This window comes from Cydia pomonella, chromosome 1 (assembly GCF_033807575.1).
Source record: "Cydia pomonella isolate Wapato2018A chromosome 1, ilCydPomo1, whole genome shotgun sequence".
NCBI classification, from domain to species: domain Eukaryota; kingdom Metazoa; phylum Arthropoda; class Insecta; order Lepidoptera; family Tortricidae; genus Cydia; species Cydia pomonella.
The window spans coordinates 18,027,196-18,171,374 of record NC_084703.1 but is presented as its reverse complement, the minus strand read 5'-3'; the positions used below and the strand labels follow the sequence as shown (position 1 = coordinate 18,171,374).

Genomic DNA, 144,179 nt, shown 5'->3' with positions numbered 1-144,179 from the left:
GTTTATAAGATATTAAGCAAAATACTAACTTGTAAGCCGCCCAAGTAGACCTAATATTATGTGGAAAAGTTTTAAAAGAATGGAATCCAAAAAAAGGACATACTTTATAGGAATGCCAGTATATGTTTATTGCTTTCAATTTGGTATACAAGATAGTAATAGACTATTTTTTTTTATACCACGACGGTGGCAAACAAGCATACGGCCCGCCTGATGGCAAGCAGTCACCGCAGCGTATGGACGCCTACAACACCAGAGGTATTACATGCGCGTTGCCGACCCTTTAAAAACCTGTACACTATTTTTTGAAGAACCCTATACTATAGCCCCTCGGGAAAACCTCGTCAGGAAGCTCATTCCACAGCCGAAGCGTTCGCGGGAGGAAATTCCTTTTAAACCGCACAGTACGCGACACCGTGAGGATGAACACCCTGCCGACGGCGAGCGGTGCGGTGATAGAAAGCGGCCGTTGGCATGATTTCAAACAATTCTTCAGAGCACAGGCCATTGTACAAGCGGTAGAACACACACAAGGAAGCAAAGTCTCTCCTTAGACTTATAGGTTCAATACCGCTTGTGTGTTTGGGATCGTCGACGATTCGTACAGCGCGCCTTTGGACTGAATCGAATGGTCCAAGCTGGCATGCAGATGCTCCTGCCCAAAGGTGACAGCAATACTCCATATGAGGTCTGACTTGCGATTTATACAATGTGTTTGTACACGTATAGTGGAGCCGTTAACCACGTATAGTACGATGAATTTTATCGACAAATCACCGCCCATACCTGTTTTTTCTCAACCATTTTAAAAATGCACACTTCCAAAGTATTATGGCGCCAAATACGACTGCACTTGGTTAATATACCATTATCTGTCCATTTCTTTGACGCACATTTAAAAAATAACTATCATATTCATCACTCGAGAAATAAATAACAAAGATAAAAATTGTCTCCAAAAATTTACTTTTTGTTTATATTTTAACTTTTTTTTTCGAAAACGAGGTCGTTGACCTGTACTTTTTTTATTGTCAAATGACAGTACAGGATATCAGCTAAAAGTTGACATCAAAATGATAACCCTAGTTAAAACATTTCACAAGCTACACGAGTCCAAACAAGACCCTCATGAGCGAGCGTGACAAAATTCTCTGTGACATTTATGCTTGAAATGCCCTAATTCATAAGCTATCGAATGCTTATTATTTTTTAAATGAGCGTCAGGTAAATGAACAGATAATGGTACATTATAAAACTTTGGAAGGGTGCATTTTTAAAATGGATGAGAAAAAACATAGGTATGGGGGGTGATTTGTCGATAAAATTCATCGTACTGTACTTGGTTAACGGCTCCACTATACGTGCACAAACACATTGTATAGGAGCAGTCTTTGCCCCGGAGTAAATATATATAGGCTTCTGATTCTGTTTGGAATTGATGTGTACATAGACTACAAAGCTGCATTAGCTTCGTCTGCGTGTAAATACGTTGTTACACTTTGTAACCATTTTATCTTAGTAAGACCCACCAAATACATCCATTTTGCGTGAAATAATGCAAGATTTAATAGGTTCACCCGCCATCCTGACGCTAACTGTAGTTTGTATTGTGCAAAAGTATGTTATCGGATTCCATTCATAAAAATCGTCGCTATCTTTACTAAAGTTAACTACATTTCTATGTGTTGCCCCCTTGCGGGCCTGTCACTGATTCGCAAAAGCTGACAATCGCGAATAACTGACAGGCCAATATCGTCCGGCGAACTAGTAATCAGTGGGCCCTAATAACCGTCTGACAGTCAGAAAAGAGAAAGGGAACAATATTGCTTTTTCTGATTGACTGACTTTTCCTCTGGATATTATCATCTACGGTTGTTTTTTTTTTCAATTTTTTTATTATTACAAGATTATTGTTTTACACAAAATATTCTAAATTATTGACTAACATGATAAAATATAAGCACACAACTTAAGAAAAACTTATAATGAACTGTATAAACCGCCTTTGTACACGTTTTATGCTGTTAATTTAAATAAATACCGTTAAGAAAAATCCGATCGGAATATTATAATTACCTAACTGTGTGATATGAGTATTTGGCTGGGTTATTTGACCCTGTGACACTACAATCCTTTATTACATTATTTTATTAAGTTCTCTTCCTGATTTTATATTTTTTACATTTAAAAATACGGCAATATGCTCTTGGCCGACTGCGGCAGACTTTTAACTCAAAAATAGTCACGTTTTCTCATATGTAGTCTTGCCTTTTTCGCACTCATGGGATGTTCATATACGTGATGGTTTCCCTTTCACACACTTTATCTATCTTTAAGCGTTAGCGTTTGACAAGGTCTGTGACTTATTGTAATTGAAATACGTTGTTACACTTTGTAACCATTATAACCCTTGGAGTGGTAGGCCGTCGACTACCGACCGATTAACGATTATATCATTTAAATTTCAAATTTGATTAATTGAACTAAAACCAAAATTCCAATAATCAAAAACGACATATGCCACTTGCAGAGTTATCTTAGTAAGGCTCTCCATACAAAGGGTCTAGCCGCAATACTATAGTGAAACTGCCCCTGGCTGAAATGTATACCTTTCTTAGAAGCGTTAATTGGTCTTATTATAAGATATCATTTTACAATATTTCAAGCCTGGAATCCCCTTGGATTGGATAAAAAAACAAAAATATATAAAATCTTTTTTAATTTTTCTAAGCTAAACTAATGGTTAGATTTCTTTGAAATTTGGATTATACATGGCACTAATAGCAATACATTTTCAAAAAAAAAAAATCAAGGTTCTAACTTATTTACAAAGGCCTAAAAAAATTTTTTTTTTTGTTTAAATTTTTTTTTTTAGTATTTACAAGAGGGCGACAACCTCAATTTTTAGGTATTTAATGCACAATACAATATTGTATGAAATATATTTTTTTCATAAAAATCCATTGCAACAAGGTAAAAATGTCTTACTAATGCAGGCCATTCGACTTAAGGCGTCTGTAGGTTACACATTGGGCCAACGTACTTGGCCCATTGTGTACTTCCGCCTTTACAACCATTTAGTAGGTATTAACGAGCAGCAGCTAGTCGAGCAGAAAAATTGTTTACACTAAGTATAATTATATTTTTTAATGCAGTATTGCGTATTTCATAATAGGAATGTTTACGTAGTAGTTGTTTACGTACAGCAATGGTAGATTACATACCGAGGCCAATAAAATAAGAAATGTCTCAGAACACATGTAAGTATCGGCCGAAGCGAAGCTGAGGTCTATTATGACATACGCAATACTGCCTTAAAAAATATTACGTATCAAAAGAAACTAAAAAAGTAAAGCACATTTTATTAAAATCCTACAATTTACACCTTAACATAACACATAATTACTCATCCTCGTCACTGTCTGTATTAATACTAATATTTATACCTTCGGTCTTGAACAGTGCACAGAGTTTATGGCTAGGCCGCGGAATTCTGGATAAAAACCTGCAATACGACAAGTAATATATAATTGCCGCTACATGTGAACAACAACCTACTGTTCTTAACCCATTCGCACAATCACAACAATATTGATCGATTGCTTCTACTCCCCTCTTTTCGCCATCATACTTTATGAAGCATCTATATACCTTCTTAGACATATGCCGAGAATGTATCTATATTTTATGATTAATGGTCGTAAGACGAATGGCCTGCATTAGTAAGACATTTTTATCTTGTTGCCACAGATGGATTTTTATGAAAAAAAATATATTTCATACAATATTGTATTGTGCATTAAATACCTAAAAATTGAGGTTGTCGACCTCTTGTAAATAATAAAAAAAAAATTTAAACAAAAAAAAATTATTTTTTTAGGCCTTTGTAAATAAGTTAGAACCTTGATTTTTTTTAGGGTTCCGTAGCCAAATGGCAAAAAACGGAACCCTTATAGATTCGTCATGTCCGTCTGTCTGTCCGATTATGTCACAGCCACTTTTTTCCGAAACTATAAGAGCTATACTGTTCAAACTTGGTAAGCAGATGTATTCTATGAACCGCATTAAGATTTTCACACAAAAATAGAAAAAAAATAATAAATTTTGGGGGTTCCCCATACTTAGAACTGAAACTCAAAAAATCTTTTTTCATCAAACCCATGCGTGTGGGGTATCTATGGATAGGTCTTCAAAAATGATATACAGGTTTCTAATATAATTTTTTTCTAAAATGAATAGTTTGCGCGAGAGACACTTCCAAAGTGGTAAAATGTGTGTCCCCCCCCCCCCCCCACCCCGTAACTTCTAAAATAACAGAATGAAAAATCTAAAAAAATATATGATATACATTGCCATGCAAACTTCCACCGAAAATTGTTTTGAACGAGATCTAGTAAGTAGTTTTTTTTAATACGACATAAAATTTAAAAAAAATTTTTTTTTTTCATCAAACCCATACGTGTGAGGTATCTATGGATAGGTCTTCAAAAATGATATTTAGGTTTCTAATATAATTTTTTTCTAAACTGAATAGTTTGCGCGAAAGACACTTCCAAAGTGAAAAAATGTGTCCCCCCCCCCCCCCCCCGTAACTTCTAAAATAACAGAATGAAAAACCTAAAAAAAATATATGATATACATTACCATGCAAACTTCCACCGAAAATTGGTTTGAACGAGATCTAGTAAGTAGTTCTTTTCATACGTCATAAAATAAAAAACTTTTTTTTTTCATCAAACCCATACGTGTGGGGTATCTATGGATAGGTCTTCAAAAATGATATTGAGGTTTCTAATATCATTTTTTTTCTAAACTGAATAGTTTGTGCGAGAGACACTTCCAAAGTGGTAAAATGTGTGTCCAAAGTGGTAAAATGTTGAACGAGATCTAGTAAGTAGTTTTTTTAATACGTCATAAATGGTACGGAACCCTTCATGGGCGAGTCCGATGTGTTCTCAGACATTTCTTATTTTATTGGCCTCGGTATGTAATCTACCATTGCTGTACGTAAACAACTACTACGTAAACATTCCTATTATAAAATACGCAATACTGCATTAAAAAATATAATTATACTTAGTGTAAACAATTTTTCTGCTCGACTAGCTGCTGCTCGTTAATACCTACTAAATGGTTGTAAAGGCGTAAGTACACAATGAGCCAAGTACGTTGGCCCAATGTGTAACCTACAGACGCCTTAAGTCGAATGGCCTGCATTAGTAAGACATTTTTACCTTGTTGCCCCAAATGGATTTTTATGAAAAAAATATATTTCATACAATATTGTATTGTGCATTAAATACCTAAAAATTGAGGTTGTCGCCATCTTGTAAATACTAAAAAAAAAATTTTTAACAGAAAAAAATATTTTTTTAGGCCTTTGTAAATAAGTTAGAACCTTGATTTATTTTTTGAAAATGTATTGCTATTAGTGCCATGTATAATCCGAATTTCAAAGAAATCTAACCATTAGTTTAGCTTAGAAAAATTAAAAAAGATTTTACATATTTTTGTTTTTTTATCCAAACCAAGGGGATTCCAGGCTTGAAATATTGTAAAATGATATCTTATAATAAGACCAATTAACGCTTCTAAGAAAGGTATACATTTCAGCCAGGGGCAGTTTCACTATAGGATTGCGGCTAGACCCTTTGTCTTATTTTTAAGTTGAACCTTGTCATATAGTAAATTGAGATAAATTTATTTTGTTTGAGAAAGCAACGAAACAAAAGGTAGGTATGCTTATTTCTTTGGTTTATGATTCCTCACCTTTTCCGGTATTTTTGCCACGGCTCATGAGAGCCTGGGGTCCGCTTGACAACAATCCCCAGAATTGGCGTAGGTATTTGTTTTTACCATCTGACCTTCCAACCCAGAGGGTAAACGAGGCCTTATTGGGATTAGTCCGGTTTACTCACTATGTTTTCTTTCACCCGAAAAGCGACTGGTAAATATCAAATTTTATTTCGTACATTCCTAAAAACTCATTAGTACGAGCCGGGGTGTGAACCCGCGATCTCCGGATTGCAAGTCGCACGCTCTTACCGCTAGGCCACCAGCGCTTCAATTTATATGAGAAATACAAACTACATTTTTAAATAGCTTACACAGTAACATGCAGAGCTCTATTTACAATTCCTTAACATTAAAAGCTTTTATGTAATAAGAAAACATTAGCAAAATAATGTATCATACCAACGTTAGGCAATGTGGGTATGCGATCCTAATGATATGTATAATTCATTCTTTCACACTTTTATGGAAAATTATAATGCGATATTTACTACAGTCGGTCATGGTTAGTGATGCATCAGTTTTTAGTGAGTGGGCTACTGCAGAGTTACATCAACGAAGACGTGCATTGTATGCTTTGTATGAGGAACGGCGGTTCAATACGAGTGATGAATTTAAGGAACATCTTAAACAATATTCGAAGATTAAGTCAAAAAATAAAAACTAGCTCCGATATAATTAAAACAACGTGGAAAGTAATTAATGTGGAGACTGGTAGATCAAAGCAAAGGATGAAAGATCTTAAACTAAAAATTGATGACATAATCGTAGATTACAGTTTAGATGTAGCAACAGACTTTGAAAAATTCTTCACCGAGGTACCAGTTTCCACAACTAAGGACTTAAATTCATCACCCTCGTCTGCCGTTACACTGTTAGAAGAGAATGTCCCAGAATGTAATAGAAACCTTAATTTTGAACATGTGAGTGCCTCAGATATATTAAAGGCGTTTAAATCAATTAATGTAAAAAAAACTAGTGTCCTTTGGGGAGTCTCTGTTCATACTGTTAAATTCTTAATAGAAGTTGTAGCGCCTGACCTGGTAGTTATATTTAATAACAGTGTTGACTGCGGTGAGTTTCCTGATCTAATGAAACATAGTAAAGTCACTCCTTTATTTAAATCAGGTAGCACATCCGACTCCGACCCCACTAACTAGACCGATATCAGTGTTACCAACATTCAGCAAAATTATTGAAAAAATTGTTTTGAGTCAGTTATTGAAACATTTTAACATTAATAATCTAATGCACAACAAACAATTTGGTTTTACACGGGGTCGCTCAACAACCGACGCTGGTGTTGAGCTAATTAAACAGATCTTCGATGCCTGGGAGGAGTCACAAGATGCTTTAGGTATCTTCTGTGATTTATCTAAGGCCTTCGATTGCGTCTGTCATGAAACATTGATCAGGAAACTGCACTATTATGGAGTAAGAGGCACGGCACTGACTTTAATAAAGTCTTACTTACACGGTAGAATACAAAGGGTTGATGTGAGTGGACAGCGATCACCGGGGTCATTGGTCTCTATGGGTGTACCGCAGGGATCAATATTGGGGCCGTTCCTGTTCCTTATCTACATTAATGACCTGCCTTACCTTGTAAAGACCCACCATGATATAGTATTGTTTGCAGACGATACCTCACTTATTTTCAAAGTCAAACGACAGCAACAAGCTTGCAGTGATGTAAACAATGCTATTTCTAAAGTAGTAAATTGGTATAATGTTAATAATTCATTGTTAAATGAGAAAAAGAAGTCACATAAGGAATGAGCAAACAAGTCTCATTGTCAAGGATGAGGAATTGGAACTAGTAGATAGTACAGTTTTTCTTGGTATAACTTTAGATTCTAAACTACAATGGGGTCCCCATATTGCTAATCTCTCGAATAGACTGAGTTCTGCAGCTTTTGCAGTGAGCAAGATCCGTCAGTTAACAGACGTGAAAACAGCTCGATTAGTTTACTTTAGTTACTTTCATAGCATTATGTCATATGGTATTTTACTATGGGGCAGTGCTTCAGAGATAAATACCATTTTTGTTCTGCAGAAGAGGGTTATTCGTGCAATATATAAAATGAACCATAGAGACACACTTAGAGATAAGTTTAAGGACATTAACATAATGACAGTGCACTGTCAATATATTTATGAGCATATTCTGTATGTACAGTCAGCGTCAAATACTTTGTAGCAGTCAAAGTGGCCAAATAGTTCGGTACACCATACTAAATATATGGTGTACCGAACTATTTGGCTACTTTGGTTGCTACAAAGTATTTGACGCTGACTGTACATAAAAACATTGCCAGTTTTAAGAAAAACTGTGAAATACATAATATTAACACTAGAAATAAGCATAAGCTCGCAGTGCCCTTCACTAGGCTCCATAAAATTATATTCTTATCCCTCCATATAATTAAATTAAAAATCATTCATGGGTAATTGTGTAAGAATTTACAATAAAATTCCTAATATTATAACTGAATTGTCTGTGAGTAAATTTAAAAGTTATGTAAAATGTAAGCTTATCTCTAAAGCCTATTATAGCACACAAGACTACATGAATGATGAAACACCGTGGGATTAAGTGGGATTGTAAATAATGAATTATTTATTATTATGTTAATAATGATGAAATTGATAATTCAATGTATATAAATAACGTATTTTTTGACATTTAGATTTTATTCTAGAAAGTTTCTAGACTAGTATTTTTATACAATTTTGATGTTTGACGATCCTTTTGTGAAATTCTTATTATTAAGTTTACCATATCTATAATAATTCAATGTTTTTTTGAGAACAATAATAACTGCATCAATAAATTGCTATGATATTTAGATTAAGATGATATTTGTAAAATTTGACGATTTAAAAGTGCTTGTTGCTAGGCCTATTTGAATAAAGAATATATTGACTTTGACAATCCTCTAGTCAATTTCCTCCAACCACTCGATTAATAGCGCAGCTCGCAGCTTAAATATTTATTTATCTACACACATATCATAAACCCTCTATGATGCCTTCAAAATCCGTAAATAATGGCCAAACTTACGATAAACTGTTTTGTTACAACAAATTTCTTATCTGTGATAATGTAGTTATAGCTTCATAACTACATCAAAATCGATTTGGTTATGCATTCAAATTTGGAACATCTCTGAATAAAAAGCAATTCGATTTGACCACTATTATAATATCAGTAGAGATGCCTTTTTAAATAAATAATAATAAATAAATAAATATATCTTTATTTCAGACCCAGAAGTCCATATATGGTTAGTAAAATTAACTTAAAACCTATATTATTCACAAAGGTTATGCTATGCCAATCAAACCTACTTGACATAGGTCAAAGTAGATCTGACCTGCTCCATCCAATGCCACATTATGGGGCAGCTAAATCTGTCCGCAATCACCTTCAGAATGCTGTTTCGACTTTCCCTTACGCGACCCATTAGCGACGTGATTTTTTTACGCATTATCGCGTGAAAATCGTCCGTGTGCGCTTGGGCGAACATTCCTGATGCACTGCACCATTTTGGAAGTCTCAACAGCATTCTGAAAACGTTGTTTATTGAATGCGAAGGGCGTTGTAGGCTCGTTTCGTATACCGAACCCAAAGACCGCTAGAGTAAAAAGACTGGCTATATGCTTTGAATAGTTATTTTTACTTCCACGGAGCATCTAGCGAATCTTCGAGCTAGCATATTACTCCTAACCGACAACGCCCTTCGCTCCCTCTCGATATCACTATCATCACACAGATCATTAGTTATAATGTGGCCCAAGTATTTGAAGCGATCCACTACTCTAAGTACAACCCCGCCCAGCGACACTCTTGGCGGCGTTGTATACGAGTCCATGTGCGGCTGCATACTTCTCACACTTGGCCACTAACTGTCTAAGGGCCCGATAGACGGACTTAGCAGCACCATGTCATCTGCGTAGCTTATATTGTTAACACAAGTGTTTTCAATATAGCATCCCGCATGCACGCTGCTAAGTTCGCCTATCAAGTCGTTCATATACAAGTTGAACAGTTTCGGAGACGTAAGGCCCCCCTGTCTTACACCACATTCAAGCCTGTACTCAGAAGATAGTGACTTGGCCCACCTGACCAGCGGTGGCAACATGGTTCCATTTTTATCACTAGTCACTATGCTTGTCACTTTCGCACCTACATACTTGTTAGAACGTGACAGGCATCGTGACAAATGATAAAGAGCCGACCATCTTAGCCGTACTGGTTTGTTTGATTTTGGTACCAAAACTTTAGCAAATCTGTACAGTCATTCGGTATACCTGCCTCCTCCATTTTCTTCCAAAGCATATTATAATTAACCCTGTCAAACGCTTTGGAGAGGTCGAGGAAGCAGGCATAGAATGGTGTTTTCCTGTCCGTGTAGTACCCGACAGTATGCTTGAGACACATAATGGCACTTTCTGTAGATAACCCAGTTCTGAACCCAAACTGGGTGTCATAGATACTTAGGTACTTATCTAATGTAGAGTTCAGCATACTGTCGAGCACCTTCGCGACAGTGGTGGCAAGAGAGATTGGCCTATAGTTCCCCGTGTCCGACAGATCACCAGTCTTGTTTTTAACGATGGGGACCACAGTGGTCTTCATAAGAGCTGCAGGTAAGTATGAATGGCCTATGCATAAATTTAGGAACATAGAGAGCACTCTAGGCAGATGAACGCCCGCATACCTAAAGTGTTCAATACTAAGGCCATCATGCCCAGGCGACTTTCCTCTTTGCATTCTTTTAATCACGTCTGCAACCATTTTAGATGTGAAGAAAGTCTTCCTGGGCCTGTCAATGGCCCCAGCATCCCCCACGTCATGCGCAACTGACGGTGTATCCCTCAGCAGGGATCTTACCGTGAAATGCTGTCGGAATAGTTCCGCGATGTCTCCATGTTCACTTTTATCACCAACACTCACAGGCAAGCCAGACGTCACATTCATCCGTTTGGTTAGTTTCCAGAAGTCACTAAATTTACCGCCGCTATGGGCAAGGGCAAGCTTGTCCATAGCCAACTGATCCTGCCGGTCCTGGCACCACTTTAATTTTGCCTTGAACTTTTTTCTGCTGTTGTTTATTTGCTCATATAAGTGACCTTGACTGCGGTTTTCCTGCATTCTCCCAAAGCATGAATTGTAGTCTGGCTTCCCTCTGAGGACCTGCAACGAACTTATTCCAACCAGCGATATATCCGCCCTTCCTTCTGCGCTTGCTTTAAGTACTTAATAAGAATTGTGTAAACTGATCCCACCAAAAACATAAATGTAAAAAAGGAGAGCCAAGTTCAATACAAAAATTATGCTTGGCTGTGGGCTTCGCCGCAAATCTAACCTACTTTAAGATCTCACATTTTTTTTAAATAACAGCAATTCTTATAGGTATCCAATAAAGCAAAGAAATAGAGTTTAATACTTGTTCATAATGTTATTTTTTTCCTATAAATACATATTTGGATTTTGCATAGAACTTGGCACTCACTTAGATCTCCATTCTTTTTGCGGCGAAGCCCACAGCCAAGCATAATTTTTGTATTGAACTTGGCTCTCCTTTTTTACATTTATGCTTTTGGTGGGATATCATTACTTTTTGTAAAGAAAACTAGGCAGGTATTGAGATTTTATGTTTTTTCTTGCGTTTTCGCTAATAATACATATATTGAGATAGTTTCAAATATCTGCTTGTAACGGTTCTAACGCTACAATTTAAAAAAAAAATAATTGTATGGGTCCCACTATTTTTTTACTTCTTTTATTTTTAGATTTTTTCCTACGCTTACACACAATTACCGAGCTGGATTCCAAATTTCATCCTTCTAGGTCATCTGGAAGTAGGTTAGAACTAGGTACTATATGTCAGTCAGTCAGTGCTAAAATTTACGACTTTTTGACCTTCATATCTTTATAACCGTTTGAGCTAGCTTCATGAAATTTGGGCTTCTAGATGTCCTTATGGATATAATTAAACACACGTAGTTTTATGTGTTTATGTTAAAGAGGTTTGGAGTTATAGAAGGGTCAAAAGTGGCACCAAGTGGTTCGTGTAATATTACACTCGGCGCTGGCTAGCCAGTTCCTTTGCTTGAACTTGGCTTGATTCACATCGTGCCGACATCATGGTCACCCTAATGAGTTTGGCAATTTTCGTCTTGTATTTTTATCGTAAAATTGAATGATTGTGGTTCACCTGTGAAAATATATACCACAATCAGCAAAACTTTCACTTCTATAACCTGTCACACAACATTTTTTACCCATTTTTTAATATTTCGCAATTAAATGATGAGCCCCACCATTTACGCATTTTGGAAATATCTCGAAAATAGTTTCTACAATGGGTACCATATTAAAATTAATGTTTTTTTTTTTGGTTCGGCACATGCTTGGTTTAATCAGTTAATAATATTGACATCATAATTATTTACAAATTACTTAAAAGATTTGACAGCCGCACTCAGTATATAGCACTAAAACAGTATATGACAGTATTTAATTTCAGTAGTACATTGATATAAATACTACCACAATGGTATGTTTTTAACATTGGCAACATGTGCGAGTGAGACACCGAGCCCCGCTTTTGCTATCTCAAGTGGACCGTTGTCTCTTGTCTGATAAGAACACCTTTCTGCCTCAGTGATAAGGTTTAATTTACTATAACAAAAAAAGTTAGAGTGTGCTCCACTTTATATCTCCATGATCGAATGATACGGAAATAGGCCCCCGACTCTGGTTTGTCTTTGAATTTAAAAAAAAATACATGCGAAAAAAGTTTTCATTTACCGCCATTTGACGTACAGTTTATCTTTTAATTAGTTTTAAGTATAGAATGAATATGTTTTATTATTTTTAAGGTAACTATAGCAAAAGTTTCGTGTAAAATAAGCGATAAAAATATTTCGGTGACGCCACCACATATCCGCGAGTTCCGATTCGAATTGGCAACGATGCCCTAACGGAGGCTGTAATTTGGATTAGTGAATATTTCATAGAAAGTTTATAATATGTGTGTAGATAAAAGAGTGTATGTAACTGTACATAATTAGACATTAATACACTCGTGTGATCTTTTTAATAAACCCACTTCGTTCGTTTCTTAAACCCACACTCGTGTCTTTTAATGCCTTTTATTATGTAGCAGTCACATAAACTACTATTAACCACCTGCTTATTGTACGATATAAATACATGTTGTAATATTATGGGATGGGAATATTATCACGCACACTGTATAATAAATGAAAATAATTTCAACATATTCCGTTTTATTATGAAATGTCCATTTCAAATTTAAACAATTTATGTCCACAAAACACAACATATAAACCACAAGGAACAATAGTCAGCCATAAGGAGAGGTGAACTAACAAAGAGCTATATCTTCGGGCAGGGTGTCTTGCGTATATAATTCTTGCCAGAAGGCATGTCAACCACAGTTACTCCGTTAGGAAACACCTCACTCACCTTATCCTCTGGAACAGTTGGAAGCACCATGCAGTCATCACCCATCTGTAAGAAATCATTAACTTTGTTAAATATTTATGTTGGCGAATAGGCTAATACTAAGTTATGTGTGATGGTAGGCTAGAACAGTCGCCATCTATTATATAGGAGTGGCCAACACAGTCAAAATATCTGACCATGCACTTTACCATCTTGATTCAGATTTTTGTGAATATCTTGGCCGCTTCGATTACCTGATGGCGACTGTACAAAGCTATTCACATTAAATTACCTGGTGCAAAGATTCATTGATTGTATAAGATGATACATATTAGACTGTGTGCATCGGATATTATGCAGTAAATCTAGTCAGCAAATTTTGCAGTCTGACAATTGTACTGACAGCTGTACGGCGCCAGCTAACCCGTATTCAGCTGGCGCCGTACAGCACCATCTACTTCAACTGGGCACGGTTTTTTCTTATCTTACACAATCAATGAATCTTTGGCCCGAGGCGACATCCTTTGAACCGTGAATTTTTGTATGTCTGCTTGTTATGTTATGTAGGCGTCTTCCATTAATTGGATGAAGAAATATTGGTTTTATAAGCTTACACAATATAAAATTCCCTAACATAGTAACCTTTTGATATTGGTTTAGCCTAGCTCGTTACACTGCCTAAATGTTCCTGGATTCAAAAATCCAGGCAAAATGACATGCAAAATATATGGATTCATCCATGTGACATCCAACTGAAAATCTGTTTTTGTTAGTAAAAACACTGACGTGACTGACCCTAGTGACAGACTAAACACTCACCTTCCAATCCACAGGAGTAGCTACTTTGGCATTGTCAGTCAATTGTAGGGAGTCCAGGACACGCAGAATCTCACTGCAATAAATAAAACCTCACTTAATAACCCTTTAAATTATTATCATTACAGTACTACAAAGTATAAGTACTACATAGTAGTAGTACTACATAGTAGTAAGTAGTGTGTATTTAAGTATTTATAAATATTTATATATTATATATATCGTTGTCTAAGTACCCTCAACACAAGCCTTATTGAGCTTACTGTGGGACTTAGTCAATTTGTGTAATAATGTCCTATAATATTTATTTATTTATTTACAAATAATCACATTTGTCATGCAATTTTTTTTACAATTATGGCCTGGATGCGTGTCCTTTAAGCCAAGTCTTATTTCTTATTTCGTTTATTGCAGAACCATGGTTACATTAAGGACATTAAGGTGTTAACATGTACTGAGTGCATGCATGGTTACCCTGTCAGGGCATAGCAACATTATTGATATTCTAAAAACTACTTAATTACTAAAAATAAATACATATTCAAACACAAAATAGCATTACGTAATACTAGGAAATTCTTACAATTAAAATAATACTATAATTATTAAAATATTAGTTCTAGTCACAAATCCAAATTCAAGTAATAATGAGAAATAACCATAATACATACATTAGATTGAAGTTCATTAATAATTAAATTCATAAAACATAGACATCATTCATAGAAGGTTCATGAGTACTAGCTAAGTTATTCACATTTTATTATAGTTTATTTACAAGTAGGTAAGTTACACATTTATTAATAAACATACAGGCGTAATTTCCAGGTCAAATCATAAATTCGTGTCTGTCATAAACTCTTCGACTGAGTAGTAAGCTTTCGAGGTTAAGAAGCTCTTTAGTCTATTCTTGTAAATGATAAATTTGGTTTCGTTCTTTATATCGATTGGGAGCTTATTATATATTTGTATACACCTATAGTATGGCCCGACCTTATACATATTTATCCTATGAGGCGGAAGGACTAAGATATTAAGATATTATATTTTTTTTGTAAAACAAATAAATCGTCAATATCCGTGCTATCGCCCCACAATATAATTCCATAACGCAGCCAGGCGTACGCATATGCGTAATATACAGATCGTGCGCATTCACTTTGAGTATTTCTTTTAAGTATCCCTAAGGCGTATTTGAATCGTTATTTACTCGTTTCCTCTATATGTTTTTTCCAATTTAGGTGCGTATCGATAAATACGTTTAAAGATATAATATAGGTTTAAATGGAAGAGTGTAGGTTTACCCAAAAACATGCAACGCTAACATCAGTAGATGTTGAACGATCATTTTCGGCACACAAATGGGTTTTTAATAAATTAAGAAACAAATTTACCCCCAAGAACATGCAAGCAAGTTGCCATAATTCATTCATTTTACAACATGGACACCAATTTAAGTGAGCACGATGAGAAAGATTTTGAATCCTATATCCCAGTCGCCATTTGCAATTAGGTAAATAATGCAGTAGATACTATAATTTGTAACTACATATTATTTTTCTTAATTATTTTTGACATAACAGTTACGTGAGTTTCACGGTGATAAATATGTAGTATTAATGTAGGTACATGATTTTATTATTTTTTATGTAGCCAATTACTGTCCCATTTCTGGGTAAACGCAGGCCCTCGTGTTTTCTCTAGACTATAGCTCAAATTTTCAATTCCTTTTTTTACTGCCTTTGCCGCTACTTATATTAAGGCATTAAATAAATTATATATACATAGTCTAAAAACTTTGGCACTACCTGAATAAGAATTAAAAAGTGTAATAAATATGTTTTCGAAAAATCATGTAAATGTTAATTGAGATTTGCATATTAGTAAAATAGAAAAAAAAAGTAATTTCAGCGTTTTTAAAAATTCATCCCCTAGCTGGGTTAAAAAGGGGTTGAAAGTTTGTCCCTTACAAATACTTTGAAACTTCTTAGAAAGGCAGGCTAGCCGATTACAAAAAAATAATTACTACGTTTTTGGAAATTCAACCCCTAAAGGGGGTTAGGGGATGAATTTATGTATGACTTTCAAGTTTAATTTTGAGCTAGGACCTTGAAACTATGTAAAAAGGTACTTATTATTATATTAAAATAGAAGAAAAAGTGATTTCAGCGTTATTGAAAATTCATACCTTAAATTTGTGAAAAGGGGTTGAAAGTTTTCATCGATAACGAATTTTTTTGTAAATAGTGAACTTAAAATGTACTGAATAGACACAATAAGAGAAACAAGAAAAGTGATTACAGCGTGTTAAGAAATTTATTCCCTAAGGGAGTTAAAATGGGTTGAAAGTTTGTATTAATCCCCAAAATCAATGAAAAAGGGTTGAAAATTTGCATCGGGAGCGAGCAGATTTTTAGGGTTCCGTAGCCAAATGGCAAAAAACAGAACCCTTATGGATTCGTCATGTCTGTCCGTCTGTCCGTTTATGTCACAGCCACTTTTTTCCGAAACTATAAGAACTATATTGTTGAAACTTGGTAAGTAGATGTATTCTGTGAACCGCATTAAGATTTTCGCACAAAAATAGAAAAAAAAACAATAAATTTTGGCGGTTCCCGATACTTATAACCGAAAAAAGTTTTTTCATCAAACCCATACGTGTGGGGTATCCATGGATAGGTCTTCAAAAATTATATTGAGGTTTCTAATATCATTTTTTTCTAAACTGAACAGTTTGCGCGAGAGACACTTCCAAAGTGGTAAAATGTGTGTCGTTTTTTTCTAGTGGCTATAAGTTTTAGTTGCATTTCACCTCGACCGTGCATTTAAACATCGCGTTGTGACTCAATCGTTTATTACTTTAGTCGCATTTCACCTCGATCGTGTATTGTATTGGCGACGTGATTCAACGCAACGTCAACGTCACATAGATAAAATTTTAATGACTTTGATAAAGCATAGTTCATATAGAATTGGCACATAATTAGCAATGTTTAAAAAATAATAATTCCATGGCGAGAAAAAAATTGACAATTACAGTTCAATCACCAACCTTCAAAGTATTAATTGTCAAAATATTTTTTTCCTAGCTTTTTGCATTTTAAAGTTTTCGACCATGAAAATTGAGAACAGGAGATTGATTGTGCACAAATACTTCGAAAATTCTTATCGATCCCGGACAAAGACAGCTAAGTCGCTTAAGATGTTAAAAGCTAGTATTTGTGGGGTCATAAAACGTTACAAGGAGACTCTATCAGCTGACAGGAAAACACAAACTAATCGGAGGTCTGGTACAAATAACAAGATTTTGGGAAAAAAGACCTAAGGTCACTCAAACAAAATTCAGGACGGTCTAATTACGATTTATCCCAAAAAATCAAAGAAACTTCTAGAAAGATAAAGATGATTCACCTCAGAGGTGACTATAAGAGCTATCGAGCAATAAAACAGCCAAATAGGACTGTTAAACAGATCCGACAAGCTAAAACACTAGCTCGACTATTGTACGACCCAGTATTGACAGAATTCGAAGGTTGCTTGTAGTTGGACGACAAGACGTATGTAAAACTCGATTTTAATCAACTACTCGGTTCAAAGTTTTATATGGCCAATAATAGAGGTCATTTACCCGAAAAATATAAGTTCGTGAAACTTGACAAGTTCGCAAAAAACATATGATATGGCAAGGAATTTATAATTGCGGCTGTAAGACGAAAAGTTTTATAACATGGTCAACAATGAAGTCGGACCTTTATATTAAAGAGTGCTTAGAGAAATGAGTATTGGCATTTATTAGATCCCATAACGGTCCTGTGAAATGTTGGCCAGATTTAGCCAGCTGCCACTACTCAAAAAAAGTTTTGGCATGGTATGCTAATAATCAGGCCAAATACATACCCCGCGAGATGAATCCTTCGAATCGTCTCCAATTTCAATCTATCAAATACTATTGGGCAATCATGAAATAAAATTAAATAAGACTAGTCAAATTGTCCAGGGTATCAATTCATTGCGATCTACAAGAAATCAACACGCCAAAAATGTCGACAAAAGTGTTGTGCAGAAAAGGACGGGGGTCCATTATGAAAACAGTTCGTAATTATTAACATAACAGAGTTTTTTTTTTTTAATTTATACATATTTGAAAGCTAAATACATTACTATTTAAAATTCACCATTCATAACTTTCTTATTTTATTAACTTAAAAAAATAACAATCTTCTAGTGCGTACCAATTCTATATGAACTATGCTTTAGCACTTCAGGCTTAATCCTACAAGTACAAAACGTGTTTAAAAAACACTTAATTTTAGTGCAAGCATCAAATTAACGTATCAAGTTAAATAGAGTCCCAAACAAACGTCGATCGCGGCGAAATGCCTCTTCGGTAACATACTACACGAAAAATTAAATACTACAAATTAATTATACTAATGTTAAAGGCTACGGGAAAAAGTGCGTCAAGTAAAAAAATCCAGTGATATCTTTTTCATTCAAGGTGAAATGCGATTCGGTGAATTACTACAACAATTTTATGCTTTTGGGGTACAGGTCTAACAAATCAAAAAGCTATTCTTCCCTCTTAAGACTGACATCAATGAGTTTAGTACATTGAATGTACTCATTTAATAAGTAAACACTTACTCAAAGTTCCTGCCTGTGGTGGCGGGATACAGGATAGAGAGCCGGAACTTCTTGTTAGGGTCGACAATGAAAACAGCACGTGCAGTCAAGGGTATGCCTGCTGCATCCAGCTCATCCTTGTCTACCATACCTAACTGCATGGCTAACTTTCGGTCCAGGTCTTCAATTATAGGATAAGGGAACTTCTCGTCCACACTGCAACCTGGAATATTAATTTCTCATATTATTAGCAAATACTTTATTTCATCAATTTAAAATGCTGTACTTCATTGGCTTAAGAACCAAGTAATATGGTTTGAGGGCAGTGCCAGACTTGCCCTAAGGCTCAAGTAGACCCAGGCCTAGGGCGGCAAGATATTAGGGGCGGCAGTCTATATAGAAAGTATTAGAAAGGTGCTGAGAGAAGGACGGCTAGTGCTTAATAAGAAACCTGGGACCTCAGGCGGCCAAGGCTGCAAATCCCCCACTGTTTGAGGGAATTGCAAAAATTTGTAAATGCAGTAGAATTCACATGCAATGACATCAAAGTGACAAAGTTTGTAATGTTATGACTTTCCATTACATTCTAGAATATAATGGATCCACTCATCTAAATCACTGATGAATCTACTCAACTAGATTTTTGGTGTTAATACATGTAAAATACCTAAATTACTGTAGTCTGAAGCAGCCTTTCATTTTAAAACACTGCCTACTCACTTGTAACTCTCTTGTCTGCAGTGCAAACATATTTTGGGTATATTTCTTAACTAAAGAACGTAATAGTTATTATAATATTCTATGTGTAAATACCTGCATAGAATTGAATGTCCTTGCACCATTCATGGTGTGATGCAATGGAGTCGCAAGACAATCCAATAACTTTAACATGCCGAGCGATAAATTCTGGATATAATTTGATAACTCGAGCAAGTTCAGTTGTGCACACTGGGGTGAAATCAGATGGATGCGAAAACAATATACCCCAACTGTAGACAAATTAATAATCACTAAGTAACATGTTATCATTTTTTTCATGGCAAGTCCACACAGAGTGAGTCAATTTCCTCGCGCGGAAAACGGTCATATATAATCTGAGCATTTCTTAGTAAAATCCAGCGTTACTAGCTGCCAAACAGGCGAGCTATCGAAAACTCAATTCTAAAGGGAATAAGAACCCTCTTAGCTACCTGTTGATGACTATACATACCATGTATAAATAAAATACTTACGAATCCCCTAGCCAATCGTGAAAACTAATTTCTCCTTCTGTAGTATTGGCTGTAAAATCAGGAAAAATATCTCCTAAAAACATTTTGATTAAGCCGGCTTTAATATGGAAACAGTCGTTCTGGCTAAAATGTTCAAGTTTATATCTTAACAAGCACCTATTGTTAAATTCAGCGACAAACACGAAGAAAGTGTGACATGTAAAATCATGAAGTATTTAATGTTTAACCATGCAGAGATTGCAAAGTACATGCAGTGCACGTTATTCGTTTGTTTGAGATGAATCGAATGGAATCCAGAGAATATTCAAAGTTATTATTCTTCTGTAGTTTCCTTCAGTGTCATTATGACGCAACGCAAGCCAATTTATTGCCAGCATTTTCATCTTCAATAAAGACCATAACAGACGAGCGTACTGGACGGGCCGACGCTCAGAAGCCTATTCGGTCGAGTGGAAGCGATAGAGAGACAGGAACCAATATTTGTTTATATCTAGCAGTGAACGGAAATAAAACATGGAAGCATTCTATCCGCTAAATTAAAGCCCAACGTGGTGGCCCAACCCTTCCCCTTTTATATCCGAAGTTTACCGGAGACAAATTATGAAATTTTTACATAATATTAACATTACTATAAATTTTACAGGAAAAATATATCAGACCTCTATGTTGGTAACTTTTTTTTATAAACAAAACACATTTCCGAATTCAGTATACAACTTAACCAACTTTACGTGTGTTTATTAAACTTGAAATTTAATGCGCGGACAACCAATGCAGAAAGAACACATTTTGGTAAATGTTCTCATTTACTGCCATAATTAGCCTATTATTAGAAATGCGTACCCTGGTCCAGAACTACGCTATTCGGTTTCTAATAATGGCAAAAAGTCAACAAACATCGCTGACGCACTGCAAAACCGTGGTTGTTTGGTGAGAATTCGCAAAGCGTCATTATACTGTACTCTAAGGATGTTGTAGGCTTTTCGTGTATATTTTTCCCATAGTTGGCAAGTATAAAAACTTTGGCAATATGCCCGAAATAGCACAAGCTTAACTTCCTTAGAGCACTTAGCGAACCTGCGCGCCAGCATATTGCTACGTATTGCCAGGGCCCTTCGTTCACGCTCCATGTCTAGGTCGTCCTACATGTTATCGCATAGTATATGTCCTGAATATTTGAATTGTTTTACAACCCGCACTGATTCACCATTTAAAAATACCGGTGGCACCCTCTCCGGACCCTTACCATATCTAAAAATTACCATCTCGGTCTTAGCGGTATTGTATTTCATGCCATTTTTTAAGGCAAACTTCTGGCAGACCGCTAAGAGCTCGCGTAGGGCACTGATCGATGGACTGAGGAGAACCATGTCATCCGCATAACTTAAGTTATTATAACAGACGCCATCAATATGGCAGCCGACACGAGTCCCCCTCAGTTCATCGATCAGATCGTTAATATAAATATTAAAAAGGTCCGGTGAGGTTAGCCCCCCTTGACGCACTCCACACTCTAGTCCAGGGGTCACCAATTAGTTTCGCTCGGGGTCTGTATTAAGTAATGAAATGACCATCGCGGTCCGCACAACATTTTATAGAAAAAATATTTTTTAAACAAATGTAATTACAGAAATAACAAAGGTATTTTTTTACATATCAATGAGAAAAATGACATTTTTTGTTGCGGACTATCTGGACTATCTTAGCTAGTGACTTCGCCCGGCCGTTTTCAAATTGACGTCAACAAAGATAATGCGGGGGATACATTTTTATTTTAAATTACGTACTCTGTAGTGCAAAAGTTGCTGTGTTCTCGCGGTCCGCACAAAATGGGTCGGCGGTCCGGATGCGGACCGCGGTCCGCCATTTGGCGACCCCTGCTCTAGTCTGTACTCACTAGATTGTGAGTCGCCCCATCTGACGCTATTCGTTTGGTTTCCATACTAAAACTTGAGCAAGTCGACCATACTGTGCGACACGCCCGCCCTCAGCAATTTGTTCCAAAGCACTTTGTAGTTGACAAGGTCAAAGGCGCGGCTCAAATCCAGAAAGCAGGCGTAGATGGACGTTTCTCTTTGCAAATAGTAATTTACTGTGTTTTTCGACGCAGTATGACCGAGTCAGTCGAGACACTTTGGCGGAATCCAAACTGCGCATCGTCTATTACCAGTTACCACTTTTCGCATCAGTTCGGGTTGCAAAAGTCTCTCCAAAATTTTGCTACTTACAGTACCTAAAGAAATAGGCCTATAATTATTCAAATTTGAGAGGTCACCCGTTCGGTTTTTGGGTATAGGAACCACCACAGTTTTCATTAAGCTAGAAGGAAGGCAGCTGTGTCTTAAACAAAGATTAAACAATATAGAGAGCACCCTATATATTTCTTCACTAGCATAGACAATGTGTTCGATACTGGGCGGCTACTGGGAAAATCGAAATTCGTCATAAGGGTTGTTTCCAATTTTTTGAAACGCTCGTATTACGTTCTATATTAACTAAAGGTTGCCCTAAAATTCACCTTTTATATTAAAAACGGCTTGAAATATGTTAAATTAACGAAATATATTTTGACAGATGCTTTCGCGCCCAAAACGCTCTTTGAAAATTGTGTGACGTCACAGTTTACGGTTTGACACATAACTACATACGCACGTAGAAGATACGAACTGTCAACTGACATTTGTCATTTGTTGTTTATCGCCTAACTGTCAACAGTGTCAATCCGAGAGTTGTGACGTCATCAGAATCTTCATGACGTTTCCAGTTTGGTTACGTGACGTGTGCCAAAAGATATTTTAAATTCTAGATTTACAAAAATATGGTCATTACAGGTCCCCTAAAAGTAGTTTAACATGTTCTTATAATCCAAAAGAATTTATTGGGATATAATTCTGCCCTAAGATTTGTAGATGGAAACAACCCTATTGCGGGCATTTTTCTCTGTCACTCTAATTACGTATTAGCGAGAGTAAAAGAGAAAGATCCCCGCAAATTGCGAATTTCGGTTTTTGCGGTAGGCCCCTGAGCCCGTCATGGCCGGCAGATTTCCCACGCTTCATAGCTTTAACTTTAACTATACATCATTAGCGGAAGCAGTTACTGTCCAGTTTGTGTACTGCGGCACTGATCTAAAATCTGATGAAAATAAATCATACCAAAAATTATCAAACTTTCAATATTTTTGGCAATTAGAGACAAAGTATTTTTACATATCAAATATTGTTAAAAATGTGCTGATATTTGGTGAAACGGAGAAATACTTTTACTCGGGCCTGACTTCAGGCCTCATTAAATTGTCTGATCAGATAAGTGGACGCAAAATTCACTTTAAGATTATTACCTATATTACCAATAAAATGGAGGTGTGGACGCAACAATACCAATTTGTGATATATTCGCGTTCGGGGACATTTATTTTTCATTTTATAAATCAATGTTTGATGAAATTGAAGATAGACGTCATTAACAGGCTTTATAGAAATAATAGACGACCGCACCGGACCGCGATCTTGGTACGGTCCGGCGCTCGTTCGATCGTGTGTAACGTATCTACCGTACGAGCGTTAAGGACGTAGCTATATGTGAGAGTGAGAAAAAGATATTATGACCGAACCAAGGTCGCGGTCGTCTGTAGAAACTATTATATTTTGAAGTTTGTGCACCAACCACAGACACGATAATAGACATAGCATAAAGTATACGGCAAGCACTATTTCCGATTGATTAATCAATGGCGTCACCGTGAACGTTATAACCCGAACGCGCTCTTTTGCAGTTATCTTCTATATTTACTGCGATTTTAAGTTAATTTTTGGTGTATATATTGTTTCTACACTGCAAGGTAAGCGAATATGTCTTCTATTTCAACATCTTATCAAATGCCTAGCAATGATGCTTGATGTTCGCTCTGTCTGACTTGACTTCGCATTACACACAAAATGGACGTCAAATTGAGTTTTATCGTGATTATGTAAAAATGATCCTTGAGCTACGTTATTTACAACTTGATTGCGATATATTTTACTGTGATTCGTATTACTAGATATGTAGGAGGTTTCTTATTCATATAACGTTTTCCATCGCCAAGAATACCAACTACAGTAGGAAAGGTGATGAGACAGACATGACATGGTTGAATATTAATGATTTCAGCTTTTACCCTTGGCTTCGAATGTTTATATTATTCTATTATTTTTGATGAACTTACTTATGTTTCTTCGGAAACAAACTAACTTTGCACTAGCAGCTTATTTACATGACATAAATGGTGTCATTGTCCTCTCACCCTGTCAGAGAACTGTATTCTATACGTAGTAAGTTGGATGCATAAGATTGGAAAATATTCTCTTTAAACCTATTCTGAAGATATATTATGCAACTTTGCTCATCCCAAATGAATATAAATATGAAAAAAAAAAACATTAAACCAATTCTCAAACAAATGTATATTTCTCCACCCAGTGAGCAACTCCTTGTTATCAGTGGGTTGTTATTAGTGGTAGGCTGTTTACATATCATTAGAAACTATTCTAATTAAGCATTACTATCTGTAGTATTTATCTCCATTATTGGCTTAAGCGAATGTGTTGCTTTGCTTTGCAAATAAAATAACCCTCTCCTTAAACTCCTTGTTTTTGGTTAAAAATAATTATTTTTGCTCTATGCTAGTTGTATTGTATAGTTAAAACTTGATCTCATCTGTATGGTTGTGTTTACACTGTGTTAGACATCATTTAGGAAAAAGGAAAATAAAAAAAGTCTAAATTTAAATGATAAATTCTTAAGGATATATAGTTTTCTCTAAACTTCACTAAAGTATGTTCAACTCTCAGCTAGTTTTTACAATAAGTAATCTCTTTAATATCTTCATTCCAGATAATATTGCTGCAGAGGTTGCTATGATCAAGAAATTGTACAGACTAATACATTAGCAAGTGTTTATACCAAGATGCAGACTATCAAGTGTGTGGTGGTAGGAGATGGTGCAGTGGGCAAGACATGCCTACTCATCAGTTACACTACCAACAAGTTTCCCTCGGAGTATGTGCCCACTGTTTTTGATAACTATGCTGTAACTGTCATGATTGGAGGGGAGCCTTACACTTTAGGGCTCTTTGATACTGCAGGTTGGTATATTGTAGGCCTACACTAATAACAGTACTTACCTATCTTGTATATGTATATAGACCAAGTCACTAAAGCTGTCTTAAATGAACCTTTCATAGGTTATTTAAAAAATACTTGGTATGGGCCAATGTCACAAGGCAAAAGTTGTTATTCGAAACTTATTAACATCATGTAGCAGATGCACCAGCCCTTGTACCTACTAAATCTATTTGAATAAGTTTTAATAATGCTTGAGTCCATTTTCATGTTTGTAGTCAAGCTGACAACAGATAGATTTGTTTAGATAGTTTATATAAATTTCAGTTTAGTGTTGTGAAAATAGCTTTTACATATCACTATTGATTTCCAAACAAGCCTGTTGATTCCAAACAAATTTGTTAGACATAAATAGACTATTCAACTTGATATTATTCATTTACTTTGTCATATTCCAGGACAGGAAGATTATGACAGGCTACGACCACTGAGTTATCCTCAGACAGATGTTTTCCTTGTATGCTTCAGTGTGGTGAGCCCGAGTTCATTTGAAAATGTTAAGGAAAAGGTTTGTGTCTATTGTATATACACAGTGTTTTTTAAGTCTGCCTTGCTTGAACTCATTTACTCAAAGTCGAACTGTTTCATAGGAAAGACACGAACTACCCGGACGTAGATAAAATCTTTTCATGGAGTTGTTTCACAGTTTTGCCTTTGAAAAAAAAAAGAACTGAATAACTCTACGAATTACAATGTTGTCCATTTTGCCGCGTAACTCCACTTTTGTTTAAACTTCTGTCAAATTTCATATTCCCGCCAAAAATAACATGACGCCTCAGACGAAATATTTTTACTTACTAAACTAAATCAATACATATAGAGTTGACGCCAATGCCATCTATACATAGGCGAAACAAGTTACTTCTAAAACCCCCCTCGTAATATAAGCGTACATAGTAAACTTGGGCATAGAATGATTACTTGCACCTCTACTTTTGTGCCTGGTAACTGGATGTAACGGACCATCCAAGTGCTGGATTATAGAGATTTCATAATTATATGCCTTACTTACAAGGAAGGGTACCCAACTGTCCGACTCCGATTTGATTCATTTTGATATTTGTTATAGAGTAGTCTAAAATAACGGATACGTATTTTTTTTTAGCTGCCCAAACTCAACCTATTGGGAGAAATTGTCCTCCAAAGTACCAAAAAGTTACTAAATCTTCTAACTCCTATAGAAAGTGATGCTCAAGCAACTTGCTAGTTAATGGCTGGTTTGAGTATATGTTTGAAAGCAGCAAAAAATAATGAGCACGTGTTTTGTTATATCGGCTAAAACTCATTTTTTCCTAAAAAAATCGACATTCGAAGTTTTATAATATCTTATCACACATAAAGACAGGTGTTTTTTTTAGGAAAACTTGAGTTTAAGCATATATAACAAAACACGTGTACATTATTTTTTCCTGCTCTCAAACATATACTCAAACAAGCCATTAACTAACAAGTTGCTTGAGCATCACTTTCTATAGGAGTTAGAAGATTTTGTAACTTTTTAGTACTTTGGAGGACAATTTCTGCCAATAGGTTGAGTTTGGGCAGCTAAAAAAAAATACGTATCCGTTATTTTAGACTACTCTATAACATATATCAAAATGAATCAAATCGGAGTCGGACAGTTGGGTACTCTTCCTTGTTAGCCATGCCCGGAAGTTAATGCATGTAAAAAAAACACCATGTATTTCTTATGTTTTTATAGTCCTATTTCTGCATATATTAAATGATACTTTTATTTATTTTCAGTGGGTACCGGAAATAACACACCATCAACAAAAAACACCTTTCTTATTGGTGGGGACACAGATTGATCTAAGGGATGACCCTGTTACTATGGAAAAACTTGCTAAGATAAAACAAAAGCCAGTCTCATTAGAACAAGGAGAAAAACTGGCAAAAGAACTGAAAGCTGTTAAATATGTAGAATGCTCTGCACTTACACAGGTTAGCAACCAACCATTATTGATTATGATTTTATTTACCATTTCAGGAGAAAATAGTAAATACATAATTTTAATTTACCAGTTTTATAGAATTTATCTAAAAACATAATTATGATGTTACAGAAAGGGCTGAAGAATGTTTTTGATGAGGCTATACTGGCAGCACTGGAGCCTCCAGAACCAGTGAAGAGAAAGAAATGTGTGGTACTGTAATAAGCGGCGACTGCGGGGCTGCAGCGTTGCGGCGCGACCGGCGCGCGTCGCGCCGGTCGTGACCTCACGCACGTATAAAACTAACACTGTAATATTCAACTTATTTTTATAAACTTATAATTATTGAATATATGCCATAAACTAAAAATAATGAATATTACAATACAACTTGGGTTTTATGCTAAGACGTATGTTATTCAGGCCTTTACAGTTTTCCATTTGTTTTTATTTTTAACATTTGTAAAGACTTTGTACCCAGTATGTCTTGTATACAAATGACAATTATTTATAAATATTACAAAGTCTGGAATAGGTATTACTTGTCACTAATGCTAATAATAGCATTAACGTTTGGAAGAGACTTTGTAATTAAATACCATGAAATTTAATTGCCTTTGCAGTGTTTGCTAAAATTAAAAGCAACCTCATGCACAATTTTGCTATGCACAGTATAATACTATGCATTTCTTATGTTATAATTACGACTTTATTGAATGTAAACTAATGAGTTATAAAAATAATCATTTATGCCTGTCTTTTGTGACAGCCGTCTATATTTGTGTGTTATTTATCTTATTAAAATGTGTTCTTAGTTTGTCCTTTAAAATAAAGCTTTCTTTCCATTATTAATAAAATTATTCCAGTCGAATGTATAATGTGCCAGACTTAATAATTAATCCGGTTATAAACTCCTGGAGATTACTTATACCGTAATAGTATGACATGCATAAATATTTCATCCCAAATTACAAACAACAAAATATGCATTTAAAGTAAAAGTTTATTTTATCATAACAGGTCATGAAATGTTTTTACTGAAGCTTGTTGGACCTAACTTGAATAAGTATAAAAAATGCTTTCACTTTGCTCATATCATCGTTTATTGCAATGGTTAATGAAAATGATTTCATACTATGTATAACAGATTAATACCAGAGTAGTATGGTAAAATGTATCAATTATTATAAATTTATGATTTAGTAGTATTGGTTATTAATAACAATGCAATGCGAATTTGACTGAATGAAATATATTCATTCCAAGTAATGTTTTTTACGTTTGAAAATCTTTTTTTTCTGAATATAATGGGGAAAACTGGATGTAAATCATGATTACTTTGAACACGGTATATTAATTGAGGTATTCAGTTTATTTTAAATTTACTAATTTATTTCTAAGTGTATTTTTATATTATTAAATTTCTAGTGTACGGACTGGAAAGAGTAAGAAAGCCTTAATTGGTTTGAGCTATGACTACACACTCATTAAGAACTAAAGAAAGGCAATAGAAGAAGGGCCTCATAACCATCCCATGGATCCTCACAAAATGGAGTTCATAAAAGTTACAATTCCATTCCATGGAACTTCTGGGAATTAGCCTTCTATAGCTTTGATTTTAGCGTTACATTGTTACTTTAACCAGATATAATTACTTACGTCTTCTATTTATATTTTATTACTAATCTATAAATAAAACTTCAGTTTGAGTTAGTTCAATCGATTTCGTTCGTTCGAGCTAACTTTAATACACACATTGCATTTTACACGAAAGTGTTGAGCAGGTCTGATAATGATGCCCTAAGTTGTTTGGATATCTGCCTATAACTAGCAATATATATAATACCTATATGCCACTTATGAACCTGCAAAAAAATGCGCTTGTCTAAATATGGAATCATTGTCAGAAACTTATTTAGTAATGTTAGTGCCAGTTGGAAGTCAGCGATGATAACTCATAACTATATGTCGAAAATAAACATCAAACATTAGAAATAATTTCAAATTAAAGTAGTAAAGCAATAATAAGATGAAGTTTTACACCGTTCAACAGTAGCTTTGCTAGCATCGCGATAGTACGTAAGTGATCTAATGTTTTGTACCTAATCTCGCCTAAAGATAGACGGTGTTGACCGAAGCCATGTTAACCTAAGCCTAAGTCAGTGGTTGTGAGGTGGCTGGCGACGGTTGTGCAGTCGACGTCCTGATCCCAGGGCTCTCGTTCGCTACTGCACTGAGGTGTTCACATCACACTGCACTCGTTTTCACCAACAATTACCAATCAAACTATTGTTTATGTTATGCGTCTTCTTCACCAACAATTGCAATCAAATTATTGTACTATGTCATATCAAGTATGTGTAAGATTGGTCAAACTTTTCTAATTCTGCACAGACTTTGAAATGAGGATACATTCATAATAATTTCGATGTGTATGGTGGTACTCCACACTCTTTCACTTATCATGTCGGAACAAAGTTAGATTGGACTGACACTTGACAACTATGACAATAAGTATGATGAAATGTTTACATGGTGGAAGGTGTTTGTTTTAGTCATTGAATGTACAAAGGCGTCGCCAGCTGTTTTGCTAGGGGGTGGCAGTTCATATGAGGGGGGAGGGGCATACATATAGTTATTTTGTTACCTCTTGGCGGCGCCCATGCGAATCTATAATTAACATTGCCTACTTGGCAAATTTATTTTCCAACAAACTGCTGTCACTACTTAATTCCTGATAATGGGAGAAAGGTGGCCATTATTAGAAATAAAATAGAAGAGTTCTCACCGTTTTTTTCTAATGGCGCTTGCTAGGCGCAATACAATACTGTGCGCCAATGAATATTTCCTACAATATGTGTTAGTCTTGGGATACGATTAAATCCAGAACTCGTTATTTTATAAACAAGACAATAATTGCTATCTGTTCATCCCCAGTTTAACTGGGGACTGTATAGATCTTTATGATTTCCAGATTTGTATGGATTTGTACATTATAGACAACAGCTTAAAATCTGTATGGTTTGATAGTCGTTAATAATACATAGCATTGTGAACGAGAGTCAATAGTTCGACTCTCGTTCACAATTTCAATCCCGCCCGTGTTACATACAATGTCACACATCACACTTGCGAAGAATAAAAAAAATGCGAATGAATTGTTAATACGTTAATAGTACATTAGGATACAAGTGCGAAAAATTCTAAATTGAAACGAGTGGCGATAAATTAAAACACGAGTTACGAATTACCTAATCGCACGTGTATCGTATGTTTTATAGTACAGTCAGCATCAAAAGTAGCAGATCAAACGAGTTAAAAATATTTACCGTTGTGCAACATCTAAACAAAAAGTGATGGTTATATAATGTAGAACACTTTAAACTGTAAAATTTGTACTTTTGAACAAGAATTTTAGAGATTTATCAATATCTGGAAGACTTATCCGAAATATCTAATACTTTTAGCGCGTTGTTTCATACGCTATTATTGATGGCGACTGAACATATGGCCCTTTAAATTTTCGACACAGTTACGTAATGTGCTAATTATCACACTATGCGGTAAAGTAGCTCCGCGCTCCATATGTACTGTAAAATTACAGATTTCTGCCATTTTGTTTATTGTTTGGCTTAAAGGATTGAAAGCATAATACCCATTAGGCATACTATTACATATTGTGTAAAACCAATTTTACGAATAAATATTGTGTAGAAATAATAAACATCAGTATTATTTTAAAGTAGAACTCATTTATTTTAAATGAGTATTTGACCTATAATCTTCTTGGTTCGTAAGACTTAGTAACCACAAAGAGTTATCGTTTGTAAAATAGAGTATCTTAACTAAAAACACATCCATAACTCCCTAGGGAAAATGGTCTATCCTCCTAAGACCCTGAGTACAAATTTTTGTACATATTCTAAAATCTATTTTTAACTTTTATTATGTAAATAAGGGTTCCAAATTCAAAAACAAAACCAATTGCTTCTAGGTCTCAGGAGGCTATAACACTGTCTATAACTCCCTTTAAACCTGCGTGATATACCACGTTATATGAGCAAGTGTGATGGAAATACGTTACCTAATGTAATGTGTAACACAACTAATGTAACTATAATATCCTATGTAGTGAATAGTGGCGAATCGGTGTATTATGGCGTCGACTGTGCATTAGCAATACATCGCGTTTTTATAACTTTTGTATAACATTAAGTTTAGATCTAAACGCAAACCGGTAAACACATGACTGAGATGGTGCAATAAAATGTAGTTTTTTGTAATAATTTCCGACCAACGGGGCTGTAAGATAATTATTAATTACTTTAATTAGGCATGAAAACAACGTACCACTTGCCGAGGTCCCGAGACATTTTCTGTATAATTTCACTGATTATCATTATTACATATAATACCAAGACAAATTTACTCAAGTATTATTTTTGCATTCATCTATATTACGTGGGTTTTTTTTTGAGATATATCACTTTATTATATTGGATATATTATATTTTCTTGTCCGCAAGGTAGTGTTAGGTGTATATTGAATTAAATGTATAAGTTAAAAACAATTTGTTTTAATTTTCAGTACCTTACCTCCAAGGACGGTCAGCAGCTGTCGAGGACAGCTTGAAAATACTTCTGCCTGGGTAAAAACATCCCTGAAAATGGATGTCTTTCCTGTGGATAATATAAAAGAAAAATTAAAATTTTACACACAAAATATAAAGTCTAAAAACTAACAAATAATATTTTAAACCTATTATAATTATTATCGTCTCATATATTATGTAAGTTCAAATATTTTTATTTTCCAAGCTTCGTCGCGTCGGGGGACCGCTTAAGTTTATAAAGTATTTTTCCAACTACAGCTAATTAATTATTACGAATCAGGTACGAGCGATCTTAAGTTTCATACATAGACTATGCTCTACGTAATGCCGCGCGCGGCGAGCTCGGTCTGCGGTATGCGGCGCGGGGGTGGGCGTCACCAAGTGCGGCGACCCGAACGGGCAGACGTGAGTGCGGACGACGTTGACGGTTGTGTCGATTTTGAGAATTTTCGGAGTAAATTCTTTGGTTGCAATCTGCGACTACATCTGTTTTTCTCCCATAGCGGTCCCCCGACGCGACAACGTTTGGAAATTAAAAATATTTGAACTTACATAAGATATGAGACGATAATAATTATAATAGGTGTAAAATATGAACTGATAATTTTATAAAGTTTATTTTTTGTGTTGGGGTGTTATTAATTTTTTTAATTTTACTTTCATTTTGTCCGTTTTAAAGTAGGTATAAATATTAGGAAGGTATATATAGTGATTAGTTAGTTGAGTTAGTAACTTAGGTACTAGGTATCATATCAACAGAAATTAAAAGTATTTATTTACAATAACAATATACATAATGGATATATACAGATGATTACTATAACTAGCTTATATCTAAAATAGGTTCTTGAGGCATGGTACCAAGGATGCTGGCGGCATTTCCTCGTTGTATCGCAATACTGATACGTATGGTATCATATTAGTTTTAATTTACTAGATTAAGTTTTAACTACCTATTCTTAAGGTTAGGATAAATATTAGGTAGGTATTTGTGATTAGTTTAATCTTTTTTATTTTTTTATACTACGTCGGTGGCAAACAAGCATACGGGCCGCCTGATGGTAAGCAGTATCCGTAGCCTATGTACGGGCTCTGCTTTAGATCTGGAATGACATCCGCTGTACTGTGCCCTACCACACAAAGCGAGATGACATTCACAATGCCCATACCTCTCTGGTGGACGTAGTTTAAGGACGTACCCGGCTCCAGTAATCTATTTTTGTCATACGAATTTGAAACGTTACTCAATAGAAATACTAATTGATCTCATTTAATTACCCACCTTCGAAAAATAAACCTTACCCTAAAATGTCATATTTAAAGTCATGGTTACCTTACCATATACTTTCAACATCATTGAAGTAACACTGTACCAAATTTCGAATCGATCGGACATAAGGAAGTTCGTTAGATCCCCTAATCAACTAGAAAAGAGCTGATGATCTTCAAACGGCTGAACAGATTTTCATGAAACATGGCTAAGAACATTCGGGATAAAGTTATCTATGACAAAAAAAAACTAAACGAAAATCGTTTCATCCGTTTGGGAGCTACGATACCACAGACATACACAGACGGACACGTTAAACTTATAACATATGCGCTGAAACTTAGTACAGTTGATTCGTAGCTAGTCTTGAGTAGATTCAGACCGGGAGCCGTCGAGAGCCACCGCACATTTAGTGGGCAGAGTTCGACGCTACCGCGTGTTAATTGAAGCCACATTAAATTTCTCTCTAAAACTAAACATATTCATTTAAGTCCTGTCTTTGTTTGTAATACGAGTATGAACTTTTCTCTAGTAGTGCACAATAAAGAATTTTATTATTATTTCCTTTATTTCTATTTGTTCTTAGGATGAGGTTTCAAGGGAAGTAATCATCCTTTGATTATTTCCCTTTCATATGGTCCTTCAAAAACTTACTTATTCGAGAGGATAATTTACAATATGGACGGTATGGTGAGGGGTGAGGGGGCCGGGACGCAACTGCGGCGGGGTGAAGCTGTTGGATTTGGGTAGCTCCGGCGGTGTGGAAGAGCAGTCCTTCCGCCCTCGCCATGAGATTTTGGTGACCTGGAGGTGGTATGGTATCGTGTCAAATGGGCTGATTTTGCCAGGCCTGCAACTCAGCCGATTTTTTAAATCAAACGGTAGCCATCTTATTATATCATATTACCATTATCTGAATTAAACTGCTTAGAGACATGTTTTTTCTATCAACTAATATTGAAATTTTGCTGAACAAATAATAATATTGCAGGTTTTTGCAAATTTTTTGTATAGTGTCCAAATGATTTAATGGCAATTATTTTGGTAGTTCAATTTTAAATTAGTTAAAACAAAAGGTGATATTTTTTATGTTTTCATCAATCTCAATTTTAACACTGAGTATTAGTTCTGTCAAACGTACGTTACCTACTACCTACTAATGCGGTTGAGTCGGTAAAAAATAGTCAATGTATGGACCTCTGGTAGGTTAACACTTATAGGTTGTTATTATTAACTAGGGTAGGTTTCGAGGCAGCAATTAAGCGGCGCATTGAGGAGGCAATGGTATTAAATAGGGTTGTTTCCAATTTCTTGAAACGCTTGTAATACGTTCTATATCAACCAAAAGTTGCCCTAAAATTTAACTTTTACCCTAAAATCGGCTTTAAATATGTTAAATTAACAAAATACATTTTGACCCTTACTTTCGCGCCCAAAACGCACTTTGAAAATTGTATGACGTCACAGTTTGACACATAACTATGTAGTACCTGGGCGACCGAGCATTGCTCGGTTATAACTATTTATTGTAATATGGTGGTGTATAGGTGATAATCTTATCTACATTTTTTTTAGCAGTCCGCGTCTTAACCCGCTGGACCAGACGGACAGTGGCCGGCAACACGAAATTAGCGACCATATTCTGCGACGAAAGAAAAACGCATGAAGACTCTAAAACACGTGTTTTCCCAAACATAAGACTAATCTAGATCGATTGTATACCCCCAAAAACCCCCATATACCATTTGGTTGTTTCAGCAAAATCGTTAGAGCCGTTTCCGAGATCCCGGAAATATATATACATATATACATACAAGAATTGCTCGTTTAAAGGTATAAGATATACCAAAAAGTAAAGTAAGTATATAGGTACATACACACGTAACACCAAGGCCCCCCTTGTCTATTCTCAGTACAAAATTTGATACTCAAGCCGAAGCCATTTAGGTGGTGGGCAAGCTGTGTATGCGTGCGTGTGGGTTTTCAACCAACTAATAAATAGTTATTTGTTTTACAAGGGGGCAAAGTTGTGGTTTAACCGCTTGTGCTAATATTGATACCCGAGTAAGCGAAAGATTGCAAAATTGAACCACGAGCGTAGCAAGTGGTTCGAGAAGTGGAATCTTGAGCGTTGCGAGGGTTTCAAGGCACGAGGGTTAAACAAACTTTGCCTCCTAGTGAAACAACATTTTTCACCACACCAACGCGAGGAAAATAATAACTATGAAATATCAAAAATAACAAACCAAATCAAATCCAAATGAACGTAAATAAATATTTATCATCCAAAATCATCATTTAAAAGTCAATTCTACCAGCTAACATAAGGAAACGACTCAAAATTTGCATCTGATTACTTTGCCACACATGTGAATAAAATGCAACTTTCTCAATCGTTTTTGAACAATCAAGAGGGTCTTTACCAGTTGGTGTGGTGAAACTATGTTTTCTGTAATAATTGAGTTATTATATATCATAAAGTATTCATTATCCATTAGCATTTCTATGATGTTAATTTTTAGTACAGATTTCGAAGCTTCAAGTAATTGCCCACCACTGAAATGGCTACACTGAGAATGGACAACGGGGGGCCTACCGCAAAAACCGAAAATCGCATATTGTGGGGATCTTTCTCCTTTACTCTTACTAAAACGTAATTAGAATGACAGAAAAATGCCCGCAATGACGAACTTCGATTTTCGCGGTTATAGCCCAGTGTCAAACCATGGTCAATGTCGTTCGTGACGTGTGTTAAAAGATATTTTAAATTCAATATTTACGAAAATATCCTCATTAGAGGTCCACTAAATGTAGTTTCACACCCTAAGATTTGTAGATGGAAACAACCCTATTATAGGTCAGGTTTTCTGCTTTTAGAAACAGATATAATAGAATAATTAAAAATATAATATAGAATAATATGACCTCAATGCTTAAACAAATTGAGGAGTGTCATTATGAACGTTATCTTTTCTTAGAAATTTGACATTTACAATAACATTGCCACGGAGGTAAGGAAAGAAATCACCATATACCAAAAAGTGTCATCAAAAAACCTTAAATAGGTGGCGCTACAATACCTAGAGTAGGTACTTGAACAAAAAAATGAAATCATAGACAGCGCACTTCACTCCGTCAATAACGCCTAGGTTCTTAGCTACTCTAGCGCTACTCTGGAGAGATTTGGAACTATTATTTATAGCTGACAGCTGGACACTTTTGCAACAGTTCTATCATAAGAGATTTCTCTCCTCTTAAATCCACACTCCATAATTGCCACACTTTGTCCTTCTGTAGTGTACTAACATTTTTAGGGTTTCGTAGTCACCTAGAAACCCTTATAGTTTCGCCATGTCCGTCTGTCCATCCATCCCCGGCTTTGCTCCGTGATCGTTAAAAGCTGCAATTTGGCAGGGTTACATGAATCATGCATGTCGACAGAACGGTAACATACAAAGTGGATTTTTTTAGGGTAGGTACCGTCAAGTCTGAAAATATTGATACGATAAAAGTGCTAAAAAATATGTGTACACGTTATTGCCCATATATTAAGGTAGTGTATACGGACATATTTTTGGCACTTTTTTCGTATCGATATTTTCAGACGTGACTGTACTGCAGGCGATTCATTCTGAAAGGGGCAAGCATTAATGGTAGTCGATATTTGTGTTATTACTGTTTGAAGAAAAGATATTATTAGAAATTTACCTCGAGCGTTTACATTCCCCACCTCAGATAGACCATACAAAATGATTATTTATTTATTTATTTTTCCAAAGGTGTGGGGATCGTTGGATAGATCATTCAAAACGAATACGGGTCTCCAAAAACAATTTTTTTATAAAGTTAATATTTTTGGAAATAAACGCTCCGAAAGAAAATAAATGTGTCCCCCCCCCCCCTGTAAGTTTTGAACCATGGGTCCAAAAATATGAAAAAAAATATATCGTCAAACATAAGCTGAATAAATACATCCAATGAAAACTATAGCGAACATGATCGGTCCAGCCGTTTTTGAGTTATTGCAAAAAATATTCTTTTCTTAATACAAAGCGGTGCGAAGGTACTATAGCCGTTAATAATAGTCCCCGTTTGGCCTGTTTTCACAGAATGCTAACTAGTAACTACGAAACCCGACACTGAGCATGGCCCGACATGCTCATGGCCGATTTTTTGTTTGGGAATATATCCTGCCAGTAACTATTGATTAAATCTATGCCTTTACTGGATAAGGTTCGTTATTGCACTTCATTGTTGGTGCACATAGATTTCATTTATATTGATTTTGATTTATCATTTGTTTTTTGACAGATGTGATTTGACAAAGACGTAATGATTTTATAATACACATACTGTTGTATCTCCCCTTTTATATTTATTACATACTAATTATTGTTTATATCATTATATTTGAAAGTTATACGACTTCCGCTGTCGTCTGATATGAAAATTTCAAGTTTATAATGGGCGACGGTTTAAAGCTGTCCAAAGGTTGGTATTGTGCTAATATTACCTACGTTAGATAAGTATTTTTCCGAGTAAGTAGTACCTATATGTAGGTATTATTTCTAAATGCCTACGTACATATTTAACAATCATTTTGATGATGAATGTGCCTACCGGCAGCATGATTTATGCCATGTCTCTTTCATTAGAGACTTTCTGCTTAGAAGGATAGAGAAAGTTTGGTATTATCTGACCCTCTAAGCAGCAAGATATCTAAAACTGTCAGCTTAAAAGATTTTTAGATGTTATAAGTGTTATAACTACTTAAAGCTTAATTTGCCTCTTGTAGAATAATATATATGTTTAAAGAATACTTACATGTGCAATTGTACGGAACTTTTTTTGTTGCAAAAACAGAAACAATTTACCCAGTTTTAGGTATCTTAACATAATTTATCTATCTAATGACTCACAGCGCCTGCCCGAGCACTCGATTAGGGTAGAGCGGGATTGAATTTTGGCGCCCTTGTTAAACATTTTTTACCCAAAATGTAGTTTAATAAAAATAGTAAAAACAGGCCAAGAGCATGGCGGGCCATGCTCAGTATTAGGTTTCGTAGTTACACGTCTGTCACGTCACAGTATTAGGTTGCCCTTAACGGGGGCTGTTGGTTCACAGCATTTGTACGAATCAAAGGCCAAATGTACGCGAAGCTGAAACTTTTTGTCGGATTCGAGCTTCTGTTCGAGTCCAATGGCTTGTGAGAGAAAAGCAAATTGATAATGACCAAGTTGGAGTGACATCGAAGGCCGAGCTCCACTTAAGGCCGAAGGTCGCGTCCAATTGCAGTACGCTTTCATGCAAGGCCGAAGACAGAGCTGCAGCAGAGCACAGCTTGAAATTGAATTAATATGATTTCAGCTGTCATAATGTTTGGCCTTTGGCCTCACTTGGAAGCTGAGTTTGCTGGTATACTTTGGGTGTTCAGCCTTCACGGAGTTCGGCAGTAACTCGGCCTTGAGCCTCGGGATTCGCATTTAGGTATTTTAGTACAACCTGGAACGCACCTTCCAGTTTCCTAGGGCTTCGAAGCTCGCTCATCATCACGCTTGCGCTCCTTTGGCTCATCCAAAATCGCGCCTCGCTGAGACGCTCTGCGTCTTTTTTGCGTAGCCTGACAAATGCCTTCAGGTCTTTGCCCCATCGGATAGACACTTAGTCCTTGGGTCGTGTCCTAAATTTGTCTTTGTCCTTCGACCTCGCAAGGAGGTTGGTTCGTCGTGGGCTAGAATCTCCCCTTCACAGCGCCCCAGCAACAGCATACACCTTATGCATGTTGTAACAGGGTGGCGTTGTGGTTAAACTTTCCAGTTCATCTTTGACACAACTAATCATGTCGGATCCGAACTCAACTGCAAGTCGGTTCTGCTTGCACCGTGGTCTATGTCTATATGGATTTTAATAGCTGAAATCACTCCTACTCCACCATTTCGCGCGTATTTGCGCGCCTGCGCCATGTAAAATCATTGTTTCTAGTTTTTTTTCACATTTTATTTTTAGGGAAATAGGAGATGTAATTTCTACCTGTATAACGAAGCTAAAGGTAATAATAAAACGTGGATTGTAACATTTTAGATAAGCGCCATAGGAGCTCAAGTAGCCTCGGTGGGGCCGCGGTAGAAGGAACACGTTCAGAGCGAAAACTGGATTTGACAGGTGAATTAAAATTTCTGATCACAAATATGTGATCTGTTTGAATAAGTATTGATATGATGTTTTTACTCTACTCTAGAACAACAATGCTCCAAGCAACGGTACCTTATTATTAAGAACCGTTTATTATTTTTGTAGAATCCATTGCTGAAGTAGACGATCAATTTGCTTTAGCAGAAGCACGATGCGAAAATTTACAAGAAAAAATCGATTTAGTAAAAGTGATCAAAAAGAAGAAAAAACTTAAAAAGCTAAGGTACGTAGCCATGACGGAGCAATTCAGCAGCAATTTAAATACTTATTTCGTAGTAGTAGCAGTATTAGTAGGTACTACTTTAATATATATACATACAGCAAACATCTTTGTATTTACATTAGCGGGCATATAGTCAATTGTAACTATTTAGATATTCTTAAAAATTGTGTTAATCAGTTTCCGAAATAGCGGATATAAGATATTTGCCGTCAGGCAACTCAGAAGTTAAATGTTTTTCCTCTATTAATGCGTATTCGTATTGGAGAATATGCTCGTACTAATCTACGAAAGAAAGGAGAGGCGATAAAAGTCATTCCAGCTCTTGTAAAATGTTAATTCTTTGGCAAGGTCAAATATCTAATATCTAAGATATTTTAATATTGCCTACATTTAAGCAGAAATATTTATAAATAAAATTGGTTTGCGCTAGATTTGTTTGATAATCATAAGTCTCATATTTTAAACGTCATATATGCTTCTAAAATTGCTTATTCATATTCCCTACAAAATTTCAGTTGCACTATGAAAATGGGTACTTTGACATTCATTGACCGACAATGGCACACATATTGCCGTCTTGTAACTAGGAAATTATAACAGAAGGAAAAAAATAATTATTGCTTAAAATGAATTAAATAAAGCCCAGATAGTACGTGCTTGCAAATTTTTAAATTATTGCTTCAAAACTATATTGGTTAATTATATTGGGCGTATGTTGGGTCCTTATCATTGGCCCAACATGTTTTTGAGTTGTGAAGCCAACGTTAACCCATCGGTAGGGCCTCTGTTAGAAAATACAGCCGGCGTAAAAGCGGAGTAGGCCCCACATATAGCCAACCGTTGGTCCTACTATATTTAAGGGTGACAACCACACGGTCAGCCAACTAAAAAGCGGCCGTTGGCCCAACACATAGCCAATCATTGGTCCTAATATTTTAAGGGTGACAAGTCACACGGTCAGCCAAATACAACTAAAAGCGGACTAAGAGTGGGTTGCATCAAAAGGTCTGTCACCGTTAAAGAGTTTGCTAAATTTTATTGTATGGAAAGTTTCACAGATCTCTGTTGCGTGACGTTGATCAGTATATTAACTGTGGTTGGTACAATTGGCCCTATAAAGGCTGTAGTACGTAGGCAGGCGTTTGGGGTGACATGGCACACTGTTGGCCAACTAAAAGTGGACGTTGGAGCAACAAATTGCCAACTCAAAATGCTACTAGGGAAAACTATTAGCCAAATTCAGAGCAGTAAATTGTATAGTCATACCTACTACGCAACTTTTTGACCTCTGAAGAAGCGAAATAATGACAAATATACAATTAACGTGGGTAGGGTCATAGAGCGTACAGTACCTATAGCCAATTTTATCCGGGGCAAGCGATCCACTCTGGATTCGCATGGGTAGTAAAGCGTTTTATTTTATACGCCAATTTGTTTCATTATTAGCATAAAGCTGGAGCCACACTGCTGCTCACGTTCTAGCTACGCACGTGGGTACAACAACGCTTAGTACCAAAATAAACTTAGGTAGATACTTCTACAGCAGTGCACGGACACGCTAATACGCACGAAATTACATCATTGAGACTCACGGAATGACGTCACTGAGACGGACGCGTGGCCTGAGGGCCTACCGCGAAAATCGAGATTCGTAAATTGTGGGGATCTCTCTCTTTTATTCCAATGAAGGCGTAATTAGGTGACAGAGAAAGATGCCCGCAATTTGCGAACTTCAATTTACGCTGTTATAACCCCGTTCCGAATTGCCGCCTACGCACACGCTGGCGGGCGTGGCAGGTGAAGGCCCACTGCGGCGCACGCGGCCCATGCAACGGACGAATGCCGTAGATTGTGGGGGAGCGGGAGACATGAGAATCGTGCGCCTTGTTTGTAGTTTTGAGAACTATGGTGACTACCATCAGGCGGGCTGTTTTTTTCTTGCCACTGACCTGGTATTAAAATATATAGGCTACGGTGACTGTTTACCATCAGGCGGGCCGTATGCTTGTTTGCTACCGACGTGGTATAAAAAACCATACACTACGATGACCGCTTACCTTCAGGCGGGCCGTATGCTTATTTGCCACCGACGTGGTAAAAAAAAACAATAGGCTACGGTGCATACTTACTGTCATACGAATTAGGCCGCGTCTTCGATTAAAGTACCAGCCCGCGTAGCCAACGTGTATATCGTTCACGCTCCTTGGCGAACGAAACGCAACTGTCACAGTCGCACTAATACGGAAGAGTGATAGAGAGAGGTGACTACGCTACGCTACGGAGCGTTAACGATTGCAACGTTAGCTACACGGCCTAGACAGCGTTATTTTTTCCGAGTTCATTAGCAAACATCGTCATATTTCTACCAATTATACAACTAAACCTCGTGAATCACTCTACTGATAGGTGAAAACCGCATGAAAAGTTCAGTAGTTTTTGAGTTTATCGCGAACATACATACATACAGACGGTGAATTGTTTTATAAGGTGAAGTGATGTTTTAGGTTACATAGCGAAAGTTATTTACTTACCTATTTATTTGTGCAAAGGGAAAGTTGTTTAGTAATATGTAAGACCTTACTAACTTAATTTCGAAAAGTATATTGGCTGAGAAAAGGTTTTTCATTTCTGATGCTCTGAAAGTGAGACATTGTTTATGTATGAAGTGTGCATAAAGTGATACGTTTGTGCTAGTAGTCTTTTTTCCACATTATTTACCGTACATAATTAAAATTTGGTTTTAATTAGGTCCGTTGTACAATTTCCTTTCTGATATTTAAATCCCTATTCCATAAATAACAATACCTCTACTTAAATAGTTAATTGAAAGTACCCTCACGAAATACTATGACAATTTATACTTAGTCATGTTTAAAAAAAAACACATGTATTTTACTTTCCTTGTATACAAAATTAAAAGGATTTATGCGTGTATGGACTCTAAGTAAATATAGCGATGTATAAAAATGTCTACCTATACAACATAAATTTGTCTGAGTATTAGAAAGCCAATACTTCAGAACGTTTAAGTATTGTCAAGTCGAAATATAATAAAAATGACTATTATCAAAGTATAAAAATGTCTACAATAAAAACCCTAAATTTATTAAAATACAACGTATAAAAGTGTCTATTTTCTTAACAGGATCATAAAACTATACAGCCTTGGCCAAAAGTATTGAGCACTCATGCGTTTTTCATATAAAAGTCATAATTTAAAAGCTACATTTATATTTTCTACTATTATTAAAGTTGCATATCTTTCGGAATAATTAGTGATATTTATTGATGTTAAAGGAAATTAAGCAGAAATACTATTACAGCGGTTTCGCACTACGTCCGATGCGAACCCGTGAAAATATAAAAATATATGATGCTGACTGTTCTCGTAACTGGTCGTCAGCTATATTTATTTTCATTCGAGTAGTAATTTTTATACTTACTTCGATATTTTTATATGCCATCTAACATACTTGTACATGTGGACATTTTTATATTCTGTCAAAAATATACAGAGACGAAAATATTCAAGTGGACATTTGTATACATCGTCATATTTTCTTTTAGTCTATTGTCGCAACATCTTTATATTTCGTCTAATATGCATGTGGACATTTTTATACTTTGTCAAAATTATACAGGGACGAAATTATTCAAGTGGACATTTGTATACATCGCCATATTTCCTTGTAGTCCATACACGCATAAATCATTATACCTAAGTAGAGTTTTTAACTCGGGTGAAAGGCACCATTTGCCACAACTGCGTTCTAGCGCCAAGCTACCTCGTCTGAAATGAGTGCCTTTCATGCCTTATTTTTATAGGAATCTACTACTATCTACATAAGTTTATAAAGTGTTTTATTTCTAGTATGACCCGCGTAAATGAAGTGCCTGTGCCACCCGAAAATATGTCCTTCATTACTGTAAAAACGCAACCGAAAAAGAGTAAGTCAACCTTTTGAGAATAACACTATCGTCTATACATAAGTACTTCCTGAAATTGCTATCCCTAAAATTACTTCCTGGAAAATCCTTGAGGTATAGCTATTTAAAAACCCGTTCGTAGATATTATGCCTTTGCGATAAAGTTAACGAACCGTCAGATAATTGCATGGACGATAGTAAATAAGAGGCCAGTAGCTCTTAACTGTTTTAACGCGAAGAACACCTAAAGTCGTCGTTACTAATAGTTGTGACCACAGCGCCAAGGACAACTATACCTATTTTATGGCGGACGCTATCAAAGTGATATTAACACTTTCAAGTTAGGTTTACATTAGGTCGCTTGCACCGCATACGAACCGCCGCTGCCAACTTGCCAAGGAATTTTATTTAGGTACCATTTCGTACATTGTTATAGTGACAACATGAGATCACCAGCGACTTTTATATTGACGGTCACTAAGAAAAACGAATAAATTAAATTCCTTTCCTTTTAGCTCGTGATTCCATAATTCTTAAAAAAAACGTAATTCCTTACATTTTTAGACCAATTTTGTCATAGTTTAAAAATGTAGAATTGTTTTTGCTTAGCGGCTCGGGTCTCGTAACTTCTCTAACTGACCTTAAAAAATCATATTTAAGCAAAATCATATAAAAAAGTAATTTCATATTGATACGGAATCATGTAGAGGCAGTCCAATCGCGGCAGCGTCGACAAGAGGCACCCAGCCTCGACTCAGCGGCCGAGGAGCAGCGCCGCATGCTTGGCCAGGTGCGCGGCTACAACGAGGCCTACTACGAGCCGCAGCATCATTACAAGGTTAATTAAGCCTAGTATTTCCTACATTAGCACAGGCTCCTGTTTCACCACTGTGACAGTTGTCATATGACAATGACAACTAGCCGCATTTAATCGCTGGTCCAACAAGTAGTATGTATGTATGTATTGACGCGACGTTGCTACTGTCCTTACATATAGAACCGGAAATACAGTATAGGTACAGAAAATTTAAAGAACTCAGTTATCAGCGTGATGAAATAGGCCCCAGTCTTTGGACACAAAAATTCGAGTACTGGAACTGGGATTTCCCGGTTGGGTTATTATTGTGCAGTACCGAGTGCATTCTAGAAACCGCAATGCGTAAGTACAGTCAGCGTCAAATATTTTGTAGCAGTCAAAGTGGCCAAATAGTTCGGTACACCATATATTTAGTATGGTGTACCGAACTATTTGGCCACTTCGACTGCTACAAAGTGTTTGACGCTGACTGTACAATTTACTGGGGAAATATTTTTAGAAAGAGTCGTGGAATGTATGAGGCCCAATACATTCCACGACTCTTCTCTTTCCGAACAGACTATCTCTTTGTAGGAGAGATTGATTTCCACAGGCTTTAATCATTTTAGGGAAGCACATCAGTTGTCCTATAAGTCCATAACGTACGGATTATTCGGTTGAGACTCGCAGTTATGCTAGGCTTGCACTTCTAGTACATACTATAAAATACAAAAAAATATGTACACACTACCTTCAAGTATGAATCATGAGCAATATGGTCGCGCATACATATTTTTGGCACTTTGTTTGTGGGTCCTGGGTAACTTATCTAGAAATGATATTATGTAGGTATATACTTACTTACCTAGTACTTGTATTATACATTGGTAAAATAATTACCTTATTTTGATCTAGCAATCGCAAAATATGGAACCAAATCTTCAGCGGATGCGCGATCGTAGGGCGCGAGCTGATGGCGACAGTAAGTATCTAAAAATGTTTAATGATGTATTTTTTATTTTGTATCTCCTTAGATTTCACGGGCCTATAAATCCCGGCCATTTGATAGGTTTGCGTGGGGATATAAATCCAACATGTAGAGGCTCCTTGGAGAGCTTTAATGTCATGTAGAACGCCTGTTCGAACCTGTTCACATGGCGCAACAATAGACAGCCATGAATTGGTCTCAGCAGGCATTGGGACTATTGTAAAAATAGTGATCAGTATAACGGTCTATGGATTGAAGTTTGAAAGAGCTTTCTGAAAAAGCTACGTATTTATATGATTTGATGTACATATTTATTTTTAATCAAATTTCTATAAATAAATATACTTTCTATAGTTATCTAAATTGTATTTTTTCTTATTTAATGCATGTTAATTATAAGATGTCTGTTTTGAAAAGATGTGTCCCACCGAGTTTCTTGCCGGTCCATATTGGAATACCCTCCTCCAAATGAGGGGGGATTTAAATCTTCTCGGGTCAGAGGTCTAGGGGTTAGAGCCGGTGTAGCTTTATTTGACGTTCGTAAGCGCTGGTAAATATTCCTACTAGAATAATAAACTATCTTTATCTTTGCAAAGACGTGCGGATACTTGCCATAACAATGTTTTCGCTAGTTATCGAGGTGACTTGCCGCCCACTAGATGGGTCCCTGAAAATGCTGACGTGAAGACGACTAGGCGCAACATCGGTATGAGCGGCTCAGGGGTGTCGAGAGGTGTGTGTTTCTACCCAGTGGCTGATAAAAACCACTGTGCCAACTAGAGGCTTATGTATGTTTCACTTTCACCCCAGGAGCATATAGCTCTAACACTCCTCTCTGGACGGCCAATGAAGGCAAGCCAGAGCTGAGAATCCTGCGGGTCTTCTTGGGTTCCCCTCCGACCGACAAACCTGCCGACGACTGCCCTGCAGTTCCACAAGCTGCCCTGCGGTTTATTTATTATTATTATTATAAACTGATCGGCGATTAGCCCCAGTCACACCTGATGGAAAGAAAGTCCAAGATGGAGCTCATCGGTTCAGTAGTAGCCTATTTAGGTTTGATTTAAAGAGACCAAGGTCATATTTATCGGGGAATACAGATCGCTGGAGCACATTTCATTCTTTAGCCGTTTAAATCGATTACTAAATTGTTTTGTACAAAACATATTCTACCTTAGAAATACTTAGCGTATTTAGGAGATTTACTAATTAGAATCATTATCAGGTTATCTCTATCCATCTAGGCAATAAAATAATACGAAAGCGCTAACGATTTCACTCACTTGATTAAAAATATCCAGTTTTAATAAAATCTATTGTCTAGGCTAGACAAAACAAAAAAGGTGACGCCTGCAAACAAGCAAGTGTGAGAAACGTAAAAATGTACATTTACCAGTTGCCTATTTTTGAAGGGGTGATGTGCGGAAGGAGCGTTCAAATCGACGGTCCGAACCTGGCAGCGCCTAGGCAAACCGACCAGGATGATGCTTCTGACTACGAAGAATTTCACCAACGCGACTTGTATGTTGTATTTTTTTGTATGTTTTACAACTGTTTGATTCTTTATTCTGTAATTTGTACCTATTTCATATATGGTTTACTTAACAAATGAGATTCAGAAATTAAGTGCCGGTTAACAATACCAGTATTCGATCCATGAAATAAAAGGAATAATGTATGAAAAAAACTATAATTGTTTTTGGAGCGCCAGCCTGTAAATAAATATGAATAAAATGTATCAAATTATACTTTCTTGTAGTTTGGGATCACCCAAAAAGACATCGCCCGAAGTAAGGCCCCCATCTCCGAAGCACGTCGGACGTCGAAAGCACGTTTCGACGAGGGACGTTCCAACCAAAACAGGTATATTTTAATATGTCTTCTCTATATAATAATCTATTTATTAGCAATTAAAATAGTAGGTTTTTGTGGCGGATAGGTGTTTAAAAAGTCCTGTCTAACTTTTCGCGACAGCTGATTGTTGGCAAAACTACACGAAACTTGCTGAATACGGGAATGAGGACTGAGTATTCGCCTTATGTTCGTATCGTCTCGCTTATGTTCGCGTTGTCTCAGTTTTGTGTCAGTAAAATGCCTCTTAAAGGGCTCTCGTGAAGTTTCATGTTTCTGCGAAACTATCCACCCACCCGCTGTGTCATGCTGGATAAAAGAATTAGCTAATAAAGGCAGATAATTTGTTTTACCGTAACCCTTTACCAGGCCGCTAAGAACCAGCGTGTCTTAATACGTACTTTATATACTGCTGCAACCGTATTGAACACCTTGTAGAAAATGTGAAAAGAGGGGTGTAATTTTGTATGGGGAATCAATTACCGCTGAACCGATTTAGTTGAAATTTGATATGAAGATAATTTTCGTTATGGGGAAGGATAATATATATATTTTTTTCAACAAACAAAACGACGTTTTTATTTCACCGATTTTTGGCTCATAATCCTAGATATTAAACACGTGTGCTTTTTCAGTATATTATAACACTCGTGCTTTTTCATTATATTATCTGACTGAGTTAAGAAGGTATCTGATTGCTAATAATATGCATGGAAACGGAGCCTTCTTAATTTGGTCGAGTAATATGTAGATTTTTTTAACCCTTTTCCAGATAATTTGTATTACCTTAACCCTTTACCAGTAGTAGTTTTCGTTATGGGGAAGGATATATAATTTTTTTTTTCAACACACAAAACGACGTTTTTATCCCACCGATTTTTGGCTCATAATCCTTAAACACGCGTGCTTTTTCATTATATTATCTGACTGAGTTAAGAAGGTAACTGATTGCAAATAATATGCATGGAAACGGAGCCTTCTTAATTTGGTCGAGTAATATGTAGATTTTTTTTAACCCTTTTCCAGGCAAAGTACGATATATCGACCACATATAGGTATGCGCCAATAAAATTCAACTAGGTAAAGAATTCCGATTTAAGGTTCAAATTAGATTGCAGTTTCGGGGAATATGACTTATCTTCAAATGAATCATCAAAGCTGGATTAATTAGACTATATATTGATTTTGTAGGAAAATCTTGTAAATTAGCGCGACCTGGAAAAAGGTTAACCAACTTTTAGGTTTCACATGTTAGTTCAAAGAGGTTTTATCACACCAAACATAATTTATAGATTGAATTATCTCGTAAATCACACACCTAAATGAATAAACATAACATTTTATCTCCATCCGTCGAATAGAAATACGAAAATATTAGCTTCATACATTTTTTTATTGGGTGTTTGTCGATTTCGTTCGCGCCTTTGCCTTAAGCACGCATTGGTATCGTGCGTAAAAAAAATAACGCGCAAGCCGTTTTCGGTATTTGTCATAAAATTGGAATAGTTTGGCATGTTTTTAGTTTATATATTGACGAAAATGTCATTTTCAAGCATTGAAAATGAAGAACACAAAAAATTGACGCTGCCAGTAATACCAATAGAGTCAAGAGCCGAGAACGATAGCCTTTTACCATCAAAATCGGGTGAAAAATAATTGGCGGCATATGAAACTTTTATTCAATGAAAAATCAGCAAAAGCGCCCAGTCTTTCTTGGAAAACGTGTTGGTAGCTTACTTCAATGAACTGGCGAATAAGTGCCTACAAGTCTAGCACGCTTTGGTGCAATTATTCGATGTTAAAACTGTATGCCACCATTTTGAAAATTGTACTTTTACTGTTTTGACAAAAAATCTAAGTTATAAGTTTTGATTCGTCCTCGCAAGTGTGTTGAAAAACGTCGCTTGAAACGCGTGTGCATTGGTCATTACCCACGTCGGCTTTCTTATTGCGCACTCGCTTACAGCTCGCGCGCACAACATCGCCTCGTGTGTAATGACCAACTTAGCACACTTGTATCATAATGTACTATTTCAACACACTTGCTCAAAACGACGTTTTTATTCCACCGATTTTTGGCTCATAATCCTAGATATTAAACACCCGTGTTTTTTCAGTATATTTATAAGTTTATAACACTTGTGCTTTTTAGGGTTGCGTAGTCATGCAAATTTACCTATTTGTTTAACTCGGATGAAAGGTACCGTTTCATCCCTTGGTTAACAATTTACTATACTTTAAGCTCCAGTTTAGCTTATTGTGACGGAAGAGTAACTACGGAACCCTGCACTGAGCGTGGCCCGACATGCTCTTGGCCGGTTTTATTCATTATATTATCCGACTGAATTAAGAAAGTAATTGATTGCTAATAATATGCATGGAAACGGAGCCTTCTTAATTTGGTCGAGTAATACATTTTTTTAACCAACTATTAGGTTTCAAATGTTAGTTCAAAGAGGTTTTATCACACCAAACATTATTTTATAGATTAAATTATCTCGTAAATTAAATTAATGAATAAACATAACATTTTGTCGATTTCATCTTCATCCGTCGAATAGAAATACGAAAATATTAGCCTTTTATTTATTTTTTATTGGCTGTTTGTTCGATATCAATCGCGCCTTTGCCTTGTGCGCGCATTGGAATCGTGCGTAAAAAAAAAAGAAAATAACGCGCTAGCCATTTTCCGTATTTGTCCTAAAATTGTAATAGTTTTGCATGTTTTTAGTATTGCTTTAGTTATTATTCTAAGATGTCAAATGTCATTTTCAAGCATTGAAAATGAAGAACACATAAAATTGATACTGTCAGTAATAAATGTAATAATAATAGAGGCAAGAGCCGAGAACGATAGCCTTTTACGCTATCTATCTATATAAATCGGGTGAAAAATAATTGGAGGCATATGAAACTTTTATTCAATGGAAAATCAGCAAAAACGTCCAGTCTTTCTTGGAAAACGTGTTGGTAGCTTCCTTCAATGAACTGGCGAATAAGTGCCTACAAGCCCAGCACGCTTTGGTGCAATTATTCGATGTTAAAACTGTAAGCCACCATTTTGTACATTTAGTGTTTTGACAAAAAAAAAATGTTTTTTCCTCGCAAGTGCATTGAAAAACGTCGTATGAAACGCGTGTGCATTGGTCATTACTCACATCGGCTTTCTTATTGCGCGCTCGCTTACAGCTCGCGCGCACAATATCGCCTCGTGTGTTATGACCAACTTAGCACACTTGTATCATAATGTAGGTACTATTAACCCAAAAATTACCCCGTAAAGGTTAAAAGGGGGAGGAAAAGGGCGTTCGGCGGAAAAGGGTGTGTAGTTTGTATGGGGAATCATTAAATACGGAACCCTAAAAAAGGAGATTGTATTGAAGATGCCCCCAGACACGTATTTCAGAATTTTGAATAGTCAATCATCCCCAACCCTTTAAATTAGGGGATGGAAGATTGTCATAAGTCATAAGCAACTTACAAAAATGAGCGAAATCACATCAAACACATTTTCATGTAAATTGTTGCCAAGACGAGGCTCGCACTGTCAAAAAGTTATCAGATCTCTTATAGAGCTAAGCCTTAACTTCATAAACTCTACACTACAGGCTAAATAGTATGTGGCTTGGCCGTTTTGTTACTACAAGAAGTATTGTATATAAAAAATAATGAATAATAAATAACTTTTTCACCTTGCGCCCATCTGACCGTAGCGAAGTTAAGCAAGGCAAGCTTCTAACTCTACAAGCCGTAACTTACCTAAAGTTAGGGCTTGTAGAGTTAGAAGATTGGATCTACAAGACATCTGATAACTTTTTGACAGTGCGAGCCTTATGGTCTCGTCTTGGCAACAATGTACATGAAAATGTTTTTAATGGAATTACCTTTTACAATAGCTGTCAACTACATAGATAGTTTAATTATTTTGTATGGATACCGAAAAAAGATTTTTTGTCGAATTTCGGTTTAAGGGATAATAAGTTTATGGTAAATGTTGTATGTCGAAGTTAAAGCAAATGGATAAACACACAATGTACTTACATGTGATAATTTAAAGTTTTTACGGGACACTCGGTGCTCCAGTTAAACGAACTCGCACTTGTTTTTTTTTATCGTGGTAGAAGATTCTTGCGTGTGGAGAAAACAGCCCCTTCTCACGATAACACATTCACTGCCAAGAACACGTATGTGTGTTCATTTTGTACTAGAAACGGGGCATTCGGCATCGAAAGTGTTAAGAGAAAAGTATAAAGAATAATTAAGGCATACTTTTATGAGTGTAAAATTAAATTTGTGTTTTTTTTCAGTAAGAGAAAAGTGGAAGGAACGAACACGAGAACGTGCATGGCCTTCTCCAGACCTTCGTGGCGTGCCCGCGTATAATAATTGTACGTGTTCATAAGTGTTGTTACTCACACTTTGCAGGTGCTTTATAATACCAGCTAATGAATCAGTCAGAATAACTATATCGCCCGAGCGCGCCGCCTCGGCCGAGGCACCGCGTGTATATGTACTTGCTGATTACGGGCTCATTTATAATCTGAAAGACAAAGTGATGAAGATGGCCATATCAAATCACTTTTCCGATTTCTACTCTCAACACTGAATGTTTTCTATGGAATATCTAATTTTATGGTCACCATTTTTTTTATTGGAGAAACAACAGAAGTATGCGACAGGATAATAGGTTACATTGTTAGGTACATATATTATAGAGATGAACACTTGCTTCCTAAACGCTCTCACTAAAACATACATAAAATAAACGGACTTAACTAAAAGGTATGTTTACATACAAGTTTTTCATTTTCAAGTTTACCAAGTGTCGTAGAACATGCTTATGTGTATTATAGACAGAGAGCGAAACTTTGGTGCCGATGACAGACATATGACGTCAAGCTAAATACAGTGTTGTTATCTAGAATATAGATACTAAATCAAATAACAACTTATTAGCCTCTTTAGTTTACTGATGTCGAAACTTGAGTTGAGAGTTTTTATACGTTACGTACTGGCCACGTATAAAAACATAACTGTCTTTGTCATGTTAAAACAAGATTGTTGAAAATGACAACCAATTTCTGTTTACTTATTTTTTTATTAGTAAAATATAACTGAAATATTATTGTTTGAAGTCGCTATGGAGTCTATGCAGCCGTATATGCGTTATACCCATCAAAAGAAATTGATTTAAATGAAGAATGGTTGACCATCAACAACATTTGCTCCAGATGTGGTTTTAGGAATTAAGACCAGTGCGACGATTTTTTTAACTGGCGAGAGGTTCAAGAATTATTTTGCCCTGAATGTACGCGTGAAATGTAAGTATATATCTAAATATTAAGAAAACACTTCGTCATTCAGAGGGACATTTTGTTGTGTTGTTTTAGTTACACGAGGAATAATATTTTTTGTTTGAATTACATTAGATTTGAATTAGTCATTACCCAATTAAAAGTGTTACTCGTATTGTTTTTTAATGTTAACATTATTTTTGTGTAAATTACCAAGCATTTTTATAAATAAACAATTATATATATACATATTATCATTATTAAGAATGATTGAGGTATTACAATGTTGTTTTAAAAAAAAACTTATATGCGACTTAACGACATAATGACGTCACCAGCACCAAAGTTTCGCTCTCTGATTATAGTTTAGATACTAAAATTTAAATGGAGAAGAAAGTAAAACTAGCAAAAAGTCATTTTGAGATCATAACCATGTAATCGCCCAGTGTCTAAACCCCTTATAAAAAAATTATGCCTCAATTACTTAATTAATGTGTTATTCGTTTCTTGCAAATACATAAGTCAATATGACGATAGCTAATATCAATATTTCGTAGAGCGTTGATGAATATGACCCTTAGGGTGTATTCGTATTGTATATATTATGTTTTTGCGCGCGGCCCGCTCACGAACAAGTAAGTATAGGATGGTCTGTAAATAAGTCCTAAGTATTTAAAATCTTATTTTTAATAACAAATAATTGAGCAGGGAAAAAACGTTTATTTGTAATAAATGTAAACAAATTGGGGTTTTAATTTTCAAAAGCAATCAATCTAAAATATTGTCGGTTTTATACCCATCTTTCTTGCAACTTGAATCTGAAAACTTTCATTACAGCCTGAAAAGCACAATGGAAAAATTCATGCATTTTCTGAAAAAAAAAACGTAGATTGTGTAACAATGGAGCAAAATGATATATTTACGGCGGGAGCGTACATCGAAACCGGAACAAAGCGAAGGATTCTAACATAGAATCCTAAGCTTAGCAACGGATTCAAGTGTTTACGCCCAAGGTGGAAATATTTTTGCTATCATGTGACACATACTGCTTTTCACATCAGCTATGTGGAAATTACATATATTAGGTTTCAAAACGCATTTCTACAAAGACACCAGCAAACACCTAAAATGATGAAAAGAAAATCAAGTGTATTATTTTAGCAGATTTTTCTGGAAATAAATTAGCCCTTTGAACCAAAAGCTTCAGAAGAACACTATGAAGACTGGTATCACTTATATTCATTATCTCAATGTATAGTTTGTAATTTAACCTATTTACAAATTAATACAGAACATATATATGCTGTTGTGATTCATTCACAAAACTTTTTAAATATATATAATAAACTTTATAATTGCTTATAGACAAGTATGGCTGCGTTTAAGAATACCCACTTGCCAAAATAAAAATTAAATCATTGAAATAATGTTTTAACGTTTTTTTTTGTACATATTACTCTAATTAATCAATGTAATTAATTAAAATACGCTTTACAATTATGACAAAATATTAGTTGAGTTAGAAAAATATTATGCACGTAATCGATTATAAAGGAATTGTAATAGTTTATGTGCATACTGATTTCATATTTTATTATGTTAATATTTTATACTGGCAATAAAATGTCCTTGAACATAGAAGTGCCACTTTGATCCATCATAGCAGGAAAGAAAACGCCCATTTATGAATAGGTGATGTAAAAAAATAATTTTAGGATATCCTCGATAAGAAAAATCCATTTGAGATAAATCTGGATCGTGCGGTGGCTAGCTAAGGTTACGTCTTTTGAAAATACGAGTTCTCGGTGATTTTTTTTAAAGTGATGATATTGTAATTTGCAGTTTCCACTTGATACCAAGTAGGTTGGTTAGAGCACTATAAGCAATGCAGGGACAGAAAAAAATCGGCAATACCACAACGTCTACCAAAGTAGACCATTTTTTTGTTGTAGAGAAACCAGTTTGACCTTGAAGTCGATCCATGTTTGTAGGGCCACATGACGTTCTTGGTTCATTGAATTGTAATAGTTTAGTTTTAGCGTTTAAACGTTTGTCTCGTGCCTTCTGAACCAATTTCCAATTGAGTAGGCGGGGTCAGAAAATTATTGCGTATATGTATTTCAAACATTATAAAATGTTATATCTTTGCCTATTATAAAATCAAGGTTTAAGTAATATTCACGAGCACAAAATGGTGTTCTCCGAAAAATAAGATGATACTAAATCCCCAAAGGCTGCTTATCTTTTGACATACTCTCCAGTTTTACTCCTACAATACGAAAAATAAAGCGTTAAACAATTTATTGACCAGAATTTATTAATAAAAGGCATATATATAGAGTTTGGTTACCGATCAAACGTGTTCTTGAAAATGAAACTAAACATTGTTTGATTTTAAACTTTTTTGACCTGTTGTGTACCTATAATTGTACATACTCTGGCGACAGTTACGTCGCAGCTAGCCAGGGACGAGCCTGGCGAGCGACCGGTGGTGGAGCTGTTCAGCAACAACATGAAGAATGCGGCGTCGAATGTGTCCACCCGGCAGCCCGTCGGCTTGGAGCGGAAGCTTAAAAAAGGTACCTCCCACATTTACGCGCTAGACACGTTTTGAACAGCTCACATGCAATTGTTTATTAAAAGCTTTTATTTAACTTGCAATGTATGTATGTATGCTTGTTCGGGTGGAATCTTGCAACTCAATTTTGAAGCAGATATCAGACAAGCTTTTATGAACATATAAATTGTGTATAATGAGGTTATAAGTTGATGATTAAAATTTTAAAGGAAAATTTTATTTTCTACTTTTTAGAGCATTTAAATAAAAGCTTTTATTAAAAAAAAATACTTTTATTTTTTAACCCCTGCCTTGGCTTACATATAGCCAATAAAGGCAATACCTCCCGTATTCAGTAAATTAGATTAGTCAATGTCAAAGGAAAACTTCTTTGCCATCTGCCATTATTAACCTTTTGAACGCCAAGAGCCACTAAAGTGGTCGTGTGCTGTCGTGCCTACCACGCCAACGACCACTAAAGAGGCCATGGCAGACGCTGTCAAAGCAATTTTACTGTTGACAGATAAGGTAAATTCGTTTCTCAATAGTTGATATATTGGCGTGTTGGGAGAAAGCGTTGAAAAGGTTAAATACCACAAAACGTGAATGCCGGAAATTTTGCTATTTGCTTTTTTTATAGTAAACCAAATAGAACTCTTAAGAGAGCCATCAGGACTGAACTTTTAGTTTTGCAGTACTGTTTCATGGTTATCTGCGTTTAGACGTACGAGACGCGACGCGACGTGGGATGCGCACCGTTCGAGACAAATTTAGCGACCAAAGGACAGGCCCATTGGGCGACGTGTCAACACAACCGGTAAAGGAAAAGGTTACTAAACGTTTTTTTTTTAATTAGGCAACTTGTTTTAGTGGATATAAATACGCGTTGTTTAAATAGTAAACTAGCTTATCTGATGATTAAGTATTGCCCTTTAAATTAGTAAAAATATTGATGTGCAATAAACGACATTAGGAGGCGCGGCACCCGCACAAGCTGAAATATCGTTGTCGTCGATACGAGCTGCCCACCATGGCCTCTCAAATGAAGCAGGCGGGCGCGCGCTACTACCAAGGCACCGGCGCGTATCCTAACATCCCGTTTGTGGTGAGCAAGAGCACCGCCCCCTCGCACAATATCGGCGTCAACATACAGCAGGTAACAACAATAAACAAATGCAGAGTACGAGTATGAATGGTGGAACTAGCAAGTTATCCTTAATTATGCAGATTTTTTATACAAGATTGGTGACTTTCGTTTTGGAATTTCGTACAGAAGACTGTATTACATTTGACAATATTGTTTACAGGTGTTAAACGGCCTCAAAGTGCAGCAACCGTTAACGGGCATTCCACCTACAATAGCACATCACATGGGTAATAATGGAATCTTTTTTCTTTAAATATCTATGTATATTATTGTAGACCGGTGGCTAATTTAACATTACTTATTGCAGGCTTAGGACATGTATCTACGTTTATGGTTAATAACAATATAGCGGTAAGCATCTGACCAATTTTAATAAGATTATATTTTTTTCATTGATTTACTTGTTTAAGGCTGCTTTTCCATGCACCCTTTTGTGCGAGGCAAGCTTAATGCAGCCCTGAGGTGACAAAAAATTTTACGAGACGGAAAGTTTGTTCCCTTCCCATATGGGCCGCCCGATTTATCAAATATCATGTCTTTAAATGTTATATTTATATCTCACTCATTTTACTATACGCAGCCGGCCTTGTCAGAGCATCGCGAGATCAACACGATCAAGCTAGGACGGCGGCTGGTGCGGCTCCCGTCGCACAAGTACATGTCGTACAACCGCGCGCTTAACCTGTACCGCGAGGGCGACGGCATGGTGCCGCGCTTCTTGCGCGCCATCAGTCGCCCGCACTACTTCTACACCTCCATGTACAAGTGAGTTGGCTGTGCACTACTGCCGCACATGTCGCACCACCGCGCGCTCAACCTGTACCGCGAGTTCGCCGTCATCCATCCGCACTAAGTACTTATTTCTACAACCTCTTGTACAAATGAGTGCGCTGTTCAGTACCGTCGCACAGCGCGTGGTTGTCGCTCAACCTGTACCGCTAACTACTTAATGCCCCGTTTCCTTCATCCTGTAGAAGATTGGTATTACAGTCGCTGTCAAATATATCGGGATAGTCGAGGTGCTCAAAAATATCTTAAGACGAACTAACGCCTTGACTATTCTATATGGCGTGTTTAGATATTTGTCTGGCGTGGCGCGTTGATGGCGACTTAGTCTATAGGCAGATCGATTCCTTCACGATTTTCGTAGACATCTCTTCTAAATATCTATCTAAAACTGGTATGGAAGTACGACCTGTTTGGCCTAGTGCATAGTGAGCCACATAGTAGTATGTAGTTTGCCATCAGTCAGTTTGTAACTCTAAATCCCCTAAAAGGACAAGTCTTTAAAGGGAACTTTTAAGACTACGCAAATTCCCTAGTTATAGGTTGAACCGGGCTATGGGCAGAAAAGTTCCCACATAGTCAAACTCTAACAAGGCAATGGGAATGGGCAGTCATAACGGTTAAAGAGGCTTTATCTTTGTTACAAGTGTTGTAGGCTGTCCATGATTGTAGATAATTAAATTGGTCCTTACCAAAAAGTTAAATAACAGAAAAAAGCGTAATTGTTTTACTTAAATATGATGGTGAACAATTCATTAACGTTTACTGATTGTGTAGGCTTAGTCCTGTTGACGATCATGAATCACCTGTATATATCGATGTCTGTACCCACAACACAAGCCTTATTGAGGCTTCCTGTGGGACTTAGTCAATTTGTGTAATAATGTCCTATAATATTTATTTATTTATTTATGCGGTCCTCGTTGTCTTCAGAAAACGAATTGTCAATTCAATTAAATTCGTATTCTGAAGACAACGAGGACCGGATGAAATTAAAAAAAAAGAAGGGAAAGATGGCGGCTCAATGTCATCGATGTTTGTTCAAATATTCACACCTTTAGTCCTATGGGATCGATGGTTCATGTGAGGTGTCATTTGAAAGTATATTAAACGTACTATGATTGTTTCTTAATAGTCATAACTGTGGTCGTTTAAAAAAATAACAAACATGATTTTTTTACCGTGCGTAGGTACTGTACTGTTAAAAATGCTAAAATATTATAACTTAATAAATTATGATATTACCGCAATTAATGTTATAACAAAATATACGGGAAATAGTATGAGCTTTCCCAAAACATACATTTTTAACCGACTTCAAGATTTCATAAGAGGAGGTTATCAATTCGGTTTTTTTTTTATGTTTGTTACTCCATAACTCAGTCATTTCTGAACGGATTTTGAAAGTTATTTTTTTATTTGAATTTATATATATATATATATATATATATACAGATTGGTCCCGTTTTTTGTCTAACCTCAGTTCTGATGATGGGATCCATAAGGAATCGAGGGAACTCTTCAAATGTGAAAAGCATACACATAGTGATTTTTGTATTTTCTGTAACAAATCAAGCATTTACATTTAAAAAAGTGACATTTGATGACGTGGAACTGCTGATGATTGTCAGAATAGTACTCTTCAACGACGCATAGTACACGTTTGGCGATTTGTCCTCTTCGCTGTGTTTGATAAGCAAATTAGATTTTCAAGACAATTTTTTGTCAAGTTCGAGTTCTGACGATGGGGTCCATGAGGACTCGAGGGAACTCCTCAAATGTTAAAGGCATATATATATATGACATATGACATATGACATTTGATGAAGTGGAACTGCTGATGATGAACAGAACGGAACTCTTCAATGATGCATAGTTCACGTTTGGCAATTTGTTCTCTTTGCCAAGCAGTTAGGTTTTCAAGGCACATTTTTATATTTCTATCCTATTTAGTTTTTTTAATAATTATCTGGTGCTTTATTTCATGCATGGTGTGAAATAATTTATCTTAAATACAGGCGAATACCCTATTGCGGGTATCTTACTAGTCAACCATAGGGCAAATCTGAAATGTGTCAAGGTGGGTGCAGTGACAAAAAAAAAACATGTTACTTCCTTTTCTACATAATTAGGCGTAGGACGCTGTTTTTTTAATTTCATTGTATGAAATCTAAAATCAACAATAATCGTTCATTCACCGATCTCCCTTATTGAAGTCGGTTTTTTTCTTAAAAATTATATTGGTTAGAATATAACCAAGTAATGATGAGTTTTGTCCAGAATGGGTCACTGCGCACATTCATAACAATGACGCCCGCCGTCGTCAATTTTTAATTTTTCTCGGGTTCTATTCTACTGATCAATTCGTGATAAATATCATTTGAAGCATATTAATATTAAATATACTATATTTCTAAACCCCTCCATAAGATCGGTCAATTCGTATCCTGGAGACAACGGGATTGATGTGTTCAATACCGGTTTTAGGTATTTAGGAAAGATAAATAAATAATAAATAAATACTATAGTGCATTATTACGCAAATTGAATAAATAAGTCCCACAGTGAGCTCAATGAAGCCTGTGCTGAGGGTAGTTAGGCAACGATATATATTATGTAAAAATATATAGAAAACACTCAGGACTCAGGAACAAATTATCCATGCTCATCACACAAATAACCCACCTTACGAGGATTTGAACCCGAGACCATGGGCTTTGTAGGCAGGGTCGTACTACCCGCTAGGCCAGACAGGTCGTCATCTGGTTGTCAAATGTCGACGACTTTTCTCAAAATACGCCAATTTTCTCCTTACTAATTGTTCAAGCTGCTAGCAGTGTGAGCTTTGTTCATGCGGGCGCCATTATTTTGAGACGTTTGTGCAATGGTACTGAAACAATTTTTTATCATGCTGAAAATAAATTGTTTTCCGCTTAAGTATAAGCGGCTCAGCCCTCGGTGAATTGCCGCATGTTTGGTCGCACCCTAATAGGAATCAGATAACGACTGTTTGCCCTATTTGAACAATGCTTATAAGAAGTCACAGCGGTACGATACCCATCTATCAGTGTCAAGTGACATTTCTTCAACAAAAAAACGTTACTTTTCTCAATCATGCAATGAAATATTTATGTTATGTTCCTTAATAGGCTGCGAAGTAAGACGTTTCAGGTGCGGCTAGGATGAGAGGTCGTTTATGGAATTGGGCTGTATCTCCTAAGCCACGCGTCGTAGCGCAAAAATAATCAAAGTTTTGTTCCCCTTTAGGAAACCCCAGAGTGAGAGAGAAAAAGTGTTTTTTTTTTATTATTATTAAATACAAGTAAGAGAAAAACAAAAAAGAAAAGAAAGGAAAAAATAAGCGTAATGGCGTGCATCGTAGCACCAAAATAATTAAATTTTTGTTCCCATTCAATACCCCACGCACTGAATATCCTATCACATTAGGACATGAAACAATCATCATCATTATCATCATCCTATTTTGATTATTATTTCATTGCATGTCTGAGAAAAGCACTATACATACCTCGGCGGAAAATATGGGGGGTTGCCCGCCTTAGACCTATCCAGCCTCGCTTCGGCCGGCAACCCCTTTCGTCCCGGCCTCTGTAGTAATGTACTATTTGACACTGACAGATCGCTATCGTACTGCTGTGTTCGAAACGGGCCGTAAATTGTCCCGTGTGAATTTATTATCAAGAGTTTATACATATATCTTATTCACAGGACTCAATCATACGAGAGTAGATTGCAAACTACTTAAGTATCAGAACACTAAAACATATTAAATACAATCAGTTAGTAATAATGAAGGTATCCTCGGCTTCTTAAGCAGCTTGGCTACGACTCGGGAGGACTTGGACGCTGCAACGTCGAAGGGTAACAACGCCGCCGCGCAGGAAGCCAAGCAGAGCCTGGCCGAGTACGCCAGCCTGTACCGCGAGTACGAGCAGCTAGACAAGGTGAGACTTTAAGACCTGTCGCGAACCACTTCGTTTATTCGTCTATTCGCCTCTCTATCGCTGGAATAAACACGTGATAGAGAGGCGGAATTTAGATTTTCGCGGAAGGCCATCTTGACTCCGTTTCATATTCCAGTTACTTAAACCACCCGTTTTATTATCTAATGTCGCTGCTTGAAGCGTAGGTGCATTGGAGGGCGCGCCGTTTGATATCCCCTTTTGCAATAATCTTGGTGTACTGTAATGAGGGAATGCGGTCTAACTATGGTGGCGAATATAAACGCAGATGTAGACTGCTGATATTATATATTTTTTTCTTCTTTATACAAGATTATAAAATCAACTACCCGTAATGCCCGTCAGCAGATTTTTATTAATTTATTTCTTCTTAGTCCTATACTCCTGTCAGAGTAATCGTGGTCATTGCGGTCGTGGTACGGCCTTTTTCGCTGTTTCCCGCCACGCTTCTCAATTTAGATATGCCACACGCACAGAGTTAAAGGTGACCCGGTGAGAGCTTTCACTTGGTCGGTCCATCGCATTGAGGGCCGCAATCTTGGTCTTGTGCCATCCACTCTGCCCTGAACAACCAGTCCTTCTTAATTCAAATCTATAACTGAGGCCAGTTATCTACAAAAAGACTCACAGTAGGTTTCCAACCTTCCCAGTACCCAATTATTGCAACAGGGGAAAAGGTGGAAAACTTCGAAAAATTGAGTAATAAGGAAGCAATATCTGATGTGCTCCTACGTATAAATGCTCACAGGGTGGTTTAAAAGAACTTGGTTGTTGATCTGTGGCAAATTACTTAAGAATAAAATAGTCCGAAGTAGTAGCAAAAATAGTAGTACACCCATCTGCAAAATTCCATGACCGCTATATGAATGAAGCATTCTTATGTATATATTATTAAATTCTGTAGCTCGCTGTAAATTACATGGAATTCAACTTACGAAGTGTGATCTATTGATCATTCACATTGAGTGATCAGTAAAGTAGATTTGTGGTGCTGAATAATTTTGTTTTTTTTTAAGACGCTCCGTGAAGGCAACTATGAGCCAGAGTGGGAACGTCGGCGAGACGAGATTTGGAAGGAACTGGCGTTGCGAGAGGAGCGTGTCCGCAAGGTAAGATAGCGTATTATTACTCAGTATTCTATTTTATGCTTGCCACTTGTATACAACGTGCTCACGAGGACCCGAAAAGTTAAGCCAAGTTTTAGTGTTACTACTATTAGGGATGAAAATTCCGAAAAAATCAAATGTTTTCTTGGGAAATTTTACCAAATTTCGTTTTTTTTCTTGTGTATTCAGTAAAATTAAATACGTCACACACAATGCCACTGATGAGTAATGACAGTGTCTAATATATAAAATGCCAGAAACGAACACATTAGACGTGCAACCTTAAGAGCCCATCAACGTGCCCACTAACTAGCGCCACTGGAAAATAATTGTGATTGTTTAAATTTCACGATAGATATTTAAAAAAGGGGGCCGCTACCGCTACGTACTGTATTTTGTATTTAAGTACCTTTTGAATACATCGAACTAGTTTCTATGTTGCTGGATTCATCGATCTATGAACTTAAAACAAAAACGGCCGTTTTAACTTTGGACGCCCAGATTGACGAATCCAGCAACGTGAAACCTATTATGATGCATTCAAAAGGTACTTAAATATAAAATACAGTACTTAGCGGCCCCCTTTTTAGGGTTCCGTAGCCAAATGGCATAAAACGGAACCCTTATAGATTCGTCATGTCCGTCTGTCTGTCCGATTATGTCACAGCGACTTTTTTCCGAAACTATAAAAGCTATACTGTTCAAATTTAGTAAGTAGATGTATTCTATGAACCTGGGGTGGGGTATCTATGGATAGGTCTTTAAAAATGATATTGAGGTTTCTAATATCATTTTTTTTCTAAACTGAATAGTTTGCGCGAGAGACACTTCCAAAGTGAAAAAATGTGTCCCCCCCCCTATAACTTGTTAAATAACAGAATGAAAAATCTAAAAAAAAATATATGATATACATTCTTATGCAAACTTCCACTGAAAATTGGTTTGAACGAGATCTAGTAAGTAGTTTTTTTTAATACGTCATAAAATTAAAAAAAAAAAAAATTTTTTTCAAACCCATACGTGTGGGGTATCTAGGGATACGTCTTCAAAAATGATATTTATGATATTAATGATGGACACTCATCTAGATTGCAAAAGGCACGTAGCAGTACTCAAAAACAAACTTTCATCATTTGTTTTTGCCTTAAACGTACTGAAATCTAAGAAAAAACGAAACATGTGCGCTTACAGCGTACTACAGTTATGCGCATTCATTATTACGCTATGGTGTTTTATTGTGGGGACATAGTACTGATGCACATGATGCCTTTGTCCTGCAGAACAAATGCATCCAAATAATAGTTAATATTAAACAGACAAGTAGCTGCAAACCACATTTTATTAGATTAGGAGTTTTAACTTTACCGTCAATTTGCATTTTAGAATCCGCTACTTTTGTTCGTAAAAATATCCACTTGTTCAAATTCAATAAAACCCCCCGCCGTAAACTAGATTTAATTCTACCGGAACCAAAAGTTGATATTTTCAAAATAGGCCCATACTTTACAACAATATCCCTAGTTTAATTAAATTAGAGGAAAATTAGCCTTTTTTTTTAAACAATGTTGAAAGATAATTTAATAAAAAAACATACTATTCAATAGCTTAATTTTTAAAAGAAAAAAAATCGTATCACTGTCACGTAGTGCACATAATATAATATTATAAGGTTATTGTTATTAGTTTAAATTGTTTAAAGATTGAAGTATTTAATATTAATATTAAGTATTTTAAAATATTTAAGCGAGTTAGAATATCTGATATTTGCTATACCCTATTCAGGGTCCCATGTGATACCATATGATATGTATAAGAACAAAATATGTACCATGGTTTGCAAGAAATAAATACTGAATGCTGAAATTTTCCCGTATTTTTCCGGGTTTTTTCAACGCTAGTTACTACCAATTTAAAAAAAAACATGTTTTTATTGTAACTCGTAAATAAAAAAACATTGACAGATATCAAAAAGTGACAAGACATTTTGAAAAACTAGGTTTTAAGGAAAAAAGGTACCAATTCATTTTAGGTTTAGGTGTTAGTCTTACCAATAAAATGTCGTTTATATGGAAAATAACTATTTTTTTGTACTGTCAATGTCAGTACACTTTGATTTTATTGTACAGTAGTATATTGGCGCGGGCTAAGTTGGAGGTGCTGACTGGTGGGACACTGACAATAAATAGGGTATCTACTTTTAAAGTACTTGTACATTACATTTTCTCTACACCGTGTTTTTATTGAATTCCGATAACACCAGGGTATGCGTACTTTTAAGGAAACTAAATAGCATAGGTTAGGTAAAAAAAAAATGTTGCATATAGCGTTGTTTTAACACGGGCTTTTGATTAAACCAAACAATTGAAAACTGTGACATATCAATGTCATTTCGAACATAATTCATCCGCAATAGTACTTACGTTCAGTAGCAAATATATACACTGGTGCTAAACACCGCTCGTAAGCGCCTTATAAGATAAAACAAATTATTGATTATCTCCGAAATGGAGTTAATTAGAATACCGGTGTTTTTGAGAAAGTTAGTAAATTTAATAAATTGGAAAAAAAACATGGTGTATATAAATACTAGGAGGTCAATTCGATCGTGCATGTTCGATTGCACCTTGCATTGACCTGTAGATTAACATGCTACATCCACACTCTACGGGCCGTAGGCCACGGTCGACGCAGTAGCATTTCGTAGCGTTGCTGGTATGTAGCGAAAATGTTTCGTAGAGGCGTAACGATTAGTGCTGGATGAGAATAAAAGGGCAATCGTTTCACAGATGGTTCAAGATTACAAAGGATCAGACGCGGAGCTTGCGCCCCTGCGCGCGTCCGCGTCCACCGCCGAGGACGGCTGCCGCCGCCGTTCCTGCTACAAGCTAGGAGACCTGCAACATTGATGCCCACAAAATAAAAAATAAACATTATGCCAAATTTACTCCCACCCGTCAGGATAAGTAGAATTTTTAAGGCGAATGGTCTTTTTTATTAATACGCGTTCTTTAGTTAAAATGCATCGCATAATCTCATTTAGTGTGAATTGGAACAATGATGTTTGTCGAGTAATTTCAGTTTTATTATAAATTGCTTTACTGCCCATATTTAAAAGTATACACTACTCACCTCAAATATATTCGGATAATAATGAAAAATCATTGTTTTAAGGAGTAACCGCTGTAAAACTTAGCTACGAACGCACGAATCTTGACGCACATTCTGATGTTCGTTCATCGTGACATCGTTCTTAGCTATGGCAACAGACTTAAGTGAAAGGAAAATATTATTATATAATTTAATTCCTACAATACGTCTTATTATGTAACCAAGATTTTAAATATCTAAAATCATTGCTATATGTGGATATTCCAGAATGTACGAGATTGCCTTTGATTCAGAAGTGACATTACTCGCTACCCAAGTATTGGATTGGGATAAATAATATTTGTTATATCACTCAATACGTTTGTATATATGTAATTTTGGGAACATAATAGGAAATCTAAAGTACGCTTACGTATGTGCCCACATAACTACGTATACCTACTAAGAATGTTTTAAGCATTATTGTAATGTAATTTATTCTCATAATTAATTGGGGTTACTGCAGCCACATTAAAAATTATTAGTAACTATTTATAATAAGATAAAATATGCAAAGTATGCCAATATATTTAGTAATTGAAATAGTAATAAATAAATTGGTATCGATATTCTTATTTTATTCATACTAGTAATTTAATACATTACATTTACACACATATTTTCAGTCAGTGTACCTTAGTGTCCCTTTATTAGAAACCAGTATCTCACCCTAAAACGAGCTACATGAAAAAAAAAAGGTTCACCTACCATTCTGACATGTAGATGGCGGGAGGACTATGAATCTTGCATTATACCGCACTTAAAGTGAATAGGTGTGTGCGTAGGTATATACCTTCAGTGTACAGTCAGCGTCAAATACTTTGTAGCAACCAAAGTAGCCAAATAGTTCGGTACACCATATATTTAGTATGGTGTACCGAACTATTTGACCACTTTCACTGCTACAAAGTATTTGACGCTGACTGTACCTCTGTAAATCTTTAGCAATAATCTGTGTAGATACTTATCTTTAGAATGAATTACGCTCAAAATAAAGTCCACCCGCTCTCGGTGTCAGAATGGCGGGTTGACCTTTCTTTAAAGTAGGTAGCTCGCTTTAGTGAGAGGTACAGTGGTTTCTATTAAAGGTTCACCGAAGATACCAATTTTTTATTATAACTCAATGCTATTCACGTTCATAAATTGAAGCGACTGCCTTGTGACCAATTGTATAAGTTGCCTTTAGTCGCACCTGGGCAAGCGAGAAATTTGCACGTCCTAAGATCCGCTCACGCTCATGTTTAACAACGAGCATGACAAAGATGAATGATATGCGAACATTAATAAAAAATAACAGATTTCTTCGGAGGTATAGAAATATGTATATATAGAAGTTTTTTGTACTCTTTATTATTAGATGTCTCACTAAAATACTGAATTAGTTTACAATAGTTTATTTATCTTTGAGTTTTTACAATTAAAACATTACAAATCCTTCCTTCAATCGCTTGAGTTTTTTCTCTCGGTCGTAATCTAACTGTCAATGTCACATTTTAACAAAACCGCGGCAAAACTATCTGTCACTTGTCAAACACTTGACAGAATAAAACTAAAAGATCGTTCGAGATATCCTTAATATCTAATATTCGGCCAACCTGATAATCTAGAAGTTTGTCCTCAAACTCAATCTAGCAGGTACTGAACAGTATAAAACCTTATTTTTCAATGAACCACACGAGTATCCATAAGTTCATACATTAGTCTCTAATGTGCCATCATGAATTTGTTTAATTAACCTTATTTACGCAAAATTTTGTAACATTTCACCCTTCAATACACTGGTCTCTAATATGCGGCCGTGTATATCCCCTTTGTCAATCCAAAACATTAACAATATCCACCTGAGATGGCATTTCACTCCACACCACACCAGTCACTAATGCGGCTGTATGAACCTGATCACTCAGTCTAAAACATCAACAATATTCATCTGAGGTGACATTTTCCATTTCACTCCGCACCACTCTAGTCACTAGAGTAGCCGTGTGAACCTGGTCACTCAGTCTTAAACATCAACAATATTCATCTGAGGTGACATTTCCATTTCACTCCGCACCACTCTAGTCACTAGAGTAGCCGTGTGAACCTGGTCACTCAGTCTAAAACATCAACAATATTCATCTGAGGTGACATTTCCATTTCACTCCGCACAACACTAGTCGCTAGTGCAGTCGTGTGAACCTGGTCACTCAGTCTAAAACATCAACAATATTCACCTAATGTGACATTTCATTCTAAACCACATTAGTCTCTACCGTAACCATGAGCCTGGTCACCCAGTCTACAACATTAACAATATTCACCTGGTGTGACATTTCACTCTAAACCACATTAGTCTCTAGTGTAGCCGTGGACTTGGTCACTCAGTCTGCAACATTAACAATATTCACCTGCTGCGACATTTTATTCTAAACCACAGTAATCTCTAGTGTAGCCGTGACCCTGGTCACTCAGTCTACAACATTCACAATATTCACCTGGTGCGACATTTTATTCTAAACCACAGTAATCTCTAGTGTAGCCGTGACCCTGGTCACTCAGTCTACAACATTAACAATATTCACCTGGTGCGACATTTTATTCTAAACCACAGTAATCTCTAGTGTAGCTGTGACCCTGGTCACTCAGTCTACAACATTAACAATATTCACCTGGTGCGATATTTTATTCTAAGCCACAGTAATCTCTAGAGTAGCCGTGAACCTGGTCACTCAGCCTACAACATTAACGATATTCTCTTGATGTGACATTTAAATCCAAACCGCACCAGTCTTTAGTGTGACGGGTGAACCGGTTCACTCAGTCTATCCATATTTACCAACAAATAACAGCAAAAAAGGCAACACTAAATCTTTTCATACTTGAATGTCTTTTGACAACAATATACATGACGTTTTCATAAACTAAAATCATTTTCTTTGACTTTCATTTTCTTTACTAAGTACATCAAGTTTCTTAGGTTAGGTGGAATGGCCTTCTTTTCAGGCATACAATTATATTTTCACTAACTATTCTCACTATCGGTTACTTTGTTCAGATCAATCAACATATCATATTGTATCATCTAAAAGTCAAAAAATATTTTGAATAATCTGCTAAACCTGAATCATCAACATATCAATCATCATAATGCTATACTTTAAATTTGCATGACTGTATACAATCTATAACCTGGACATTTTTGCATTTTCCTTGTGTCGGTCTTATGCCCTATTATTTTGTTAGCTGCCCTATTTCCACCTGTAATTCTATAAATATCTGAATTTTGTGTACCTACTTTATACATTTATTTATTTCATTTTCAATACAAACTTACAGTGTACACCAAATCGCTTATATGAGAACAATTACATAAAAAAAAAGTCAAAGTATGTTTCAGGTTTAAACATATCTATATACATTCTACATATATTTCCATAAGTCATGAGGTTCAGTAAATAGGGCAAATGCAGCATCTGCTTCAATAGTGCAGTCATCAATACATCATTCAGTTACGGATCGACCTAATATATATATATAACAGGAAACAGGTCTACCTTAGGCACATAATCTACCATATCACGACGTTGGCAATGGCGGCAATGCTCATCTCACAGTTATGGTCACGCCAGTAGTGATCTGACCATCTGCGACATCGAACATAGGACTGCGCTCGAGCAATCCCCACAATCGGTTATCAGTTCAGCCTTCAGAAGAAAAGCCCTCGCCCCCGAATGTCAGCAGGCAGCACCGCAGAACCTCTGCGCCTCGTGCGCCTTCCAAAACGCATCAGGGGTCTCGTGACGTAGCCGATTTATGCTCAGCGGCTCCAATTGCTCCGACGGCCGTGCACCGCTCCGGCGTCCAGTCTCGCACAGCCGTTTAGCGGTACAGACTCGTACCGCCATTCAGACGTGTAGCCTCGCGTTAGAAGTCCAGACTCGCACTGTCGCTCAGACGTGCAGACTCTTGCCAGTACATTCTGCAATCATAACTCAGGACAATATCTGTGTTCGGCTTAACATAGCATGTTTCATTCAACATTTGAAATTACGGTTGAACTATCTTTGCTTACTAAATATTTTCTAATAATTTATCAAAATACTTTTTACTAAATGGTTGATCAAAACGAATTACTTAAATATGAACTGAGGAGGCCTGTGCCCAGCAGTGGGACATTATCTTGTAAAAATGATAATGGCTTCAATTTCATTGACATGCATCAAAATGCAAAATGCAAGCTATCTTAGTCACAATAGTAATTACCGGCAATGTAACCCATTTCTCCATTGTAAAAATGATAATGGCTTCAATTTCATTGACTGCATTAAAATGCAAACTTACAAGACAAGTCACAAACTCTCATATTAAAAATAGGTCTTATATTCACACCCCGTTATCAGTGTTGCAGATTCATTGAAATCTGGTACTAGGGTTGTTACATAATATTTATGTCGAGTAAATGTGACATATTGTTTAAATTTTTGACAGAAAAATATTTTAACATAATCATCTTACCTTTTGTTAATTTATTATTTAATAATAAATACCTAATAGGTAGGTATTATCAATGCAATTATTATTGTCAATGCAACATGTGTACTATTGCTTGAAGAATGTTTTTACAGGTAAAATAAAACATTTTTTTTTTACTATCACATTATATTGTTTCTTGAATAAATATCATACGCAAAACATTTGTATACTTTCATTAGTGGTAAAATGTAAATTTATTTTATTAGTCATTAAAAATACCTACATTTATTTTTTCAAAAACACAGAAAACTAAACTATTTCTTCTAATATATTATACTAGCGACCCACCCCGGTTTCGCACGGGAAAATCACGGGTTCCTCTACTGTATTATGCATTCATTATACTTAAAAACCTTCTTCTCGAATCACTCCATCTACTAAAAAAAAGCCGCATCAATTGGTTGGGTCATTTTGAAGATTTAAGCATAGGTACATAGGGGCGGACAGACAGCTACAGTGACTTTCTTATATATGTACTATGTAGTGATTCATTACTTGTCTGAATAAATTATTAAAAGTTTTTCTAGATTAGCTGGCGTTAAATTTTGTCGTCTGTTACTGTATATCCATTTTAAATATGAAAAAGATCGCTCCACAGCTACAGATGTTATTGGTAAATATTTTAGGTAATTATAATGTTCCACTGTGTTTTTGTTAATGCATTTTGTAATTTCAGCTTCCCCATTATTAAGTAAATTTAAAATAACTCTTACTGTACTGAAATCGGGATTTTTTTTTAAGACTGTGTTCAACTTCGTATATACAATTTTTCCTTTGGGGTGAAGGTTTGACATAGACAACTTTTTTTGGACACCAATAACAATGCACATAGATTCTTCTAACGTTAATTTGGAATTTTGTAATTGATCTATTGCAATTGTTAGGAAACAAAATTTATCAACTATGAAATCAATGTCGTGCTTTAAATTTGGACTGCAAAAAACTCGCTTCGCCGCTGCTATGGCAACAGCATCTCGACTGTTGAATTCATTTATTACGTCTTTGATTTCAGTAAAGTATTTTTGATAATAGGTAACTGCCTCTAGCCATGTACCCCATCTTGTGATGACCGGACGGGGAGGTTTTGGAATTGAAGGAAACATGTCTTTCAGTTTCTGAAGTCGTTTTGGCGATTTACTAAATACTTTTTTGACGCTGTCAACCAATTTGTTGACATTTGGATATATACCTCTTATCGTGTCAGCTACTCTGTTCAATGCGTGGGCTATACAAGTTACATGAGACATATTTGGAAAAATCTCTTTAAGAGTTTTTGCAGCCTTTATCATGTACTGGGCAGCATCCGTTGTTAAAATTAGTAGCTTATAAAGATTATTTTCGTAATTGCCACCCCACAGGTCTTTTAGAGTCTCGACTACTAAATCTGACACAGTGCTATGATTTGTGGTTTCTAAAATTTTACTTGCATATATTCGAGGTGTTGAGACACAGTTATCCATCTTCCCTATAATGACATTGGCGATGCTTTTTCCATGATTTTCAGTCTCATCAATGCTCAAATATATGTAGGAGTCCTTTAAATCTATTCTTATCTTTTCTTTTTTTTCTTCATATATGACTGGCAAGTAATTTAATCTTAATGTAGACTCACACGGAAGGCTGATGTCATTTCCATATTTATGCGTCAAGCAGTTTTGAATAAATTCTCTAAATTTGGGGTTATCCAATTGGCTCCAGGGTATATTACAATTAACCAAAAATTCAGTCAAATCTTTATTGAATTCCGGTTGCATATTCTTTATATTTCTGTGTTTTAATGTATCACAATGCTTTTGTACACTGTACTTGGAGAAAAATAAAGATACATTACAAGATTTACAAAAAACTCTGGAATCTTGAATTTCTAAATTTTCAGCTTCAAAATCCAGGTCAAAGCAAGATGGAGAATTGCCGGCTTTGTCATTGTGACCTCGAGTTTTAAGATGTGATTCCAAAATAAACTTTTTCGGTTTAAGTTCTATATCACATACCTTACAAAATATACTCTGCCCATGGGTTTCAAACTCTACGTTATCCTTCAGATAATTATCCATGCTTAGTGTACAGAAATACGCTATATTTTTTAAGAATATAGTTATTTCGATTTAAGTATGACGTCCATCTAAGCACTCAAGTCAACAAAAGACAATGTTGTAAATAGATTGACATTGTGAGTAAGAACAACTGGCCAGTAATTGCTTTGATGGATAAGGTTTATCTCGAGAGCCCTTATGCGAGAAATAAAAGGATGTTGTGGATTTACAACCGCAATTTAATTAAGGATATATATACTAAACTAATTTAAATACTTTTCAATCAAATTCACTACTTCAATCCAAAAAGGTTCCATTTGTTGAGGTGATATTTTCATAAGCATTTTTCTTAATTTCGATGTCTCCCTATTGCACGTGCAGTTGAATTCCCCTTTTGTCCATCCAGTTTCACATTCTGTTGTATATTTTCTGAACACTTTAACTACTTCATCCCAACAATCGTCATAGTTGTATATGTCAACATGTTTTAATAAGAACCGAAGGCACCTTACTTTAAAATTTATGGTGCATTGGCACAAATGTATCATATTTTTATCTGTAACAGAACAAACCCGTAAATTTGATTTAAAAGAAATAATTAAGTATTTATTCGAAAATTAATACTGTATGTATGTACATTATTTTAGCTAATTTATACCTACACTGTTATTTGTACAAGGTATTAAATTCACGAACCATTTCCGCGTCGCATTCGGGTTACTTCTAATTTCGCCATCAACTCTGTATTAAACCGGGAAAATTCTAAGTGATCATTTAGGAAATTCATGACTTTAACTGAATATTGAGAACGAATCATATACGACATAAATTAAAGTTTTGACACATAAATGACGTTACGACATATTATAGACTGAAAAGCAATATATCCTTTTTTAATTACCGGATGAAAAGAGGTTTATTTTGTTAACAACTTCAAACACCATGTCGAATTATTATAGGTACGTAGGTATACCTGGGCCCAGGCACATGTAATAAAATTTAAATGTAAAGTGCCAACCCTAGCGTTTTCAATGAATCTGCAACACTGATAACGGGGTGTGCTTATATTAGTTAAATAATGTCAATAAACATATGATCAAAATTTTGACTTAAGTTGTAGATCCAATACTGTATGAGCTATAGCAAGCTATCTTAGTCACAATAGTAATTACCGGCAATGTAATCCATTTCTCCATTGTAAAAATGATAATGGCTTCAATTTCATTGACTGCATTAAAATGCAAACTTACAAGACAAGTCACAAACTCTCATATTAAAAATAGGTCTTGTATTAATTAAATAATGTCAATAAACATATGATCAAAATTTTTACTTAAGTTGTAGATCCAATACTGTATGAGCTATAGCAAGCTATCTTAGTTACAATAGTAATTATCGGCAATGTAACCCATTTCTCCATTAAGTCATTGTACTAGAGTCGGCATCTCTAACAAAATGTTTCCACACCTCAATGAAGTGTCGGCACTTCATTAGGTTTAGTACGACTCCGACTACAGGCGTGATACACGCATGTGACAAAAAAGTTTTTTTTTTTTTTTAAATAAACTGAAAATGCCTTTGTGCGTTATGAAAATGCATTCTAATAATATCAAGAAACGTAATTAAAGCAATATAATAAAGATTCAATGCGAAAAGCTCTTGTTTTAAGCTCATTTAGATTATTTTCAAACGTCACTTTAAACACTCACGGTGGTACGCCATTTTCTGTGGCGCATAAATTACATCTCGCAGATGTAATACATAGGTACTAATGATTACTTACCTTATTCTTTGCAAAATAATAATTATATACCTACACAATAATGATATATTACTCTTTATCTCGTAATTTTTTTTGTAGTTTCTTCTCTTCTCATATTTAAAGAGTATATTATGCTATAAGTGCGATTTGATCAAAATTGCTACGAGTACGAGAGTCAAATAGAAAGTTCAAAGCTTTATGACTATTTTTATAAATCTTAATGTCGTCCGTATCACATACGTAAAACAATTTAAATACACTTGTAAGGAAATACAATACATTTTATCTAGATTCTTTACAATGCATATGTAGACAGAAAATGAACAGTTGTCATAACAGTTTCGCCTCTGGCTAGCTACACAGCTATCCTTATTCTTTAGCTTAGTGACAGATGTCAAACGCCGAAAATGGCGGACACAATTTGTTCTCGATAGCCTGTCTAGTATATTTATGTCAATGCATTTCTCACAAACAAACAAAAAAGATTATGATTATGATCTTTTAATGTTAATTCTCCATACAGAATGTTATATACCAATAATTTATTTTATTTTAACTCTTGTAATTAAAAATATGTCTTGTACCACTAATTATTATAAGTATTTTATTTATACACTAGCAGTTTTTGAAGCGGATGCATGTATATCACAGCACTTGTGTTTATCTAGTGCCAATAATTTATTACCATTTCATGACATTGTCAGATTTCAACAAATTTGCTTGCATGAAACTTTCAAATACTTCAACTTTTTGAAACAAGGAACATGTGTGGAGTATACTTAACTTTTGTTATAGCAGCAAATACAGCATCCCCTTAACTTTTGACATAATACCTGCAGTCATCTCTCACCGCAGATTGCTTTTACTGTAAAGAATCCCTTGCACCATCCAGTTCGGGGAGGACACCCATCACGCACTTGCAGTACCCATTTGTGAAGACATTTGGAGATTCTAACAACACACAACATGCAACATGCATCCACATTATCACTCGTCATGTAGATAAATACAGTGGAATCCATTTATTAGTCAACCGCTTACTATGACATAATTATTGTGTGAAAGTTTGAATATAAAATTCCTTGTAACAAAATCGCATAAGATGACTTGGCTTAAAGTGACAATTCGCTTAGTATGACCTATTTATCCTATTTTTATCAAATCATGGCTGACACATTCACTGGTTTTTATGGCAGTCCCCACACTTTCTATGCGAGGATGCTTGGTGCATGCTTGGTGTCTAAGTTGTTTAGTTTTGATTCTAATTGACAAGTTGATAATTGGTACAAAATTAATAAAAGTCATCTCTCATAAAGGAATTTGAGATTAATTAAGACAACATAAACAACAACTAGGTTTTATATGACATCCACTTAGTATGACATATTTGTCACGATCGATTGATGTCATTATATGCAGATTCTACTGTAAAATTATTGCACTGTAAGTTAACTCTGTAATATGAATCTTGAAATATTATTCTTCTTGTAGCAAGGCATTCAGTAACATTCTTTGGTTGCACTCAAGTAATTAGTATGAGTAAGTAGGTCTTCATGACTAACCAAGACTTAGTCGATATCTCTTAATATCGACACAATTTGCATTCCACAACAAAATATTATTATGAATAATAATTCTATATGCATAGATATATAAATATGTGTGTCCTGATTGACTGATTCATTAACACAGAGCCGAAAGTAACTAAAACTAATAATTAATAAATGACCACTTTTACAAGTATCATAACTAAGAATTAGACAACAGGCCTAATTCTTATTTACTCATCACTGAATTAACTACCTCTGATAATACAGTCAACATCAAGAATTCATGTGTAAAAGAATTTCATACTTTTTTTCTTTTTCACTGCACATGTTACTACAACCATACCATTTGGACAACACAGGCCTTTAGTGGCTATGCTGGCTTGATATATTTCATTTGAAACATGTTAACAAATATTAATTATTCAGTTAACATAACAATTTTGATCTGTCGGAAACATACCTCAAAGCGACTAATCTTTTGTATTAGTCAATTTTATGTCTGGCAGTAATACTCACATGTCATTATTTAAACCAATACTTACTTGTAAATTATGTGAATGCCAATGAAACATTCTATAATTTGACCTTACCTCACTTCATCTTGTGATTATATATTTTTATACCTCCAAACCTTTTACACACGGCCATAGTGCATATTTGAGTGCAATAATTCTTCAACAATTAGGCCTTTGTGGGTATGCCAACCCCCATCTTGTTCACCCTGCAATTTCATCTTAGAATTCTAACATGAAGCTTTACTCAATATTAAATAACCAAACTTTCGTATCTTTCTTTGCATGTTTTAAGGTTAGCATATGAGCATTGTTGTTCACATGGGTATATGCCATTATAGCTATGATTTCATGCTGTAAAATGTTTTCATATATGTAATACTCAGGATTCAAGATTTGTTAGACACTATAGCACTCAGTTTGCTCTGTCAACATGAACTCTGAACATGATGGCCTGTCCCAGTTTTCCTTTTTTTTTGTTCTTTGATATTTCTTCAGTTCTATCCCACTTCTGATATTAGATGTCTCACTAAAATACTGAATTAGTTTACAATAGTTTATTTATCTTTGAGTTTTTACAATTAAAACATTACAAATCCTTCCTTCAATCGCTTGAGTTTTTTCTCTCGGTCGTAATCTAACTGTCAATGTCACATTTTAACAAAACCGCGGCAAAACTATCTGTCACTTGTCAAACACTTGACAGAATAAAACTAAAAGATCGTTCGAGATATCCTTAATATCTAATATTATGTTTGAGGATAATATTTCTATAGTTATTATCATTGATATTTAAATTTTTCGTTGAAATGCGCCGAGGTTCACCCGCTATCCTGACGCTCACCAACTACAGGTATAAATATAGGTATTCGTACATGCATTGACGCGAGCGAGATGCACGAGCGAATGATAATAAATGGACATCATTTTGTCAAAATAGTAGTAGTAGATAGGTAGGATGGGTTCGTTAGGTTGCTTTAGATGCCCGGAGAACAAATTGCCCAGAAATAGGGGTCCCACGTAGCGGGCCTCAGTCGACTTGGGGAACGAGGCAAAGGTTTTCACGTTTCACGACATGCCTAGGAATTTCAAGATCTGCCTTATATATATTCTGGGCACATTTTCCATGTCGATATTAAATTCCTTGACTGTTTATGACCTACTTAAATTGTAAAATTTCTTTGAATTTCTAGAGGTTGCCTCATTGTTTCATTTTCTCGTTAGGGAATATTGAACTCTCGATCGAGGATTTTTTAAATTTACATGAAAGCTTAACGGTTTAAACAGTACCTAACAAATAGCAGAAGAGAGTAATATACCTACACAGATTTGACTACGTACCTATTTGAGAGGAATATGTAGTAAGTTTGTGAAAAACTAATAGGACTTCCACAGAGGACTCTAAAAGGATTTACTCACATGGTTTAACAGTATTCACATTTACTAAATCAACTATATTGTATTTAATAATAAATTTATTATAGTTCAAATTTCTTACAGCTTTTTCTTTTTCTAGAAAAAAAGGGGCGCAGAGTTAAATATAACAATAAATCAGGGTTATATCTGGCGAGAGATAAACGACCCCTAACTCAATTTCATAAATTAGTTAAATACTATATGTTAAGCAAGTTATATTACGTATATTACTAGTTATTTACATTCGAAATATTAACAATAATTACTAATAATTAGTTAAAACATCTTCAAGAGTGTAAATTTAATTACTTTGGTACATATTCGTATCTATTAACAATACAAAGTGCAAATAAAAACAGTAACTACGAGTATTAATTTATCGCTTAATCAAGTAACAAGTCAAGTTTTGTGTAGGTAAAGTCAACAACTCTATGGCTTCCTTAGTTTTGCCATAACCACATTATGGTATGGTAAAATACCTACATGATGGTAAAATAATTTATAAAATAGTTTATTAGAATAAATTTAATATAAGCAAATAGAAGATAATAAGTTAAATGTAAACTAGGTAGGTACTCAGGCGGAAGAATGAAAATTAACGATGAACTAAGTAGGTATTTAAGGCTGAGATGCGAATGCTTCAGTTTTTGTAAGTTAAAGTAAATAAGTTTATCCCTTCAGAGTTTGAAGAATGTGTTATGAAGTAAGCAACACAATATATCAGAATTTACGATTATTGTTACTCGTATGAAGGTTTTTATGGATAAAGGTCGTCTTACTTACTTGGTAGGAATTATATTGAATTAATATTTATGAGTATTTGCTGAATTGTTGCATCAGTATGTACTCTTTCTTAGTTTTACTTAGGTATGACATACCACTACCAGATTGAGAGACCGCTTGTTACACATTCCTTAACACCTCGAAATATTTTTAATTGATTCGGTAGACCCAAACTATCAAATGATGCCTATTTACATTGCCTATGATTATACATCGGCGTGTTTGGTGCGGGAATGTTTTACACTAGCTAAAAAATGAGTAAAAACTGTAGAAACCGAGACTATTTTAACATTTCTAAGCACATTTGGAGCTTACTGCCTATTTTTAATTCATAGTTTGGTCATTATTTTACAATAAACAAAGTTATAAATACACGAAATATTCCCGCACCAAAAACCCCGATGTATGCCTATAATATAGCTTGGGTTTTGTAACATTCCGTTAGATCTTATATACATACTTAGCTATACATCAGTACTTCGTACTGAAAATAGACAACACAAATTGTACCGGATCTATAGAACACCGAATCTAATTAGCTAATCACCTCACCTCGCTCTCATGATTTAACCACAATAAATATTATCATAAGATTTACAAACTCAAAAATTAGTGTTTAACTTTTTTAACCCCAAGGTGGGCTACTTTTCACAATATTGGTAAAGTTAGGCTAGGCTGAACCAGAACGACATTGTTAAATGAAGCCTTAGTATCTAGATATCTTGAAACACTCACTGGTTTATATGAACCTACTCATACATATACCTACTTATGATGAAGTGGTGCACAATCTTAGAAGTGTACCTATATAATTTTGGTTATGTTGGCCACAAGCATTCTATAGTCTACTGGTAATTACACTTAGGGCCAATATAACACATGAACTTTTATTAATATCTGATAAATGGCGATATGGGAGTGGGCGAGGTGTTTAGTTGCGGGAGTCTGTAGAGGAGGGCAAATTTTCTCCGTCGATCTTGTGGCGCGCGGCGTGCACGTAGGCCTCGATGGCGATGGCCGGCCAGGAGTCGCGCGCGGCGGGGGCCCCGGCAGCCCACTCTGACGTGGACACCTCCGCCGGCCTCTCCGCGCTTTCCGTCTTCGGCGCGCACTCAAGTGACAGCGGCTTCGGAGTTTCAATCCTATACAACATACAACTCAAATTAAGGATTACCTAGTCTAGCCATAAATTCTGTTACAAATTTAATTTTCTATAGAAACTTTAAAAAGTTATTTAATATTTTTTATAAACCTAATAAAGGGACTAATAATAAATAAAAAATGTATGATAATTACTCCATGTTGTCATCCCTCACCTTAATAGCTTTTTAAGGAACAAGTACAGAGGGCCTAAATTACGCACCAGTTTTTGCGATAATATGACATGCTTGTTCTGAAAAAAATTATTCAGGTGGTAATTTTTTTACCTTGTTTGAATACAGATCTAAGAACGTGGTAGATGTAGTTGACAAAGTGCCGCGAGATTATCATCCCGTGTATTGTATGGTTTTGTGGGCAAACCCAAAAAATCGGCCCAGCCTAATTTTTGCAAAAAAATTATCTATTTTTTTGAATACGCACACGTGTTTGAGTGTAACAAAATTCCGTTTCAGACGCTTAAGTTTAACCTATTTGCATCACGGTATTCCAGGATAAAAAAAACACTTTGTTAAAGCTCACACCTAGAAGGCATAACTCTTACTCTCTAGAACCTTCTCTTGCAACTTGCTGAGTCTCGTCAAGTCAATTCCTGATCCTCTGGATAAAAAAATGTAATGAATCTCAGAGAACAAGGCCTTTTTTACGCGACACATAAGAAATAGTTCATTACAGAAATGGGGAATGGTGTTCAAATTTCCGACGGAGGTGGCTAAAAATTGTGCGTATTTTTGAGGCACGTCGCTGCTTTTTAAAAATACTACGTCGGTGGCAAACAAGCATACGGCCCGCCTAATGGTAAGCAGTATCCATAGCCTATGGACACCTGCAACTTCAGAGGAGTTACATGCGCGTTGCCGACCCTAACAATGCACCCTCGTTGAGCTCTGGCAACCTTACTCACCGGCAGGAACACAACACTATGAGTAGGGTCTAGTGTTATTCTGTAAGGTGGAGGTACTTGCCCAGTTGGGCTCTGGAATGACATCTGCTGTGGTGTGCCCTACCACACAAAGCAAAATGACATTCACAATGCCCATACCTCTCTTTTGGACGTAGTTTAAGGACATAACCGGGTCCAAAAGCTTCATTATAAAGCACGCAAGTGATGACAAAATCGAATAATCGTTACGCACTATAAATTCGTCTGTCTATTTGATTAATATTGACTATTTCATAAATAAAATTTGATTCAATAACTTTTAATTTATAGTTGTAATAACAATCAACTGTATAACAGTATTTATGGTATGGGTGTTTTAACCACTTGCAATTGGTTGCATTGGCGCATCTTGTATTGTATTGCATTAAGGACCGACTGTCAAGGTAGGTAATATGGAGCGGAGGTAAGAGGATGGGACAGGGACAAACACTTGTGTGGATTAGTCATACTGTTTTTCTCGCCCCGCGAAAATCAACTACGTTCCCGTTATACTATAATATAATATAAATTGAATTAATGACTTTCTAAATATATTTAGGTTACATTCAGTCATGCACACTTAGTTAAAAAATACCTCACGCGTTCTGGTGACTGCATGGCGTCGTTCGTGCTGGATATTTCAAGGTCCTCAGCGTAATTCAGGTGCAACTTTTCACCATCGTTTCGTGTTTCTTTTTCTGAAAATGCAGTCCAGTGTATTATTTGTTGTTCTAAGGTGGTTGTTATAGTCCTATGACCCAATATAAGCGCTGCATATAACATTCAAATATCTATGAAAATATTTGATTTTAAAATCATACCTAATTATAGTAATTATGTTGATAGTTTCATCTACAACTTTTTGCATGCTGTCAAATGTTTATTTACGTTAGGTTTAGCAAATTTAGTACCGTGTCTTGTAAAGATAAGACAATCTGCTGGCAACAATATTATGAAATTTATGAATATCTCTAAATATTTACGCGCTGGTATACATACCAGGAGTGATTAGGTATATAAGCGAATTGTATACGTTAAATCCAATGAGCTTATACAAAAGTTAAGTCGAGTCCGAATTCGAACTTTCCTAATACTCAAATCAGCCAGCGAGATGGACTGTCAAAATTATACTTAGATATTATATTATTATACTTATTATTATTAGACGTGAGCAGGATCAAGATTACGCATTCAGTAAATTATAAGTAAATGTTTCGTGCCAATATTAGTGGGTCGTTGTAGTTCTATAAAGTGTGCAGAAAGTGATACTGCACTATGTAGAATACACTGCACTGCACTTTCTAATTAGGTTTCTTTTTTACGATAAGCGATTAAAATTAGTTTTTAAATAGATTTATTGTACAATTTCCATTATGATACTTAACTCCGCATTCCATAAATGTCGATACTTTAACATAAATTGTTAATCAAGAAATACTATAAGTATAGTAAATACTACTTAGACAAGTTTTTTAAAAGCGCATGTATTTTACTTTCCTCTTTAAAAAGGAGGAGGAGGTTTAATTCAGGTGAAAGGCATCATTTCAGCCTCTGAATATTGGCGCTCTCACTGCACTGCTTAAATACAATGGTAAACGATCCAATAACATTTACTGAGTGTGTAGGGTTAGTTCTGCTCAGGTTTCATGAATCACTGTATTTCAGTAAAGAGCGAATATGAGATGTTCAGAAATCCATGTCGGTGAGTGTTACCATCGAGGTTGATGGGCTGGTCGGGCCAGCCGAGCGAGTCGCCCTCGACGTCGACGGGCTCGTCCTCAGCGTCGTAGCGCGGCTCGCGCGGCCGCTCCTCGCGCCGCTCCTCCTCCAGGTCGTACCCGAGCATGCTCTCTACGGTGTGATGTCGCTTGCGAGTGCGCAACTTCAGCCGCCGCTGCCGGTTGGCGCGGATACGCTGGTACGTCTGTTCGTTACAAATAATGTTAACACTATTTATTTTTATATATATTCAGTACCTAGCTCATTCGAGGCTTCTAAAGGAGATTGGGCAGATTCGTATGGATACTGGCCCGGGAACCAATAAGAATAAGCGACATGCCACCGGTAAGGTTTTTTTTATCCTCCATTTTTAGGGTTCCGTACCAAAAAGATACAAAAGGAACCCTTGTGGTGCGACTCTGTACGTCCGTCCGTCTGTCAGAACGCTAAATATCTCGAGAAAAATTTGGAATAATTATGAACAACGCTAACCCACACACATTGAAAGTACTTATTATTTTATAACTTAATTTTTATTAACTTTTGAAAATTCCCAATATAAAGAAGAGCAACAATTCAAAGTCTAGTGACTAGGTCAAGTGGTGGTGGTTTGTGGTGGTAGGTCATTTAAAAGAGCTCAAATTGTACATTCCAAAAACATTTATTTATTTTTTTTTGGAGTAAAAAAATATTTTATGTAGGGAAATGAGTCAAAAAATACCATTGGAGAGAAGAACTTCGGAGATAAGAGAGGGGCTCTTATCTCCGAAGTTTGCTGAAAAAAACTTTTTTTTGCATAATATTAACATTACTATATTTTTTTCTCCAATATGCTCGGTAATGTTCATGGAATGTTATGGTCAAACTCAAATTAAAAAAATTCAAATCATTATTGTCGTGTTTTAGCGGACGGGAAAGTTATTACTGTACATTTACACGTCACGTGTTTTCTTGTGCATAGTAGGTTCTGCCATCTTGTGGGCTACATCGGAACAAAAAACATCACATTTACGCCTCGCGCCAAAAATCTGACGGCTTCTGTGCTGCCTCCTACAGTTGAAGATGGCAGAACCTACTATGCACAAGAAAACACGTGACGTGTACATGTGCATGTTTGTGGTTCCGATTCAGGCCACAAGATGGCATACCCTCCAACGCGCACGGTCCCTATACAAGATAATTACATAGATATTTTACATCGCGCAAATTAGTAAGACAATTTGCTGACAGATGGCGCTTTACACAATTATAATTAGTATAGGTACTTCTGATCAAAATTCTTTCGCCTTTATTGGGACCGTGCGAAGTGCGTGGTGGGGGTAAGTAAAGAGATCCCAGCGCATAAGGTGGTTAAAATTAGAACTAACAGCGGATAGCGTCTTTAACATTTCGTACAAGTTATATGGCTAGAAATAAAACTTTGATTTACGATTTCTCCTGAAATATTCGTTTAAATTGTATGGTTTAAGGGACCATTGTAATCTGTATGAAATGCTTAATATAACTAACGTATTTAATTTGATAATTGTTAATAATGTATCCATGTAAATAGCTTTGCAAATGCCACATATTACGTGATCTTTTTCTAGAAGTTAAGAATCCCCATAGTAAGTTATCCTTAAAAGATAGACATTTAACATCGCGGACTTTTTTGTAGACCTATGAATGAGAAACAACTCCACCATACATTGTGTTGTTATAGCTCAAACGGATTAGGCAGCGTTTTCGATTAAAGCTCCTAGCCAGCGTGATTTTTTCCGATGACATCGTTATATTTCAACCAATTTACACAAAACCTTAACAAGTTATATACCTAGTTAACTATAGGTATACTATACTAAGTCTTCCGCAAGAATCACTCTATTGATAGATGGAAGTCGTATGAAAATCTGTTCAGTAGTTTTTAATTTTGGAGTAGTTTTATAAGATGTAGTGAATTGACGTTTTCGCCTAGACTTGCGGACACTAGGTTGCGTTGCGTGACAGTCGTGCACATAGCGAATAGTTACACGTGATAATTCAAAGTTTGTACGGAATCCTCGGTGCGCGAGTAAAACAAACTCGCAGTTGAACGGTTTATTTTGTATCGCGAGACTAGTCAAAACACTGTTAAAAAAATAGTAAAAAAATAACATAAGAAAACGAATAAAAACCTAAAATATCGTGACACAAAATCATCGACAATAACAAAACCTTCATGATCTACGACACCGGAACTTTAGCATCGTAAAAAATATAGTCACGGTGCAACTCACACAAATTTTTGGGGTGTTCAATTTTTCACACAAAGATTTGGGACTACCTGCCATAATAAAAGTCTTACAACTTAGAATAACCTATTCGGTGATATACCCCTTGCCCTTATTGGTCAAATGGGCCAATTACCCCACCCTCCTTTAGAAGTCTATTCTATTCAACTACAAGTAGGTCTACTATAAGACATTGCATAAATGTATTTATCGCCTCACCAGCAAATTGATAAAATCAAAAAGGTGTAAATAATTTTGCGTGTGGCAGCGCGTTCTGGCCGAAGAGGTGCAATCTTGAGAGGAGTGTCTCGTACCTCCCAGCGCGCGTCCTCATCCTGGTGAAGCAGCGAGTGCGTGGGCGGCGCGGCGTCGCGTGGCAATGCGCTCAGGCTGTAGAGGTGCTGTAGCTCCTGCAGAAAGTGTGCCTGCGCCACGCCCGGGCCCAGCCGCGCACCGCACACGCCACATGCTGACTTGCGCTCGCCATCAGCTGCAAATATTTCTCAATTTATACAGACTTCCACAGCATCATCAAAAATTTTGTATTAATGTCACATGGTAATCCTTATACTGATATTTAAGATTAGACACTTCTCAATTTTTAGAAAATGTATGCTTGCTATCAGTATTCATTTAGGTAATCAAAACCAGGTACCTATGCGGTGAGGCTGAAGTGACGTGGGATCAAAACGAGTCGGTGTCACCGCGCGAGTGGTCCCGGTACAACAACAGCATGCTACTTCAGTGTAAACCAGGGGGGCGACACTTAGAAATGTAGTTAACATTAATAAAGATGGCGGCGATTTCTATTAATGGGATCCGATAACCTACTTTTTACAACTAAACCTAAGGGTTGACGACCGGTCTGGCCTAGTCGGTAGTGTCTATGAAGCCGACGGTCCTGGGTTCGAATCCCGGTAAGGGCATGTAGTCGTGAGATGAGCACAGGTAGACCAATAGTGGGACCGGATTTTTGCCCTATAAGTTTCGATAATTCTAAAGAGTGAAAAGTGATGTTTATCTGGTATGGGACATATTTTTAAGCATATTTGTAATATATGAAGAAAATTTAGAACGAGCGTTAGATATAAATAAGGTATTTATGTATTTTTATTGATGAATTTTGAATATTGAATTAAAGTACAAAATTTAAGCATCGTCTTTTATAATATGTATGAGGCTTTATGCTATCAAATTTTTAGAAAAAAAATCAACGTGCTACTTTGTCAAACTCAAATTAGCTTATTATTTTGTCAATATTGAATTAAAGTTTGAAAAATCCACAATATCATATCTAAATTCTTAAGTTAATAGGCAAGGCAAAAAATTAGAAGAATAGGATATGTGCTTTACAATTAATATGCGTTTTTTGTCCTGTAAGATCTAATAGATATTGAATTAAAGTCCGTAGAGATAAGTCTATTACTATAAAATAATATATGCAGCCATTTTATGGAAAGGTAGAAATATCTGTGTGTAGCTTGCATTGTAATAGTAAAATCAACTTAAAAAGGCGCGAAATTCATAACCACGCCGCGCTGGTCCGTCAACATGTCGGCTCGGCGCGCGGGAGCCTATCGTAGCCAGCCGACCTAGTGAGCGATAGATACCTCGCCCCGCCCGCGCCCCCCGCTCAGCTTCGCAAGCGCTGTTTGTCTTTTCTTTCAAATCATTCATTTGTTTGTTTATCGTGCACATAAATTAGATGCGGACATTACATGAATTTAATTATAGAATAAAAGTTATTATGACTTCAAAATGAGTGAAAAATGTTTGATATGTGTACTGTACTGTACTGACTTAGTAACAGAGAAAAAACGAGGAATTGAGCAGTTAATAACTGCGAGCAAATAATCTTTCTTGGTGATGGGAAAGTTAAATATTTCTACGGGAAGGAGGAACTAGGTTTCCATAAAAAGTGTAGATTATACATTGAGTCGAAGGCTATACCGGCGTACAAAAGACTAATGGAGGTGGCATCAGAGGGCTTACCGCGAACCACGTTCGACGTGTTGCCTCCCTGTCATACTTACGTACGAATTTACAAGTGCGACAGAGAGGTAACACGTCGAACGTGGTTCGCGATAGGCCCTCAAATGTACTGCCAAGTGACGATGATGAAAATTACATTTTCAAAACTTTTGTCTTTTGTTACCATTGTGTTAGCCGCCTGTACTTACTTTCAACATATATTAGTAGTTTATGTTACTGCTACATAATAAAATGCATTAAAATACACGAGTGTGGGCTTAGGAAACGAACGAAGTGAGTTTCTTAAAAAGATCACACGAGTGTTTTAATGCCTAATTATCTTATACCTTTAAACGAGCAATTCTTGTATATATATATTTCCGGGATCTCGGAAACGGCTCTAACGATTTTGCTGAAATTTGGTATATGGGGGTTTTTGGGGGTAAACAATCGATCTAGATTAGTCTTATGTTTGGGAAAACGCGTGTTTTCGAGTTTTCATGCGTTTTTCTTTCGACGCAGAATATGGTCGCTAATTTCGTGTTGCCGGCCACTATCCGTCTGGTCCAGCGGGTTAAGACGCGGACTGCTAAACGAGTGTTACGGGTTCGAATCTCGCCTGGTGACTAACTTTTGTTTTTTTTTTATATGTTCAATTTTATATATAATTTTTAAATTTTTATTGTTTTAGACAAGTTTAATTTAGTAAAAGAATGTAGTTAAGATTATCACCTATACACCACCATATTACAATAAATAGTTAGTTATAACCGAGCAAAGCTCGGTCGCTCAGGTACTGTATAGTTATTGCAGGTAGTTCGCAATCACATTTTTAGCACAGGTATTATAAGAGAGGTATGGGCATTGTAAATGTCATCTGGCTCTGTGTGGTAGGGCACAGCACAGCGGATGTCATTCCAGATCTAGAGCAGAACCCAACTGGGGAAGTACCTCCACCTTACAGAAAATCGCAGCCAAATAACACTAGACCCTACTCATAGTGTTGTGTTCCTGCCGGTGAGTAAGGTTGCCAGAGCTCAACGAGGGGTGGGAGGGTGTTAGGGTCGGCAACGCGCATGTAACTCCTCTGGAGTTGCAGGCGTACATAGGCTACGGATACTGCTTACCATCAGGCAGGCCGTATGCTTGTTTGCTACCGACGTAGTATAAAAAAATATAAAAAAAAACACACAATTAAAATATTTCATACGACATGTGCTAATTAATTTGTCTCAGTGTAAACAAAAATATATCATATTTATGATATCAATTTTCAAATTCAAAATGGCGGACATGTTTTATAACTTATTTTAAGAAATTATGAGTAGTTTAAGACTTTAAAAAGCAAGAAATTGTTTCTTGCTTCTGTTTGTATATGTATCATGTAGTATTTGATGTTTTCATTATTTTTGAAAGTCCTCAGGGTGCCGATTACGAAAATGACATCCATTATGGAACCCAAGATGGCGGACATTCATTTTTCTTAAAAATCGGTATGGGTGTCATCTCCGAGGTTCTTCGAGGTTCCGATTACGAAAATGACGTCCATTTTGCAATACAAGATGGCGAACATTATTTTTTCTTAAAAATCGATATGGGTGTCATCTCCGAGGTTCCTCGGGGATCCGATTACGAAAATGACGTTCATTTTGAAATCCAAGATGGCGGAAATTATTTTTTCTTAAGTCGATATGGGTGTCATATCCGAGGTTCCTCGGGATTCCGATTACGAAAATGACGTCTATTTTGAAATCCAAGATGGCGGACATTAATTTTTCTTAAAAATCGATATGGGTGTCATCTCCGAGGTTCCTCGGGGTTCCGATTACGAAAATGACGTTCATTTTGAAATCCAAGATGGCGGACATTAATTTTTCTTAAAAATCGATATTGGTGTCATCTCCGAGGTTCCTCGGGGATCCGATTACGAAAATGACGTTCATTTTGAAATCCAAGATGGCGGAAATTATTTTTTCTTAAAAGTCGATATGGGTGTCATATCCGAGGTTCCTCAGGATTCCGATTACGAAAATGACGTCTATTTTGAAATCCAAGATGGCGGACATTAATTTTTCTTAAAAATCGATATGGGTGTCATCTCCGAGGTTCCTCGGGGTTCCAATTACAAAAATGACGTCAATTTTGGCGGTTCTTGTTGGTGCAGATTTCAAAAATAGAGACCATTTTAGAATTAAAGGTGGTTGATATCACGGCTACACACATCGACACCCATTTCAAAAAGTAGCGTCCGCCATATTTATTTTCAAAATAGATGCCATTTTTGAAATCCACACCCCTAAAAACCCAGAAAACAACACCCATGACGACTTTTAAAAAAAAGTGACGTCCGCCATCTTTATTTCCAAAATGGACGTCATTTGTAAAATTAGTACACATACATCATACAACATGAAAACTAAAAACATTTCCATCCTCTTTTGGGCAGTTGTGTAAGTCTGTGATAACCCTAGGTAGGTACGGAGACCTTGAGCGGTGTCGGCATTTACGCAAACATCAAAGGCGTCGGCCCACTGTTACTTTTTACACTGTGCTTTTAGTGTGTAAACGAAAACGTCACATGATATATCAAAAGAAAAGTTATTTTATCTTATACCTTTAAACGAGCAATTCTTGTATAACGATTTCCCTGAAATTTGGTATATAGGGGTTTTGGGGGGTATACAATCTATCTAGATTAGTCTTATGTTTGGGAAAACGCGTGTTTTCGAGTTTTCATGCGTTTTTCTTTCGACGCAGAATATGGTCACTAATTTCGTGTTGCCGGCCACTGTCCGTCTGGTCCAGCGGGTTAAGACGCGGACTGCTAAACGAGTGTTACGGGTTCGAATCTCGCCCGGTGACTAACTTTTGTTTTTTTTATATGTTCAAGTTTATATATATATTTTTAATTTTTATTGTTTTACACAAGTTTAATTTAGTAAAAAAAAATGACATATGTAATAAGATAAATCGACAATAGATGGCGTTACTCTGTGACAAGTGCTGTAAGGTTAAAATCGATTGTAAATAATAATAATTGTCAGTTCACATTTTACTTTTTAAGTTTATGTACATTATCACCACCATATTACAATAAATAGTTATAACCGAGCAAAGCTCGGTCGCCCAGGTACTATATTACTAACTGTACTAGGTTGCCTTTTTAACAAGTTGGTCCAGTCCATGGTTGCCTACATTTTATATAAAAATCGGTTAATCTAGGCGACCATTAACTGGACCAACTTTTTTAATACGGCAACTTTCAAATAAGCTTTCATTTGATATATCATACGATGAAATACAAACAAAAAAACTATCCGTACGCAATCTTACAAGGCAACCTACTTGAAATGTATCACTGTGAATTTTGTCTTACATTTATTTCTTATCAAAAATAAATAACATGAGGGTGCACATACCTTATAACGTATCTCTATATAACTATCGGTTATCAATATTAGCATTAGCGGTTAACAACAACATTCCCCTTAAAACAAATAACTATCGCGAGGAAAATACCAAGTCCAAACATCTGAAAAAAATCGGGAAAGAAAAGCTGCAACTGGCTTTTAAAATGGTACAAGGAAGGGTGGTCATCTGTATGAAAATGTGTTTTTTTTGTCTCTATTTGATCCAATGGTTGACTGGTAGAGAATGCCTTTTGGCATTAAGTCCGCCATTTGTGTTTTTTTTTGTTTGTGCAATAAAGTTTAAATAAATAAATAATATTCATGTAACGCGATAACGAATTCTACGTGAACGAAACCGCGGGCAATACCTATTATAGTAACAACAAAATAACAATTTTCTATTGCTATTAATTTAAAACACGCTTTAGGATTTTTTTTGATGGACCGTAGACGCAGTCAAGGGCACCCCGCTCCCCACTACCGTTGTTCGCTGCCTCCTGCCACAGCGCGCGGCGCGCGCAAACTTGCCGCGCGTTTGAAACGTAACGTATTTATATAAGCAAGGAATGCATACATATCAGTAATGAGTGTCGCCGTGATTTTATATTTCTAAATTTTTGTTTAGTAACTGAGATCATTGTTGATGATCGATTATTATTAACTCTACAAACTTTAATTCAATATTAGCTATACTGCTTAACCTGAAATCAATATCTAGACAAGCACATTGTCTACATGTCTAACTTTTTACTAGAATACTAAGTTGATCGATAATATCGTAATTTTGCAATATCAGCAACTCTAATTCTATATTTACAAAATAACTCGTGTTTTTACGTTTACCAGAAAGCAGCTGTTCCAGATTTCTAAAAACTGAAAATTGTACATAAATTGAAGTGTTATTCGATATGCTAAAGTTTTCTGTAACTTTAATTCTATATTTACTTAGTTATTAGCAAAAATTAAAATATTTAAATATAACCGAAAGCTCAACCTTAAAATTTCTAACTTTTTACCAAAGTATTATTTAACATACTCCCAATGACATATCAAAAAAGAAAAAACTTTAATATTATCGAAACCCATTTTTGTTCAACCGCTGGTCTAAGGTATTTGTTCCTGAGTCATGAGTGTTTTCTATGTATTTAAGTATTTGTATATTAAAGTCTTCATACTATTCGAAGAGGGGAAACGAATAATGCTACCATAGCTTTCGCGTGGAAACCGCCGGACGGAAGCCGTCGAGTCAAATTCAAATAGGGAAATAAGAATCCCAATAGTTCCAATGTAACAAAACCTGGAGGCTTTAAATTTTAACAGTGTTCAAGGCAATGCCAGGAGGTTTAGATATTTTCGAAGGTAAGAAGAAAATACCATCCTTCTTAGCGCTCATGCAGCAATGAAAACAAGTGGTGATTATTTTACTTTTGTTTACGACAAACATGTCCGATGACCCGAACCACGACATCATTACATTACATGTGTTTATTTACGGAGCTAGAGAGCGAGACGAAATTACCAGGAATGCTCGTAATTTGCACTTTACCTGTCTTTAATTTGCCTCCAAAATATCTTGAATTCAAGTCCAGTTGGATGTTAAGGTCAAAGAAATAATCGGACAGACAGACGGACATGACGAATCTATAAGGGTTCCGTTTTTTGCCATTTGGCTACGGAACCCTAAAAACGCTCAGTTGAGAACTAGGCAAGTCAGTTATGCACACATGAAAGAATTCTAATTCGGACTGAGACACAAGTCTCAGAAGACGAAGCTAATTAGGATTTCTGGTTTCTTGATCTTTTTTATTTCTCGAGGTACGAGAATTCTCGACCAGGATTTTTCAAGTATCTCGAGAAATCTTGAAAGTTTCATAAAACACCATATTATTTTCATTATTTTTTTTTATTACAAATCAGATTTTTAGGAGTCGTAGGTGAGATCAATAATCAAACAAATGCTAAATTGCTAACAATTGTTAAATTTTGTATGCACTTAATAATCAAATAAACTGAATATAAAAAAAAAAAAAACTATAAGTGTACACGTGCGCGCCGGCGATGTGATATGCTACATAAGTCGTGTATTCCTTTAAGTATTTAACAAAATATAAACAGACCACAATATGATAGGTATTTTAAGACAAGAATATTCAAGTCAAATTAATTAAGTTTACGATATGCGGAACTTACAGAAATTTTACTTCGTAATATTAATACTTATTCTACGTAACAATTAAGCTGCTAAAATAGTGCTATTTTGCTACTTGGAATATATCGTGATAATTTGATTTATCAATAATTACTTTATTAAGAGTTACTATCATATACATATCAATACTTACTTTTGTAATAGAAAGCATATTAGCATTAGAAAGAAGATAAACGATCTTTACGTGTTTTTAATGAAAAACACCTTTGAAAAATAAGTCACGGCAAATATGTACCTAACAATTATAAATCATATACAATAATTTACATTATTTTGCTTTCATTAGTAATAGTAACAAATTTAATTAAAACATTTTTCAATAAAAATTCACGTAAATATCGTTCACGTTTTTTATAATGTTAAAAAAACAAAGTATAGTAAAGAACCTAAAACGAGACAAATTCTTTAGACATTTGAGGGCAGTTACTGCCTACTGTAGGTAGTTCAAAAGTTTCAAAACTTGAAAATCGGTTGAAGTCAGCACGATAGGGGACGGATTAAGGCAGTTTTTTTAGGTAATAATAATAAATGTTTTAAATACCTGAAAATGTAAAAAAAAAAACTTTATTTACATTAATAATTTAACTACCTAAAGAAATACTCTACAGACACATTACGTGTTATACGCGCGTTTTCTTTGTACGTATCGCAAGAGATTTATTTCTCGAGTTCTTGAGGCATTGGGTTTTTTTTCCCGTCTCGACGAAGGACCAATTTCTCGAGATTTCTCACCTCGAGAATTCTTGAGCAGAAACCCTAAAGCTAATGCAGCTTTGTACACCAAGATGAACAAAGGTAAAAAGAAGAACAATTCAAATACTTACAACACCTAGTCTATTACTATCTTGTAAATATACCTACAAAATTGAAAGCAATAAACACACATATAGGTACTTGCTTTAAAGTGTCTTTTTTGGATTCCATTCTTTTAAAACTTTTCTACTTAATATTAGGTCTACTTGGGCAGCTTACAAGTTAATGTTTTGTTGGATATCTTGTTAACAAAAAACAATCATAGTTACAAGAACTTGTAAACTTGTAAACCGCTCAAGTAGACCTAATATTATGTAAAACGAAAGTACCTACAAATACGGATGCATATGGATGTAGATGTGCACGCATACATACATAGCTAGTTTAGTTTCGGATACAAGTTAGAGATAGCGCTTCGAAATTAGTTTCCTTAAAATGCTTCATAGGGTTTACTACTTTACTCTTTGGTGTAAACTTATAGAAGAAGAAACTGTGCCAGTCAGCGCAGGACGCGGTGGCGGGCGGCTCGTCGTCTATGCAGGGCTGAGGCGGCAGAGTCCGGTGAACTGAAGTCGTCGCTCGAGTTGTTCCGATATTGCTTTACTACTCACTCAGAGTTGAAGTGCTTTTAGACTGTTACCAAGTTCAGACTTACGAGAGAAGAAATCATGAGAGTCAGTGCAGGGCGCGGTGGCGGGCGGCTCATCCTCCTTGCAGGGTCGCGGCGACGCCGAGGCGGCGGAGCCTGGGGAGCTAGTGTCGTCGCGCGGGTAGTGCCGGTACAGTGGCGGCGTGCTACTGTCGTCCCGGACGCTCTGCGTAACACCACATAATACATTCAAATTCTATATTTTTTACAGTAAAAACTAGTTGTGACTTTAGGAATTGGGCGGTCATTAGTTACGTGTTCTGAAATTAACCTTTTTAATAACAATCCTGAAAGTAGGTAACTGTTTAACAATTGTATGTGAGGAAATAAGATTTTAATAATAATAATAGAGAGGGTGAAATCATTTCTCACTTTCTGTATATGGATGACCTCAAATTATTTGCACCAAACAGCCAAGACGCCCTGGATCGGAGAGTCCGACTTCTGCTCACTACACTTCGTTTGCCGCACCCACGCTCGTCAGTTATGAGATTGTACAATTTGTACATCCCACGGAAGTGTGGAGGTCGAGGCTTCTTAAACGCCAAAGATCTCACCAACCGCGAGGTGAGCAATCTCAGGAATTATTTCCTTAACAACGATTGTGGGATGCATCGTGATGTGGTGGCAGTAGACAGGAACCTCACGCCGCTCTCCTTGGCAATCGAGAACTGGCGCAAACCTGTGGTACTAAGTACTGCGGATCGCAAAGCGGCATGAGAAAGTAAGGTGCTACACGGGCGGTTCTACAAGGCCCTCACGGGACCCGACGTGGACCTGCTCGCGACCTGCTGGTTACGATTCGGGGACCTCTTCGGAGAAACCGAGGGTTTTGTTTGTGCAATTGCGACGAAGTTATGATGACGAACAATTACCGGAAATATATTTCCTGAAGGACGGTACGGTTGACATCTGTCCCGGAGAGTCACTCAGGCATTATCTCGTAGCCAGGATTATTCACCAGCAACTTGCTCTTCTATACGGCCTTGTGGACCGCGAAGTACCGTACTACAAGTACTCATCTGTACCAGTTCTCGAAAATGGTCGTGCCACGCTCTATTGGGATCGATCTATTATCACGACAGGACTATTGTAGCCAATAGGCCGTGCTCGTCGACATCAACATACCCCATGATGAGAATCTCGTAAAGGCGAGAAGGACGAGTCCAGTAAGCACCTAGACTTGGCTCAAGAGATAACCGCCATGTGGGATGTTGATTCGACGATCATTGTCCCGATAGTCGTTTCAGCGAACGGTCTGATAGGGAAGAGTCTCAACTAACACCTTGAGAGACTCTCGCTAGGTGGTGTGTGGTGGTGGCGCAGAAGGTGGTGATCTTGGACACGGCGCGGACAGTCCGGCGGTCCCTCTCTCTGCGGCCCTGACTACCGGCAGCTTGGGCCCTGCCCCGCTGCCGGCGATACCCTAGGTTATGTTTTTTATAATATGTTTATATGTTTTGTATTGTTTTTGTACGTTGTTTTATATTTTACTTTTATACACATATTGTAAAAAACCTAAATTGAGATTTGAAATAAATAAAGGGATAATAATAGCTCCCAGGGCATCTTGTGGCGAGCTGAATGGGAAGTGACGTTCCTTGGGACTCATACCCCCGAGAGTCGGTCAGGCCCCTCTCTCCGGCTTGCCTTGATTGGCCGGCTGGAGTGAACACTGAGCAGGCCGCAGGACTCTCACCTCTGGCTTGCCTTTACAGCCGTCCAGAGTGGGGTGTCAGAGCTATATGCTCGCAGAGTTGAAGTGAAATAAGCATAAGATGCGAGTTGTCACAGTGGCTGTTTACAGCCACTGGGTAGAAAGTGGTGCACACCTCTCCACACCCTGAGCCGCTCACGCAATGTCCTCCCTTTGTCACTCCGTGCGAGCCCCCGTTTTCGGCGACCCATATTGTGAGTTGGCGAGTCACGACCTGCCCACTTTTTTAATGTTGTTTAACATATGATTGGGGCTGGTGCCATAGTCTTCTCCATAGTCCCGGTTACCAGTCCACGAGTATCCCAACCCAATAGCCCTATTTCTGTTTGTCCCTTTATTACAATAGCCCTACACTAACCGGGGCTTATCCTTGGGTGCAATGCTATAGTGTATACATATACAGGGATAATTGTCGGTGGGTGTCACTGTCACATCACATTTAGTAAATTGTCTATTACACGGGGCCTCTACGTGTTAGCTTCGGTCCCACGGACGCTTTCCAAATATACGGGACCCCATGGCCCCGAGATAAAGTAAAGACAGACAATAATAATAATAATAAATAATTACAGGATATAATTTACACTTGTTAAATTATCTAAGTAATATAGCTTTCATAATTATGATATATTATGGGTTTCACAAAAATTAGATATTTTTATTTAACTCGGGTACCTGTTTTTCCGTTATTCCATAAAACTGTGGTAGAACATACCCTGAGAGCTTGTCCGACGGATTGTCCGAGAGCATACTGCTCCCCCAAGTGCCTTGCGAAGGCCTTTCCCGGGTACAGAGGGTGGAAGGCGCCCCCGATAGGCCGGAAGGCGCCGCAACCGAAGCTCTGCAGCGCGGGATGCAGGAACTGCGGCGCCATATGGTGCAGGAACCCTTCCATTGTGCACAGGTACTCTAAATGCATACAAATAAGTATTATAACAAAATAAATTCTAGTCCGATTTTCTCGCAAGCGTTGCATGGTAGAATTATGTTAGTATTTATACCGAGATAATCTGTTAACTGGGTGTTAATGTTGCAAACCTGTACTATAGTTTATCGAGTAATTGATTTCCGGTACCTTTGTTTGTAAAAGGTAACTGTATAATATTTTGAATACAATTTATGGGGTAGGTATTTGATTGTGCATTTTTAAAGGAATCTGAACTTTATTAATGCATTATTGAAAGAATATTTCGCAATGCACCAATAAACTAAGTACATACTTTGTTATGTGTAATATTTGCAATAATGTTCCGTCAATATGTAGGTCATTACCAAGGCAGCATAGGCAGAAATGTTTTTCTGTTTCTGATGCTACTACCTACTCCCAAAATGGGATGTATATGGATGTAGTCGATTGTACACAGTATAAGTCTGTTTACTTATTTTTACAATAAGAACATAATGTAATGTCTGTGGACCAATAGATAGGTAATTGTAACATTTTTAGTAATGTATATTTATTTTCTTTACAGATTTTAGGCATCTACGCTAGTAAACGCTCATTTACGGGTGTAATATTCTTTATATAAATATTCGCGCCTGAACTAACACGTTCACTCTTTTGACTCACTCTTCTTCTGTCAGATCGGTTTACACACACACAGTAACATGTAACTGCTAAGTTTATACAAAATAAAATATTTATAAGTTTTTGGAAGTGTAGTGATGAGTATTAATTAATTACCATCTTCCTACGGCACCCAAATATATAATAACGGGGAATAATAAAAAAAATGCTAAACAATAGGCAAACAGCAGAGTTACGACCGCATAACGCAACACTTAAAATTGTTTGTTTTAAGAGCGGTAAGTATTACGTCCTCAATGCGGTTAGCATAACACTCGGGTCCAGTAGCTGATGGTTCGTTTAGAGTTGAAACAATAAACGCCAACCGTTTTTGTGACTGACAATGTTGGTGGTCATTACCACAAACCACTGAACGAATAGGGACGCGAAGCAAAGTTCCTAGTCATCCTAATACAGTTTTCATTTTTAGACTTGACATTTGAGAAGTCTTGGCAAAAGTTATATATCGTTCTAATTTATAATCTACTAAGTAGTATTGAAAATATGAGGATCTTAGCAAGATAGTTATAGGGTCTGTACAATATACCACCCCCTCACAAGTCACTTAATATTTTCAAACATCTACTAAGTAGTAAGTTTAGACTTGAACGGTCAATCACTCGGTCTAACTACTATATAACAATTTCAATTAGGTAATTGCTTGGAGTACCTCTCGCCTTGGGCTTATCCTTTGTGCGTTAACAATTATTGTCCATAGCTATGTACTATACAGTTCTCAGTTTCGTGAGCCCCCTAATTAGTCTTGACGTCCGTGCCTAGTTGATTTGACAAATTAGCATTCATGCTCTAGGTAATCAGGCGATAGGCAAATATTGGGGCATCTTGAGCCTTTGACGTGCGTTTTGTCGCGCAGCGAGCAACCGCTTTGTTGACCTGGTCCCTGCATATGCTGCCTCTAGCTTTTAGATGCGCATAACTTCAAACGTATTCGAGTATATGCTTGTGAAGGACTATGTATAGTTGTCAATCCTCTATCAATCCAGTTAACATCAGTATTATTAGTCCAAGATTAACATTAATTTAAAACGCTAGTTTCCTTTCAACAATCAAGAGCTTTAACTTTTGATTTAAAATTACTAAATTAGAATAGAATAGAAGAATAGAATAGAATATCATTTATTTCAGTATAAGTACACAGTTATACAATACATATAGAGGAAGAAAGAGAAAAAATGACTTATAACTAACTTGTACACTGTATATAATTATACTGAAAAAGGTGAACACTCAGCATAATGCCAGGTCCTACTGAAGTAGTACGCTGACGCTGGTCTTCCGTGTAAATTAGCTTTGATACATATATTTGTTAAGATACTCATTTTAATACTTGCTGACTTGCATTTCGAAATTTCTCAGTTTCTCACTTATCTAAAATAGTTGTTGTTTAACACCCCATTGATATCCGAGAGGAGAAAGATTCCAAAATTGAGTCGATCGTCGTACCGAGTGGTTCTAAAGGTGGAATCAGCGTTGCGAGGGTTTCAAGGCACGAGGGTTAAACAAATTTTGATCCCGAATGAAACACAATATTTTTAAATTCTCATGCTCTGAACTCTGAAAGAGGGTCTTGTTGTTCTATGAGGTGTACAGAAAGTGATACGTTACTGCACTAGAGCACTTTACAAGAATGATTTAATCAATTTTTTACCATAATTGCAATTTGGTTTTAATCGGATTCCCATTCCATAAATAACGATACGTTTACTTAAATTGTTAATTGAAAGTATCCTCAAGAAATACTATGAAAGTTTATACTTACCTAGTCATGTTTTTTTAAACACATGCATTTTACTTTTCTCGTATTCGAAATGAAAAGTAGAGTGGCTAACTCCGGTGAAGGCATCATTACTCGTACCACCCTTAGTTAACAATCTATTATTTCATCACACCAAAGCGAGGAAAATACTAACTGGAAAACATTAGAAATCTAATCAAAATACGCGATTTCAAATATGTATCATTCAAAATCTCACTTATACTTAAGTCAATTTTACAAGGAGGAGGAGGAAACAACCCGAAATAGTATCACATTACTTTGTCACTCTTGTGGATAAAGGGCAATTATCTAATCAGTTTTTAAATAGTAAAGAGAGCTTTTACGAGGTGCAGGTGCATCCACCCCACGGAAATATTGTTGCACTTTTCCGCACGCGTGCGTGAATGAGCACTTTCCGTGTACATATATGTCGAAACTTTAAAGAGCCATATGTACTGTAAAACGTTGTACGATACACGTGCGAATGGGTAATTCGCAACTCTTGTCGATTTAAAACACTCCCTTCGGTCGTGTTTTAATTTATCACTACTCGTTGCGAATTTCCTATTTTCTGCACTTGTATCGTATAGCAAGTTCTCAGGCAATTCATACAGGTATCTTTTCACATCACCTATTCGGAAAAGAGCTTTTTTCATACAATGAAATATTATGTATGTAAATAGTACCTATGTATTGTGTTGCAAAGCAGTATGCAAATTTCATTTTTTGTATAATCGGTTCCATGCTATGTGGCATCCAATTAGCCCAAATAATATTTTGAAATGTTTCCTCGTAGGTGACGTGAAAAGGAGTATGTGATACCTTGGAAGTTAACACTTGAATCCTTCACTACGTTTGGGATTTAATGTACGCCCACGCCGTAAAAAATATTAATTTTATAGTTAAATATGAAATGAAATTCACACCAAACAAAAAAACTAGTATGTATTTAGTAGAAAGTTTTCTAATTAGTGATGTCCCGCTAGAAAGTTTCTAAAATTGCGATATTTATACAAGGGAAAAATACGTTCCGTAAATTCTCGAATTTTGATAAAAAATCCGCAACTTGCTCATCTGTGGTTTTGATAGTTGTGTCCACAAAATCTGAGTAACGTAATATCCTATTTAACCATCAAAATATGCTATTGTTAAGTATGACAAGAACAATTACCCTAAAAAATACTTAGGTACAGTCACGTCTGAAATTATCGATACGAAAAATGTGGCAAAAATATGTATACACTACCTTAATATCTGGGCAATAAAGAGGTGTATACATATTTTTGGCACTTTTTTTCGCATCGATATTTTCAGACGTGACCGTACTTGCAAATCGTAACTTTAAATATTTTTTACGCAATATTGTATTTAATAAGGTATGAAATAATAGTTCATATTTGCAAACAGTAATAAGTAATATTAATTATGTTTATATAAAATTATGTATAAGTTTTGTAGAACCCTTTTATTAATTAAGTATACCAGGCAATGTGGACTACCTGGACGGCCTGGTATAGAAATAGTTTTTTATTATAATCGCTTTGGCTTACTGAAATTCTGTGTTCGCAGCTTTACCTAGGTGAAGACCAGTTGGCGCTCGTTACTTGCTGCTACCATTCTATTGTGGTTACACGTAAACACTCGGGAAAAGAATAGTATGGCCGGAACCCGCGTTAATACTACTAACGTAAACGTTATGAAATGATACACATGGTGCATTAGGTAGAACGTCTGCTCCAAACGTAATCCTGCTTATGAATTAGAGGTAAATTAGTTTTGTATATATTTATAAGTACTGAGTAATTTATAACAATCTAGTTAATTTTGTATAGTGTGTTAGATCCAGATTGGATTGGATTGGAATGGATCCGGCTTATCGACATCAGTTGACGTCAGCGTAAAAAATATATTATGTAATCATAATGTCATTTGATATGTACGTAACGTAAGTGATATTCTACTAAAATTCTCATTGGACTTAGAAATAGTCGTTTTATTCTTCCACCATATTCATAATTCTAGTTCTCAACTTATTTTAAGCGCTCGTATCCGAACGCGGATCCGCGAATGAGAAAACTATTTGAAAAAAAGTTTTTTGTAATAAATTTCATTCTTGATACAAGCTTTCATCGCTGACTGTACTTTTCTTTCAACAGGCAACTAATACTCGCCGAGACAGTTTTAACAAACCCTATACTCAATTAGGCTCCGTTGCGCTGATTCAAAAAGCGCTGGTGGCCTAGCGGTAAGAGCGTGCGACTTGCAATCCGGAGGTCGCGGGTTCAAACCCCGGCTCGTACCAATGAGTTTTTCGGAACTTATGTACGAAATATCATTTGATATTTACCAGTCGCTTTTCGGTGAAGGAAAACATCGTGAGGAAACCGGACTAATCCCAACAAGGCTTAGTTTTACCCTCTGGGTTGGAAGGTCAGATGGCAGTCGCTTTCGTAAAAACTAGTGCCTACGCCAAATCTTGGGATTAGTTGTCAAAGCGGACCCCAGGCTCCCTTGAGCCGTTGCAATATGCCGGGACAACGCTAGGAAGAAAGAAGAAAAGAAAAAGAATTAGGGTCCGTTGCTTTATCACAGAGATCCCATAGCCATCTCTTGTCTCCATCATCAGATCAGCTCGATAGTACCATTGTCACCAGACTTACATATATATGCAAATTTTCAGCTTAATGCATACTTGCATAGCAAGCAACTTGTAAGATTTGACCGGTACAAACATTGGTACATTGCAAGTTAAGTACAAGCTTGTAAAAATAATCACGGCACATGAGAGGTTAAGGTTTTCTTTTTGGAGCACAAATATCTACTATTAATAATTTACTAGTTTTCAATGCAGGTTTATTACATTTCATCTATTTGTACTAAAATGTTTTTAATCCAATTTGTATGTAATGTCAATTTATTGGTATATTTTTGTACTTTTCTTCATTTTCTATTCGAACACGTACACGCAAACAGCAAATCATCTATCCGGCCGTTTCCGTTTGGATGGACATCAATATATCAGATTGTAATAGGCCAATAAGCGGGCAATAAAAAGGAGCAAGTCGCCGTTGAAAGAAATACGGTCCTGATTTATGCCCGATAGGAATGCGCACCGCCCCTTTTTCAATAAGTAGCGATAAGAATCATTGCTACTTGCACCACTGGGGTATGCAATTAAATAACCAGCAGACCCGAAGAACACAAACGCGCTTATCAGATAAATTTAGTATTCCGCCGGAATCTTGAAAGTAACAAAAAGTGACTTATCGTTAAAGTTAAACTTGTATTAGTTTAAATAATAAATAGTTATTTATTTTACAATGGGGAAAAGTTTGTTGCTTAACCACTTGTGCTAGTTCGTTAGTTCGTGTAGTTGTGGTAGTTCCTATATCGGAGAAGCAAAGATTTGCTTGATTTATATTGTCGTAACATTTCAGTGAGTTACAAGTCAATATAATGTTCTTTTATATATTACTTAGATGTTTTTATAAAAACAAAATGAAACTGTTCAAATATTTAAGTACTTTTACTAGATATCTATTTTCCGTTCAAGTGTAAATTGGTATAATTGTATGAGAGAAGTTCTTCCACAAAACTCGAATGACAATGTTGGAATGCTCTCCTTGTATGAAGGGTGCCAGTCTTCGCCTGATGTTATTCCTTTACTTCCTAAAACGCTGAATTAGCCTATACAAAACACTGACAACACACCAATAAGTATACTTTCGCTTTGCAGTAATTATGATAAATAATATATGGTATTACCATCAAGCTTCAACAAAATGATGCCGTAATCCCACTATTAAACGGACTTCACTTTTTTTCTTGAGAGCGACTGAAGTTATCTCTGAAAATTAGAATTTTGTTTAACATACGATTTACTATTTTAACCAATGGATAAGAGATTATACATGATAGTAACATTTTATAAAATAAATTATTTAAAAAACATCAATTAATTTAAAGGATTTCAACGATCGGTACCAAGCTATTGCTCCTTGATCACTATTGTAGTAAAGCATAGACCACATAGAATTGGCACATAATTAGCAATGTTTAAAAAATAATAATTTTATGTCGGGGCAAAAATTGACAATAACAGTTCAATCACCACCTTCAAAGTATTAATGGTGAAAATATTATTTTCCTAGCTTCATGCATTTTAAAGTTTTCGACCATGAAAATTGAGAACAGGAGATTGATCGTGCACAAATACTTCTAAAATTCTTATCGATCACGGACAAAAACAGCTAAGTCGCTTAATATGCTAAAAGCTAGTATTTGTAGGGTCATAAAACGTTACAAGGACACTATCAGCCGACAGGAAAACACAAACTAATCGGAGGTCTGGGAAAAATAACAAGATTTTGGGAAAAAAGTCCCAAGGTCAAACAAAATTCAGGGTCTAATTACGATTTATCACAAAAATTCAAAGAAACTTCTAGAAAGATAAAGATGATTCACCTCAGAGGTGGCTATAAGAGCTATCGAGCAATAAAACAGCCAAATCGGACTGTTAAACAGATCCGACAAGCTAAAACACTAGCTCGACTATTGTACGACCTAGTATTGACAAAATTCGAAGGTTGCTTTTTGTTGGACGGCAAAACGTATGTAAAACTCGATTTTAATCAACTACTAGGTTCGAAGTTTTATACGGCCAATAGTACAGGTAATTTACCCGAAAAATATAAGTTCGTTAAACTTGACAAGTTCGCAAAAAAACATATGATATGGCAAGGAATTTATAATTGCGGCTGTAAGACGAAAAGTTTTATAACATAGTCAAAAATGAAGTCGGACCTTTATATTAAAGAGTGCTTAGAGAAATGAGTATTGGCATTTATTAGAACCCATAACGGTCCTGTGAAATGTTGGCCAGATTTAGCCAGCTGCCACTATTCAAAAAAAGTTTTGGCATGGTATGCTAATAATCAGGCCAATTACATCCTACCCCGGGAGATGAATCCTTCGAATTGTCCCCAATTTCAATCTATGAAAAACTACTGGGCAATCATGAATTAAAAATTAAATAAGACTAGTCAAATTGTCCAGGGTATCAATTAATTGCGATCCACAAGAAATCAACACGCCAAAAATGTCGACATAAGTGTTGTGCAGAACGGGGGTCCATTATGAAAACAGTTCGTAATTATTTACATAACAGAGATTTTTTTAATTTATACATATTTGTAAGCTAAATACAATACTATTTAAAATTCACCATTCATAACTTTCTTATTTTATTATAAAATTAACAATCTTCTAGTGCGTACCAATTCTATATGAACTATGCTTTATTTGTATAAGTTTAAATTCTTTATGCTTTGTTTGTTTTTGATAGGTAATTATTCGGCGAGTGGCGCATAATATATCAATTTAATAAGACTAATAAGCCCCTATAATTATATTTTTGCTTGTTTTTACCATCGGCATTGTTTTTATCTGAAAATAGTCCTTTGTCCATTTTTAGAAAAGCCTTTTAATACACTTTGAAATAATTAAGAATATTAATATATATTAAGTGGTTTATATCCACTCGGATATAAGCCTGCCAGTACCTGGGCGACCGAGCTTTGCTCGGTTATAACTATTTATTGTAATATGGTGGTGTATAGGTAATAATCTTAACTACATTTTTTTACTAATTTAAACTTGTCTAAAACAATAAAAATTAAAAAATTATACATAAACTTGAACATATAAAAAAAAACATAAGTTAGTCACCGGGCGAGATTCGAACCCGTTTAGCAGTCCGCGTCTTAACCCGCTGGACCAGACGGACAGTGGCTGGCAACACGAAATTAGCGACCATATTCTGCGTCGAAAGAAAAACGCATGAAAACTCGAAAACACGCGTTTTCCCAAACATAAGACTAATCTAGATAGATTGTATACCCCCAAAAACCCCCATATACCAAATTTCAGCGAAATCGTTAGAGCCGTTTCCGAGATCACAGAAATATATATACAAGAATTGCTCGTTTAAAGGTATAAGATACAAAAATATTATTTCAATATAATTTCCTAAACCTATAAAAATAAATTGCTTATGAGCTGATAAGACAGGTTTCATTTATTATTCTTGGTTTAGGCAACTTAGCTTCGTTTCAAGAGTGCATTCAAGCAGTTTATTTTCTCAAAGACATCGGTATTGTAATTAACTCCATTTCGGAGATGTTTTTTTTCCTGATAAGGCTCCTACAAGCGTGTTCACTTTTGATACTACTATTGATTAGTGTTTAGGTATGACATTATTTATACATTTGCTACTAAACGCAAATACTATCTCGGACGATCGTTGTTCGAAGTGACATTGATATGTGTTCGCTTTCAATTGCTTGGTTGCGTTAAATGTAATGCCCGTGCTACAACAACGCTACTTATATGCTGCCTTGTTTGCCACATAATCGTTTTCGAGTATAAAAAGTAAGTATGATTTGCCAATAGTAAAGATACTGTACAGTTAGCAAAACTATTAGTTTAGCATTCCTATTAACATACATATTTGTCTCGCCCTGATCATCAGAACCGAATTGCTCGCTGAGGGGTACAGTCAGCATCAATAGTAGCGGATGAAACGAGGCGCCAAAAGTATCTGGTATTCCGGATAACTTTTCCAAATATAGATAAATATCTAAAATTCTCGTTCAAAAGTATATATTACAGCCTTACTTGTCCTACATGTACTATTACTACTATTAATCATTTTATTCTCATAAGACACGATACATAGGTGTTACATCAAAATAGTACTGGCAAACTGCGAAGCAGTTTGCTGGTAGTTAGTTTCGCTCTTGATATCCATTTGTGTCAGTTGAATATAACCATGCTGTATTATTTTAACTTAATAACTAAGCATGCAAGTTATAATTATTCTAATTAGCCTTCAGGGCCTGCAAAGATAACTATCGCTTAATGTGAAGCTGTTACAGAATGGTAAATACTTTTGGAGCATTGTTGATCCGCTACTTTTGGTGCTGACTGTACGAGTAAGTATAATGTCGGATACCGAACACAAGCGAATTAAAAGCACAGGCGAACCTGTGGGCCGATTTTGAATTTCGATCACTCGATTTCGTGTATTTTGTTCAATAATATCTCCACTACTACCTATGCATTTAAATTCTAATGGCATTGAAAACGAGTGGTCAATACCACTTGATTCCCAATTTCTATCGCTCATATTAAAAAAGCGGCCAAGTGCGAGTCGGACTCGCGCATGAAGGGTTCCGTACCATTTATGACGTATTAAAAAAAATCTACTTACTAGATCTCGTTCAACATTTTACCACTTAGGACACACATTTTACCACTTTGGAAGTGTCTCTCGCGCAAACTATACAGTTTAAAAAAAATGATATTAGAAACCTCAATATCATTTTTGAAGACCTATCCGTAGATACCCCACACGTATCGGTTTGATGAAAAAAAAATTATTTTTTATTTTATGACGTATTAAAAAAAACTACTTACTAGATCTCGTTCGAACCAATTTTCGGTGGAAGTTTGCATGGCAATGTATATCATATATTTTTTTAGATTTTTCATTCTGTTATTTTAGAAGTTACGGGGGGGGGGGGGGGGGACACACTTTTTACCACTTTGGAAGTGTCTCTCGCGCAAACTATTCAGTTTAGAAAAAAATGATATTAGAAACCTCAATATCATTTTTAAAGACCTATCCATAGATACCCCACACGTATGGGTTTGATGAAAAAATTTTTTTTGAGTTTCAGTTCTAAGTATGGGGAACCCCCAAAATTTATTGTTTTTTTTTCTATTTTTGTGTAAACATCATAATGCGGTTCATAGGATACATCTACTTACCAAGTTTGAACAGTATAGCTTTTATAGTTTCGGAAAGAAGTGGCTGTGACAGAATCGGACAGACAGACGGACATGACGAATCTATAAGGGTTCCGTTTTTTGCCATTTGGCTACGGAACCCTAAAAAATAGCATTTCGCCGTTTTCCACAGATTTTCGAGTGACGAAATCGAGCGCTCGAAATTCAAAAATCGGTCATAGGTCGGTTCATCAATCGGTGTAGGGGCTACACGCCTAGAACTCTTTGACAGGCATAATACTCTCTGACAGAATTCACTCGAATCTGACTCAATCAATCATCTTACAACTATGAAAAACAAAATTTGATACGGTGGTCGATGTCGGAAGCATCCAGCGAATTCGCTTGTAGAGTTTTTGCGTAGACTTCTATTATATTCGTTTAAATTCGATAACCCAGTTTGTTTTTAGTCATAGTGGGTGTCGCAGTCGTGTATCATAAATACTTTACATTTAATAATATATCTACCAAACATAATAGTTAATAGGGAGCGTGCATGAACTGTAGGAGGCAGCACAGGAGCCGTCAGATTTTTGGCGCGAGGCGTAAATGTGATGTTTTTTGTTCCGATGTAGCCCACAAGATGGCAGAACCTACTATGCACAAGAAAACACGTGACGTATACATGTGCATGTTTATGGTTCCGATTCAGGCCACAAGATGGCAGACCCTCCAACGCGCACGGTCCCTATAGTACATTGTGCAACGAGTGGGGTTAGTGAAATATTGCAAAGAAGAGTGTATAGATTCACGGCAGCCACAGGACGGAGCGAGTTAAAGGCTCGAGTTTGCAATATTCTTACCCCCCAGAGATGCACACGTTTATCACAATTGCAAAGAAAAAACAAAATTGTAAGCTAAATAATTTTAAAATACGGTGACATTTCAAACATTCGTCCCCCATATTGTAATTTTTCGACAGGGTACCTATGCATCGAAGGCATATGTATGTATATGCATAGTAAAGGCATATGTATGTATATGTATAGGTACTGTACCCCTAGTGTAAATATTTTCGACAGCGAAACGTGACGTGAGATTTTTGACTTTCCAAAACGTCCCGCTTGGCGCGCTGTTCAAAAACCCATACAAAATGAGACTTAACGCAAACGCGTACGTCACGTTTCGCTATCGACTAAATTTACACTAGGGGTACTGGACTTTAAACAGTTATTTTACTTATACTCTTAAGGTTGTGTGTTACTTGGTTCATATTAATTAGTCTCCCTACTCTAAGGAATTATAGCCTTTTTTTCAAAACCCATAACTCCCGTGGGAACAATATAGGCATTTGTCCTTCATTAAACATGCATGAAATAAGATCTTTTTCGAACAAGTGTGATAATGACAAAGTTTTTTTTACAATCTATATAAGTACTCATAATTCTGAGTAGGAATAATCCAAAAAGTGCCATGTTTTTGAAAAAACTCATAGTGTCACTTCCATTGTATTTTTTTTATAATGGTTTTGTATTACTTAAAAACATATAAAAAAATCAAAAATGCGCGCTTCCCAGAGATAAGACCTAGCTAGATCGATTTCTCGCCCCAGATAACCCTTATATAGCAAATAACATTATAGGGATGTATCTCCTAAACCGTGCGCAACACTCAAAGTAATAATAATAAAAAAAACACAAAAGAAAGAAAAACAAGCGTACTTAATGGCGTGTATCGTAGCGCCAAAATAATCACATTTTTGTTCCCCTTCGATAGCCCACGCACTGATTAATCTACAACATTAGGACATGAAACAATCATCATCATCATCATCCTATTATTATTATTATATAATTGCAAGTTTGGGTAAAGCACTATACAAATCTCGACGAGAAACGGGGTTGCCGGCCGCGTATCCCTATGCCTCGCTTCGATCGGCCGCCTATATCTACTTGGCTTTGAACCCTTCGTTTCCCGGCCTCTATAGTAATGTACTATTGTCACTGTTTTATGAATTGGTTCTAATATTTGTTAAAGATGAATATGACTGATAGCGTTTTTTCTTCGCAAGAGTGATGAAAAACATTGTGTGTAACTCCGGGGGTAAGAATATTGTTACTCGAGTTTTTAATTCACTCCAGCCTGCGGCTGTCGTGAAATTGAAATACGAACCGTTTTCAAGTTTTGGTTTTAAAACAATGTCGATTCTAACAATTTTCATACAAAGCATGTTTTCAGATTTTTATCGCAATATAATAATAACTGCTTTGTACTGTTAAACAAGTTACCTTTTTTGTTTATGCAAATACAATACAAACATGTGGATTTTTATAGGTTGTCGTGTTTTACAGACGTTATGAGTAGATAGTTCACATTTTTATTTTAAATACCTAGGTTATCCTCTTAAAGTTATATAATAACGAGGGCTACCATACAACAAACATGATCTTTTGGTGTTTTTAAAATCTGTCAGTCAGTGAGCTCGAATCTCTACGTCATTAGATCCATTAGTAATGAGACAGAGCTCATGGCTCGATAAACATTAGTGCATATGGTAAACACAATCGACGTGACACCCAAAATGAGACGGAACCCACAAATCTTGTAAAATAAATATATAATATCAGTTTTTAAACTCTGGATTTTTTTTTATCATAAGCAAGATTCATAGAGCTGCTTCAGTTTAAAGATTTATTTATATTAGTCTAATTAAAAAGAAATGGCGTGGCACTGTCCATGATCCACTCTGAAGAAAGAAAACAAAGTTTTAATTTGTTGCCTAATTATGATGAATCCAGTTATAGTAGGTCATCTTTCATTAAACACGTCGAAAATATAAAATACCAATAGGACAAATTCAACTTTTTCTCATGATTGGTGCCGTTATTATAAAAATCTAACCGGAATAAATAATTTATGTAAAGGGTTTTAGTTAGGTATGACTATTATAAATACGTCGGTTTTTATAAATAAATGTTTACAACTAAAGCGTATTGTTAACTTTAAACAACATTTGAAAACGTTATACGACGACGGACTTAATAAAAATGACAGTATATTTTCGCGTTTTGTTTCCAGAGATGAAAAAGTAATCATCGTTATAAATGTTTGTTTACTTTTTTGTTCCTGAATTTGTCAACAGTTTATATTTCAATAAAATTAAGATAATATTTCACTAAACATATATTTGGGTCAAACATATTTTAGAAAAAGTTCCCTTCTGTGGGCAATAGAATAAAAGTTAACGACTCTGGTACATACATATCCCGTTATTCTTATTTGAGTATCACGTACTGAAAAAAAAGTATCCCGCCTGTAAAAGTGCCGCGTAAAAATTAGCTTTATGTTCCCTTAACTTTGCGATATCTACAGGAAAGACGCGAACGAGTTTGCAACTACATAATGTGCTTAATATAACACTTGTTTATAAAGTAAGTACATTTTTTAATAGATATATAATTATTAACAAAATTAGTATGACTAATGTGACCTAGTTTTCTGTGACCTTGTTAATATTAATATTTTTTATAGCAAGTAAGTTGCATAATCAAGATATTTTTACTTTTATCTAGAATAGTTATTTAGTTTAAGTGCAAATATATTTTAATACTTAGCCTAGCAGCAATGAAGCACTTTAATTATTAGAGCAATTTATTGTTGTTAATATTATTCCATAATAATATTGAATTAACATACAGATCAAATTAATACTAAGAATTTCACAAAAAGATAGAGAAGAATAGTATAAAAAATACTAATTGAATTAAAAAAAAATACATTTAAAGACGTGCATACATAAGAATATCCATTTCATCATCATTAATCAAATAAAATTAATATAAAACATTCAAATCACAATTAATCCCACGTTGCTTTATCATTCATGTAGTATTGTGTGGTATAATATTATAAATTACTTAACGCTAAGTATCAAATTACGTACGATTGATACAAACCATATATCGCATAATGAACCACCACATTGTACTAAATTAAACTTACCTTTCTAGCGCCGGCTCTAGTATAGCGAAACGACCAGAAAACTGCGGGAGACCGGGAAAGCTTCGCGAAAACGCGCACTCGACGTGGCGGAGCAGTGGCGACTGCCGCGGGGCTGCGCTGGCTGGGCGGGCGGCCCGAGGACACGCCCCGCGACAGCCACCGACAGAATCGCACTTACAATTTATAACTGAAAATATCATCAACGAGCACCTCTTTTATCTAACTAGATTATAAACCATCTACACAACTTTACTATAATATGTGCTTATTATTTATTAACTATCGATTTCGTAATTATGTAATAACTTATATCAATCATTCTTAGACTTTGTAATCTTATATTCGTCCGTTCATCAACGCTATAAAGGTCCCTATAAAAAGGGTCTCTAAATAAAAACGAAAACTGTTATTTTATTTTTGTTTTTAGTTGACACTCAGATAGTTACAGATTATTCTCTATGTACTACGGCGCATTGAGAAAATCATAAAAACTAGTAGAAGTACAACTAGGGCGGAGCATTTCCATTCCGACCACTCCCAGTCCCAGCTGTGTTACGCCAGAAAACAAATCGATCCATTGGGGATTTGCATTACTTTTAATCCAGCTTACTCGTAGCTTGATAGCGCAACATAAGCACCATGCACCGTATATGCCACACACATACTTGTCATTCCGATATATATAAGAATGTTTGGTTTTCCTTAATTATATGTTTCCATGCTTATTTAATCAATTTTTTTTTAAAGAAAATATAATTTTAAAACACCCGACAAAAACAGCACCACCTCTGAGGGCAGACCATGGCAGATAATTTATCACAGTTTGTTGCAACTAAGGCTAAAGACCCGCTATCTTAGCAAAGCTAAATTCGTCCATACGCTATGGCAGGGGATACCTGATAGGTATCTCAAATGTGATGTATGAACTATCTTCTTTTCCATAGTCTATGATCTTCTAGAGTTGAAAAACGTGTTTAAAAATGATTGTGCTATTCATCTTTTATGTTTTCGTGTTTAATGAAAGATACTGCAATTGGTTTCGAAATATGTAATTAACAAATTAAGACTATTTTTTTTTTGTCCAATCAAGGGCAATCATTTTCTCCCTCGCTTTATTCCGGCTTTTTGCCAAGGCTCATTAGAGCCTGAGGTCCGCTTGGCAATACATAGTGGGCGTAGGTACTAGTTTTTACGAAAGCGACTGCCATCTGACCTTCCAACCCAGAGGGTAACTGGATCTTATTGGGACTAGTCGGTTCCATCACGATGTTTTCCTTCGCGGAAAAGCGGCTGGTAAATATCATATGATATTTCGTTTCCGAAAAACTCATTGGTACGAGCCGGGGTTTGAACTCGCGACGGATTGATAGTCGCACGCTCTTACCGCTAGGCCACCAGCGCTTAGTCTTACGTATAATTCGTTTTGATTTAGTAAACATAATTATGACTAGACCTAGAGATTTTTCTAGCACGAACAAGGCAACATTAGTGACTTACTTCCAATATTATTTTATCTATATGTAATAACTGTCATAAATAAATGTGGCATGTTTAGAAATAAATCACTATCATGTTATTAATATTTTACTTGCATACTTCCCAAAAAAGAACATGACACACATATACCGAGTTTGTCCTGCAAATGGCCATCGCGTAATAAAACCATCATATAGGTTTTTTATAAAATGATTCTCGAAGTAAACTATAAATTTGTTATATATTTTCAGGAGTTAAACTTTGCCTCGGATCTCGTTAAAAAAATGCAATTTAATTGACTAAAAGATTTTTCAACTTGCACTGATGTGCCTAATGGTTGACGTTGAAGGGGTACTTAGGTACTTATCGATAACAGGACTTTCGTTTTATTTTGTCAAGCACTAACATCATGGCGTTCGTGCAAGGAAAAACTCTAGGTCTAATTATGAATAGTAGTAATAGGTATCAACAATTATTCATTTCATCAGAAGTAGAAATTCCACATCTAAAAAAGTACTTCAATGAATAAAATCATTTATCAGTTATAATACATATAAAACAGCAGAAGAAACCAAATAATTTACCCCGGCCTTAAGTTCAATTTTCAAAAGTTTCAATTTGAAATTTATTTAATTGTGACCAAAATTCCCTATTTTTAATTCATTTCTAACTCCATAAAAACAGCTTTCAGTAAAAACTACATGATAAAAAAACTATTTACACATTAATTACATTACACATTACATTTTAATTATAGGCCTCCTCTCATGTGCGTGAGGGCTCGGTGCTATAGTCCCCATGCTAGCCCAATGCGGATTGGGGACTTCACATACACCTTTGAATTTCTTCGCAGATTCAGGCAGGTTTCCTCACGATGTTTTCCTTCGCCGAAAAGCTATAGTGGTAAATATCAAATGCTATTTCGTACGTAAGTTCCGAAAAACTCATTGGTACGAGCCAGGATTTGAACCCGCAACCTCCGGATTGAAAGTCGGACGTCATATCCACTCGGCCAACACCGTTTTTACATTATTTAAAATATTTTTCTTGCCCATGATTAGCATTGAAATATCCCTCACAAGGGTATAATAGTTATTTGTACAACAAGAGAGCAAAGTTTGATATTTCTTCGAGTGCTTGTTTTGAGTCCCGGGCAAGCGAAAGATTCTATAATGATAATTTAGAATCTTGAGCGTAGTAAGGGACTCAAAAGCGCACGAGATGTAAATAACTTTGATCTCGTGTAGTACACAAAAATTTTCACGTCAGTCAGCCATCAAAAAACAACCTGAAAAAATGTAATCCGTCTTCATCACTATTTCACTACTGTTTTCTGAAGGTATTCTAACAATTAACTTTAATTACCGCTTTAAAACAAAACGAAAGAAATTTCAATAAAATGATACGAAAATAATGAATTAACGAACATCAATTGACAGTTCAATCATCAACTTTTTTTTGTTAAAAAATCTTTGTAAGATACGGTCCGAATTGCGGATACTACTATTTGTCAACTATAGTAGAGATCGTTAAAAATCGTTAAGTAGAATTATTTACTGCGTAACAATTGCGTAAATTTGTATAAGTACATTGTTTTGATTGTATAATAAAATACTTAAAATATGGTATTTTTATTAAATTTTAAACTTTTATTTCATTAATTAATTATTACAAATGAAGACTCGTAGGGTGTTTTGGAACGATGCGGTCTGACTTATTTCGGGGGTCTATTATAAACCGTCAATATATCGTTGAATTACGTATGCACTTTTCTGTCTCTTTCTTTTTGCTAATGACGTGAAACGGACAAAGACAATAGAATCCAAATACTTCGAACTTGTATTAGGCCCCGCATGTTGAAATGACATTCGAATATGAAGGTCACTTGAATGTTATTTTGGCTCACTCTTAAAAACAGTGAGCAAAATGCGATTCTGCTCACTGTTTTTAAGCAGCAAATTACCCTTGTTCCAGCTGCTGACGTGAAAATAATATTCTGATCGCATGAGTAGCGCCGGCGCAGCTAACAACTGCCGGATCAACCGTCGTATTTCATTAGGCTAGTTATTAAAAGGTAACAGACAGACAGTGTTACTTTACTAGCTCTGCTTGAAAATACCCTCGCATAGAATAAAATTCACTGGGCAATGTTTATGTCACTGTAAAAACCAGTTTTTAATGGACACGTGATTTTCTAGTTAGAACTGTTTCCCCTATCACCTGAATACAGAGAAAACGCGTTTTTACTCGTTAAAACTTTCCGTCAGTCCTCGGAAAAACTCACAAAGTCTCTTGATGAAGAATACATTTCACTTATAAATCAAAATTCATTTTAGATAAAACTAGTGTAGATTAGGGAAAACGCGTTTTCACTAGTTATCTAGTTTTACGGTATTCTGCCATATCAAAAGATAGGTGCAAGGACGAGCGTAGTATTCATAATGTTAATATAGAATTTTTTTTTATGTTACGTGCATCCATTTCACCAAGACATTTTGCGAAAACTATAGTTCGTTTTTTTGCATTAGAAAAAAGGTAAAAAATCTTGAAATGTTTTTTTATTGAAAAACGCTTTTAAAAATCAGTAACTATTACTTATGAAAGCAAAAGAATGTAAAGGATCGTATATAATTTTTAATTGTTACATATTTGTCGTGATTTATTTTTTGAAAGTGTTTTTCGATAAAAAGATATTCTTTGTAATGCTAAGAAAACGGACTATAGTTTCGATGGAAAAATCCCAGTTAAAACTAGTTTTCACCGAGGCCATACCGAAAACTGGTGACAATGCGTTGTCACTGAGGCGATATGGGAAACTAGGGGTTATTTCCACTAGTTACCACCAAGTTGTTACCACCAAATCGAGTTGGTGGTAACTAGTGGGATTTTTTTCCCAGTAGTTTCCAGTGGTAAAAGGTGGGAAAAAAAATCCCAGTAGTTACCACTGGTAACAACTTGGTGGTAACTAGTGGGAATAACCCGAAACTAGTTTTAACTAGGAAAAACGTGAACAATCTACTAATGTAATTAATGAACTGAGACTTATAGTGCCTATTTAATGTCTTTACAGTACATATGGTGCTACTTTTCCGCACTAGTGCGTAAATTAGCATATTATGTAACTATGTCGAAAATTTAAAGGGTCATATGTACTGTAAAATGTTATACGATACATGTGCGAATAGGTAATTCGCAACTCGTGTCGATTTAAAACATTCCCTTGGGTCGTGTTTCAATTTATCGCCACTAGTTACGAATTTCCTATTGTTCGCACTTGTATCGAAAATAACTATTATTTAAAACCACAACACAAAATGGCGGACTTAGTGCTAAGTGGCATTCTTTACCAGGCAACAATAAAATCACATTACAAGCATTAATTAATTAATTTTTATTTACAATTGGGTCGTTGTTATATAAAGTGTGCAGAAAGTGATACGTTTCTGCTCTAGAGCATTTTACTTTCCAAGTCGGTTTTTATTCTTTTTTTTTTACGAAAGCCAATTAAAATTAGGTTTTCAGTGGATTAGTTGTACAATTTTCATTCTGATATTTAACTCCTCATCCCGTAAATAACGATATTTTGACCTAAATTATTAATTGAAGGTATCCTCAGAAAATATTATAAAAGTACTTAGTCATGGTACTTTTTTAAAACACATGTAAGTGTGTGATTCTTAAATTAAAAAAAGTACATACAAAAAGATAATTTTTGATGAATATGGTAAAGGTAAATAAAATGAGTACATAATCGCGGTTGTGACAAAGTGTCCCTCAGTCGTGACATTTCGGTATTTTGGCGGCCAACTCTACTATTTTGATTTATATAATAATTGTAACATACGAGGGTTGCTACTTATATATCCGGAAACAAAAAAACAAACAAACGTACACGGCTGAAAATCGTTTTATTGTTTTTCAAAGTATTCCCCTTGATGATCTATGCACTTTTGCATTCGTGTGAACCAATTTTTGAAGCACTTCTGCCACTCCGCCTGAGGTACCTCCATAACGTGTTGTTTGAATGCGTCGACAGCATCTTCAGCGGTCGAAAATCGTTGACCGCGTAATTTATTTTTTATATTGGGAAATAAATAAAAATCATTGGGTGCCAAGTCAGGGCTGTACGGCGGATGACCCGTTAATTCCACATTTTGACCTTCCAAAAATAGAGTTGTTTCGCGTGACGTATGACAGCTGGCATTGTCATGATGAAGAATGATTCTTCGTCGCTGGTTAGTTTTACGAATTTGTTCAAATACTTCCGGTAAGCAAATGGTCGTGTACCAATCTGAATTAACCGTTTTATGGTTTTGTAGTGGCACTGTAGCTACATGGCCATTAATACCGAAGAAGCAGGCCACCATTTGTTTCAATGTACTTGTTGCACGAGTAACTTTCGTAGGGTTCGGCTCATTTTGAAACTCCCATACCGTTGATTGTTGCTTCGTTTCGGGATCGTATGCATAGATCCAGGATTCGTCACCTGTATAGATGTTATAAACGGCCTTTGAGTCACCACGGTTATATTTTTTTAACATTTTATTGCACCATTCGACGCGAGCATCTTTTTGCTCCTTAGTTAAGTTGTGCGGTATCCAACGCGAACAAATTATTTTTACAGCTAAATGATCATGTAATATGCTATTAATGCTAGTCATAGAAATACCCAGAGTCGCCTCTATCTCGCGGTATGTCGGTCGTCCATTATAAGTTTTCGCACAGCCTCAATATTTTTTTTTTTTTCCATTTATTTAGAACACAAACAGTCACATATACAAATGGATTTGAAGTACAATGTAGAGTACTTAACATACTTAAGAATCATAGACCTGGAGGTTCATTATTAAGTACATAATGTTAACATACATACCAACAGCATAAAGAAAATGAAATCATGAAATCATGAGCCATACTTAAATTCTATTTACTAGTCTTCTGAGGAGAAAAAAATACAATAAACAGGTTTGACATTACTGTCTGTTTCATTAATTATCGGATATGTTGTATTTTTTTTTTTTTTTTTACTAATATTTGGTAGGTATTAGGACAACCGGAAAGTTACATTTATACATTGTGTACATTGTATTATATTTAATTATATGAAATATGTACTTGAACTAAAACAATTTACGTCTAAGTATCATTTTGAGACTAGACAATGAAGTGTGAAAAGGATCAATATCAAGTAGGTACTTATTATAATAACTAGGGACTCGTCTGAAAAAAGTGTGCCGAGAGTAATTCTTGCGGGCAAAGCTGATATAAAATAGAGATCTAGGACGTAGGGGGTGGTGCGGACAACTGAAAGTGACTAATTCTAAAAGATTCGGACATTTAATCGCTCCTTTAAGAATTTTAAACAAGAACATTATATCTAAATAGTGTCTTCGGTTATCAAGGGAAGGAACACAAAAATGCTTCGCTGCTAACGAAGTACGTTCAAAATAATTACCCGTTCTGTAACAGAGTGATTTTAAAAAAATATTTTGGATCCTTTCCAGACGATCAATATGGACTTGGTATTGAGGCGTCCAAACAACAGAACCAAATTCAAGTATACTCCTAACAAAGGAATAGAATAATAGTTTATAAGTATTGGGGCGCCTGAAGGGCTGTCCGATCCTGAGAATCATCCCTAACTTCTTATAAGCTCGCTTACATATATTATCAATATGTAAATTAAAATTTAATTCTGAGTCTAAAGTAACACCTAAGTCTCTAACGGACGATACCCGGGCTATATTTTTTCCAGCTAAGGTGTAATTGAAAACTAACGGATCATTTTTACGATTAAAGCTGATTACGAGACATTTATCAGTATTTAACAAAAGATGATTATCTGAACAGTAGAGGAAAAAGTTATCTAAATCATGCTGTAATGCATGGCAATCTGCTTCTGAGGACACAGCTTTGTATATTTTTGTGTCATCTGCATAGACGAGGTGCTCAGAGTTCCTAAAACAGTTTGCCATGTCATTGACATATAAAATAAACAGTAAAGGACCAAGATGTGATCCTTGGGGTACTCCGGAAGGTATAGGAAGAAAGCAAGAAGTATAACCCTTCAAGGCAACCGCCTGACTGCGATTGGACAGGTAAGACTTTATCCATCTAAGAAGGTCGCCGTGTATACCGAGCTCAAAGAGTTTCTTTATTAAGTTATTGTGGTTAATTTTGTCAAAACATTTCGAAAAGTCAGTATACACGACGTCCACCTGACAGCCAGAAGATATCCCATTGATAATAAAATCGGTAAAGGTCAGGAGATTTGTATCAACGCTACGACCTTGACAAAAACCATGTTGGTTAGGCGCAATGTGCTGAGAGAAGGCAGAAGTAATTTTGTTGTAAACGATTTTTTCAAAGATTTTTGCAAATATGTTTAATTTACTAATGGGCCTGTAATTAGTTACCAGGTGCGCATCGCCACTTTTGTAAATTGGTGTTATCAAGGCTTTTTTCCAAGAGGAGGGAAAGTGACCATGAGCTAAGGACTTAATAAAAATTTGAGCTAAAGGCACTGCCAATTCACGGGCGCACATTTTAATGAAAAGGGGGTGAATCAAATCAGCACCACTACCCTTCTTAATGTCTACTCTTTCTAAAAACTTAAAGACGCAATCCTCGGAGATTTCAACGGAATTAAGATCAATCAGGGAGTTATTAGCTACATACAAATAATCTGGTAAGACAGAAGAATCAGTAACAAACACAGAGTTAAAATATCTATTAAAAAAATTACTAATTGTGTTACCATCTTTAGAAAATTCACCAAGGTAAGACATTTGGTCGGGTACGCAGTTACTAGGGAATTTTGACTTCATAAACGACCAAAAATAAGTAGGATCGCTACGTATCCTATCCTCAGCTAATGAAATAAAATTATTATAGCATTCGTTGGCTAGTTTGTGCTCCCTTTTTCTTAATAAATTAAATTCCGCCCTATCTAGCGGATTACCATATATTTTCCACCTTTTATTTTGTGGTACAACGACCGATTTCGGGCGACCTGCCTTAACTTCGTCCGTAAGCATACTACGTCCACGATTGAACTCACTAAACCAGTGATACGCAGTAGTTTTAGATGGAGCTTCATCACCAAAAGTTGAAGTTAGTTGATCTATGCACTGTTGTTGCGTTAAACCACGCCGAAAATCATAATAATATTATGTAATAGTACATTATGATACAAGTGTGCTAAATTGGTCATTACACACGAGGCGATATTATGCGCGCGAGCTGCAAGCGACCATAGCACACGCGTCTCATACGACGTTTTTCAACACACTTGCGAGGAAACACAAAACTATAAATTAGTTTTATTTTGTCAAAACAGTAAAAGTACCTACAATTTTCAAAATGGTGGCTTACAGTTTTAACATCGAAAACCGATTTTGATGGTAAAAGGCTATCGTACTCGGCTCTTGCCTCTATTAGTATTACTGGCAGCGTTAATTTTATGTGTTCTTCATTTTCAATGCTTGAAAATGACATTTTCGTCAATATATAAACTAAAAACATGCAAAAAGTTTTTTTTCTCTATGGAAAAAAGAAAAAAATGTTTTGGAATGTACAGCTGGAACTTTTTCAAATAATACTCCACTTGACTTAGCCACTAATATTTTCAGTGTCTCTGGGTTAGCATTGTTCATAACTATTCCAAATTTTGGAATAGTTATGAACCATAAGGGTTCCTTTTGTACCTTTTTGGTACAGAACCCTAAAAATTTATGAGTAAAAGGCAATCCCGCTGATTTTAAAATTACTGCAGTTTGCTAAAATATGCGTTTGCTTAAATATTGCACTCTAGATGATTTTTGCTAGGGGTTATTTTATCTTTAGACATGTAGTCTCCGATTGTTAGTACGTCCTAAGGAGAAAGAAATCATGGCAGAAAGTATATTACTTTAATTACTGATTTTGCCTAATTGCCTTGTCTTGTTTGGTTTCCTCGCATTCGATTCGATATGAAAAGTAGTGTTTAACTTGGGTGAAAGGCATCATTTCAGCCTCGCAATATTGGCGCTCTCATTGTGTTCGAGCGAGAGATACTACCTCGGCATAAATAAGTGCCTTTCATCCCTTGGTTAACTATCTACTATTACAATAGCTATGTTACTAATCAAGTTTACAAGGCTTATTTTAAGAGTAAGCCCAAGCTAATCGGAAAACGCCTTTGTCATGTCAGCAAAGTAAAATATCAATTACAGCATTCGTGACTCTAGCACACCGTCTCATAATAATGGCAAAGTCATTTATTACCCCGCTTACTACAACTAAGAGAGGGCAATAAAAATGAGAAATTATTTTTAATAATATTGTAAGAACAGGGGCACGCACGGTGACACCACACAATATTTTGGTGGCTGTAATACCCACCCTTATTATTATAACCGGGCATTCTTCCGGAGACTAGTGGGTAATAACCCCGCTACTCACTTTACGACCTTAACGCAATTTTATGTGAGAATAAACTATGATAAACGTCTATTGGTTTAATGTGATGAGCGCAGATATCGTTATGCATACGAGTATCTACTAGCGAAAACTAATTTCACTGTTGTAGTAGGGTAATCGTTTTTTCCTGGATTAGATACTTACGTATTAATTACGATTGTATAAAAGAGGGTGATAGGTATTATAATGTTGCAATTAGAAGACTATTTCACTGGATAATTAAATGGAGTAACAGTTTCGTTTTTTTTAGATATTATACACTTAACTAGTTTAACTTGCTTGACTCTGTAGTTCATTTATGTTTATTAATCCAATCAATGAATAACGAGGGTACTGTATAGTACCTATACCTACATTCTTACATGAGACAAGCAGAGTATCTACCTACATACACCTCGTATGATATCTGTAGAATTACATATACCTACATAGGCTGAAGCATTATCCTTCAACCGAGGGAAAACGAAGCATATCCTGGTGACGAGGCTTGGAATGCAACGCGATTATGAAACGCCATTTGTCAAGTTTTTATTGGGTACCCCAAAGCAGCATCCATTGTTGTCCCCCTCGCCCCGCGGCGTACCTCGCTGGACCCTCGTCTGGCTGACGTTCATTCATAATTTTTATAACTTGTTAACATTTTGCGGTATGTTTTCGTCGACGTGACGGCATCGCTTACAAATGGTGTTTAATTAAATTTTATCCTTCTCTTTACTTTTTATGGGCTCCGCTCTTCGCTCCGGATCTGCCACTGAACAGTGCATAGATATTTGAAAAATGTCTTTGCACAAGTATTTGACAGTACAAGATTCATATTAATTACTTTTATCTGAATTTCATGGTTTTCTAATATCGTTTAAAGATAAATAATTTACTAGACACATTTTCTGAATCCCAAATTATTAAAAATATCATTAGGTAATCTCGTAAAGTACATTATGCTCGAGTGTAGGTACAGTCAGCATCAAAAGTAACGGATCCGAATACACGTAAAAAGTATCTACCATTCTCTAATAGCTTTACAAAAAAGATGTCTCTACATGTAGAACAATTAGAATGTGAAAGATACTTTTACAGTATATATGGTGCTACTTTACCGCACTAGTGCGAAAATTAGCATATTACGTTACTGTATCAAACATTTAAAGGGCCATATGTACTGTAAAACGTTGTACGATACATGTGCGAATAGGTAATTCGTAACTCGTGTCGATTTAAAACACTCCCTTCGGTCGTGTTTCAATTTATCGCCACTAGTTTCGAATTTCCTATTTTTCGCACTTGTATCCTGTGTTCCTATATTTAGTTTTAAATGGATTTGTTTTACAATTTGCATTCTGATAATTAACTCCACATTCCATAATTAACAATATTTTTATCTAAATTGTTAATTAAGAGTACCCTCAAGAAATACTAATGACTAGATTTACTTTTTAAATAAGACGGCTCCGTACATTAAAATATGTAATGAAATGTGTCAATGTAATGTGTATGTAAAATGTATAATTGTTGGTGCAATCAAGAATATTTACTTACTTACATAATGCGGAAATTTGGTTGTCAAAAGTAGGCGTTTGACAATTTATAGGCCAAAATATATGGGGCGTAGTACAGCGCCATCTGTTTTAACTGTAAAACGGTATTTTTTTCTTAGACTACAACTTCCCTATGATAAAATAAATGACTCTTTGATAGTAAACATAGCCATATCACAATATTTTGATATGAATATCACAGTATTGGCAGCGGCAACCAACGGCCATATTAAACGCATCGTCGTGGTAGAGGGCGAGTTCCGGCGAGGCATCCATATTTCGCGCTTCGCCAGTCAAAGCGGGTGGCGCCGGGTACAGCATTTTAATATCAGCCACCCTAAGCGTTCCAAACACTGATATAGTTGAATGCGGCTGCTCCGCATCTTGAATTATTGACATTTATTAACATCTTTAGTAATTCATAATGTTATGACAATAACTATCTTAACAGAAAAGTACATTAAAGTACCAGAGATTATTTGTGCAAGATCTTGCTATTTACTAGTAGGACAATACGGAATAAAAACTAGATCATGCCATTAGTTTAATATATTTTTACTTAAAACTTCTGGTAATATGCAAATAATAGTGTGCGTGCGCCCCCGGCGCTCCGTGGTCCGTGCGCCCGCGTCAGCTAGCGGACGCCCATACATATATTTATGTGACTAAAGCGTGTATTAAATAAATGATCTTTTTCTTAAACAACATAATAAATCTACCATTAACTATATAGGGTGAACTTAATGGATTTGTTAAGTAGAAGCAGTTAGTACTTTGTAACCGACAATACACGGTGTAACATGAGGAAACCGAAAGATCAAATTTAGAGACTAAAATTTCATAAAAACTTTTCTGGATTTCGCCTAGTTTTAGAGTTAATACCAATAAAAAAAAACATCTTATTGTAACTTAGTGCAAAACGCCTTTTTCTAACGTCCTTTTTAGGGTTCCGTAGCCAAATGGCAAAAAACGGAACCCTTATAGATTCGTCATGTCCGTCTGTCTGTCCGATTCTGTCACAGCCACTTTTTTCCGAAACTATAAGAGCTGTACTGTTCAAACTTAGTAAGTGGATGTATTCTATGAACCGCATTAAGATTTTCACACAAAAATAGAAAAAAAAAACAATTAATTTTGGGGGTTTACATACTTAGAACTGAAACTCAAAAAATCTTTTTTCATCAAACCCATACGTGTGGGGTATCTATGGATAGGTCTTCAAAAATGATATTGAGGTTTCTAATATCATTTTTTTCTAAAATGAATAGTTAGCGCGAGAGACACTTCTAAAGTGGTAAAATGTGTGTCCCCCCCCCCCCGTAACTTCTAAAATAACAGAATGAAAAATCTAAAAAAAATATATGATATACATTGCCATGTAAACTTCCACCGAAAATTGGTTTGAACGAGATCTAGTAAGTAGTTTTTTTTTAATACGTCATGAAATTTAAAAAAAAAATTTTTTTTCAACATACCCATACATGTGGGGTATCTATGGATAGGTCTTCAAAAATGATATTAAGGTTTCTAATATAATTTTTTTCTAAACTGAATAGTTTGCGCGAGAGAACCTCCCAAAGTAAAAAAAAGTGTCCCCCCCCTGTAACTTCTAAAATAACAGAATGAAAAATCTAAAAAAATTATATGATATACATTACGATGCAAACTTCTAACGAAAATTGGTTTGAACGAGATCTAGTGAGTAGTTTTTTTTAATACGTCATAAAATTAAAAAAATTTTTTTTTTCGTCAAACCCATACGTGTGGGGTATCTATGGATAGGTCTTCAAAAATGATATTTAGGTTTCTAATATAATTTTTTTCTAAAGTGAATAGTTGGCGCGAGAGACACTACCAAAGTGGTAAAATGTGTGTCCAAAGTGGTAAAATGTTGAACGAGATCTAGTAGTTTAAGTAGTTTTTTTTAATACGTCATAAAGGAACCCTTCATGGGCGAGTCCGACTCGCACTTGGCCGCTTTTTTAACTTAGTCATAATATCCTTATTTATAGACATTAAAAAGTGACAAGTAACCTTTGCAAAATCTAGGTTTTACGAAAAAAAAAAAATCGTAGAATTCCAGTGCCAGCTTCACCATAACATTAACTTTTTATGTAAACATTCATTATTTTTTACTTGGCGAACTTTACTTAAACTCATATAACATTTGGCCTCAAAAGTGCGTGGTTAAAATCTTTCGGGTTCCTCGTGTTACACCGTGTAGAGGCCAAGCAATAAGAAGGTATAGAGGGAAATGCTTGGAATAAAATTTTTGACTCTGTAACTTTGTTTGGACTTTGTTTGGTGAATATACAAGTATCAAAATTCCCCGGCCATGGCCCTTGAGCCGATGGGGAGAGGGGGGTTTGAAGGTCCCATTTTACGGTTTTTCACTTATATCTAGGAAACTTCGGGTCTTAGCGACATGAGTATGTATACAAAACGAAAGCTGATAAAATTTGCTACAACAATATTTTATTAAGTTTTTCGATATCTTGAATAGTTTTCGAGATATCCTCTCTTGAAAGTTTATTCTAGGGATCTTAATGTTATCTTTTATCTTGATATCTACGTTATTGAAGCGGTGTCATGTAATGGTGTCAATGTGATACCATAGGTAAATTAAGTTTAGCACCCCCGATATATCCGAAAACGATACCAAACACGCCCTAGCAGCTTCACAGATGTAGATAATAAGATAAAAATTGAGAGCCCTAAATAAACTTTTAAGAGCGTATATCTCAAAAACCATGTAAGATATCGAAAAACTTGAAATAATAAAACTTGTAACAAATTAAACCAAATTTCATTTTGTATAAATGTTCATGTCGCTAAGACGCATACTTTCCGAGATTTAATCGAAAAACCGAAAAATGGGACCCCGCCCTCACCCCCGGCTCAAGGGCTGCGGAAAGGGACTTTTGATATGATCACCTCCTAACTAGTCCAAACAAAATTACGAAGTCAATAATTGAGTTCCAAGCTTTTCCCTCTATAATATTTTTGAGAATTCGTTACCTGGCCTAATAAGTAAATTATATAATTGAGAATCTGCAGTGTGATGTACTAATAAATAGCATACAATTATTTGTATCTACATACATTACAGTTGACGTTTAGGTTGCTCTACCTACCTACGCATATTCATTTTTTCCGCAATGATGTAGTACATTTTTTAATTTCTAAAGTTTGAAATACATTTTCTAAAATAGCGGCGGTTCCTTGAGACCCTCAAACGTGATATGCCTGGATATAAAAACAGGGCTTCTTATAAACACACATACCAAATTTCAGACTGTCCTAGAGATTTCGATGTTTGCCGAAGCTCGATTCTGCTACCCGCATTATCAACGTTTAAGGGTCATATACACAAGAATATTAAGTTTTCTACTCGTATTGGTCAAAAGCGACCCCAATGTTCTTATTTTTCGGGAACAAGCATAATAACCAAATTTCTAAAATTTGATTTAAAATCTGTGTATAGCTCTTATAATGATTTAACTTTGACGAGGCTATCAACTACGATTATAGACGTTTTAGTGAAGTCGCTCCGCGATATCTTCCTGGAAAAACTTGCTGCTGGAGCAACTATTCATATCTTCTCCGCTTGCAACCATCATAGGAGTCGTCCATAATGGCGTCAGCTAAAATAGAATCCCTCAAACACCTTCTTCGTTTGAAAACATCATGGGTATCTTCGATGATGGCCTCAGTTAATATAGAATCCCTCAAGCATTCGACATAAGAGAGCGGTACATGAATGTAGGAAGCCAGGTCTAGCTCCAACGTGGGGCGGGAGCGGCCAAAGTAGCGTGCGCAGGCGGCCACGGCGCCCGCGGAGAGGTGCGCTGTCCGCACGGTCAGCGGCCGCGCACTCGGCTCGTCGCAGCTCGACGAGTTCGAACCTCCGGACAAACAACGCAAACTATATGGCACTGTGAGGAAAGAGCAATTGTTCTCTGTTATGTATGGTTACTTATATGCAGGTAGGTATACATAATCTTGCGACAGTCAGTCGGAATAAATCTGTCAGCCTAACGGGCGTTTCCTTTAGCCACCAAACCCAAATTTAACATTGGGCGACGAGGGAATACATTATTTTCTTGCGAGGAAGATGGCTAAAACTGTGGGAAAAGTCGCGTGCTTCGAGATGGATGGTGGGAATTGGCAAACTTTTTGTGATCGTTTGGAGATGTACTTTTTGGTGAATAAGGTGGAAGATAAACTGAAGCTGCCGATGCTAATAAGCTGTATAGGGGATACCGCGTATGAGCTGATGGTCATCCTGTGCAGCCCGAAGAAACCGTGTGATTGTGAATACGACGAAGTGATTAAAATAATGGCTAATTATTTACAACCGAAACCGTCGGTAGTCGCCGAAAGATTCAAATTTCGTCAATGTCGACATAGTAACGGACAATCAGTGGCTAATTTTATGGCAGAATTAAAGAAAGCATCCAAGTATTGTCATTTTGGTACTACGCGGGATGATAATATGAGACCAATTTGTATGTGGCGTAAATAGTGATTTTGTTAGACAGCGATTATTTGCAGAGGAAAAACTGTCTTATAATAAGGCGGTTACGAATTTACGATTGCTACTACTACGCTGGAAGCGGCCGAGCGGGATTCACATGCAATCGGAGATAAGGATAATATTAGCGAGCGAAATGATGTAAAAACAGTGCATAAGATTCAAACGGTCAGTGCAGGTCGTGGTTTATGCGAGTCGTGCGGCGACCCTCATCATCGACAAACAGAGTGCAAATTTAGTCAATACGTGTGTGACGTGTGCAAAATTAAGGGGTATTTGCGTAGGATGTGCCCGCATGTCATGCGTGGTAGCAGTTTCGGGAGACCTACGAACGGTTTTGGGGCTAATCGTCGTGGCAATAGAGGCCGCGGAGCAGCTAACCACGGGCGGTCATGGCGCGGGGGCTGGAGCGGCAGAGGTGGTGGTGCCAGGTCCGGTTTGCATTGGGTGCAAGGTCGGGACGCGGAGGCGGACCAGGAAGACTTCTTGGAGGGCGAGCGTGGAAGGGACGGCGATGAAGTTATGAATTTGATGTCGTTGAGTCAGTACAAGCCGGTGTATATTCCTATTCTTGTAAATAATCAGGTTTTGACTATGGAGGTGGACACGGGATCAGCAATATCATGTATAAGTAATACAAACTATTATAAATATTTTGCTAACTTTTACTTAAGTTTTATGACGGTTCGGATATCCGGCCTCTAGGTTATCTTGAAGTACGTAGACGTAGTTTACGAGAATAAAAGGAAAAACTTAGATTTGTATGTAATTAATAATGGTTGTACCAGTTTGTTAGGCCGTCAATGGCTCGCCGAGCTAGGTATAAATATACCACCTTTTAAGGTGTATAATTTTAATATAGACGATGGGTCTATTGTCAAGTTGATGGATAAGGAGGCTTTAATTTCGGACGTACTTTCCAGGTATAAGGCGTTATTAGAGGATGCATTTGGCCGGTACACCGGGGGCAAGGCGTCGCTGTGTGTGCGCGACGGAGCTCAGCCGATATTCTGCCGCGCGCGGCCCCTGCCATACGAGCTTCGCGCGCGCCTCGACGCCGAGCTGGACGCCATGTTAGCGGCCGGCGTCATCGAGCCCGTTGACCACTCCGACTGGGCCACTCCTCTTGTCATTGCCAGGAAAGCGGACGGCGGTATAAGGGTATGCGCGGATTATAAGATTACCTTGAATACAGTGTTATTGGTCGATAGGTACCCGGTTCCAAAAATTGAGGACTTGTTTACAAATTTAAGCAATAACTCATGTTTCATGAAGTTAGATTTATCGCATGCCTATAATCAGTATGAATTAGACGAAGCGTCAAAGTATTATACGGTGATAAATACACTCCGCGGATTATTTAAATATAATCGATCGGGACTTTTCCAAAAAATGATGCAATCTGTTCTACAGGGAATTCCGAACGTACTTAATTTCCTAGATGATATATTAATTACTGGGGCGGACTTAGGTTCTCTAGGTTCGGCATTCCGAAACAAGTAGTAAGCGACAATGGGCCTCCTTATTCGAGTACAGAGTTTAAAAATTTCTTATCATCTAATGGCGTAGATCAAGTACTCTCGGCCCCGTACCACCCGGCTTCGAACGGAGCGGCCAAGAGCGCAGTAAAAATATGCAAAGCGGTAATTATAAAAGCTTTAAAAGAAAATTTAGACGCGGAGACCGCACTGTGTAGATTTCTTTTGCAATATCGAAATACCGAACATAGAACGACAGGAGAGAGCCCTGCGAAACTTTTACAGGGACGTTCACTGCGAACTAGGTTAGATTGCTTAAGACCGGATCGAGGGGATCACGTCCGAGCGGCACAGGCCGCGTAGCCAACGTGCAAATCGCTTACGCTCCGTAGCGATCGAATCGCAACTGTCACTGTCGCACTAATATGGAAGAGTGATAGAGAGACACCAAGCGATTCTTTGACGAAGCGATAGCGATTGTCACCTTGGCTAGGCCGGCAGGAGCGGCCGCGGCGCGCGGCGGGCGGCGTCCGGCGATCCGGTCTGGGTACGACAGTATCGCGGTGACGATAAATGGATGTCCGGCACTGTACGAGACAGGCGCGGAGACACTGATTATATTGTAGATACTGATAATGGAACCGGGGTTCATAGACATATTGACCAATTGAAGAGCAGGAGGGTAACGCTAAATAACGGGGGAGGTAGTGTAGCTAAGTGCAATTCGCTTGTGCTTCCTGGTAATGACGAGCCGGTTACCCAGTTGGACGAGGTCGGCCCAGGAATAGCGATGAGAACGAGCGTGAGCGTAGCGCCGAGCCGGTAGTGGCGATTTCGGCCGCGTCCCCAACTGCGCACAAAGCGGCTCCATTTTTTTTTTTATACTACGTCGGTGGCAAACAAGCATACGGCCCGCCTGATGGTAAGCAGTCTCCGTAGCCTATGTACGCCTGCAACTCCAGAGGAGTTACATGCGCGTTGTACCGATAGAATGCCCAAATAGTCACCTGATCCATCCTCTGGGGCCCAATTGCCTACTGACAGTCTGGTCAATGCGCCCTGGGTACCTAGAATCCGCAAACCCCCGTTCAGATTCGGGTTTGAAGATATCTTTGTTATTAGTAATAATAGATAAGTGTTTAGTATTTAAGATTCCAATGTATTTCGTTACATAATTTTGTATTAGTATATAAATACCTCTTGGCTACATTGTATACCTAGTAAGCCACTAAGGTTGAATTTCTAATGTTCCTTACCTTAGTAGCTAATGTATATGTAACGGTAGCTTATCGCTTAGGTAACAGATAGGTTATATTGAATTATTAAAAAGTTTTCCTTATGAACCTTTCCTTATAAAATATAGGTATAAGTTGTCAATTGTATAAATTAAAGGTGGAGGTGTTATGTATGGTTACTTCTATGCAGGTAGGTATACATAATCTTGCGACAGTCAGTCGAAATAAATCTGTCAACCGAACGGGCGTTTCCTTTAGCCACCAATCCCAAATTTAACATATATTTTATTTATTTGAGAGATCATAAAAATCAGATTTTTTAATATCCTGACATCCAGACAGGAATAGAGGCGGGTGAAATCTATGTGAAACTGGAAGGAATTTTACTGTGATAACTGATTGTCTTGACTATAACTTAAAACGAATCCACATCTATCAACCATCCAAGCATCTACTACTATTAGAAACTGTAAGTGTAAATTTTCGTGATATTGTTTGCCAAAACTAGCAAAGAGCAGCAGGCCCAATACATATGTTAGATTAAATAATCTGTATATTTATATGTACTGAAATGAAATAAAAAATTAATACTTGGAATTATGCAATAATTATCAAAACAATGTTAACCATGAAATATAATACATCATGAAATACAGTACATTATAATACAAGTGTGCTAAGTTGGTCATTACACGCGAGGCGATATTGTGCGCGCGAGCTGTAAGCGAGCGCGCAATAAGAAAGCCGATGTGGGTAATGACAAATGCACACGCGTTTCATACGATATTCTTCAACACACTTGCGAGGAAAAAACAAAACTTATAAATTAGATTTCTTTTTGTCAAAACAGTAAAAGTACAATTTTAAAAATGGTGGATTACAATTTTAACATCGAATAATTGCATCAAAGCGTGCTGGGCTCGTAGGCACTTATTCGCCAGTTCATTGAAGTAAGCTACCAACTTGCTGATTTACCATTGAATAAAAGTTTCATATGCCGCTGTTAGATTATTGTTTATAAATTGTATTATGTATGAAACTGACCTGTTTCTCTTTGACGTCCAATGTTGATAAATATTCAATATTTAGACACTTAACTCAATATCATGTCAAGTTTACACAGTTTGTGATTTATGTAGGCACGATACGAAACCATGGTTGTTTAGAGAAACATTGGTAGTGGTAACTTTGAGACTGTAGTTAACTTACTAATAAGATTTGTAACCTATTTTAAAGGGATTATATTAGGTATTAATATTATTTATTAGTAATTATGTATAACGAAGTTTATTGAAAAGATGTTGTGATCATTTTATTCTGCATTATTCGATAAATAGATAATAAAATACGTTTGTGACGTCAGTTGCGAGTGGCTGGTTAGCAGTGGATATAAAAGGGCCCGACCCGATTCATTTGGATCATTCTCATTATGATTCTTCTTTGTGCTGCAGCACTGAGTTAATCGCCGCCACAGGGATATTGAAAGTTAACTACATACTATGTTGATAATTATTTTAAATGCTTATGTACTTACCTGATGATTGAATTGATGGATTAATTAGTCAATAATTAATTCAAATAAATATTGGTAAATTATAAAGTATTAGTGATTGTATTTATTAGTTGTTGATGATAAGGTGAATAAATAGGATTATTAACTTTAATAAAGAGGCTTTATTTTCAATTATATTTGTTCATTATTTAATTTATCATACTTGTAACTCAAATAGCATCTAGTGATTGATTTAGCAGTTTCAAATCATTCTGAATCTAGGTAAATAAATAACTTGATGACAAATTATGCCTAATTTATATAATTAACTTAGTGTTGTTAAGAGCCCTTATTCCTTGGAGCGTTCTCCGATTTCACGAAATAACGCTCGATAGATGGCGTTGGCGCTCGGTACGCGAGCGCCGGCAACGCGACGCGCATTTCAATGCAGACAAGAATAATCTTGATAGTTTTCAATATAATTTCAAGCAACATTAATTTTAGTGTTATATGATATCATATATGGGCACTCTTTATTTTATTTTATATGCACATTAGTTTTTAGGGTTCCGTAGCCAAATAGCAAAAGACGGAACCCTTATAGATTCGTCATGTCCGTCTGTCTGTCCGATTATGTTACCGCCACTTTTTTATGTACACTATTACTAAGTGTACAGACTACAGAGTGTACTATAACCCTTGCTCTTTATTCTATCTCTTTCACACCAATGGAAAATGAAAAAGATAGTAAATGACTGCAGGTATAAATAAAGTATATTAGTGCGATAGAGAGACAGATAGTGTTTCGTTGTCGTGGCGTAAAAGATTGGCACGATGGCTATGCACCCATGGCGCCTAGCCAACATGACAATCGTTTGCGCATGTTAGTGCGATAGAAAGACAGATAGTGTTTCGTTGTCGTATCGTAAACGATTGGCATGTTGGCCACACACTTGCTTGGTGCCTAGCCAAAATACCAATCGTTTGCGTATATTAGTGCGATAGAGAGATATAGTGTTTCCTTGTCGTATCGTAAACGTTTGGCATGTTGGCTACGCACCCATGCTGTCCAGCCAAGATGCCAATCATTTGTGCATATTAGTACGAGAGAGAGAGACAGATAGTGTTTCGTTGTCGTATCGTAAACGATTGGCATGGTGGCTACGCACCCATGCTGCCTAGTCAAGATGCCAATCGTTTGCGCACATTAGTGCTATAGAATTTCAGTGTTATTTGAAATTACGTTAGGGTTTGATGAGAGAGAGAGAAACACGATGAGTTATGATGAATAGATTAGGAGTTCTGGTGACCAACTCCTGACTCCATCATGAGACCCTGGACTTCATCTAGATCGATGGTACTCGTCAGGGCAAATCTATGGAGCCCAAACACGATGGAATTATAATGAGTAGATTAGGAGTTCTGTTGACCAACTCCTGACTCCATCATGAGACCCTGAACATCATCTAGATTGATGGTGCTCGTCAGGGCAAATCTATTGAGCCCAAACACGATGGAGTTATGATGAGTAGATTAAGAGTTCTGGTGACCAACTCCTGACTCCATCATGAGACCCTGGACCTCATCTAGATCGATGGTTTTCGTCAGGGCAAATCTTTTGAGCCCAAACACGATGGGATTATAATGAGTAGATTAGGAGTTCTGGTGACCAACTCCTGACTCCATCATGAGAACTTGGACTTCATCCGGGTCAAAAAAAAAATAACGCAGACCCTAACGTAATTTCAACTAACACTGAAAATGGAAGGGTCGGCCTGAAAACCAGCGTTGTAGTAGGTAAGCCTGCTGCAACACATGCTGAGGTTCGCTCCTTTTTAGCATCATAATTTTAAAAGTTTTTTATATCTACATGTAAACATAAATTTGTGCCTAATTAAGTTTCATTTTAAGGCTTGTAATGTTTTGTAGTATTGCCTGTAAACATGTTTCAATGTGGTGTTAAATAAAAAAATTCTATGTCTATGTCAAAAATCCATCAATAAGCGAGAGTCTGTTGTTAAGCATAGTATAAAAAATTAACTTTTATTAAGATTTTCTAATCGCAGTATATAGCACTTCTCGGAACTCCGTAGCTGATTACGAACGCAACGAACGCCTGACAATCGAGCACAGGTACGTCTTCTAAGCGCGCTCCGTGATTTATACGTGTTTTAAAAAAATATAAATTTACGGCAATGTAGGTCCCATAGTTATGATTTTTTTATATAGGTGAATATAAAGTTACAGTTTGCTATAATATTATTTTTAAAGCAAAATATGCGTACAATTTGCGGAAATAAAATATAATATAACCCTGTTTTCGCCAACAAAATAATGAAAACTCAGAAGGTATTTTATCAGTTTTTTCAGATGAATCTTCGATTGTTAATCATTCCAGCCCCTCCTACGAGATATGTTGAATCAAATTGTAGTCATTCATGTACCAAATGATTCTTGTTTACTGCAAAAGTGAGCAGCGAAACGCCACATCTCACTGCAAAATTTGGAAAAGACTCCCAAGAAAACTCATTAAAAAAGATGTTTAAAAGAGAAAATGAAAATTTTAACTGTTGGAGCCCCTAGTTTAGGAAACGATTATATAAGTACGTTACCAGTTTTTGAATAAATACTAACAGTTACGTCGTAATCTTGAATGAAAAAGGAAGCATTTTACAAAATACGCTCGTCTGTAGGAATAAGGCCTCTTTAGCAGTATTGAGAATTTAATGTAATATTTACTATTAATTCTGTTTTCATTGATTATTTACATAACAGCAGGGTTTGCTTTTATCTACTAAGACATCTATTGTAACTTAGTATTTTCACACCGCCAATTATAAATCATCCAATTTTTTTATTTAATTTATTTTTTCAGGATTACAACAGCTTATAATAATTACATGTGCAATTTTAAATGTATATAAGATATTTCTTTACCAGTACTAAGATAGTCAAATAAGAATAATGCGTTGCTTTATCTGAAACGAAAATATTTTATTTAATCTGTGTTTCTATCATTACTACATTTGTAAGAAAACTAAAGGAAAACCTACATACCTGAAACGAAAATAAAAGACATTAAATGTCCATTCGTCTATCAGCATGTAAACTTAATCACTGATATCACTATTTGATAAATTATTTTAAATAAACGTTTTCTTTAGTGCATTTCCCTTTTTTAATGGCATATGTGACATTATCGACAGCCACGCATCCATAGAGTAGGCACGTAGTGATTATATGCTCTTTGGAGTAGGCGGCGGTCAAATAGGAAAAATAATAAAGTATAATAATACTTTTTACATGTATAAAGCCATTTTGATGGTAAAAGGCTATCGTTGTCGGCTCTTGCCTCTATTAGTGTCAATTTTTATGTGTTTTTAATTTTCAATGCTTCAAAATGTCATTTTCGTCAATATATAAACTAGAAACATGCAAAACTATTTCAATTTTATGACATTATGACAAATACGGAAAATGGCTGACGCGTTATACTTTTTTACGCACGATTCGAATGCACGCGCAAGGCAAAGGCGCGAACGAAATCGACAAACAACCAATTAAAAAAATGTAAAAAAGCTAATATTTTCGTATTTCTGTTCGACGGATGGAGATCAAATCGATAAAATATTTTGTTTATTCATTAACGTAATTTACGAGATAATTGAATCTATAAAAATAATGTTTGGTTTGATAAAACCTCTTTGAACTAACATTTGAAACCTAATAGTTGGTTAAAAAATGTATTACTCGACCAAATGAAGAAGGTTCCGTTTCCATACATATTATTAGCAATCAGTTACCTTCCTAACTCAGTCGGATAATATAATGAAAAAGCACGAGTGTTATAATATACTGGAAAAGCACGCGTGTTTAATATCTTGGATTATGAACCAAAAATCGATGGAATAAAAACGCCGTTTTGAGCAAGTGTGATGAAAAAGTACTTACTGTGAGGTGAAACGTTGGCGACCCAACGCACGCGCCGGTCGAGCCGGTCGCGCTTGAACTCGGCTAGATTGACGACGATGCCCAGCGGCTCCAGCAACGTTGGCGGCAGCCGCGTCTGCACCGCCAGCAGCTCGGCTACCTCCACGCTCGTCCACAGTGGCACGCGGTAACCTGCAAAGTGCAACTGTTATCCGAGGGCCACGGAACGGTCTATGCTGACGCCATACATTTGTTTTAGTTAGCGTTAACGTTGTGCACTCCAGAGTATTCGTTTCGTGGCCGAGGTGTTAGGCATTGGTCTTCCGCTAGTGCCGTTTCGTGTATATTACGTTAGGTTATATATATAATATATATATATATATAGATTATAATACGCCGAGTTTGAACAAAAATATGAGGATTTAGAAAAAAGTTACAGTCAATAAAAGCCAAATCCTAGTCCATATAATATTGATATAGATTTGTACTTAGTAATTAACTCATACCGAAACTTCCTGTAATCTCAAAAACCGTTGCAAAGAAAATCGATCCAACGTCACCTTTTGACAATCAGAGAGCAAAATGTATGGAGCTGTACAGCGCCACCTCGTTTACCTGTCAAATTCGAAGCATGAAATCGTCTTAGATTTTACACATTTGAATCAATGTATCTTTGACTTTGGTAATAATAAATATGAAATATTTTGTTAAATATTCGCTTTTTAGCTGTTTCTGATAATGCACACAATTTTTCTTTACGATGGGATCAACCTGAAAATTTTCCTATTTGGATAGGTACTTAACGTTGAATCTGCGGATATGCGATTTATTTGGATTTTTTATTCATTGAGTACGTACCTGCGATTTCAGTTTAGAGCTTTAGTGCTTTGCCATTGAAAGACGTCCTTCCCGATTATTGTACGTATAGATTAAAACGAAAGTGACTAAAATAATTAAACCTGGTACTACAAAAGTCGCACGAAAAGTGGGCTTCATTATAAAAGGATACTCGAAGCCTGTCGGCCTTGCCAAGTGACAATCGCTATCGCTACTACATCGAAAGGCAACTGTAATTATCGCATTAATATGGAAGAGCGATAGAGAGACACAAAGCGTGTCGTAGCGATAGCGCTTGTCACCTTGGCTAGGCCGGCTGGTATAACTTTGTTGTCGAGGTTGACCCAAAAATACTTTGACAAAAAATTTGACTGCGGTATATATACCTATAGTAAAACAATCAGTATTTATCAAATATGCATTTTTGTATTAAAGCTAAAGGAGAATATTTTAAAGATGCGTTTCATTTTATTTAAGAGCCCTTAATCCTTGGAGCGTTCTCCGATTTCACGAAATAACGCTCGATAGATGGCGTTGGCGCTCGGTACGCGAGCGCCGGCAACGCGACGCGCGTTTCAATGCAGACTAGAATAATCTTGATAGTTTTCAATATAATTTCAAGCAACATTAATTTTAGTGTCATATGATATCATATGGGCACTCTTTATTTTATTGTATATGCAAAGTAGTTTTTTTTTTATGTACACTACTGCTAAGTGTACAGACTACAGAGTGTACTATAACCCTTGCTCTTTATTCTGTCTCTTTCACACCAATGGAAAATGAAGAAGTTACTAAATGACTGCAGGTATAAATAAAGTATATTAGTGCGATAGAGAGACAGATAGTGTTTCATTGTCGTATCGTAAACGATTGGCATGTTGGCCACACACTTGCTTAGTGCCTAGCCAAAATACCAATCGTTTGCGTATATTAGTGCGATAGAGAGAGAGTAGTGTTTCGTTGTCGTATCGTAAATGATTGGCATGTTGGCTACGCACCCATGATACCTAGCCAAGAAGCCAATCGATTGCGCATATTAGTGCGATAGAGAGACAGATAGTGTTTCCTTGTCGTATCGTAAACGTTTGGCATGTTGGCTACGCACCCATGCTGCCCAGCCAAGATGCCAATCGTTTGTGCATATTAGTACGAGAGAGAGACAGATAGTGTTTCGTTGTCGTATCGATTGGCATGGTGGCTACGCACCCATGCTGCGTAGTCAAGATGCCAATCGTTTGCGCACATTAGTGCTATAGAGTTTCAGTGTTATTTGAAATCACGTTAGGGTTTGTATTATTATTTTTGACCCGAATGAAGTCCATCCAGGTTCTTATGATGGAGTCAGGAGTTGGTCACCAGAACTCCTAATCTACTCATTATAATTCCATCGTGCTTGGGCTCAAAAGATTTGCCCTGACGAACACCATCGATCTAGATGAGGTCCAGGGTCTCATGACGGAGTCAGGAGTTGGTCACCAGAACTCCCCAGAACTCCTAATCTACTCATAACTCCATCGAGTTTGGGCTCAATAGATTTACCCTGATGAGCACCATCAATCTAGATGAAGTCCAGGGTCTCATGATGGAGTCAGGAGTAGGTCACTAGAACTCCTAATCTACTCATTATAATTCCATCGTATTCGAGCTCAATAGATTTGCCCTGACGAGTACCATCGATCTAAATGAAGTCCAGGGTCTCATGATGGAGTCAGGAGTTGGTCACCAGAACTCCTAATCTACTCATTATAATTCCATCGTGTTTGGGCTCAAAAGATTTGCCCTGACGAGTACCATCGATCTAGATGAAGTCCAGGGTCTCATGATGGAGTCAGGAGTTGGTCACCATAATTCCTAATCTACTCATCATAACTCCATCGTGTTTGGGCTCAATAGATTTGCCCTCACGAGCACCATCAATCTAGATGACGTTCAGGGTCTCATGATGGAGTCAGGAGTTGGTCACCAGAACTCCTAATCTACTCATTATAATTCCATCGTGTTTGGGCTCAAAAGATTTGCCCTGACGAGTACCATCGATCTAGATGAAGTCCAGGGTCTCATGATGGAGTCAGGAGTTGGTCACCATAATTCCTAATCTACTCATCATAACTCCATCGTGTTTGGGCTCAATAGATTTGCCCTCACGAGCACCATCAATCTAGATGACGTTCAGGGTCTCATGATGGAGTCAGGAGTTGGTCACTAGAACTCCTAATCTACTCATTATAATTCCATCGTGTTTGGGCTCAAAAGATTTGCCCTGACGAGTACCATCGATCTAGATGAAGTCCAGGGTCTCATGATGGAGTCAGAAGTTGGTCACCAGAACTCGTAATCTATTTATCATAACTCCATCGTGTTTGGGCTCAATAGATTTACTCCGACAAGCACCATCAAATTACCATTATGATGAATAGATTAGTTCTGGTGACCAACTACTGAGTCCATCATGAGACCCTCGACTTAATCTAGATCGATGGTACTCGTCAGGGCAAATATTTTGAGCCCAAACACGATGGAGTTATGATGAATAGACTAGGAGTTCTGGTGATCAACTCCTGAGTCCATCATGAGACCCTGGACCTGATCTAGATTGATGGTGCTCGTCAGGGCAACTCTATTGAGCCCATACACGATGGAGTTATGATGAGTAGATTAGGAGTTCTGGTGACCAACTCCTGACTCCATCATGAGACCCTGGACCTCATCTAGATCGATGGTGCTCGTCAGGGCAAATCTTTTGAGCCCAAACACGATGGAGTTATGATGAGTAGATTAGGAGTTCTGGTGACCAACTCCTGACTCCATCATGAGACCCTGGACCTCATCTAGATCGATGGTGCTCGTCAGGGCAAATCTTTTGAGCGCTAACACGATGGAGTTATGATGAGTAGATTAGGAGTTCTGGTGACCAACTCCTGACTCCATCATGAGACCCTGGGCCTCATCTAGATCGATGGTGTTCATCAGGGCAAATCTATTGAGCCCAAACACGTTGGAATTATAATGAGTAGATTAGGAGTTCTAGTGACCAACTCCTGACTCCATCATGAGACCCTGGACTTTATCTAGATTGATGATGCTCGTCAGGGCAAATCTATTGAGCCCGAACACGATGAGGTTATGATGAGTAGATTAGGAGTTCTGGTGACCAACTCCTGACTCCATCATGAGACCCTGGGCCTCATCTAGATCGATGGTGTTCATCAGGGCAAATCTATTGAGCCCAAACACGATGGAGTTATGATGAGTAGATTAGGAGTTCTGGTAACCAGCTCCTGACTCCATCATGAGACTCTGGACCTCATCTAGATTGATGGTGCTCGTCAGGGCAACTCTATTGAACCCAAACACGATGGAGTTATGATGAGTAGATTAGGAGTTCTGGTGACCAGCTCCTGACTCCATCATGAGACCCTGGACCTCATCTAGATTGAAGGTGCTCGTCAGGGCAACTCTATTGAGCCCAAACACGATGGAGTTATGATGAGTAGAGTAGGAGTTCTGGTGACCAACTCCTGACTCCATTATGAGACCCTGGACCTCATCTAGATCGATGGTGCTCATCAGGGCAAATCTTTTGAGCCCAAACACGTTGGAATTATAATGAGTAGATTAGGAGTTCTAGTGATCAACTCCTGACTCCATCATGAGACCCTGGACTTTATCTAGATTGATGATGCTCGTCAGGGCAAATCTATTGAGCCCGAACACGATGAGGTTATGATGAGTAGTTTAGGAGTTCTGGTGACCAACTCCTGACTCCATCATGAGACCCTGGGCCTCATCTAGATCGATGGTGTTCATTAGGGCAAATCTATTGAGCCCAAACACGATGGAGTTGTGATGAGTAGATTAGGAGTTCTGGTGACCAGCTCCTGACTCCATCATGAGATCCTGGACCTCATCTAGATTGATGGTGCTCGTCAGGGCAACTCTATTGAACCCAAACACGATGGAGTTATGATGAGTAGATTAGGAGTTCTGGTGACCAGCTCCTGACTCCATCATGAGACCCTGGACCTCATCTAGATTGAAGGTGCTCATCAGGGCAACTCTGTTGAGCCCAAACACGATGGAATTATAATGAGTAGATTAGGAGTTCTAGTGACCAACTCCTGACTCCATCATGAGACCCTGGACCTCATCTAGATCGATGGTGTTCGTCAGGGCAAATCTTTTGAGCCCAAACACGATGGGATTATAATTAGTAGATTAGGAGTTCTGGTGACCAACTCCTGACTCCATCATGAGAACTTGGACTTCATCCGGGTCAAAAATAATAATGCAAACCCTAACGTAATTTCAAGTGAAAATGCGTTTTTCAGAAAATCGCAGCCAAATAACACTAGACCTTACTCATAGTGTTGTGTTCCTGCCGGTGAGTAAGGTTGCCAGAGCTCAACGAGGGGCGGGAGGGGGTTAGGGTCGGCAACGCGCATGTAACTCCTCTGGAGTTGCAGGCGTACATATGCGGGCCGTATGCTTGTTTGCCACCGACTTAGTATTAAAAAAAAAGTAACACTGAAAATCCATCAATAAGCGAGTCTGTTAGGCATACTGTAAAAAATGAACTTTTATTAAGATTTTCTAATCGCAGTATATAGCACTTCTCGGAACTCCGTAGCTGATTACGATCGCAACGAATGCCTGACAATCGAGCACAGGTCCGTCCTCTAAGCGCGCTCCGCGCGGACTGAGAGCGGGGCGTCGCTGCTGCGTGATTTATACGTGTTTTAAAAAAATATAAATTTACGGCAATGTAGGTCCCATAGCTACGATTTTTTTTTTATAGGTTAACATAAAGTTACACTTTGCTATAATATTATTTTTAAAGCAAAATATGCGTACAATTTGCGGAAATAAAATATAATAAAACCCTGTTTTCGCCAAAAAAATGAAGAAAACTCGGAAGGTATTTTATCAGTTTTTTCAAATGAATCTTCGATTGTTAATCATTCCAGCCCCTCGTACGAGATATGTTGAATCAAATTGTAGTCATTCATGTACCAAATGATTCTTGTTTATAGCAAAATTGAGAACCGAAACGCCACATCTCACTGCAAAATTTGGAAAAGACTCCCAAAAAACCTCATTAAAAAAGAGGTTTAAAAGAGAAAATGAAAATTTGAACTGTTGGAGCCCCTAGTTTAGGAAACGATTATTTCAGTACGTTATCAGTTTTTGAATAAATACTAATAGTTACGTCGTAATCTTGAATGAAAAAGGAAGCATTTTACAAAATACGCTCGTCTGTAGGAATAAGGACTCTTAAGTGATTTGAATAATATTATTTAAAACTCGTGCAAGAAAAATAACCTTAAAAAATATTTGTCAACGTAAGTATCTTTCTATTTTTGGGCCCCTTGTAAATTTTTCAAGCTGCTAGCATTCCTAATATCCAATTCACACCCAAATAAATTGTACCTCAAAAAAATAGACAAAGAGTTATGTTTTCAATCAATAAACCTTTTCTTGCACCATGTGCGTCATCTCTAAGTGGCTCATTACGAGTATATAAACTTTCAGTATTCCCACGTACCTATGATATGGATAGACATATCCTACGTTGTGAGCAGTACTTAAGTTGAAATTACATTAGTCCAATAATATTACTGTTAAAGCTCACTAATCTATCAAGCACAACGCTGCATTACATCAAACGGCAGTCTCTAATTGACAGTTACCGGAACAACGCTGAATACAGTTATTAATGGAATTAGCATGATTGGGCTAACTGACCGATAGTTTGAAACACGTGATATTCCCACGTGACGACATCTTTGACGGAGTGATCAACTCCTTGCCGGAATAGGTAGCTGCTCACGTGCGAGGCGGACAGGGAGATGGCGGCCGAGTTACTCTTAGCAGCTATTTGTACGCATGATGATATTAACGCGGGTATCCTTGAGCGCAATCCCTGCTGAAAGCGCTGGATCTGGTGGCTATCTGTAAGGATGTCATATATATGTATGAATTAGTGTGCCAAAAATACATAAATATTTTCGTAATAAAGATGAAGACTCACCTAAGTGCCGCATCTGGCTATACAAGTAACGCTCCATAAGGCGACAGGCCAACGCGGCCACACCGGGAGCGCGCACTCCCAGCTCCGCGCTCACCACCCATACGGCAGCACGACCCTGCTTTTCTAGAAGGTGCAGTCCCCATTCACCAGCTCCGCATGCTTCAACAAACAATAGCGTGATAAAAATAAAAACAAACCGAACTCTCTTTACCGTTAAGAAGTACTGTGGTTTTCATCATCACTATCAGCTCAGTAGTATGAGATTATATTTAATACTTGACGCAGCGAATGATAATCCCACGATAGTTCATTTTTGTATGGAGTAACATTCAATGTCAAATGTTTTTTGTCTTTTTTGTACTTTCACATATTTTTATTTAGAAACGAATCGATTAAGTCATAAATATACGGTGAAAACATATTTTTTCAATTAAATAATAAATTAAGTCCATCCAAACGCGACTTTGAGGAACTGTCATAGGAATCATCATTCACCCCGTCAGGTATAGATATGGGCCATTTCATCGTATGAGCACTTTGTAGATAAAATTGTTGACGCATTTTAGGTTTGTAAGCAGAACTTCGACAGACTTTATCAGATACATACTTATTCAAAAATTAAATTAGGTATGATGTGAATTCAAATAACTGGCGCTTCAAAAATAATACAAACTTTGAAATTAAGTGTACATATATGGAAATACAAAGTCTACGCAGACAAAGTCGCGCGCAGTATCTATAATCTTCCATATAGCAACAGATGAACAAACTACTCGTGCAAGTGCAAGTGCTGAGGCCAATGACGACGAGAATTGCGAGCACAAAGTTTAAACACTCTTTTTAGGGTTCCGTAGCCAAATGGCAAAAAACGGAACCCTTATAGATTCGTCATGTCCGTCTGTCTGTCCGATTATGTCACAGCTACTTTTTCCGAAACTATAAGAGCTATACTGTTCAAACTTGGTAATTAGATGTATTCTATGAACCGCATTAAGATTTTTACACAAAAATAGAAAAAAAAAACAATAAATTTTGGGGGTTCCCCATACTTAGAACTGAAACTCAAAAATACTTTTTTCACCAAACCCATACGTGTGGGGTATCTATGGATAGGTCTTCAAAAATGATATTTAGGTTCCTAATATCATTTTTTTCTAAACTGAATAGTTTGCGCGAGAGACACTTCCAAAGTGAAAAAATGTGTGTCCCCCCGTAACTTCTAAAATAACAGAATGAAAAATCCAAAAAATATATATGATATACATTACCATGCAAACTTCCACCGAAAATTGGTTTGAACGAGATCTAGTAAGTAGTTTTTTTTTAATACGTCATAAATGGTACGGAACCCTTCATGGGCGTGGGCGAGTCCGACTCGCACTTGGCCGCTTTTTTTTATTATTCACTGTACTGTACATCATTCTGTAGTTGATTGTAACCTTGAGTATATTAAAACCGGCCTGAAACGTGGTATCAGCCCACGCATAATAAAGGGTTAGTCTCTTCATTCGATATGAATCGCGGCCAGGCTTTGATTTAGAAACCTAGGGCTCCTAGGCTCTTGTTATGGCACTAAGAATTTAGGGAGGGCCCCTCCATCTCATGATCATTGCTAGGTTGCCTGGGCCTCTAGGCCTGGGCCTTGTGGGTCTAGGCGAATATCCGATTCTCACCGCGGCACTTTACGCACGTCACGTGACACGAAAAAATCACGACAAGGGCCGATTTTTGAATTTCGACCACTCGATTTCGTGTATTTTGTTCAATCATAATATCTCCACTACTAGGTATTTAAATTCTCCTATTGGAATTGAAAAATAGTGGCTAATACAAATAGCATTTCGCCATTTTCCACAGATTAAGATTCGATTGAGGAAATTCAAAAATCGGTCCCCAGATCATGTTGGGGAAGGGAAGAAGGAGATCTCATGTGTATTTTTCTACAGTGAACGAAACTAAGAAATATCTACCACGTGAATAGATACTATGTCTAGATTTCGATAACATAAGTCTGCACTTCGTACTTCAATATGGCGGGTCTAATTTATCACATTCATAACGAAAATAGAAAAATAAACAAGAGTTAAATACTATAAATAGTATTATTTATCGTAAAATGAGGCCGAATGAAAAAGTTTCAAAAAAATACACGCGAGGATATGTGTGTTGGAAAGTGCTGGCTGTTCATATTGTCTATGATCGCGGGAATATTTGAATTTGTTTCCTTGACATGTTTTTCTATTATGATGTTATTATATCGATCGTGTAACATGTGTTAATTTTCTCTCTGAATAAACCTAATCAATATTGCTTCAATATATTCCTATTATTTCGTCACTGCTTTCCACCATCAATGTGGGGGAGGGAGGCGTAGCCAAGAACCTCACCAAGGGGTAGGGGTGTCAAAAAGTAGCCGAAAAAACCTCGCGTGATTTGTGTGCAACCCCTTACCCATACCCTGAATTTAATAAAATCACGGTGTATATTTTCTTGCTTTTTTGTTTTCCCCCATTTCTTAAGTTTGGAGTGGGTGGAGGTAACCAACCCTCGTTACACAGTTACAATATATTTTCTAGCATGGAGTGCACCTCAAAAAAAAATTAACTTCTAAGCTAAGTAAAAGAGTAAAAGTAAGAGTTTCCGAGTAAAATGGCTGTTACGGACATACGGACAAACGATGGACGGAAGGCCAGACGGACTGACGAAATTATACCTAAGTGTTCCTGTTTTGTCATTTTGGTTACGGTTTCCTAAAAAAGTGTGTTAATTTTCTTACCTTCCTCCTTATAATCATCTTTTACTCTTCGCATCCAATCCGGCATAAGATGCAAACATGCATATAGAGACGATTTAAATCCAGATCCCATTATCACTAGATTTGCCACTTTTCACTTAGAACAAAGTAAATTCACTTATATAAACTGCTCTGTTAACTAAAAAATCATATTTACTTTAAACTCTATTTGAATATATAAGTAGATTAGTTTTTGATCATTGAAATAAATGTAAATATGTAAATATTTATTTATTATCGTGTCAAAAGCAAAATATGACAACTCTTAAAACCATAAACTAATAAGTTATTAAAAAATTTCCTCCTTTATGAATTATTAAAATCACATCCGTGCAACCATGGAGGGTAGATGTAAAAAGAACAATCTCTTATAGGAAAACAGTTACTATTCTAATAAAGTGTCCAGCTGGCAGCTGTAAACTTGAAGGTATATATTAAAGTGGAGAGTGCAATGACTTTTTTTGCCATACCAAATTGAACCTTGTCACCGAGCCAGAAAGGTGTTCGTACCAGACTAGAGAAAACGGTCCACTTGAGATAGCAAAACCGGAGCCCTGTGTCTCACTCGCACATTTTGCCATTATTAAAAAGATATCATTGTGGTAGTAATAATATCAATAATTTAACTAAAATAAATTAACTGAAATTAATAATGTTCTTATACTATTTTAGCGCTATATTCAAATTACGGTTCAAATATCTTTTAAGTAGGGATTGCAATCCGGTCCGGCGGATACGGTAATCCGGCCGGATCCGGCACTTTTCAGGAGCTACCGGATCCGGTAAAATAAATAAACGCCTAAATACAGCACGCGCTGTGCGTTTCAGATGAGGAAAAGGCAACGGATAACAAAAAACGAATGAATATGTTTAAATTTAGTAAGATAAAAATATATTTATTATGACGATGACTGGGAACAGAAGAGGATTTCTTTTTCTTTCATGTTGGTGGCACGATATGACGATTACATAAATACTGTAATAGAAGGAAAA

At 36.4% G+C, this 144,179-nt stretch overlaps 4 protein-coding genes across 10 annotated transcripts; 2 read left to right on the top strand and 2 right to left on the bottom strand.

The window, feature by feature from the left end:
* Positions 1–13,078: 13,078 nt before the first annotated feature.
* LOC133517346 (peroxiredoxin-6) lies at positions 13,079–20,287 on the bottom strand. 2 transcript variants are annotated; one of them, XM_061850635.1, is made up of 6 exons: positions 20,101–20,287; positions 19,945–19,993; positions 19,526–19,701; positions 18,734–18,935; positions 14,093–14,165; positions 13,079–13,339 (listed from the first exon to the last, which is right to left on the bottom strand). In XM_061850635.1, exons 1-6 carry the CDS (start codon positions 20,192–20,194, stop codon positions 13,205–13,207), a joined length of 729 nt encoding a protein of 242 aa, XP_061706619.1. In that variant the 5' UTR covers positions 20,195–20,287; the 3' UTR covers positions 13,079–13,204. The 2 variants fall into 2 exon arrangements, with proteins under 2 accessions (XP_061706619.1, XP_061706629.1); XM_061850645.1 differs by having other exon boundaries at positions 19,945–20,286.
* A 3,341-nt stretch (positions 20,288–23,628) lies between these two features.
* On the top strand, positions 23,629–31,612 carry LOC133517341 (cdc42 homolog). Its single transcript, XM_061850623.1, has 5 exons — positions 23,629–23,785; positions 24,820–25,070; positions 25,506–25,615; positions 26,854–27,051; positions 27,174–31,612. The coding sequence occupies exons 2-5, from the start codon at positions 24,893–24,895 to the stop codon at positions 27,261–27,263; spliced, it is 576 nt and encodes a 191-aa protein (XP_061706607.1). The 5' UTR covers positions 23,629–23,785; positions 24,820–24,892; the 3' UTR covers positions 27,264–31,612.
* A 5,605-nt stretch (positions 31,613–37,217) lies between these two features.
* On the top strand, positions 37,218–65,489 carry LOC133517318 (uncharacterized). Of its 5 annotated transcripts, none has more exons than XM_061850596.1 (18): positions 37,219–37,415; positions 39,007–39,087; positions 39,223–39,340; positions 43,212–43,288; positions 43,975–44,105; positions 44,979–45,045; positions 46,464–46,572; positions 46,811–46,914; positions 51,210–51,290; positions 54,644–54,775; positions 55,476–55,570; positions 55,727–55,909; positions 56,061–56,127; positions 56,208–56,251; positions 56,481–56,665; positions 60,522–60,651; positions 61,686–61,778; positions 64,562–65,489. In XM_061850596.1, the coding sequence occupies exons 1-18, from the start codon at positions 37,388–37,390 to the stop codon at positions 64,679–64,681; spliced, it is 1,845 nt and encodes a 614-aa protein (XP_061706580.1). In that variant the 5' UTR covers positions 37,219–37,387; the 3' UTR covers positions 64,682–65,489. The 5 variants fall into 5 exon arrangements, 4 of the variants coding, with proteins under 4 accessions (XP_061706580.1, XP_061706573.1, XP_061706565.1 ...); XM_061850589.1 differs by having other exon boundaries at positions 55,476–55,582; positions 60,525–60,651; XM_061850581.1 differs by having other exon boundaries at positions 55,476–55,582.
* A 12,393-nt stretch (positions 65,490–77,882) lies between these two features.
* LOC133517373 (uncharacterized) lies at positions 77,883–143,780 on the bottom strand. 2 transcript variants are annotated; one of them, XM_061850674.1, is made up of 10 exons: positions 143,169–143,780; positions 140,393–140,551; positions 140,107–140,313; positions 133,546–133,716; positions 94,966–95,159; positions 92,540–92,699; positions 83,856–84,031; positions 81,287–81,497; positions 80,169–80,271; positions 77,883–78,635 (listed from the first exon to the last, which is right to left on the bottom strand). In XM_061850674.1, exons 1-10 carry the CDS (start codon positions 143,257–143,259, stop codon positions 78,425–78,427), a joined length of 1,683 nt encoding a protein of 560 aa, XP_061706658.1. In that variant the 5' UTR covers positions 143,260–143,780; the 3' UTR covers positions 77,883–78,424. The 2 variants fall into 2 exon arrangements, with proteins under 2 accessions (XP_061706658.1, XP_061706664.1); XM_061850680.1 differs by having other exon boundaries at positions 78,495–78,635; positions 80,174–80,271.
* Between the last annotated feature and the right edge of the window lie 399 nt (positions 143,781–144,179).

Bases quoted from the DNA above. Each gene is read 5' to 3' on its own strand.
- LOC133517346 (XM_061850635.1), bottom strand. From the start codon at position 20,194: ATGTACTTTGCAATCTCTGCATGGTTAAACATTAAATACTTCATGATT. The intron at 18,936-19,525 runs GTATTTACACAT...TTAATATTCCAG, and splicing joins GGACATTCAATTCTATGCAG to GTTGCAGTGTGGACGAGAAG. The intron at 13,340-14,092 runs GTGAGTGTTTAG...GATTTCTTACAG, and splicing joins CTACTCCTGTGGATTGGAAG to ATGGGTGATGACTGCATGGT.
- LOC133517341 (XM_061850623.1), top strand. From the start codon at position 24,893: ATGCAGACTATCAAGTGTGTGGTGGTAGGAGATGGTGCAGTGGGCAAG. The intron at 25,071-25,505 runs GTTGGTATATTG...GTCATATTCCAG, and splicing joins AGGGCTCTTTGATACTGCAG to GACAGGAAGATTATGACAGG. The intron at 25,616-26,853 runs GTTTGTGTCTAT...ATTTATTTTCAG, and splicing joins TTGAAAATGTTAAGGAAAAG to TGGGTACCGGAAATAACACA.
- LOC133517318 (XM_061850581.1), top strand. From the start codon at position 37,388: ATGGGCGACGGTTTAAAGCTGTCCAAAG. The intron at 43,289-43,974 runs GTAAGTCAACCT...GGAATCATGTAG, and splicing joins AAAAACGCAACCGAAAAAGA to AGGCAGTCCAATCGCGGCAG. The intron at 56,252-56,480 runs GTAAGCATCTGA...TACTATACGCAG, and splicing joins TGGTTAATAACAATATAGCG to CCGGCCTTGTCAGAGCATCG.
- LOC133517373 (XM_061850674.1), bottom strand. From the start codon at position 143,259: ATGGGATCTGGATTTAAATCGTCTCTATATGCATGTTTGCATCTTATG. The intron at 140,314-140,392 runs GTGAGTCTTCAT...ACATCCTTACAG, and splicing joins TAGCCAGATGCGGCACTTAG to ATAGCCACCAGATCCAGCGC. The intron at 133,717-140,106 runs GTCAGTTAGCCC...TGCACTTTGCAG, and splicing joins TCACGTGTTTCAAACTATCG to GTTACCGCGTGCCACTGTGG.